Genomic DNA, 117,611 nt, shown 5'->3' on the forward strand with positions numbered 1-117,611 from the left:
GACAAAATTCACACTCACTTGGACAAATGTGGATGAAATGAGGAATGCTAGCACAGATTTGTTAAAGGCAAATTGTGTTTAACTAACATGTTTAAGTTTTTTAATGGAGTAAGAGAGAGGTGTGATGAGGGTAATGTAATTGATGTGCTGTACATGGACTTTCAAAAGATATTTGATAAAATTCCACGTAACAAGTTTGTTACCAAATTTAGAGCCAAAGGAATAAAAGGAACTGTAGCGGTATACAAAATTGGCTAAGAGAACAGTTGTTTTATGGGCTGGAATAAGTTACGTAGTGGTGTTCCCCAAGGATTGGTGCTAGGATATCTGCTTTTCTTGAAATATATTAGTGACTTAGACTTAGGTGTACAGGGCACAATTTCAGTCCTGTTAGGAAGGGAGTTCAAGGGTTTTGATCCCACGACAGTGAAGGATCGGCGATACAGTTCCAAGTCAGGATGGCGTGTGGCTTGGAGAGGAATTTGCAGGTGGTGGCGTTCCCATGCAACTGCTGTCTTTGTTGTTCTAGGCGGTACAGGTCAAGGGTTTGTAAGGTGCTGTCAAAGGCGCCTTGGTGAGTTGCTGCATGCATCTTGTATATAGTACACACTTGCCACTGGTGTCAGTGGTGAAGAGAGTGAATGTTTAAGTTGATGGATGGGGGTGCCAGTCAAGTGGACTGCTTTGACATGGATAGTGTTGAGCTTCTTGAGTGTTTTTGGAGCTGCACTCATCCAGGCAAGTGGAGAATATTCCATCACACCCTTGCTTTATGCTTTATAGATGGTGGAACAGGCTTTGGGGAGTCAGGGAATGAATTACTTGGCTCAAAATTCCCAGCCTCTGACCTTGTAGCCATATTATTTAAAGGACTGATCCAGTTCAGTTGATGGTCAATGGAAACCCCCAGGATGTGAATAGTGGGGGATTGAGCGATGATAATGTCAAGGGGAGATGGTTAGATTCTCCCTTGTTGGAGGTGATCATTGCCTGGCACTTGTGTGGAGCATAGAGTACAAAAGCAAGGAAGTTATGATAAACCTATATAAAACAATGGAAAAATGGGAAGACATTAGAGAGACTGCAGAAAAGATTCACAAGATTGGTTCCAAGAATGAGAAACTTTAATTACGTGGATAGATTGGACAAGCTGGGGCTGTTCTCCATGGAGAAGATTAAGAAGAAATTTGGTGAGGGTGTTCAAAATCATGGGGGTTCTGGATAGTGTAGATAGGGAGAAACTAGTCCCATTGCTAGAAAGATCAGGAAACAGAGGATAGTGGTTTAAGGTGATTGGCAAAAGGACCAAAGTGACATGAGGAAAATCTTTTTTACGCAGTGAGTGCTTAGGATCTGGAATTCACCGCCTAAGAGTATGGTGGAGGCAGATCCAATCAAAGCCTTCAGAAGAGAATTAAGATAATTAGCTTAAGAGGATTTGCAGGGCTATGGGGAAAAGGTGCAGGGTAGATTAAGTGAGTTGCTCTTGCAGACAGCCAGCATGGACATTATGGGCTGAATGGCGTCCTTCTCTACTGTAACCATTTTATGGTTTTATGTTGTTTAGAGACATTTCCTTAATAATGAGTGCTGATAATTATCACATTAGACATGAAGTTCAATTCAGACTTTTCTAGCCATGTCTCTGAGGATGAAATTGAAAGCAAATGTATCACCATTCCTTCACTGTCGCTGGATCAAAATCCTGGAACTCCCTCCCTAACAGCACTGTGGATGTTCCTACACCACAAGGACTGCAGCGGTTCAAGAAGGCAGCTCACCAACACCTTCTCAAGGGCAACTAGGAATGGGCGATAAATGCTGACCTAGCCAACGAAGCCCACAACCCATAAATGAATTTTTAAAAAGCTAAAATGCAAAATGTTGCTGTTTTGCATTTTAAATCTTAATGAAGTTATTTTTGGTTCAATCTTGAATTACAAATATCCTAAAACAAATTTGTTGGTTTATTTTCCAACTTCACAAAGTTGATGTGCTGTTCACCTCTCAAGATTGCATCTCTTAATCTGGAATCCTGAGTTCAATATGGGCACCACACTTTCTGAGAATATATTGGCCTTGGAGGGAGTGCAGCACAGATTTACCAGAATGATACTTGCACTCCATTGGTTAAATTAAGAGCATAGATTACATAAACGAGTGTTGTATTCTCTGAAATTTAGAAGATTAAGGGCTGATTTGATTTCAGTTTTCATAATGCACTATAACCTCTCCAGTTTGATTATCTGAAGTCTGGGAACACCAGCTGTCCAGACGTTTTTTGAGCAAACCCAAAGAACGCATGGATTGGCCACTCAACTGTTTAGGTGCTGCAACAAATTGAAAAGGCATGGGCTCACCTGATCTTCGGACTGAGGGTGGAAATGGCGGGTGATAGTGTAGTGCGGAAAAACACAGCACAAGGTTACAAAGCGACTCAATTTCTCTCACTACGCTGTCTGCCTCTATCAGTCAACTTCTCCATCTCCCTACCTTTCAGTCTCTCTCTCTCTCTTTCTTGTGCTCTCTGTCAGTCTATTCTTCCATATCCCTCCCTCTGTTCGCCTCTCTCTCTCTTTCTTTCTTCCTTTCTCTCTTTCTATCAGTCTACTTCTCTCTCTCTCTTGATTTCTTTGTCTGGCTTTCAGAGCGGAGACATGGAAGATACAGTATTTGGATAAGTAAAACAATTTTTATTACTGCTTTATAATGTTTTATGTTTCAGGTAAATATTTATACGAATGGTGTTTTCCAATTCATACACTCATTATAATCCAGAAAATTCCAAAATCCAGAAATGACTTGGTCCAAACACTCCTGACTGGAGAGGCTATAGTGTATTAAGAACATATAGGATAGAAAAAGAGAAACTATTTCTGCTGATTGGGAAGTCTAGGGTTAGAGGCAGGTCTTTCAGGAGTGAATTTAGGAAATGTTTCTACACGCAGAGGGTGGTAGTGGTTTGGAACTATTTTTCACAAATAGCAGTTAATGCTGGGTCAATTGTTAATTTTAAATCTGATTGATAGAATTCTGTTAACCAAAGGTATTGAGAGATATGGGTAAAAATGGGTATGTGGAGTTGGGTCACAGATTGGCCATGATCTCATTGAAAGGCAGAGCAGGTTCACTAAATAGTCTACTCCTGTTCCTACTAAATCAAGCCTCCCTATGATCAATTGAATAAACTAGTCCTGTGGGGAAACAAGTTCTGAAAAAAGATGCTGAAGAAAGTCAGGTCACAAACCACAGCAAGACAACCAATGTGATAGATCTCATATAGAATTGTAATGGTAATCTGGGATTCATTTTTCTTTCTTAAACGCTTTTCCAATAATATTGGCCCAGACATTCCAGTTTCCAAATCATCAGATGTAGGATGTACGATTGTACAAGATGCACATCGATACCCTGTGGAAGCCCCGATACGCTGACCTCTACGGGAATTGCCCGGGAAACTTGAATTTCCAACAGGCAATTCCCCTGCTCCCGGTACTCTCTGCAAATGTCTCTGACACTGAGTTAGAGTTGGAGACTTTGGACAGTTCAGTTACTTAACTGAATAGTTACCCAGGAAATATTAGACAGAAAAATCCTAGCCTAACTGCTGCATAACTACAGAACTGACCCCCACCCCACCCCCCAATTCCTCCCTTGATGCCCCCCTGACTACCCACCCCGATCAGACCTGACTAACCCCCACAACCCATATACCCTCCCTGACCAGAACTGACTACACACCACCTCCCGTCTTAGGACAGAGATGATGAGAAATTCTTTTCTCTCACAGTTGTGTGACTTTGGAATTCTCTGCCTCAGAAGGTGGTGGAGGCGGGGTCATTGAATATTTTTAAGGCAGAGGTAGATAGATTCTTGTTAGGCAAGGGAACCAAAGGTTATCGGGGTCAATGACTGCTATTTATGCTTCACCACATGTCGGGTTGCCAGATCTGGATTGACACATTCAGGGTTTCATCACATGCCCTCCTGCCTCTAACTACCCAGCTCCCATGTACTTGCCATTGGTTATCCACACCACTAGCTTGATAGAATAATGGAATCTGACAGCACATATATATGCGGTTAAAATATTAACTTCTCGTGTATTTATATATTTACTGTATAATAAAATGCAAGTTATTTCTTTCAAATGTCAAACAAATGTAAAAAACCATATATTTCCTATCTAAATACAAGTTGTTGCCATACTCTGCTGGCTCTATTCTATTTCACAACTCCTGTGCACCCATCATCCCAATGCCTGATGGCCTACATTGGTTCCCAGTCCATCAACTCACTTATAAAATTCTTATCCTCATACAGTATTCAAATCCCTCCATGGCCTCTCCCTTCATTATCTCTGTAAATTCCTTTGGGCTATAACCCTCTGAGGATTTGTGCGCTGCTCCAAGTCTGCTCTCTTGTAAATGCTATGCTTCCTTTGCCCCACTAATGGCAGTGTGCCTTCAGCCATTTAGGCCCTACACTCTGGATTTCCTTCCTTAAACTTCTCCATTTCTCTTTCCTTCTTTAAGACAGTCCGTAAAACCTACGTCTTTGAGTAACCTTTTAGTCATCTGTCCTAATATCTCCTTCTTTGGCTCGGTGTAAATTTGTTTGATTATTCTCTTGTGAAGCACTTTGGGACATTTTATGTTGAAGTTTGTATATAGACATGTCATTGGTGTGAAATGCATGATGTGAATAGTGTTTGCATTCCTTTGGAATTATCTTTGAATCTGCAGGACTTAAAGATTCATACTTGGCAAGATTTCCCTCCGCAGTCTTCCACGAGGGAATTCTTACAGGAGGTGCACAAGTAGTGCAATCAATGGTTGCATTAATTAAGTTCAACATATTTTCCTTAAATGAGTCCTTATATATAGGGCATGGAGATTGCGGTTTGTGGGAGGTTGTTCCAGTCATTAATTGTTCTTGGGAAAAGGAGTTGGCAAGGGAAACAAATTGGGGTGTTTACAGTTGGAGCTGTAGGTTATGAACTCTTTGAGCTCAGTCACTTTTGGGCTTGATATATTGGCTAGAGGGGTATCAAACTGTGGGCCTTTCTATGGTTCTGCGACTAACTGCAAGACATTGGTGCCTCACCAGTCATTGTAACCAAGTGAGCTGCCTGGCGTTTCTCAAGGAGGGTAATGCTTTTAGCAGTATATGGATCCCAAGCAGCTATACCATATTCAAGGTGTGGACCGACTAGCATGTGTAACAAAGATAATTTCCTGGACACAACTGCCAGCAACCCAGGAGAAAAATCATGGACTTTAAAAGAAAATCAAAAATGAAGGGGGGAGGGAAGGCTGTTTGATTGAGTCATTTAATGAGATAATGAAGAATCTGTTAGCTTTCCATTAGTGTTCCAGCCACAGATTTTAAAAATTGCGACATTTTGAAAATCAAAATGCTACCCACAGACTTTGCTAAAGCTGAGACGTAACATCCGGCGGAAGCGGAAATGAGAGGGGTGTGGCGCGCGGAAGTGGCGCAAGTCGAGCGGCCATTCGCTGGAGCGGGAATCGGGGGCGAGCCGGTGAGTGACAGGCCCGGGTTACCATAGTAACCAGGGATGGGGGTGAAGGCATGGAGGCAGGCCCGATCTGTGTTGTGGTTAAATCCCCGCTGTTGAATATTGGCTCTAATCAAACGGCTGGCGCTGCTTCCACCCAGTCCGATCCTCCCCTAAAAGAGGAAGAGATGGCCGGGGATGCAGTTTAGCGTTAGCCGGGGATCTTCTGTGCGGGTCTCGCAACCAGGAGCTTATGACTTCTTGTGAACGCCACTCGGCTTTGCAAGGTTCATCAGGGTTAAAGAAGGTGAAGCCCAGGGGTCCAAACCATTTCAGACCGGGCTGTATTGAGGGACATTGTTGAGGTCCTGGTGGATGGGAGATGTTCCCTTTCTTCCAGTTATTAATAACACTCAACTTTTGAGTAAGCATACCTAGTGCTAACTTATCAGACGTCGCTTCTTCCATTGCAAAGAGTCTTGGAAATTTGGAGCTCTACCCCCAACCCTGAAAAATTGTTGGGACGAGGTCAATTGAAAATTCCTAAAATTTAAACTGAGATTGATAGGTTTTAATAAAATAAAGGGATTAAAGGACATGGAACTAAGGTAGAAAAAGAGTTGAGATATATAATCAGCCATGATCTAATTGGATGGTGGAATAAGCTCCAGAGACTAAATATCTGATACCTGTTCCTATACTGTTTAATTAGAGTCTTACTATTCACTGTAGTACCAGAATAATACAATGTGCATTCCATGGTGTAATCTCTTTATAAAACATTGCATCATTTAAATTGGCATGATTAATGCTCAGAGGTAGCTAGTTTCACCTCTGAATCAGAAGTTTGTGGCATCACATCCCTTGCCAAACACTTCAGCATAATATCTAAGCTGACACTCCATTGCAATACTGGGGGAGTGGTGCACTGATAAAGGTGCTGCCTTTCAGATGAGAATTTAAAGCAAGATGCCCTCTGCTCTCAGGTGGAATGATCCCATTGCACTATTTTGAAAAGAGTTGGGAGTCCTCCTCGGTGCCCTGGTCAACATTTATCCCTGAACCAATATCTAAAAACAGGTTTCTCTGTCAGTATCACGATTTGGGAATATGCTGTTCATACATTTGTTACTGTATTTCCTACACACAACTCGACTCCACTTTAAAAGTAGCTTATTTGCTCTAAAGCAATTTGGGACATCTTGGGACCATGAAAGGTACTCTAGAAATATAAGTCTTTCTAGTAGTAGAAAAATTTGTCAGACATTGTCTAGTGCAAATTTCTGTTTAATACTTGAAAGAAGTTGACAAGAATTGTGCACAGATATATTTTTAATATAGACATAAAACCAATTCCCTACAAAAAGTCATATTTTACAAAATCTATCAAACAAAACTAAATTTTGTAATTAACAGTTTTTCCAGTAGGAGACTGACCTATTTGGCCTCTAAAATGAAAACAGAAAATGCTGGAAAAACTCAGCAGGTCTGACAGCATCTGTGGAGAGGAAAGACAGAGTTGACGTTCCAAGTCCGTATGACCCTCCTTCAGAGCTGATCATACAGACTCAAAACGTCAGCTCAGTTTTTCTCTCCACATGTGCTGTCAGACCTGCTGATTTTCCCAGCATTTTCTGTTTTTATTTCAGATTTCCAGCATCTGCAGTATTTTGCTTTTAACTATATGGTCTCTGTTGTCTTGTTTATTTTATGATGGATTAACGTATTTTTTTAATGCAAATGAATTTCAGTCCAATACAAAACATGTATATGTTCATGTGCAGGGTGCTTTCAGTGTTACCTTCATCCTGAGCAGTAGTTGAAGCAGATAAAATTGGGAGGAAGAAAGGGATTGATACAATACCTATAATTTGATTTTGACTCCTCTGCCTGGCAGAAACCAAGTTGGGTGGGATGGGAGTGAGTAGTTAAAATGGGGGAGGGGGGAACTTACTCATTTCCTAACCGATCTAGCAATATTAAAGTGCATGAAGCAAGGACACAGGCCCAAGCCAGTGAGGCCCACTTTAAATTTGCTGACCTTGCTTGCTCCACTTAGGTCATTGGGGCCTAGTTTGCTATTTGAATGGGAGACCTGAGTGGGGGAGCAATGATAACTTATCTGTCAGAAGCAGGAACTAGGGCTAGAGGAGACCCAGCAAAGTTATTTTTTTTTAAGAAGAAAAGTTGTTTTCTGTGGGCCAGGAACTGGAATGCTTCTGTGGATCCTACAAGGAAACCTTGGATCTCCCTGGACTCTTTCCTTCTTCACTCTCCCACTACCAGCCAACTGGGATTCCTTTCCTACACTCGTTTTACAGCAGAAGAGGAGGTCATTTGGCTTATTGAATCCATGGCAGCAGCCTATGGAGCAATCCTGTCAGTCCCACTTCCCTGCTTGGTCCCCATAGCCCTGCAAGTTTATTGAAAATGCCTATCCAATTTCCTTTTGAAACCATTGATTGTTTCTGCATCCATCGCCTTCATGGGCAGCAAGTTCCAGTTCATTATCATTCAATGTATAAAAACATTCGTCCTCACGTTTCCCCTGCATCTCTTGCCCAAAATTTTAAATCTGTCTCCTCTAGTCCTTGTACCATCAGCTAATGGGCAGAGATTTTCCTTGTCTACCTTACCTAAGCCTGTTATAATCTTGTGCACCACTATCAAATTTTCCCTCAATCTCCTTTGCTCCAAGGAGAACAACCACAGCCTTCCAAGCTAACCTCGTAGCTACAATCTGTACCAGCACCCACCCCCCAACATCCCTATAATAATTCTGGTAAATCTTCTTTGCACCCTCTTAAGGACCTTCACACCTTTCCTAAGTGTGGTGACCAAGACTGGATGTAATACTCTAGTTGGGACCTAACCAGAGCTTTATAAAGGTTCAGCATAACTTCCCTGCATTTGTATTTAATGCCTCTATTTATGAAGCCTAAGATCCCATATGCTTTGCTAACTAATCTCAGTATGCACTTCAAAGATTGATGCACATGCACCCCCTGGTCCCTCTGTTCCTGCACATTTTTTAGAACTGTCATTAAGTTGATATTGCCTCTCCCCATCCCTCCTGCCAAATTGCATCACCCCACGCTCCTCTCTGTTAAATTCCATCTACCACCTGTCTGCCCAATCTGCTAGCCTATCTATGTCCTGTTGTAAGTAATTCGTATCATCCCCACTGTTTGGCACTCCTCCATGTTTGATAACATTTGCATATTTTTAAATTTTACTCCATATTCCAAGATCTAAATCATTTGTATAAAGCAAAAAAAGCAGTGGTCCTACTGCTGACTTTTGGAGAACAACACTATCTACAACCTTCCAGTCTGAAAAACAACCATCTACCACAATTTGCTGCTTTCTGTCCTTAAGCAAATTTTTTTATCCAGTTGCACATTGGCTCTCCTATAAGCCTCAATTTTGTTAATCAGTCTTTTAAGTGGTACCTTATTGAATGCTTTTGTAAAATCAATGTGGACAACATCAATCGCATTCCCTTCATCAACCTTCTCTGTTACTTAATCAAAAAATTCACTTAGATTAGTCAAACATAATCTGCCTGTTATAAATCTGTGCTGCCTATCCTTAATTAACTCAAATCTCTAAATGCCTGTTGATATTTTCTCTGATTAAATATTCCAAAACCTTTCCCACCACTGATGTTAGACTTGTACTTGTCAGGACTGTCCTTACATCCTTTCTTGAATAAGAGTGTCACATTTGTCACTCTCCAATCCTCTGGCAGCTTCCCCCATATCTAGGGAAGATTGAAAAATAATGCAAGCCCTTCCACGATCTCCATTGCTATTTCCTTTAGAAACCTAGGATGCAAGCCATCCCGACTAGGTAACTTATCTACTGTAAGTATAGCCAGTCTTTCCAGCACCACCACCTTTCAATTTTTCACACTATCCATTGCCTTCACTATCTCTGCTTCTACTGATACTTTATCAGATTCCTCCTCCTTAGTAAACACTAATACAAAGAAATTATTAAGTATTCTAGCTTTGCCCTGCACCTCTAGGCATATATCACCCTCTCAGTACCTTAAAGGACCCATTCCACCTCTTACTACCCACTTATTATTTACGTGCTGTTAGAAGATTTTTGGGTTCCTCTTATGTTGACTGTTCTCATGCACACCCTTTGCCAATCTTAATTTCCTCTTCATCTCACCGCTCAATCTATTGTATTTGACCTGGTTTTGACTTGAAGAACTCACCTGTAATGCATCATACACTTGTTTCATCATAATCTCTTTGTCCTTTGACATCCAAGGAACCCTGTTTTTGGTTCCCTTATCTTTTGGCTGTGTTGGAATGTACCTGGCCTGTACTTGAAGTATCTCTTCCTCAAAGATCACCATTGTTCTGTTACAGTTTTTCCTATCTGTCTCTTGTTTCCATTTTATCCTGTTTAGATCTCTTCTCATCACATTGAAATTAGACCTCTTCCAACTTAGAAGTTCTATTCTCCATTACTAATCTAAACCATATGGTACAATCATCACTCTTACCAAATGTTCCCCCACAGACACTTGGTCCACGTGGCCCACATCATTTCCCAACACCAAATCTAGCAATGACTCCAATCTATTTGGGGCAAAAACTTACTGATCAAGGAACCTCTGAACACATTTCAGAAATTCCTCCCCCTCCTTACCCTTTACTCTAACATTATCCCATTCAATATTTGGGTAATTAAAGTCCCCCAGTATCACCACTCTATAGTTCTTGCACATCTCTGTAATTTCCCTGCACATTTGTTTAACTATATTTCTCATACTATTTAGTGGCTTATAGAATACCCCAAGTAGCATGATGTTTTTGCCTCTCTAACCAAATGGACTCTGTCCTTGCTTCCTCAAGGAAATGCTCTCTTTCTAATACTACAATGCCTTCCTTGATTATTACGGCCACCCAAGCTCCTTTTTTCCCTTCTCTATCATTTCTGAACACTTTATATCCTTGTATGTTAAGTGCCAAGTCCTTACCATTTTAAGCCACCTTGCTGTTATTGCCTCTACATTATATTCTCAAACTATTTGTGCTTGTAGCTCACCAGCCATATTCACCACTGTGCATTTATGTACATTCATTGCAGTCCTGTCTTTGTATTCCTCATAATCCTTCTTATTCTGTTCCTATCTAATATGGTACTACTACCTTCTCTAATACTGTCCAACATTCTCACTTTGTGCACCTTATTCTTCTTTTCTACTTCTACATGCTGGTGCCTGTCCCCCTGCCACTTTATTTTAAATCCTCCCCAACCATACTCACTGGAACAGTTACCTGCATGAAGGATCATTCCTGTAGGCACTCTTAATAGCGATCTCCTAACACCTGATTTTAATTGTTAGGCAGCTGTTTCCTGCCAATTTCTTAGTCTTTTTGATGTTCAAGCGGCATGTGAATGAGGCCCAGCTCTTAAAATTGGCTGAGTCTGCCTGTTGCCACTTTCGGACAGGCACATAGCAAGGTTTACCAACTTCGCATTCTGGAGTTAAAATTGAGCCTTTAGTTTTCTTTTGCAAAGGTTTGATTTGTCTCTCATTATGAGTCCCATTTACTCCTGACCCTTTGTCCCTAATCATTGTATTCATGTTTCTGTTTTCCTCTAATGAAATTAAATCATACATTTATTTTTTAATAAAAAAAGAAAAATGAGTAAATCATTGACTCCAAAATCCTACATACGCCACTTGAACCGTGGGCTCATCCAAGAACTGTCAGACATGCTGGATCCACAAGATGGGTGGAAGAAACTAGCAGCAAACATAAAAAAGCCTACCGGAGAGCCAAGATACAGCCAGTTACATATAAGGTAGGCAACATTATTCAAGGAACACAATTTGAATGCCCTAAAGGTATTAATCTGCACCTATGAAAAATTGGCACAAGAATTCAGTTGTGAGAATTTGCATTTAATTATTAATTCAGTGGGCTGGATTTTAAACACCCCCCCCGGGCTGGGTCCGGTTGGCAGGGGTTGGGAGGGGGGCTGTAAAATTGGGCACCAAGCCATGAACACTGTGCCTGTCACCTACCAAAATGCCCTTACACCTGCTACAGTGTCAGGGGAGGCACAGGGAGGCCTGTCTGCCCAAGAGTCAATTGGGGACCTTAAGTGGCCAATTAATGTCCAATTAATGCCTCATGTATCACTGCTGGGCTTTAACCAGGGGTAAGAGAAGCCCCCATCAGGAGTCCAGCCCAGCAGCTTTCGCTATGTAGCTGGTGGCAAGAAAGGGTACAGGGCTTCAATGGTGTTTTTTCTCTATACTGTCTACTCTTCTTAATTCAAGATACATGACAATTCAATGTTTTAGTCATAGATTCCCACTTTGCTAAATTGTTTACATTGTTTACTTCAATTTATTAGATCATACAGTTTTTACACACAAAATAGCTTTGAATTATCAAGCGTATACTCTATTTTGCTGTCACATAGGTTGCTAACTAAGCATTATTGGGAGCATATATTTTTTATAAGGTTTGGAGTAATCATTTTGCTTTTTAAACAGCACATTATCAGAATCACAGTAAGCCAGTTATGGGGCTGATTTTTTGCTCTGTTTGGGGCATCTACAGAGGCAGGCAAGTGCATAGTTTTGTGCCGCCAGCAGCATCCCATCTCTGGAGGTGTAATCGGATGTGGATGGACTACCCGCCCACAAGTGGTGGGTAACCAATTAAGTTAAGTAAAAGGCTAATTAAGGTCAATTATCAGAGGCTGACTGGAATTTTCCAGTTGGCCTGCGGGCAAGCCATAGGGTCAGTAACAGGTCAGGTGCCCTCTTTCTCCCTTACCTGCAATGGCAGGCTGCAGCTGTTTCCATGCTGGAGGGCTTCTGTTGGCCCTTAGGCTTTGGGGGCCCAACTGTTGTCCTTAGTTGGACAGCGACCATGCCCTTTGGCCATAAATTAGCCAACTCAGAGGAAATCAATGCCATGTGATTTCTCAGTGCAGCGTCAGGGATCTAACCCAAAGTCTTGCTCATGATTTCATATTGTTGAGGAAGAATAATGTCAGTTGTCTATGGAATTATAGCAAAATAATGAACCTTATATTGAACAGAACTATTTCATGTCTTCAGGAGATTTGAAGGAATTTGTATGGGCAAAAGTCCTACTGCAGAACTTCTGTTTGACTGGGGAACAACTAATGCCACAGTCCATGACTTTGTGGAAATCCTGATTCAAAATCATTTTCTAGCTGCAGCTAGCTTGCTGCTTCCAGGTAAGGAATTCTGTTTTTTTAGTTTACTGTACACTGGAGTCAAAATTGTAATGTAAATGTATTTATGCTAAATGTGGTTGTCTGTCACTGCTTTGGAACATTCACATGTCCTTATATGCAGCTGCATGTGCATGCTGGCTTTTGATTCTTCTGAGTTATACTTAGCACAACTTTATTTTTAAGTACTCTTTTCCAAATCAACTCATAATAAAGAATTATAATAAGTAAGTTTTTATTTGCTTCTTTTTATCTAAACTAGTCAATTTCCCATAACATTGCTCATGATGAATTAGACAAAACATTGTTTTATGGTATGTAAGTCAAATAGCATTTATTGCGGAGGGTTGGTGATATTTCTGGGCTCAAATCTATGACTGTGTGGATTGTTGCATGGAAATTGTATAAATCTGTGATTGCGATCACCATTAAAAGTTTATTTAGCTATGTATTTTTATTGCTTACCTCTTTTTAAAGCACAGGATACAGAAAAAGATGTTAACAATGTTTCAGATTTCAGGTGGACAGGACATAGGTTGTAAGAAATTTGTGTAGAAGTACTAGGATTGGAGATCTTGTGGATTGATAGCATTTGAAGGATGGCCCAAGAGCTTGAAAGAAAGAGTCATGGGCTGGATTTTCATCTTCGAGACGGGTAGTGGGATTTGGGAAAATTCCTGGCTTTGCGCACCTGCCTAGAGAAAGTACCCACAGTGACGAGATCTTCATTGTCAGGCGGCGGTGGGTGTGGATTGCATTTGGGTCAGCTGACCCAGGAAAAAGGTCAGAGGCAGCCAAGAATGCATAATGAGGCTTTGCTGAGAGCCCAGAAATCCAGTAGCCTGTTGAAACACCTGAGCCCCAAGGAAAACATTGCTTACAAACAAACATGAATCAGGAACAGGAGTAGGCCGCTCGGCCCCTTGTGTTTACTCTGCCATTCAATAAGATCATGACTGATCTGATTTCTCCACATTCCCGTCTACCCCCATAACCTTTCACCCCCTTACTTATCAAGAATCTATCTGCCTCTGATCTTTTTTTTATTAATCCCCTCCCCTCTTTTCCTCAGCGCAACCTGCCTTTGAGGCACCTCCTTATACTGCCAAACAGTGCATTTCTTTCCAGCTTAAAGGTCAAGTGCTTTTAAAAGCTATTTACTGATTTTTAAGCACGTGAAGAACTTTAAGCCAGAAAATAGTTTTTTGTCATTGTAAGGAGGCATCTTGGGACCAAAGGTAAGGTTACAGTGTAGGAGAGCCATGAACACGGCTTTTGTCACTCACCTGGGTAGGTAGCTGCCGATTGTCTTGAGACTTGGTTGGATTCTGTCAGCAATGTACGGTCACAGATAGAGGATTAGCAGCTCAGCAGAGACAGCAGCAATGAAAGTGGACAGGCAGGATTAGACAGAACTGATTTTAGGAGTTCTTGCACTATTTCGTTGATGCAGCTGAGAGAATGTGAAGCTATGTTGGCATAGGAACTTTGGAAAACAAGCTTGGAGAACTAATCGTATTAATCGTGACTGGAAGAAATAAGAGACATGCATGACAGAAATGGCAAGATGGAAAAAAGTAATTAAGTGTTATTTGATAGAAAACTTTACAAGATTGTTAAATATTAAGGACTGTGAAGGAAACTCATTGGGAAGAATATTTGTAGGGAGAGCAAATCATGTTCAACCGTGGTTTCAATAATAATGTCAATTCTACTATGTTCCCTACTTTGCCTTCCACACACTGCTGAGTTTAGAAACTTATCCTCATCAATTAAATTTCTTTCATCTAAATTACTTTAAAGAATATTAGAAAAAACAAACATAATTTCAGAAGGTGTTGATGCTAATAAATTTTTGTTAACTTTTGATCTTTTGAAAGAGATAGGGATGGTGAAAATTTGTTAACTATTAAGGAACAGCACAAATGGCATCTCTCACCATCTCTCAAGTTACCTCTCTATCCTTTACTTTCATTAGATTTTTTTGCCTACTTTACTTGGCTTCTCAACTCTTCTAGTCTCCCACTATACCTCCTGGCTCAGCTAATTCCTGCTTCTACAGCATGACATGCAAAGTTGGTCATGCTCTCAGACTGAAAGTTCAGCACTCCACCCACTACTGACCTTGTGTTGAGGTAGAAGCAGATTACATCTACAGCTGTAAGTATGCTCAAAAAGGGATATTTTGAGCCTTCATAGTTAATGGACAGAAAATCTAGCTCATTATTTACTGTCAGAAGATGCCTGTTTAATTTAATGCACTAAGTATAAATGAAACAGAGTGGCCTTAATGGTTTACCAAAACCTGTGTGTCTTGTGCTGATAGTAAATGTTGAGCTACATCATTTATCCTATATGCATGTTGCATGCCTAAGATCTACAATATAACTTTACACTTGGTTTATGATTCTGGGTGGTGCTCTGAAGATTTTGTAGTGCTACCTCACATTCCCAATTATTGCTTTCTGACTTAGCCACCTTATCCCAACAGCTATTCATATTCTTCGTTAGCCATATCTACTGAGATTCAGTTGGTAACCCACTTGCCTCTGAATCAGAAGGTTGTGGTTTCAAGTTCCACACCAGAGACTTGAGCACAAAAATCTAGGCTGACACTCCAGTGTAGTACTGAGGGAAAACTGCACTGTTCAAGGTGCTATATTTTGGATGAGAAGTTAAACAGCCTGCCCTCTGAGATGGATATGATGGCACTATTTTGAAGAAGAGCAGGGGAGCTAACCCTGGTGGCCCGACCAAAATATTTATCCTTCAATCAGTATTACCTGGTCATTATCACATTGCTGTTTGTGGAAGCTTGCTCTACGCAAATTAGCTGCTTCAATTCCTACATTACAACATTGAATGCACTTCGAAAGTATTTCATTGACTGTGATCCTGTTTTGTGATGTCCTAAGGTGATGAAAGGGGCCATATAAATGCCAGACTTTCTTTTTTGATCATTTTGTGTTTCATTTTCAGTATGTCCTCCTTGTGCCTCCATCTGTAACAGTTTATGTTTGTCCCTTTCCCATTTTTTGTCTCTCCGTTTCTTCCTAACACTGGGAAGAAAAGGAGAGACAAAAACGGGAAAGGGACAAACATAAACTATATGTACCTTGGTGTAAACGATGGAATGTGGCGAGCTTTTTAGCAACATTGGTGCCTGACAGAAAGCAGAACCAATGCTACCAAATTCATCAAAGTAATAACTACCCTGTTTACAGAAAATAGATCAAACTTTAAAAATGGCAACAAAAGGCAATTATTATTTTTTAACATTCATGATGTGTGCTCAAAAGTATTGAAATTCATTACATTGGCAATGAATTATGGAAAACAATCCATTCACACAGTCACAATGCAATCAAAAAACCCAATCAAGAAAGTTGAACTGATAGTTAAACTGGATAATAACTTGGAAATTATTTCAGAGTATGAATAACACAACAGAGCAATCTCAGTTAGCTTTAGATGAATTTTTGTATTGGCAACATTAGCTTTGGTTGCATGTTATTGATGCATGATGTTCGCACTAATGATTTTGATGTAATCCTGCTGTATCAAGAAATAATCAACCATGGATTATTTTAAAAGTAATAGTGCTGTCAAGCCCAAAGCAGTAATACTGTTCTTGTGATCTGTAATAAATAATAAATTGTATTATGTTATTGTTTTAACCTATACAGTAGTTATGAATACACCTGGAGGTTTATTTTCACTTTTTTTAAAACACTGACATGAACTCATAGGGCAGATTTTAAAAAATCTTTTTAGCTGTGTGACTCATTGCTGAGTTGTCAATTATGATTCCAACATGACCCTGTCAAATTCAATTCAGGGGATTTTCAAAATAGTCAGTAAACACTGCTGACAACAGATGAGAAGCAGCTCACATGATTCAATTGAGATATTAAAGTGTCATTCTTTGTTCCATTTAAAATGAATTAAAACATAGATTTATAAAACTAAAAAAGCACAGAATAATGAATGAATGTCTGTTGTATGACACATCATTCATAATTCAGTGGTGTTGATAATTAAAAGATTCACCATGCCGAATACTTATTGATTGAAAAATAGTCTTTAAATCACAGATTTGAAAAACTTTTTATTTGCATTTTCAAATATACTTTTGTAGCACCTAAGAATAGTTAAGCATTGAAGAATTTAAGAGAATTTTCATATCTTTGGATAAGCTATACATACTGAGTCAGTTTATTATAACCAGTTAAAGTAGCATTTGGCGACAGGATAGGAAAACATCATACGGTATATAACTTCTTTGCAACAAGAATCTACTTACATTTTTATGAGGCATTGTGTTATCTGAATGTAATCTAATCACGAATATTGTGGACCTTTATCCAGCATGTGGATGACAAAGCACATTGTGATTTTGGAATTTCATTGATAAGCATGCAAAATTTTCTTTGTGTGAATATAAGCCAATTGGAGGTGTAACTCAATATCAATTTATGTAAAAACATTATTTTTTAATCTTTGGCATAATGAACATGCATTATTAATTAAAGTACATTTGCACAAAGACAATTAAGCTAATTTATTAGTGGACCTCTAGGTGGCTACTCATTGAAAATAAGTATCTATGCTAATTAGAGTTTAGGAAGAGATTATTTATTCAATGATGTGGTCATTTTCAAAATACTAAAAAGATTCTGGTCTGCGCATTTTCTGTAACTGAAAAGAAAGTAATGTTCAGCATGTTTTTTAATGACCTGAAGTGCCATAGCATTTATTATTTTTAAAATCCCATCCCAATTAATCCTTTATCATGGGCTGGATTTTTAAAGTGGGACCGGGAACCTGATGCCCAGATTATTTCCAGATTCCGACCCCAGGCTACCGCTGCATCATTCATTTGACGCTATTTCGAAATGTAAATGTGATAATTGGGCAAGACATCAGCACCCAGTTAATGGCACTGAGCTTCTCCAGGAGGTGGGAGCTACCTGCGGAGCAACAGTGGCAAAGGCAGATGGCAGCCATGATGGGGCCTTCTGTTGCCTTGATAAAGAGAGCAGGCAGGTCCTCGAAGGGCCAGCAGCGTTAGCGTAAATGAAAGGCAATGTGCACGATCTCCCGTGTCTCAACAGTTTTCATAATTTAAAACAAAACTTTCAGTTCTTAAGATAAAAGCAAAATACTGCAGATGCTGGAAATCTGAAACAAAAACAAAAATTTCTGGAAAACTCAGCAGGTCTGACAGCATCTGCAGAGAGAAAGACAGAGCCAATGTCTCAAGTCTGCATGACTCCTCCCCAGAAGGAGGGGAGGAGTCATGCAGATTCGAGGCGTTGGCTCTGTCTTTCTTTCTGCAGATGCTGTCAGACCTGCTGAGTTTTTCCAGCAATTTTTGTTTTTGCTTTCAGTTCTTACGGCATTAAACCCGATAGACCCAAATTCAACATTAATAATTGCCCTCTTGCTCTCCTGACCTGTTAACAACCTCCTCAGGGAGCTTAATGGGTTTCTAATTAGAGGTGAACCAGTTTCACATTCAGCCCCTCCCACCCATTGAAAATCATGGTGTGTCGTGGAGATATCAGGATTTGGAGACGCCCTCAAGGAACACAAATTTTATATCATGTATAAACCCAATTCTGACCCTGCCGGCAATTAAAAATCCAACTCATATACTTGAACCATTATGCAAGGAAAAACATGGAGCTGGAGTTTTGCGCAGGCTTCTTGACCTGATGTCTGGTCCACATGGAGGCCCTGAACCTGTACTTGCTGACAATTCACCAACTGGCGAAAATGTCCTGAATGCAGCCTCCTAATTAGCCACCTTCACATTTGCCGTCCTATTAGGGATGGCAGACAGGTTTTCGAGGCTGTCGGCTCAATCATAGGGCTGGCAGCTTTGGAACCTTGGCAGCCACATCAGCAAAGGCGGATGCTGCTGAAGCAATTTGGGGACCAACGTGGGGGCACCCTCGCTGGCCTGCACAGTACTGAGTAAATAAACAGGATCTAGGCCAGTATTTATTTCAGGATGGAGAGAAACCGTTTCATTAGATCGGGCTTGGTCATGTTGTGGTCTTTCATACTCGTAGCCTCATCATTGAGACCTTGAGCTTCTGACTCCAAAGACTTTGCTGCCTCTATTGAGCTGGCATCCTGTACACGTGGCGGGGTGCCGTTCTGCTAGCAGGAAGGCGCTGGTGAGGCTGCAAAATCTCCCCAGATTGCTGCCTTACTCATCTTAATTGGCTGTCCTCTGTGGTGTGGGCAGCTGATCTGCTTCCCCACCTGCCCAGAGAAACCTCCCTGGTGGCAGGGTGTGCTTTCCCCTTATTCCCTCCTTCACCCCCCCCCCCCCCAACCTCCTCCCTTTGCCTCCAACCTCATTTCCATGGGGCAAGAAGTTCTGCCCGGGGTTTCCTACTGATGACATCAAGTGCCATCTCCTTTGTAGCGTTAGTTATAGAAGTGCAACCAGCTTGGAAATTTTATTCCCCAACTTGTTATAATCTATGTTCATGATACATTTTTATTGGAATAATTATTTGCTGCTGTTTTACTCTGTCTGTATATCACTGTTTCTAAAGAGGAGGGCTGTTTATTTAATAGCAGATGACCTAAAGATTATATGCCATGCTTTGTGTTGACTGTGATTTGTAACTTAACTTGACAGAAAGAGTACCATTGGCTATACCATCTTGCTCATTAGCTGAAAAAATTGACATCTCTATTTGTGACTCTGCATATAAGCCAATGCTACAGATCTCCAATAAGGAAACTGCCTGTCACTATCCAGACAGCAGCACTGAGAAAGAGACTGTCTTACTGGGGAACAGTTCAACTCCACCGGTGAACAGTTCAACTCCACCATGTCCATCTTATAATTGCTCAGAAACTAGTAAGTTAATTAAAGCAATTTTTGCAGTATTGTGCATGGTATATGAATAATGTCACTAAAGATTCCAAAGTCAAGATTAGTTGCCCTGCCAAAGAATTTGCAGATATAATGGAATACCGAATGCCGTGAGTTGGTAAAATTATTCATTTCAGTCCCATTAATCTCGTGAACTAAAATGTCCATCAGCTTAAATCTTTATCAGCAGAGAATCTGTCTGTTCAATCCATGAACAATCATTTTGATACAATGGGCAGGATATTGAGGTCGGCAAGCAGGGGGTGGGGCCCGTTCACCGACACATAAACTGACGCGGGATGACGTCGGGTGGAATTCCCAACATCACACTGTGTCATTTCAATTTTCAGGTCAGCAGGGGCGCAGTCAAATCAACGGCCAATTGAGGCCATTTAAAAACTAATTGAACTAATTAAAGGACCTGCCTGTCCAACCTTAGGGTTGGTGAGCAGGCCGGGAGCCCTGGCAGGCTTCAGAAAAAGCATGAAACAGGTGGGCGGGATGGGGTTTCATGTAGGTTTTTTGAAAATTTAACAAAAGTTTAATTAAAAGTGATGGACATGTCCCAATTCATGTAACACTGTCACATGAGGTGTTATGTCGGGGAAATTTAATTTTTTTACATTTAACATTTTTAAATTTGGCGCCGATCCCCCTGAGGCAACACTTAGCCTCAGGGAGATGAGTGCATTCTTTCGCATGAAAGAGCACACTCCCGGCTTAGGGAATCCCATCGCCCCCACCCGCACAGGGAGCGCATAACGCTTCCTGGCGGATGTCACGCTGATCAGGCCTTAATTGGCCAGCCCACATAAAATGGCGGTGCGCCCCTGCTCCTGAGCTTTCCCCCCCACAGTGGGGGGAAAATTCTGCCCAATATTATGTTACACTGACAATTATTGATATCACTGCTGAAATTCTGACAGCAGCACAATTAAGAATGTAGTGTTTTGCAACAATATTTAATGGCTCCAAACTCATTTGAAAAACTTTGTAAATATTTTTTCAGTTTTTCTGTTTATATCTAAATTCACCAGTTGTGTATAAGCCATCATGTTCTTTAAGTGCTAAGTTGAATATCAAAATTAATATCACATATTTATAATATATACATGAGATCATAACTTACGAGCTCCAGAGAGTCGTAACGAGGGGGTACCTCAAAGATGCGCTGGGGAATCCCCTTTGGAAGTTCCCAGGTAAAGTTTACATGGCAATTGCCCAGAAGTGCAGACTTCCCGTGGGAAATTGCCCTGCCGTGGGAAACATCTGAAAATGTGATTTAAATCGCACACTTTGGATGGTTCCGACTGTCTTCTAACTTCTGGATAATTATTGCACAGACCCAGACCGACCCACCACAGGACTCAGCCACACCCCAAACCCTCAGGGAACTCCCCCCACCACTTGACTACCCCACCCCCCCAAGTGACTCCCACAGCACCCAACCTCCCAGGGGTCTCCCACCACCATAAAGTCTAATAACTTTTGCAAACTTAAAATGTGGTGAAATGAAGATAAAAGCGAGGTTCAGAAAAAAGGGATTGTATTAAATTAGTTTTTTTTAATGGTAATGTTCTATCATTTTAGTATGTTACTAACATTTTTTGAAATTTGTCTTTCAGATCTTCACAATTTCAGCTATTATGAGTTGATGCAGAGGACTGGTAACTTTGATGACCGTCCAGTAGTGGGCGGTGGCAGTAAGATTGGTGAGGGAGGGTTTGGAGTTGTCTACAGAGGCTACATAAATAGCAGAATGGTGGCTGTGAAAAAATTGACAGCAGTGAGTATGAATTTAATTGCATGCACCTTTTATTTTCTGTTGCACATTTTAAAATGTTATAGTATTATACTCAAGGTGCAGGTTGGTTAGGTTAATGGATAATCATTAATTCAAGAAGAATAATTTGTTAATTACACAAGAAATCTGTACAATATAAATCAGGCCTGTCTCTCAACAGGACCATTATGTCCAATTCTAGGCACCACACTTTATAAAGAACTTGAAGGCATAGGAGACTGTTCGGAAAAGGTTTACAAGAATGGTTCCCAGAATGAGATACTTCAGTTACGTGGATAGATTGGAGAGGCTAGAGGTTATTCTCCTTGGAGAAGAGAAAGTTGAGATTAGATTTGATAAAGTTGTTCAAAATCATGAGGGGTCTGTACAGAATAGATAGGGAAATAGTGTTCCAATTGGTGGAAGGGTCAAGAACCAATGAAACCAATTTAAGGTGATTGGAAGAAGAAACAGAAGTAACATGAGGAAAGCTTTTTTTCCACAGTGAGTGATTGGGTTCTGGAATAACACTGCCTCGGGAGGTAGATTCAATTTTGGCTTTCAAAGGGGAATTGGATAATTATCTGAAGAGATAATCTGAAGCAAGGCTTTGGAGAAAAGGCGAGGGACGAGGACTAGCTGAGTTACTCTTACGGAGAACCAACATAGACACAACAGGCTGAATAGCCTCCTCCTGCACTGTAGCTGTTCTATGGGCAGAGTTTTCCGAATGAGCGTCCCGACATCATCAAGCACTCCCGCGATATTTTGGTCAGCAGGTGCTTTTGGGAGTCGCCCACTATTAAGAAGCCAGTTAAGGTCCTTAATTGACAGTGATTTAACGTTGCCCGTGCAATTTTTTTTTTGCTCATCACACAGGTGAAATAGGCAGCCCACAATTTGTAAAACCTCACCCACGGGTGGGATAAAAAGGGTCAGCAGTTTTGCCAGTGTAAGTAGTGAGGTGTTTTGAAATAGTTTGCTGCTGGTGGTTTCTCGGTACTAGGACACTTCATCTCTGATTGGGTCTTCATTTTTAGCATTTACATGTGTGATTTCAGGATTCATTGCTGTCTCCAAGGTCCCCTGAGATTTCGGACCGTGTGGACCCTTCCAGATATCAGACAGCCTTCCCTTACCCTAATGGGGATTGTGGTCTCCGCTGGAGGCACCTCCTCTGAGGGGGAAGAGAGGGGTAGAAGGGAGAGGAGGCCAGGTGTCCCGATGCAGCTTTCAGGGGAGGAACCTGTGGGAGGAGAGGTGCAGGGCCAGCAGGCCCAAGGTGGAAGGGGCCGCAGAAGACACCACTATCCTGCTGCCAGGGTTTACAGGCGGCGATGCAGCTACCTCAATATGTCCGAGGTGCAATGCTGAAGGGGGCTCCGCCTCTCAAGGGAGACAGTGACTTGACTGTGTGGGTGGACATCCCATGCCAGTGGCTCTGAAGGTCACAGTGGTCCTCAACTCTATGCCAACAGCTCTTTCCAGGGGTCAGTGGAGGATCAGTGTGGAGTCTCCCAATCAACTGTACACAGTTGCATTAAGCCAGTGACAGAAGATCTGTTCAGGTGGTAATTGACTTTCCTTCATTTCTGTATGGACGAGGCTAGCCAGGCTGAATGAATCAGAGGCTTTGCAGTGTTTGCTGGGTTCTCCCACATACAGGATGCCATCAACTGCATACATGTGACCATCCGGGTGCCAGCAGGTCAGCCGGGTGCCTTCATTAACAGGAAAGGATACCACTCCATGAAAGTGCAGATAGTGAGTGACCACAAGATGCAGATTCTGCAAGTCTGTGCAAGCTGGCAACTCCCATGACGCCTGAGACACTCCCAGGTGCCGAGGCTGCTCCAGCCCAGCTGGATGGATGGCTGCTGGGTGACAAGGGCTATCCCTTGAAAAGGTGGCTCATGATGGCTCTCTGCCAACCAAGAACAGAGGCCGAGCAGCAGTACAACAGGAGCCTCCACAAGGGTGGTGGTAAAGAGAACCACAGGTCTTCTCAAGATGTGCTTCTGATGCCTGGACCATTTAGGGGGAGCACTGCAATACCCCCCCCCAGAGCAAGTGTCGCTGATAGTGGTTGCATGTTGCGCTCTCCACAATCTGGCACTGGCAAGGGGGGACCCACTGAGGGAAGAAGATCTTGACACAGTTCCAAAGGTGGGGAGGCTGTGATGATGAATCTAATAGTGGGTCAGAAGAGGAGCATGGTGAGGAGAGCACTGAGGGTGTGGAGCCAGACCTCGGTAACCTCCAGGGAAACAGGGATGCCTCAATTCAATACTTCTTCAGCTAGGTTGCCAAATAAGTGCTATCACCTCGTGCCAGGACTGCCACCACTGTCCTGGATCTCAGAAATAACCCTTTCCTTTGCCTCCAAGATGCACTCAATGCCTGTGCAATAAAGTTTCGAGCCACCCACATCCGGCATTACATACTGGTGTACACTGCACCTACAAAATAAATGAAGCATACTTAGGCCAATAACACAAAAGCAAATGTAATATAATGTTGGCACTCTCAGATTATGAACAGAACAATGTCAGGTGTCGATGGTCACACCATTTAGTATAAAAAAGAAAAAAGATGGGAGAACAAAATATCACCCATGACCAGTTCCTCTTGTGTTTAGGGTGCTTTAACTTACATTTACGGGTGCTATACCTTGGTGCTCCCCCCTCACTGACACAGGCATTGGAGACAGCCTGCTGACTCTGCTTCCTTGTTGACCTTGATGACCTTGGCAGTTGTCCTCTGGCCAGTGGAACCTGTGCTGGCCCCACCTGGGAGGGAGCGACCAGTGTCACAGCTGGCATCTCCCCGGTCACCGCAGCCTCATCAGATGCCACGATCACTGGCAGAGGGTGGAGGTGCTGCTGCCTGAGCTCCACAGGGGGACGGCCAGTCCAAAACACTTCAACACACTGACCCACGCCAACTTGGCACTCACCCTTCCTGAGCGCAGCAGGCCATTAAACCTCTTCTGGCACTGCACCCAGGTGCACCATACTACATCATGGCTGCTCACCCAGGTGCCACCTCCTCCCATGCCCTCTTTGTGAGGTGCGGTGGCCTCCTCCTCCCATCTCTGGGGACAAGGGTGTCCCTCCTGGCAGCCACCTCCTTCAGGCGGGCGGCAAGACACTCATCTGAAAAACGGGGGACCGAGTGCCCAACCGACCTCCCCTACCACCTGGCATCTACATCTTCATTTGCAGCAAATCCAAGGTGGGCGACCTCCCTGGGGCTGCCTGTGCCGTTTTTGAATCGGCTGCCGGGTCGCCATTTGACCCGGTGGCCGACAGGCCCCCACCCATGCCCAGCCCTTCTTGAACATTCTGCAGCCGGTGTTCACGCTGGGCGGGCCTTAATTGGCCCACCAGCATGAAATCGCAAGTGGCGGTGCATTTCGCTGCTGCTCCTACTTGCCCTCGCTTGCCCCCAACAAGTCCACCCAACGAGGGCAAAATTCTGCCCTATGATTCTGATTATTCATTGGTGCCATCTTGTCTCAATTGGCGACATTCCTACCTCTGAATCAAAGCCATGAATTCAAATCCCACTCTATAATCTACAAAAATTAAGTCAGCTCCTGAATGTGGCACTGAGGGAGTGTTGCATTGTCAGACATACCATCTTTTGGATGAAACAACTTCAAAATTAGAGCTGGGCCATTTAGGAGTGAAATCAGGAAGCACTTCTTCCCACGTATGGAAGTGGAGGTATAGAATCCTCTTCCCCCAAAAGGCCATTGTTGCAATCAAGTGATATTTTCAAGACAGAGATGGACATTTAAAAAAAAACGATAAGTGCATCAGATCAGCTGTGAAATAATTGAATGGCAGAACAGGGTCGAGGGGCTGAATGGCCTTAATCTGTGCAAAGAGGCGTAGGAAGTTTTCCGTAGTTGCCAACTGGTCATGTTTCACTAGAGCAAATAGTGTTTCTGAGCTCTGTTTGATTCACTCTCTGCAGGACTGCATTTATTTTGGAGCATATTAAATCATCCCATAAAACATTACAAGTCACTGTTCTATACTTGTGATTTTTCAGCACACGTGCAAAAAGAAGATGCCTTGTATTATGGGGTGTATTCATTGGTCCCTGTTCCTCTCTCTTCCACCCTCCCTCCGTGAGTGGGAGTTGGACATGTTGGAAGTTGTACCAATTTTTAGTATGTTGTTGCCCTTTAACGTGAACTTTAAGATTCTAAGAATAGGGAATTGAGTGGGAAGTGCAGTGGTATGGCAATATGTAATTTAGCTAACTCTGTGGATTACTAAACTATAATATTGCTTCCTTTTCATCCTTTTCAGAATTCTTTTTTTATATACATTTAGTAATTGGTCATAATGTGCAGAATGTAGAATTTGCAGTACCAATTTTAAATTGTTTTTAGGCTTTGTTTGTCTGTTGAAATGTAGTGCTACTAAATCACATGGAACGACAGGATCTGAATTCAGGTCACCTCTGCTTTACCTTCTGTTGCAATATTTGTAAACAACAATGACAAGGATTTATATTGTGCCTTTAATGTAGTAAAATACCAAATCAGGTCACAACATTCAACACCAGCCACTTATATTAGGAGAGCTGACAAGAAGTGTGGTCAAAGAGGTCGGTTTTAGCATTTTTGAGGAGTTGAGAGAGAGGTCAAGAGGCAGAGAAGTTTGAGGGGAATTACAAAGTTTGGGGCCCAGACAGCTGAATACTTGGCTGCCAATGGTGGAGTGATGAAAATGCAACCCTCTTTCCCTCCTTTCAACATTGCTGGCAGATGTGGGACATTTGGGAGAGGAGTGCTTGTGTGCTCCACCACAGGATCATCAAAATTAAAATTAGTGCTGTCAAGGAGATGGAGGCAAGTCAGTAATTTTTGCACATAGTTTATTGATTAAGTGGCACATGAGGGGTAGTAGCTTCAATATCTCATACTTTGTACCCAGGCTCTACAGTATTTTATACTGGATTCATGTCATTGAATTACAGCAGTTCACCATTGTGTAACAAAAAGGAAGCCTTACAAAAAGACTGACAGGTCCACTTTAGATGGATGGTCATAGTCCATTTCAAAGGATAACAAAAGCAAATTAATGATCTTCTGCTTTTATTTCTAACACAAAATAATAATGATGCTATGTCCCTTTGATGTTTAGGATAATTAAAATGCTGGCATTATTACTAAAATGTATTAAATCCTAATGGAGAGATTGTGTTAAAACTAAAAGTGAAAGCTTTATTTTAAAGATGTAGGCCGTTTGCCTAAGTAAAATTTTCTTGAATTTTAAAGTATTTTTGAAAAAAATCTCAATTTCCAGGGGTTGGGGGGAATCATGCCTCCAGACCTCCCTGATAAATAAACCATAAAGCTCATCTCTCTCCTTCATAAATTTCTAAATCCACAAAAGACCAGGGTTCTTCCATTTCTAATAGGACTGAGAAAGGAAAGAACGCTGACTAATTGACTTACTTCCATTGATACAACACCTTTCACAGCCTCAGGTTGAGCACTTTTGAAGTGTAGGCATGTTGTGCACACCAAGGCCCCACAAACAGCACTGCGATAATGACCAGATAATCTGTTTGAGTGATGTTGATTGTAAGATAAGTATTGGTCAAAACACTGGAGATAACTCTCCTGCTCTTCTTCAGAATAGTGCCACTGGATCTTTTACAAGCACTTGAGGGGGGAGACAGGGCCTCAGTTTAACATTTCAACTGAAAGGCACAGAAGTAACAACACTGACATTTTTCATGCATTATACCACTTTCAGATTTTGCTTGTATGGATTGGGTGTAGATAGTTGCTGAGTGGCCCTTATATATGATTAGCCAGTAAGTTACAGCTGCAATCTAAATTTAGTTTCATCTTTAGTCAGTAAACTTTTATCTAATTTTGTTTTCTTCTCATTTATGTTTCTCAATTTGGGATTAGTCATTGTTATTTGCATGGTGCCCCTTTACACAAAGGCTTTACCAGTTACTTGAAGGAAGAAGAGGACAAAATGGAATGCACGGGTGTAAGAAAAGTCAACTTACTTCAGAGAAGGAAGTGTCCTTCCCTTCAATTCCCTTCTAACTACATCTGTCAGTGTCAGCCTTGATTTAGCAGTAGCACTCTTCCCTCCTGGTCAGAAGGTGGTGGGTTCAAGTCCCGCTTCCAGCACTTAAGTACATAAGCTAGGCTGGGACTCCATTGTAGTACTGAGGGAGCACTGCATTGTTAGAAGTGCAGCTTTTGGACCAGCGATTTAATAGCGGTCCCAATCTGCCGTCTCAGATGGATGTAAATAATTCCAAGGCACTATTTCAAAGAAGAGCAGGGAGTTCTCATTGGTTCCCTGGCCATAATTTTACAGGCATTGGTTGAGGGATAAATAATCAAATAACACAGGTGTAACTGAGTTATGCTGCTCATTGTAAAGGAAAGTTTACTTTGCACTGACATAGTGAATATAATCTGTCTTAATGAAATACAAAAATAACCTTTTCAGTGCCTCATCCATCCCCACTTCTGCTTGCTTTCTTATTTACAAGTTTCTGTAAAGCCTCTGAAATATTGGAGATCTTTCATTGTAAAGGTTGTTGTCTTAAGTAACCAACCTCTATTTAGTTAACTATGGTGACTTGCTGAAATATTTGATATTATACTGTGTACGTGTTTATTTTGCTTAAACGTTTAATATGTGGTATTTCTGCAAATCAGTGCTCAAAAGAGATGTATGTATAATTCAATTACTGGTTATAAAACAGCATTTTAATTAGTTTATTTTTTTTATACATAGGCACTTGATCAGCATAATGTCAGTATGGGAGAGTTGAAACTTCAGTTCAGTCAAGAAATTAAAACTTTGGCAAAGTATGTATAGCTTTTAGAAAAAGTTTATACCAGTCAGTCTGGAAGTATACTGTTTAATCTAATGATAACCACCTTGTGATATGTTTATAGACTTCAACATGAAAACCTGGTTGAGTTACTTGGTTTTTCCAATGATGGGGAACACCCCTGCCTGGTATATGCCTACATGCCTAATGGGTCATTATTAGACAGATTAGCATGCCTGGTAGGTACAACCGTGCTCTGTAACTGTCAAAATATGGTTATCTTTATTTTCAAAAGCTTTTCTTAAATAGAACACTCTATGATATTCAATTCAGCAATAAATTGGCTAATTTTGAAACTTCTTCAGGATAACACAGCTCCACTTTCTTGGAATGCAAGATGCAGTATTGCTCAGGGTACAGCAAATGGATTAAAATATTTGCATGAAAATAATCATATCCATCGTGATGTTAAAAGGTAAAGAATACCGTGAATGTTTCTATTGTTTCCTTGCACTTCATATTTTGTACTCAGGATATGTAATGTCATTCATGTAATTGTGTTTTAAAAAGACTAGTCAAACAACTTAAGAAACTATTGGTGATTAGAACCTTTCCATCATAATGGACTCATTAAAGGTTGTGGAAAGAAAAGCCATTTTAACCAGTATTTAAGTATTAACAAATTAATAACATCCCACTTCACCATTTGCAATTATTTTTGTCCCACTGTAACATTGCAGAGGAAAAAGTTGTTTAACTATTCATAGATATTGGTTTGACATATATAGCAATTTTAAACAAAATGAGAATTGGGAGAAACAATCATAATTTATTAAGGCCAGGATATTGCCATTGGCATGCGGGGCAGGCCCACCACACTGATGTGCAAAATGACGCGTGCTGATGTTGGGTATGGGTCCTGACATCATTGCCTGTCATTTGGATATTTCATTCGGCGAGCGTGTACCAGAGGCAGCTGCGCGCCCACTGAACTGTCAAAGGCCTGTTAAGGCCATTAAAAAAAGTAATTTAGATAATTAACAGCGCTGCCCGTCCAACCTTATGGTTGGCGGGCAGGCAAAGAGCCCAAGCGGCCTTCGCATTTTTCAGGAAACCTCATCCATGGGCGGGATGAGGTTTCCCGAAAGTTTAATAAAATCAATAAATAAATTTTGCTAAATTGACAAATATATCCCAGCTCATGTGACACTGTCACATGAGGGGATATGTCTAAATAATTTTTCTCTTTCTTTATTTAAAAAATTTCAATATGTACTTAATCTCCGAGGCAGCTCTGTGCCTCAGGGAGATTGCTGCACTCTTTCGCGCTCATGCCCCGACTCTCCCTCCTTCCACTGCTCACTCAGGTAGCACTGAGTGCTATGGAACGCGTTTTATGCTGGGGGGGGTCTTAATTGGCCTGCCCACATAAAATGGCGGTGTGCAGCTGATCACAGGTGGCAAATGGCCCTGCACCCCCCCCTCCCCGGCACGCCCAACACAGGTACATTTCTGGCCCAAAATATAAAGTTGGCCAACTTTGAGTTGGAGCATTAGAATAAGATCAAGAATCTAGTTTTAATTCACAGTTTTAATGACCTTCATACTCAGACTTCTCTTTAGTTTGCCTGTCTTAATGGGTTATCTATAGTAGGGGAGTAAGCATGGCTGGAAGGATTTTTTCATATAAAGCTTGAGAATGCTTTGGCATCAGTGGAGGTGTCCATCTCCCATAGGAGAATAGTATGGATGCAGGAAATTCCACCATAAGTTTCAGCAGGGAGATAACCTGTTGCCATTTCCACAGCCAAAGGACTTTGCTCACTCCAGATGTGCTCTCACATGCTGAATATAGGAATGTTCAGGGTCTAAGCTTCCATTCTATATTTCTTTCTGAGGCAGAGTATTTAATAATATACAATGAGCAGAAAATACAAAAGAAATTTATCTAGAATGTGTAATTGCCAAGACATTGAAACCTGTCTTTCTTGCATAAATTTAGTTCCTCAAAGAATTTTTGCTGGTCATTTTGTCTTTCAGTGCAAATATCTTGTTGGATGCTATATTTGTTCCTAAGATTTCAGACTTTGGACTTACTCGAGCATCATCACATTTAACACAAACAATGTTAACTGAGAAAATTGTGGGCACTACTGCATACATGGCTCCAGAGGCAATGCGTGGGGAAATTACATCAAAGTCAGATGTTTTTAGCTTTGGCATAGTAAGTACTTGTGGTTATTCTCCTGAGACCTGAATGAGTAAAGTTTTCTCCAGCTAGCAAAACGTTGGAGCATATGTCTCAGAAAACTTAAGTTAATAATAAACCTCATACTTATATGAATGGATTTTCCCATGTTCTATGCCAAAAAACCGCATATCCTTGATTTTCCTGAGGGTCATTGGCAGGCTTCTGCTTCCTTGGCCAGAAGCCCAACAAAAATTCCTGATGAACTTCAACCCAGAAAACTGGGCTGGAGCAGCGACTGGGGACAGATCTATCCCAAACATGTTTGGGCAGAGTCAGGAAAATCCACACATTGTCTGAATGTTATTAATTTAAATTATTCACTGAACATTTGATTATTGGCATTAAGCAAAGATGGAGTTTAAGAGCCACGTTCAAGTTTCAGAAAAAGGAAACAACTAAACTAGCTGATCATGGTGCATTATCCCTCCTTGTCCTCTCTGCAGTTAACTAAATTTCCCAAAACATCCACTTCCAATGCCTTTCATCTTTTGTTCAGCTGCATTGGACTACCTTCGCTTGTTTTCACCCATACCTATCTGATCATACCCTGTACAATTCAAGCCTTTGCTTCTTTTCCCAGCACTGCGCTGTTATCTTCTGAGTCTGTCAAAGTTCAATCCTTGGCCTCCTCCATTTCCTTATCTACTGCTGCCCCTTGGCAACATTATCCACACTCATGGCATCAGGTCTCATGTACACTAATGACATGCAAGTTCTCAATCTCAATCTTGTTAAGACTGTTTGCCATCCAGTCTTGGATCATCTGCAGTTTCTTCCAGTTAAACATTAGGAAGTCTGAAGTGACTATGTTCAGGCATTCTACGAGCTCTGCACCCTTGCCACTGAGCTTGACTATGGTCTTATGCTGAACCAGATTATTCACAATTTTGCTGTCATATTAGACCTTGAGCTGATATTCTGACCCCATCAAAATTACCACCATTTCTGCTACTGCTCCTGTTTTCACTCTCCTGCTCCTAAAACCCTCAGCCACACTTTATGTCCAGACTCCACTACTTCAATGCTCCCCTAACCTTCACCTCACCTTCAGGGATCATAACTTCAGATTGTGATAGTTAGGCATTTGGAACTCCCTCCATTAGCCTTTTCAAGTCTCCTCACTTGCTTTAAGATCCTGTCTAAAACCAAACCCTTTGACCAAACGTTTAGCCTCCACTCCTCTTTTTGCCTCGACTTCCAATTGGTTGATTACTGCTCTTAGAAAAACATATCAAGGCGTTTCAGTATTGCCAGTGGCCTCCTTGGGTTTGGGGGGTGGCAGGGCGCAGGAGCAACCTGTGCCTGGTCAAGGGACCAGCATCGGGAAAAGGCCCGACACTGGCCACTTAAGTGTCTGAAGGACCCCTTCCATGGAACTGACAGGGTTCCTTGTAGAATTTCTGACTGACAGGCGAGACCCGCCAAGCCCCCACAGCCTGATAGAAACCATCAGTATCAACAGCTGTTGTAGTTTGTAAATATTCAGGATAACTTGTGAAAAATATGTCTCACTGTGCCTTTCTGCTTCTGCATACAGGTCTTACTAGAAATAATTTCAGGACTTCCACCAGTTGATGAACATCGTGATCCCCAATTATTGGTAATGCAACATTCTTGTATTTCCATTTATAGGAATGAAGGGGCACCGATGCAGCTTAATAGAATTGATGTCTAGGTGGGGAAAATTAAGAAGTTCCATCCCCCGCCTTCCCTTTTATTCCTCCCTCTACGTGGTAAAAAATCAAATTCCGATGCAATTGAGTATAGAGCAGCAGGATACTTGCAGAAATGAGTTAATTTAAAGATTTAAGTACATTAACCTAATGATAACCTATAATCAACATTTATAAGTATCAAATTTCATTTGCATAGTGAAGAGGTTGACAGAATTCTATAAAAGAATTAGAGATGAGATCTGATTTACACTTTATCTTTAATCCTAAAGCTTGATATCAAAGAAGAAATTGATGATGAAGAAATGTCTGTTGAAGATTATATTGACAAAAAGATGGAGCATTGGGACTCTGTGGCAATTGAGAAAATGTATTTAATTGCAAGTCATTGTTTAAATGAAAAGAAGAATAAGAGACCAGATATTACAACGGTTTGTAGCTTTGATATATCTATGCAGGTTGCAGTTGTACAAATGTTTTAAATATTTATGCTACTTTTAATGCAATATTTTTAATGCTGTTTGCAGGTATATGATTCATTACAAGAGATCCCTTCAGTTGTTTCGAAATGAGCTGAAGCTTGGACCCTCTGAAACTGCTTGCAACAAACGTGTTATTCAGCGCGCAGTACAAACTTTGCACCTTGTTAGCTACAGTATTCTGGAGTAAACGTGTGTGTGTGTGTGTGTTTATTTGTTGTAGGTCCACATATTCTTTGTATCATATCTTAACAATTCAGGCATGCATCTTGACATCATCGCGATGTTTCGTTCAACGGGTGCGCGCCAGAGTCAGCTGCGCGCCCGCCCACCGATAATTGATAGGCCTATTAAGGCCATTAACGAATTAATTAAAGTTTACGGTTGGCGGGCAGGTGAAAAGGCCAAGCTGCCTTTACGTTTTTTAGGAAACCTCATCCATGAGCAGGATGAGGTTTCCTAAAGCTTTTACTACTTAAATAAAAAGTTTATATGAAAAATAAAAACATGCCCCATCTACTGTGACACAGTCCCATGAGAGGACATGTTTAGTTAAATTTTTAATGTGTATAAAAAATTTTTTAAAACCGCTACAGTCTTCCTGAGACATGGAGCTGCCTCGGAGATTGAAGTCCTCTTTTGCGCACATGCACAAGAGTGCTGGCCCCCACCCTGCCTCTTCCTCCCGCCTGCACAGGCAGTGTTGAGCGCTACCGCTCGCTTATTACGCTAGGCGGACCTTAATTGGCCCGCCCATGTAAAATGGCAGCACGAAGCCAATTGCGGGTGGCGGTCGGCTTCACAGCCGAGCCCGCCTGACGCAGGAAAAATTCAGGCCTATATTGTGATTAATACTTCCTCACTGAACTGCTAAGAAGTGGAAACAAAACTAACAATCACTGTGATCTTTACACATGATAAACTTATCCATTACACAAATTAATTTTATTTAGTATTCCTTTGGGACCACTACAAAAATTTTAAAACTTGTGAACTTAAACAGTACTTTGGTGGCTTACTTTCAGATTCCTAGAGTTGGAAAATAAGAGACCGATGGGTCAATTATTTTCTAATATTAGAAATCTGAGCCCTCTTAGACTTGAGTGGTGCATGCTGGTATTTGCAATTGCCCAACTTCTCAAATCTCCTGAAAGCACTAATTAGTAAGCATAATGTTGTCAGAATTATAGGTATTTTAGCCATGTAGCCATTTTTTGTATGCAAGCCTAGACAGTGATTTAATCTGTACATAAAAATGTATTCATAATTCATTGTGAGCCCAGCTGTAATTTAGAATTTTAAGCTTCCTCTAAAAAGATTGCAACACCAAGAGAATTGAGATGTTGACTAGTGAAATATTTATTTCATTTACATCATGTTGGACATCAGACTACATGTGTCAGATTATTTGCAAAGCAAAGTGCAACAAATTTTCAGTTTATAATCCATGATAGTTGTGTATGCATACTTTCATTTATTTTGTAATACAAAACTGAGAAATACTGCTAGCTTTGGTTATCAAATTTTCATACCTTAGTATTTGTGAAAATTTCTATATGCTTTATAAATCTTAAAGTGAGTCAGTTGCTTCACAAGTAGTTTTTCTGTTCAACTGTTATAAATTAACATGAATAAAATCGACAGCGCATTAAATAGCTAGATTTTATTGCAAACAAATGAACTAAAGTCAAATCAAAATGAAATTTTAACCCTTATCCGCCCTAATCAAATATCTGTAATTTCTATTTAGTCAGCCACTAAGGATTAACCACAGTTCACGTAAGACTGTCATATTTTCCGACGAGAATTTTCATTAAATATGGCATGAGAATACTATATAACCTATGTGTGAAATCTGTAATCAGCAGGCAACTTATTGGAAAGAAAAGTTTCCTTTCTGATCTTAGCTGGATGCTGCTTCAAAAATGGAGAAGCACACTGTTTACACTGATGTAAAAGTCAAATTTTTTAGGCCATAAGTCAGGAGGTCAACTTTTACTTCGGTAATGTTTTTGAGGGATTGACATGTGTGCTCGATTTGGGCCCATGAAAGACCATTTCAATGGAATAAAATAAAAACCAACAATGTTAAAGCATTCAGAGTAATTCCCCCAACATTTGTTTATTTTGTAACATTACAAATATACATTTCATCCAACAAAATGTAAATGTATACCATAATGAATTAACTACAACACTTCACAATGAAACCCTTTGAAATCAGTCCGATCACTAACTGAATCACCGAACAATTTGTCCCAATCAGTTCTGTTGAAGGGTCATGAGGACTCGAAACGTCAACTCTTTCCTTCTCCGCCGATGCTGCCAGACCTGCTGAGTTTCTCCAGGTAATTCTGTTTTTGAATTTGTCCCAATAGCCTAGTTGTATAACAACATCATTTGGATCTTTCTCATCATCATCATAATCATCGTTGGTCGTACTGGTAATCTCGGTATGATCACTCCACAAGTAATCATCCTCAGTACCATTGAGCGCTTTCAATATTCCAAATATTGGTTTTTTGATAATATCGGGATCAAGTTCATTCCACACATCAATGGCTCATTGGACAATGTTGCTAGAGATGGTACTTGCATATTTCTGCCTTTAGTGAATGCTTTTGCCTTCTGATATCCAATTTTTCCACATCTTTCGGATACTATTATGAGGAAACTAAGACCTCACCCTGTTTATTTTTTATAAAGTAGATATTGATATTTTCATGGCTACTTATAAAATTTTAAAAACTGGGCAAAGACCTGGATGGTGTCAAGCTTTTTGAGTGTGTGTTGTTGGAGCTGCACTCATCCAGGCAAGTGGAGAGTATATTCCATCATACTCCTGACTTGTACCTTGTAGATGGTGGATAGCCTTTGGGAAGTCAGGAGCTGAGTTACTTGCCGCAGGATTCCTAGCTTCTGACCTGCTAGTCCAGTTCAGTTTCTGGTTAATGATAACCCCAGGATGTTGATTGTGGGGGATTCAGCAATGGTAATGCAATTGAATGTCAAGGGGTGATGGTTAGATTCTCTTTTGTTGGAGATGGTCATTGCTTGCCATTTTGTCAGCCCAAGCCTGGATGTTTTCCAGATTTTGCTGCATTTGGACATGGACTACTGCAATATCTAAAGAGGCATGAATGATGCTGAATATTGTGCAAACATCAGCAAACATCTCCACTTCTGACCGCATGATGGAAGGAAGGTCATTGAGGAAGCAGCTGAAGATGTTTGGGCCTGGGACACTAACCAGAGGAACCCCGCATTGATGTCCTGAAAATAGATGATTGACCTCCACCAATCATAACCATCTTCCTTCCTGCTAGGTATGACTCCAACTAACGGACAGATTTCTCCCTGATTCCAGTTTTGCTAGGACTCCTTGATGCCACATTTGGTCAAATGCTGCCTTGATGTCAAGGGCAGACACTCTCACCCCACCTCTGGAGTTCAGCTCTTTTGTCCATGTTTGAACCAAGGCTGTAATGAGGTCAGGAGCTGAGTGATCCTCGTGGAACCCTAACTGAGCATCAGTGAGCCGATTATTGCTGAGCAAATGCCACTTGATAGCACTGTTGACGTCCCCTTCCATCACTTCACTGATGATCGAGAGTAATTCTCCAGATGGGATTTGTTCTGTTTATTGTGTATAGGACATACCAGCATATCCATCTAATTAGCAGCATCACAGAAAGGGACTCTTCCAGATTGAATATCTGGCCCCATTTACACTATTTCTACTAAACAGGACTGATTGATCTCTGCATGCCTAGCTCATCGTATTACGTCAAATCCACTGGAAAAGTGAATGATATAGCATCAGTTTCCAGCCTGCATGAAACACCATTTTGTTCCTCTGTGGTCTCTGCAATGTGAATCTTTCTTTTCTCTATCCCTCTTTTACTGTATGAATGTAAAGGGGGCAATGTTGCTAACCCACATTTAAATGTGTGCAATAAACTAACCCTTTGAGCTCATCACTAATCTCAGTAACAGTTTAGTTTGCTGGCATATCGAAGTTCATCCATGAACATATTTCCAATGCAGGCCGATCAATATGCATTCTTCTCTCAATGTTGAACAACGGAATGGTGGAATTTGATGATTGTATCGTTGAGTTCAGGTGGCAGATGCTGTGAAGTTTTTGATGGAGTAATAAATTTCACTTTTTCATTAATCTTGTGCACCAACTATAGCACTGGCCTTGAATTCTGAAATACCATCTTTCCTCACTTCTTCCCCAGCACCCGCCACTCTTAACCCTCACCCCCAGCCTCTCAAACCCAGACCCCATTCCCCTCACTGGGGTCTGCTAGCCAGGGCCTTATAAAATACTGGACTTTTCTCTGGGTCTGGGCTCTATGACTTCTTCCTTGAGGACTGACGGTGACCACCATTCAACCCAGGCATTGCTGGGACTACAAAGCAGCTGGCCAATCTCTAGGGTAGGACTTCTTTCCAGATGGGGTTGGAAGTCCCACACAATCAATTAAGGCTGCTCCCAGCGGGGGAAGCTGGCTTCTAATAAGGTGGACTTGAGACCGACTTTTCCTTCAGGAGGCGGGAAATATGTCTCCATGTAAAATCCAGCTCCAAGGGTGTTTCTGTTTTGGACTTGCTTGGCAAGAATGCATTGAGGCCCATTATTGAGTAGGGAAGTCCACAATTGAGAGGTGCTGGATGCTACTGGGGGGCTCAAGAAGTCTCATATCTCAGAGAATAGCAGGAACATTTTGGAGAATCAAAGTGAATTCATGAGAGCTGTGGCACATTGGTTTGGTCCTAGGAGAAGTGAAGGAACGCTCAAGATCATCTAAGATTTAGGGGAACTCTTGGGTGGATACAAAAAGTAGAACAGGAAGTCTGTTGAGATTTTACAGTTTAGCCTATATGGTATAAGTGTTTACAAAACAAGGTTAGTGTAGTTACTTGCTTTGTTTAACTCTTGTACAATAAAGTTTTTTGCTTTAAATGTGAAATCTTGTGTAATTCTTTCAGTTAATAACTGGGAGTTTGAATTTCTTTTTAAAAATTACTGATACAGAGGGAGTATACTACAATTTCTACTAACTATAACACTCAAGTCCTGGATAAAAGAACTGAAGAAGATTCTGAGATGTAGAGACACTTCAAATTTGAGATTTGGTATATTCTATAACAATTTTCTCAAATTTTGAGAGATACCTTCAAATTACATGTTTCAGTTTTAGCTCCGTCTCACCTGGGTCAGAATCTTGTAGGTTCAAGTCGCACACCAGAGACTTGAGCACAAATATCGGCTAATACTCCAGTGCATCGCTGTCTAAGGTGCTCCTTCAAGTGGGCATAAGAGCCCATGACACTATTCAAAGCATAGAGCAGGTTCTTCCTGGTGTCCTGCCAATATCCGTCATCCAACATCACCAAAAAAAAAAATTGATTATTGTTTGTGGGACCTTGCTGTATGCAAATTTCTTGCACTACGATAGTGACAATACTTCAAAAGTACTTCACTGGCTGTAAGTCACTTTGGGACATCCTGAAAAGCCAAACCAGGTACCATTTTGGACAAAAGTGCCTGCACTTCGTATTATCTTTCTCTTTTACTGAATTACCCAATGCTTTTTTTTAAGCTGGAATGCATTATCTAGGAAGGACTGATTTGACAAGAAACTACCCACCTTGTCACATAATAGCATCCATCATAGATTTAGAAATTAGAATGGTAACATTTTTTACACTATTTGGTAGCAAGACTGCCATACTAGCAATATGTCAATGTTGCTACTTGATACACAGAAAATATTGGTTAAAAACATCTGGATCAAATTAATAGCAACCTTTCAAATCTGGATCAATGATTAGGTGCAATGTTCTGAATAGAAAAATAAAGGTCACAATTTATTTGAAATTCTAAATCTCTTCATTAAATATCACTGTTATGATATTTGAATTTTATAAGGCTGAGATATAGAGGAATAATGCATACACTTGTTTTAAAAGTCTCACCTAAAGCTCAGGAAAATAAAATTTTGACATTAGAATTATAGGCTGGAGCTTTACATTGTTTCACAACCACTCACCACTACAAGGACAACAAAACAAAAAAAATAGTCATTTGGTAGTGCATAACTTGAGTATTGCTGACATTTTCTGTCAAAGCTTTTCGTCTTCCAATCATCAGGACAATTCACAAGAAAATACCAATGTCAGGGGAAACAACATATTTATACTGTATGAGAAGAAAGTGCTGACTGGTTGGCAAGTGGACTATGATTGGTAGAGGCGCTGCCATGGAGAATGTACCAGTTGATGGTGACTGGCAGTCAACTGCCAAGCATTGTTTGAAATTTAATCGAGGCAGCTTGACTCCTAGGGAGTCCACTTGCAAACCAATCAGCACTCTCTTCTCATAAATAGGTTGTCCCTCTAACATTGGTATTTATTTTCTTGCAAATTGTCCTGATGAATGCAAGACAAAAAGCTTCAACAAAAAAAATCTATTTTTTCAGCAATACTCAAAACAAAAAATGCATTGCAGAATTTGAAAGATGAATATATATAATACAATGTAACTGATTAAAGCTGAATTGCAAACTTTGACAGTGCCAGATTAACATGAGGAATTGATTCGTCACAAAAGATTTAATTTGCATCAGGAATTATTGGTACTCTTATTACGTAGATGCATAACGTATAACTAATTTGTCATTTCAAACAACTAAAAGCTTATTGATCCCTGTAGTTGAAGTGACTTTTCCAAGTCTCGCTCTTTAGTGTTGAGAAATGGTTTGAAGTTAATAGCATTCACTTTAGTGCAGACATCAACATCCAGTTACAGCAAGGAACCAAACTGGATTACCATCAACATGTGAACTGATATGAAATGCATGGTTAGAAAGGTGAGGTTCTACACAATCAGCACCACACAATTAAATGTAGTATAAAATATTTAAGAATTTTATTTAGATCTATTTGGGTTGCATAATTTGACTGCATTAAAGCTCCATTAATCAAGAAAGTGGAAAAACTTGGCACAACTCAACTGAAATCCAGTTGGTGGTTTGCTCTAAACAAATGCAGATTGCAGAACTAACCAAAACAGAAGAATGCCAAGGACACTAAGAAAGCCGATCAAGTGTCAACTATATAATGCATCAATTCAAAAAGATAACAACTTTTAACCATGAACACAAGAACAGTATCACTGTGGATTAAGACATGAAAAAAAGTTTGAGCGCTGGAAATCTGAAAAAAGTAAATAACGAAAATAAAAGTACTACCAATGATATAAGTCCAACTCAACACTTAAAGACTTAGTAAGCAAAACAAACAGCACAAAAAAAATTATAACTGGATTTGAATAAAATGACATGGAATGGCATCAATATATAAGACTAGTATTAAATAAAAAGCTTTTTAAAAATGTTCAAAAAAGCAAAACCTTGGAAATTGCAATTTTAGTCAGTTTTCTCAGGTTCTGCTGGCCCCCGTATTAATCGTCTTATTCCCCTCTTGCCTGCAGGACCCTTTGGTTTGGCAAAGATCTGTCTGTGTGCGTGCTGCTTTGGATGAACCTCTTCATACAAGAAGTCAGCAGTCAGCTCATTGCCATCATCAATTTCAATCTGAAGATAGAAAAGTGAACCAATAATCAATATTTTAAATGATGTTACATCCAAACAAATGACAAGTACAAATAGATAAGAGACACAAGCAAATTGGAGGACAATGGTGGAATTTTCACCAAAGAAAATCAAGACTGCGACTCTATTGGACTTAACAAGTATAATCAGAGAAATAAACAGAATATTAAGACAATTCAATTATTCAAATTTTACTACTCCAAAGTAATAGATATCTTCACCTATTTGTGTAAAAGGGCCCACAACAGGCTAGTATTAACTGGTTTTGCATTTAGTAACACTGGTAATTTATTTAATGTTGATATGTTCAGGAAGTGCTGGATGTAAGCCTTTCTAACAAAGTCATTAAATCTTGCAATAGGATAGCCTTCAATTGCTGAGTTTATAGGAGATGATAGCACCGCATTTCCAGAGTTGAATCTAAGCATGCAAAAAAGATATTTTTAAAAAGGCTTGAAAATAAATCAGTAGCCTTTTCATGGTTAAGGCTTAGTGTCATCCTTTTGTGAGCAGCTCAATAAATAGCGCAATGCCAAACATTATGAACAATGAATTTAGACAGATTACAATGCAGTTAAATGGACTGACCCCATTGGAGAAAATAAACACCATCTATTTGCAATATATTTAGGAGAAAAAGAAATGGAGCCAGCACCAAAACTTGATAGAGAACGAGATGGAAGAAGCATTGGGATATTCTGTATTGTTTGTTTCCTGGTTACCAAAGAATAACAAGAAGATGAATAACCAGGAGAAATAAACTAAAGGATTTTGAAAGATTTACCTTTTTAGTTATTTCCAGTGCTATTTGTTTTTCCACCATGTCAATCAAGGGACTCTTACAACTGGAGTACAACATTCGCTCTCGAATACTACATGTGTAGCCAGGCATAGAATATATAAACACTGAAAGACAGATAAATATTTATGTCCCAAGAAATAGTTTTTAACATCAACTTAATAGAATGGTATTCAAAAAGTAAACGTTTTATATCCTAATTTCACAAGAGAAACCAACAAATTCTGTCAAACAAAATTGGTTAATATTTATTCATAGAAGAAAGACATGAGTACTTCCTGGTTTAATCCTCATCAGGAGTGGTAAAGGACTTCTGGTCACTGCTTATATGCATATGGCGCTGTTTCTGATGAAATGTGAAGCAGCCCTGCCTAACACCAGGTCCTTCCTACCGACTGCTGACAGTAATATTGACAGGAGCTCAGGAGAGGTCTGCAGAAAAGGCAAAATGCTCTTCCTGCTAAATAAGATTCAGTATAGAAATCAGAGAGAGGAGTTTTGGAAAGAAAAGACATTTACAAGGAACACCCTCAAAAGCACATTTCTGCTTTTTATTGTAGAAGGTTATTATCTCATGAACTCAGCAACAGGCGTCTCATATTCAAGCAAATAATTACATTGTTGCAATGGAACCAATATTATCAAAGAAATCTATACCTATAGACTCCAAATAGTCTCCTTCATGAGAGTGCTTATAGAGGAAGAAATTATAACGAGCAGAATCCTTTGGTACACGCTTTGGTAAATCGCCTATCTCCGTATGGGTTGTATCTGCCAACTTTATAGTTTCTTGATTAAAGTCTATTTTCTGCCAACAGAAATAAATAATACATTTAAATACTGATGATAAAATTAAAAGCAAAATACACTCTGACAAGGGAGCATGGTCTCGGGGGTTGGGGGGGGTGGGGGGTGACGCGTGGGGGCATGGGAGGTCTAGAGGCCACAGGACCTTAAGGCAGGTGTTACCAGTCAGAAGGAGCCTTCTAATGGAGGCGCCACCCCTCCCCCACTTCTCACCCAGGATCTAACTGTTCTTTTATGGGCTTCCCCCACAGACACTCAATCTTCCCAGTAGCCTAAAAATTGAGGCTGGGCAGGAAGCAGCCCTTAAGGGCCTCAACTGGGGAATGGGTGAACTTCCCATCCAAGGCCTTACCCGTCCCAGCATAAAATCACTGTGTGGTCAGGGCAGGCGGGAACCCAAAGGGAATCCTGTCCCTTCACTTTCAGACCCCCCCCCCACCCCCCCCACCGGCAAACCAAAAAACCTGCCAGTGGGAGAGTGCAAAACTCTGGCCTATGTTACCATGCCACACAAGCAATTCGTTCACAAAGCAGAAAGGCATGGTTTAGAACACATCCTTATAAGGTGGAGTTTAAATTGGCGAAGTCCTTTATAAGAAAAGGTATTTTGCAAATGGAGTTGCATCAACATGGCAAAGGGTACAACTGAGGCCAGTGCTCGATCCAATGCATTTTTCGCAGTATATCAGTGATTTATACCCATAGGCAAATAACAGCAGTCTAACTTTGCAAATGAAACCATATTGAGTAAGGGGAATAGGTAAGCCAAATTTAAAGGGAGCTGAATAAATTTGGAAAGTTGGCTGAAGTGTGGCAAATAGCATTTGGTACAAAGCAGTGGGACTGGGAAAGAGAAATAAATAAGCCGTACTAACAAACTGGCTCCACACTAGGACAAGAGGGTTTGGAGGAGACTAAGGGATAGATAAAGAGATGTGTATGGGGACAGGAATTCAATTAAGTCAACAAGGATGGTGGGTGAGTAAGATTTGTGAGTAAGGTGGTTGAGTTTTGGGCAAGTTTATGGAGGGTGAAAGATCAGATGCCAGCAAGGACATCAATGGATACCAGACTGAGGGCAGAATCATCCCAGATTTCCACTAAGTGTGGTAATGGGCAGTTAAAACGATGTTTTACCCACCAGCTGGAATGGCAGCTTTTCACGCTGTATCATTCCAAACCCGCCGCATTAATTATGCATTTCTGGGAAACACGCCGTTTCCATGGTCAGTAGGTTCTCATTTGCCTGCCATGCCATCACCTCACCACTTCAGCATGCCAGACGCCATATTTAGAGCCCAGCCGTGCGCACACCTCTCAGTACTTCCAGCCCACGACTGCTGCAAAGACATGGCCTTGAAAGGCAAAAAGACTGCAGCCCTTAGGTCCAATGACACGTCCGTCAAGTGTCTTTTGGGTGCCCTAGAACCATTGAAAAGTTACAGCACAGAAGGAGGCCATTTGGTCTATCTTGTCCATGCCAGCCCGAGGACACTCAGGTGCCCTTTCTAATCCCACCTTCCTGCACCCGGCCCATATCCCTGCAGCTTACAGCACTTTAGGTGCAGATCCAGATACTTTTTAAAAGAGTTTAGAGTTTCTGCCTCTACCACCAACTTAGACAGTGAATTCCAGACACCCACTACCCTCTGCGTAAAAAAGTTCTTCCTCATGTCCCCCCTACACCTTCTGCCACTTACCTTGAATCTATGTCCCCTGGTTCTAGAATTCTCCACCAAGGGAAACAATTTTATCCTGTCCACTCTATCTATTCCCCTCATAATTTTGTACACCTCAATCAAATCACTTCTCAGACTTCATTGTTCTAAGGAAAATAACCCCACCCTTCCAATCTCTCCTCGTAGCTACACTTTTCATACCCTGGCAACATTCTTGTAAACCTTCTCTGCACTCTCTCCAGAGCTATTACATCCTCCCTGTAATGTGGTGACCAGAAATGTACATAATACTCGAGTTGTGGCCTCACCAGTGTTTTATACAATTCCAACATTATATCCTTACTTTTATATTCTATACCTCTGCCAATGAAGGAGAGCATTCCATATGCCTTCTTTACAACCTTGTCTACTTGAACTGCTGCCTTCAGGGACCTGTGTACTTGTACGCCAAGATCTCTCACTTCATCCAGCCCTCTTAGTATATTCCCATTTATTGTGTAATCCCTGTAACCGTTTGACCTCCCTAAATGTATGACCTCACACTTCTCTATGTTAAAATTCATCTGCCACTTAACCGCCCACTCCAGCAACCCACCTATATTGTTTTGGAGATTATGGCTATCCTCTACACTATCCACTACTCGGCCAATCTTTGTGTCATCTGCAAATTTCCCAATCGTGAATGGTTGTCTAGAGGAATACAGAGGAAGATCAAACAGAAAAAGAAAGCTTACGATAGGCACAAAGAAATAAGCACTGCAGATAGCCTAGACGAAAATAGGAAGTGCAGGGGCGGAGTAAAAAAGGAAATAAGGAAATCAAAGAGAGGGCATGAATAAAGATTAGCAAGTAAAGTTAAAGATAACCCAAAGATGTTTTACCAATACATTAAGGCTAAAAGGTTAGTTAAGGAAAAAGTGGGACCTTTTAGAGATGAAGATGGAAACTTGTGTGTAGATGCAGAGGCTGTGGGAACAGTTTTGAATGAATATTTTGTCTCCGTGTTTACAAAGGAAAGGGAGGATGTAGATATAGTAGTCCAGGAAAGAACACTGCGAGATATTGGATGGGATAGTCATAAAGAGAGAGGAAGTACTCGAAGTGTTGAAATCCTTGAAAGTTGATAAGTCACCAGGGCCAGATGGATTGTTTCCGAGGCTTCTGAAGGAAGTCATGGAGGAGATAGCAGATGTTCTGAGGATGATTTTCCAATCTTCACTAGATACAGGGGAGATACCAGAGGACTGAAGAAATGCAAACGTAGTTCTATTGTTTAAAAAGGGATCAAAGGAAATGCCAAACTAGTATAGGCCAGTTAGTCTTACATCGGTGGTGAGTAAATTAGTAGAATCAATCCTGAGGGATAGGATTAACTGTCGTGTGGAAAGGCATGGACTAGTCGGGGATGGTCAGCATGGATTTGTTAAAGGAAGGTCTTGCCTCACAAATTTGAATTCTTTGAGGAAGTGACAAGAAGGGTTGATGAAGGTAGTGCAGTGGATGTTGTGTACATGGACTTTAGCAAGGCATTTGACAAGGTCCCACATGGCAGATTGATCAGGAAAGTAAAAGTCCATGGGATTCAGGGTAATGTGGCAAACTGGATAAAAGGTTGGCTTTGTAACAGGAAACAAAGGGTAATGGTCGATGGATGCCCTTGCGAATGGAAAGTTGTCTCAAGCGGTGTTCCACAGGGCTCGGTGTTGGGAGGGTCTAAATTTGGCAGTACCACTCTTATTTTTGTAGGGGACATGTCTACTCTGTACAATTAGGATCTCGCTTTTTAGTGCTTCCCACTGGTTTTCCACTGTTTTAACCTCTAGCAGTGCTGTCCAGTCCACCTCAGCCAAGTCCCTTCTCATTTCTGCAAAATTTGCCTTCCCCCAGTTCAAGACTTTTACTCCTTATCTCTGTCCTTTTCCATAGTAATGCTAAACCTAACTGAATCGTGATCACTGTCCCTGATATGGTAGCCAACTGTCACTTCACCCACTTGCCCTTCTTTGTTCCCCAAGACTAGGTCTAGAATTGTATGTACTCTCGTTGCGTTTGTCACTAATTGGTTGAAAAAATTTTCCTGGACACATTTGTATGAATTTTTCTCCCTCAGTGCCCCTTATATTGTTTGAATCCCAGTTGATATTAGGATAGTTGAAGTCTCCTACTATTATTGCCCTCTTGTTCTTACGAGCAGAAATTTGCCTACATATTTGTTCTTCTATCTCCATTTCACTATTTGGAGATCTGTTGTATACTCCCAGTAGCGTGACTGCCCCTTTTTTATTTCTAAGCTCAATCTATAAAGCCTCCTTTGTTGACCCATTTAGTATATCATCCCTTCTCGCAACTGGAATTGATTCTTTAACCATTAATGTTATCCCCCATCCTTTTTTATCTCCTACTCTATTGTGCCTGAAGACTCTATAACCAGGGATATTAAGCTGCCAGTTTTGTCCCTCCTTTAGCCAAGTCTCCATTATAGCAATGACATCCTGCTGCCATGTGTCTACCTATGCCCTTAATTCATCTACCTTGTTTGTAATACTCCTTGCATTGAAGTATAAACAGTTTAACCCTGTCAATTTCCCTTGCTGGACACTTTTTAAACTTTGCTTCTCCTGTAACTCCATGTCTATCACAACGTCCCTAGCTAATGTTCTACCTCCATTTTTCTGATCTGAATCTGACCTATCTGATCCTACTCTTGGGATCCCATCCCCCTGTCACACTAGTTTAAATACTCCCCAACAGAACTAGCAAAAGCACCCGCAAGGATACTGGTCCCAGCTTGTTTGGGGGTACTGACAGCGGGTCCTCCTTGATCCCCTTCTGAGTTGCGGTGACTGCGCTGACTTCTCCCAGACTGCTTCTCAGTCACTTCTCACTGCTGCACTCTGTTGGCGACTCGCCGTGATGTCCTCTCCCCGTTCTCTGGCCGCAGGATGGGTGAACAGCCTCACTAATCCGATTTGTGAGGCGGTGGCAGCGGCTCAGCACCAACACCCTTCAAAAGAGGACAGCCACCCAATGCCGCAAATGGATGAACGATCTCCTCCATTCCGCCAGGGTAAGTCACTCCTCATCACTCTCAGCTCTCACACTAAACCCATCTTCCATCTACAGTGATCTCACTCACTGCCGGTTCAAGGGCCATCACCATTCACTCCCTCACACAAATTTTCATTGTCCTCTTCCTGTCCATGGGATGACTCACCATCCACACATGCCACGCAATACTTATTGTCTGGCCTGGCAGGAGTCCTGCTTACACTCTCTCCATCTCTATTCATGCAGGACAAGCTGGCACACAAATGGGAGAGGTCACTGACCGGTGGAGGAATGCTTGAAATCAAGGTCCTCTCAGACTTTGAAAACAGAGCCATCCGGATGACTGGTGACGATCTGGACCGGTCCTGTGCTGACAGTGAGGTCAGCGGTGCTTTAGCAAGTGAGGGCCCAGCAGTGCAACATCCATCAGACACAATGCTGTGAGTGATGTGCCCTCATTCACAGGCCACTGCCATGCACTGATTATCTCTCCTTGCTTTCAAAGGCACATTTGGGGAACGGCCAATGGAGTCCACAACCCTGGGCCTCCAATCAAGCCCCAGAGAAACCTCTGAAGAAGGATCTGGAGGCACCCTCCTTGAAGTCCCATCACAGCGCTCACCCATACCCTCCACCAGTGCAGAGACACACACCTCAGTGGGACTTAGCTTTACAGTAGCCTCAGGATCACAATCTGGTGAGCACATCGCACTGTCTGATCCACAGCAGGACTTCCCAGGTTTCTGACACTCGGAGGATTGCTGGAGGCCAGAACGTTGCTGAGTCCGAGTCAGATGACGAGCCTCTGGACTCCGTCATGTCACAGTTGCTGGAGCTGCAAAGGCAAACTCAGGAAAATCAGGGAGGGATGTCCGCTGCACTCCTCAGATTGCAAGGCACAATGGATGAGTCCATCTGCCTTCAGGTTGAGATGATAGCTCCAGCATGCTAACTCACCAAGATTAACACTGGTAAGATGGTGGCTGCTATGGATATCTTGGTCCAGGACATTGTTCCTGCACTGCTATGCGGGCTCAACCCCATTGCTAATGACATAGTTGGCCTCCAACAGTGTGCAAGACCGGTGCGGGCAGCTCAATCTCACTCCAGAAACCGCTTCTCCTCATGGAGTCAGCCAGGGCCCTTGGGCACCCATAGGGAGGAGGTGCACACCCTGGGGCCAACAACCCAGATTACTCAGGGAGTGTCCGGCCCATCTGAATCCCCTCTTCCTGTGACCTCAGCAGCTCCAGCTCCACCGACTGATGAGGGTGCCACTGCCACACAACAGGATCCCAAAAGCAGGCTGGGGCCCTCCAGGTCTCAGCCTTCCAGAGGACACCCACCAAGGTCATCAGAGACAGGGCATATCAGTCAGCAGTTTGCCTCCACCCCGCTGTTGGTGGCCAGGGAGACGTAGTGGCAGGGTTAGGAAAATTAAGATTAACTCTTTTGGAGTTAAATAATTAAACTAAATGAACAAAATAAGGGATAAAATAAATACAGCCCCTAAGTCAGGTCAGCTGTAAAACCAAGGACAAAGTTTAAAAGAAACTTACAAACATTAAAGCAAAATGTGATTAAAGGGGTCAATAAAACACCCCAGTCCCCATGGTGCCCACTGAGCACGGAAGGCCTCGAGGGTGCCGGCAGACACCGCGTGCTCCCTCTCCAGGGACACCCGGCCACAAAACGGGCGGGACCACCCCCTCGATCGCCCGCTGCCTGGACCTGTTAATGGCCAACTTGGCCAGGCCCAGGAGCAGGTTCACGAGGATTAAGATGTAACTCTTTTAGAGTTAAAACAATTAAACTAAATTAATAAAATTAGGATAAATCAAGCACAGCCCCTAATTCAGATCAGCTGTAAAACTGAGGACAAAGTTTAAAGGAAACTTACAAACTTTAAACCAAAATGTGATTAAAGGGGTCAATAAAGCACCCCAGTCCCCGCGGTGCCCACCGAGCATGGAAGGCCTCGAGAGTGCCAGCAGACACCGCGTGCTCCCTCTCCAAGGACACCCGGCCGCGAACGTAGCCACGGAAGAGGGACCAACAATCGGGCAGGACTCCTCCGTCGATCGCCCACTGCCTGGACCTGTTAATGGCCAACTTGGCCAGGCCCAGGAGCAGGTTCACGAGGATTAAGATGTAGTTGCACATTCTGGGCATGGGTGTTAATCACTTGTACATATTGTTCACTATTGTAAATAAACTCCCAAGAATGTCTCCCTGCCTACCGCTCCTTTTTCTGATTTCAGTGTTCATGACACTCAGATGTGAAACTTTTCTGCACAAGATAAAGGCAGGTGTCTCAGTCCAGGGCCTCTTTCCTGTGCTTTGTGCAGCCTTCAGACCAAAGTGATGGCCCGGCTTCACACTCACTGGACACGTTGCTGATGCCTGCACTTCGATGGCGGTCATTGCTGCCAGAATGTAGTGGGCAGGCATCCACAGAGTTCTGTCATTCTCTCTGTGTGCTCTCACCTTTAAAGGTGGGGCTGGCCCCCATCTTGCCAGCACCTGTGAGCGGTGGCGCTGTTCTCCTGAAGGGCTCAGGTTCTGAAGGCAGACAAATGATCAGGTGCATTTAAAGTTTCATGGCTGCTTCTCCAAGATATGACTCTGATCACAGAGCGCAAGCAATCCGCCCGTGGCCAGACAGGAGTTAGACATTCTCAGAGGCTGTGTGAAGATCTATGAAGTGTCCTCACTTCATGTCTCCATCATCCTCCAATAACTGAGCAACTATTAGGGCCTCCACTGCATCTCCATGACAGGAGCATTATTACAGAGGTTATGTGCGTTGCCATAAGCCAGACTGGAGTCAAAGTTTCACAGATGCAATGTGGTGTCTCCTCATTGCATGTTGTCATCATCCTCCACAAATCTAACACCTATGAATACCTCCTGAGCATACCTGCCTCGTCTGGCCAGTGCAAGGATCTCATCCCCATCATGGTCGCCTTCGAGGACTTCCTCACCCTCATCCCCGTCAGTGTCTTCCTCAACAGAGGAGACCTCCAGCTCCTTCATCTCCCCCTCAGCAAGCTCCCCTCCCCAAGGCAGCGCCAGTTTTCAAACCGCGCAGTAGATGATGACAACGCGTGACACTGTCTGGGGACTATATTGCAGGGCTCCACCAGACCTGTCCAGGCACTGGAATCTCATTTTCTGCATCCCAATGGTCTGCTCCACCAAGTTGCAAGTTACAGTATGAGCCTCATTATAGCGTCGCTCTGCTGCAGTCTGAGGCCACCACACGGGTGTCATCAGTCACACCCTCTGCGGGTAACCCTTGCCCCCGAGGAGTCATCCCTATAGCTTGTGTGGACCCTGGAAGACTCCAAGGATTTATGATCGACTGAGGATGTAGGAGTCGTGGATACTCCCGGGAAACCATGCACAGACTGGCAAGATGCGTTTGTTGCACACCAGCTGCACGTTCAGCTAATGGAATCCCTTGTGGTTGACATAATTGATCACGTGTTGCGACAGAGACCTGAGTGCCACATGAGTGCAGTCGATGGCACCCTGCACCTGTGGGAAACCAGAGATTTAGGGGAATCCAATCGATCTTGCATCCTGGCTGTTCCGGTCCCGGCTGAAATTGCACAAAGTTGTGTGCCCTCTTGAAGATGGTATCCATGACCTCATGGGTGTATTTGTGAGTGGTGGATTGTGAAATCCCACAGCTGTGGAGCACTGAAAGGAGCCACTGGTGTAGAAATTGAGCACTGCAGTCACTTTCACAGCCACTGGCAGTGGATGCTCTCCATGTTTCCGTGGCACCAAATCCTGCAGCAAGTGACAGATGTGACCGACCAGTTCCCTAGACATGCGCAGTCTTTGGCGACAGTGATTCTTGGTCATCTGCAGGAATGAAAGGCGGCATCAATAGACCCTGGGTCTAGCTAGGCACCATCTAGCAACGGCTCGCTGGGGCTCTTCGGTGGCGTTTGCGGGAACCCCAGCCCCCCCTTCCAAAGGGAGCTGCTCTTCCCCCTGCACAGCCAGGAGCATCAGGCTCTCTCTTCTCAGTTGTCTTTGCTGTCTGTAAGCCACGAGGCATACAGTTAGTTCACCAGACTTTATGCTCCTGATGTACTCCTCCTGCAGGATGAAAAAAAGAGACGCATGGGTTAGCATGAGTGTACTAAGAACCTCTCTTGCTTAAGTCTGAAGGCCCCTTAATGCATCTCGAATGCTGGCCACCACTTGGATGGCCAGAGATTAGTGCACTACATGGCTGCCCGAAAACCCACCCACCTCCACCCACACTACCTGTCTGATTAGTGGCACCTTTGCCCATTAGACTGAATGCTGTGCTCTCATCTCAGGCATTATCCTAACCCACGCCGCAAGGCTGCACTGTTAGTTTGAACCATGGGGGAGACTGGTCCAAACTAGGATGATGACATTGCAAGGGGCTGTGAGTGCCTTCACCAGTGACCGCTCCACAGTGAGTTTTAGCAAGGAGATTGTACAATGTGTCCAGTTGTTCAACTGTTCTGCAGTTCACTGAGACGCTCATTAGTTTGCCATCTGTGCCCAAGGGGTGAAAAGCTCCGGAGCACTTGGTGGCACTTTGATGCCTCTGTATTGAGTGGGCAGAGAAGCCAGAGGCCTGACTCCAATCATAATGCGGCTGTGCATGAACTGTCTCAGTTGCAGAGGAATGGTCACTTTATCCAAGGATTCCTTAATGCTTGGCTGCTTCCCTCGCCCCCCTCCGCCCCCATGCAGCACATGCTTGTGCGCTACCTTCAACCACAGGTCAGCTCTTGCCCCAAACCCCTCCGCCCAACGCGCTTCAACACTGAAGTCCAACAGGCAACCTGGGCGAGCGCTCCACAACGTTACTGTGTACTCACCTCCGAGTTCCCCTCAAAGTGCAGCCCGCCAACTGCATGCCTTTTATATGCTGTTGTGAAACACATTGGCTTGATGTGGACAATCCAGCCGGTGGGGGGGGGAGGGGATTGATTCCGGCGGGCTGGGCTTATAATGATATGCAGATGTATTACAATGAGGTTCCCAACGTCCGATGGTGGGAAAGGTGGCCCACCAGCGGTGGGCAGAGCAGACGATTGCAAACTCGTTGTGAAACCGATGTTTCGCCTTCTCACCATATCGTCCACTCATGCCACTGAACATGCCTGATGCCAGCGGGCATAGACGATTCCAGCCTGAGGACAGGATTATGCCTGACTGTGATGCAGGATACAGTTGGATGCCCTCAATAACACCATCACCCAGACTTTCAGGAATGACTTTCACAGGAATAATGGTCCATTGCTACCAAAGGATTGCTGGAGCCCATGGATCTGTATCCCTACATTAGTCACTGCCAGCTGAATAATTTACCCAATGCAACTTAATAAAACTTTACCCATCCTTTAAAGAGCAGGTGTGTAGACGTAGATTCTAACCAATACATTTACTATTAATACTTACAAGTTGTACATAGCTGAGCTGTTTGTTCCTGAGTTTGTCCAGGGCTTGTATAGCATCTTCCTGTATAGGAAAGGCTACTCCCTGCAAAGTTGGTTGCTTAGTTTCTATACTGATTTCAGCATTCCCCTGCCAATAAAGAAAATCAAGAAGTAATTTTCCCATTCATTTTGGGTTCATGTGTGCAGTGAGAATTTTTGTTTTAAGAAAATTATAACCAACAACTATAACAAGTCTTCTCATTCAACACAATCATTACAAAAGTATTTTACAGAATGGATGACTGCCAATTAGTCTCAAAGCCTATGGTTCCAAGATGTCTCCAGGACATGAAGCAACAGCAGTAGCATTATGTCTTCAACAAAATAGCTCAAACACAATAGGAGATCCTAATCATCTTAGGTATGTGGATGTCACAGGAATTATTGAACAAAATATCCAGCAATCTGTCAATCTAATTAGGCTGCTCTATTAAGTAGGCCATTATTCCATTAAATACAGATCAAATAACTTTACAAGTAAGAACTGTTCTGTATGGATTCTATACTTGCAGAAGAACACACAATATATACTCTGTATATTTTATACAGTCCATTTTCAACAACAATAAGCAAGGATGAAATTAATTCAGTTTTGATATTAATTGAAATCTTTAGGTTCATACAGTAATTAAAGAAAAGTTAGCACGATATGCACTGCCTGAAAGGGTAGTGGAAGCAGATTCAACAGTAATTTGCAAAAGGGAATTAGATATATACCTGAAAATGAAAACTTTATAAAGGTATGGGGAAAGAGCAGGAAGTGGGATTGGGTAGCCCTTTCAAAGAGCCAGCACAGGGACAATGGGCTGAATGCTCTTTTTATGTCTGCTTCTGTCACTAGGCATCGTCAATTCTACTTTATACTTCTTATGGTATGAATAAACTGCACCATTTTTCATTTTTAAAAAAATCAAGAAATTATATTTAAAACTTGTGATGAAGTCCTAGTCATATGATTTCATAACACATTTAAACTGCTACGATACAGGATGGTAAGCATTACTTCCATCTCAAGGAAGTTAGGAACTGGCCTTAAAGAATGAACCTTAGCTAATATCTTCCATCATTATCACAGAAGATGATTTTATACATTGTAAAAACAGACCTTCAGAACCATCTTCCTCTGAGAGATGCTCTTAGGCTATTTCCAAGGGGCAAACAGAATTTTGAAATATAAATAGAAAATATGGCAACTTCAAAGCAAATTAATTTGTGTGGCTGTGTTTAATAGTTTTGTAAAAGGTTGTATACCATGAAAGGACAATTAGATTATTTACATTTGGAATCTCAATGCAGATCAAGTCATAAAGATGGCACAAGCAGCATTAAGCCAAACCATGTCTGGCACAGACAGTGGTCAAACAGTAGTTAAGAAGAACTGGGACCTGTACTTTGCAATTATTACCACCTCATTCATTTTGATTTGCCGTAGCTCCTCTTCAGCTGCAGTTAGCGGGGCAGGATCTCTTTGTGAAACAAGATGTTTTCTATAACCACTAAAGGAAACATCCTCCTATAAACACAGAAGTAGAAAGTATAAATGCTAGCCTCTTCAACAAATACTTCAACTTCACAATGCACTTTGTTCATCTTCCCATTTCACCATCACCCCCACCCCACCACACCACAACTACCACCGCCAAGCCAACCTTCAAATCCATCCACCACACCTCACATGACGGGATAGGCAGTGTCACTCTAGAACCTGACTAAGCACTTTGAGAGTAGCCTGTGGTAATTACCTTTTCAAATACTTCCCTTCCTGCTTAATATCTCTGTATACACCCCCAAATAATGCGGTCAAGATTTGAGGAGTTGTTTGAGGAATTATGCATTTTTCTTGTATCATATGCCAACGTTTCTTCAATCTCACTTTAAGTAATTCCAGCGGAGAATGAGCAAGTTGAATAGGAAACTCTTCCATTCTATTTTTGTCAGCCAGATATCTAGTGTGTGGAAAATCACCACCATGTTTAACAGTCTCCTGATGAAACCACTGAGAAATGAAAGTAAATAGGGATAATGTTTGCCTGATATGAATCATACATAGATGCCCATAGGGACAGCACTCCTACCCAAGCCCAGGGGGCTTAAGCATTCACAATTATACTGCTGAAATTTAACCAGCTAAAACTGCATAGCTAGCAACAATTAGCATTTATTTCACACTTTTAGTATCAGAAGGTGTTTTGCAGAAGTACAAAAAAAAAGACACAAAGCCAAAGGTGGAAATGTTAAGACGGATGTTAAAAAACTTGATCAAAGACATAGGATTTAAGGAGAGTCTTGGAGGAGAACGATAAAAGGCTTTATTGAGGAAGTTCCAGAGCATGGGGCCTTGGCAGCTGAAAGCACAGATGGCAGTGGTGGGCCAGGATGTTTAAAATGCACAAGGGGCCAGAGTCTGAGTAAGAGTATGGGGTGGAATTTGTATGGGAATAAGAGAGACAGGGAGAGGTAAGGCCAAGGGCGTACTTAATACAAGTTTGAGCACTTCAAAGGAGGCATTGGGAAATCAGAAGCCAACTTAGTCAGCAAGGCCAGAGGTGATGGGTAAGAAGGTCTGGGTATAGGATAAGGTATGGGCAGCATTGTTAGATGAACTAAAGTTTATGGCTGAACTGAAGCTTATGGAAAATGAAGGATGGGAGGCCACTCAGGAGAACATTTGAATAAACTGAGCTTGGAGGTGAGGATTTAGCAGTAAGTCAGCTGAGATAGGGACAGAAGTGGGCAATGTTACATAGGTAGAGATAGACAGGCATTGTGAGGGATAGGATATTGGGTCGGAAATACAGCTTCGAATGCTAGGGGCAGCAAACTGTCTAATTGAAGCAGTGACAATACAGGAGGGGAATAGAGTTGGTGGCATGGTTATGTTAAACAGTCCATGTCCAAATGCAGTAGGACCAGGATAACATCCAGGCTTGGGCTGACAACTGTCAAGTAACATTTGTGCCACACAAGTGCCAGGCAATGACCATCTCCAACAAGAGAATTTAACCATCAGCCCTTGACATTCAATGGTATGACCATCGCTGAATCCCCTATTATCAACATCCTGGGGCTGTCATTGACTAGAAACTGAACTAGGCTAGCCAGGAAAGGCTACTTCCTGCAAAGTTGGTTGCTTGGTTTCTATACTGATTTCAACATTCCCCTGCCAATAAAGAAAATCAAGAAGTAATTTTCCCATTTATTATGGGTTCATGTGTGGTGAGAATTTTTGTTTCAAGAAAATTATAACCAACAACTATAATAAGTCTTTTCATTCAACACAATCATTACAAATGTATTTTACAGAACGGATGACTGCCAATTAGTCTCAAAGCCTATGGTTTCAAGATGTCTCCAGGACATGAAGCAACAGCAGTGGCATCATGTCATCAGCAAAATAGCCCAAAGACAATAGGAGATCCTAATGATCTTAGGTATGTGCATGTCACAGGAATTATTGAACAAAATATCCAGCAATCTGTCAATCTGATAAATACTGTGGTTACAGGAGCAGGTCAGAAGCTTGGAATCCTGTAGTGAGTAACTCACCTCCCGACTCCCCAAAGTCTGTCCACCAGCTACAAGCACAAGTCAGGAATATGATGGAATACTTGTTAGATGAGTGCAGCTCCAATGACACCCAAGAAGCTTGACACCATCCAGGACAAAGCAACCCATTTGATTGGCACCATACCCACAAACATTCACTCCCTCCACCACCAACACACAGTGGCAGCAGTGTGTACCATCTATAAGAAACTCACCAAGTCTCCTTAGACAGCACCCTCCAAACCCACAACCACTACCACCTCGAAGGACAAGGGCAGCAGACACATATTACACCACCACCTCCAAGTTCCCCTCCAAGCCACTCACCATCCCGACTTGGAAATATATCGCCGTTCCTTCACTGTTGCTGGGTCAAGATCCTGGAACTCCCTCCCTAACAGCACTGTGGGTGTACCTACACCACATGGACTGCAGCGGTTCAAGAAGACAGCTCACCACCACCTTCTCAACGGCATTTAGGGATGGGCAGTAAATGCTGGCCTTGCCAGCAACACCCACTTCTCATGAACAAATTTTTAAAAGTTTCCTGTTGTTCCTCAAGCTAAGGCCACGGACTCTTTAGAACACCGGGCTCCAGATAACCCTCTAAAACAATGGGAAGAATTTTGGCCCCAGTGAAACCCCTATCCTTCTCAGCTACATCAATAAGCCAGATTGGCTGGTCAAATATAAAATGGTGCTCTGTAGCATAGGTTAACCTGCTTGGGCCTTCCATTGCCAGGCACATAATAGAGTCTCTTCTTTGAACTGGGTCCAAGAAAATTGTGCATTCAAGAGTGAACATAATATCTCAGTTAAAATAAGTGATTATTAATTTGACACAGTACACTTTAAAGCTTCAATAGAATAAATACAGCTCTTCAAATTACAGTTTTCATCCAAGTAACAGACAACTTTGTATAATGATTGGACCTGGATCTTTCCTCTCTAGTACTGGGCCTTTACATCCTTCTCAATTATAGAAGACAGTGAAGTGCAGCTAGAACTCACTGGCTTGGCAAAGGCAAATGTTTGGAGTCCAGTCTAACTATCAGTTTGATTACACTGCTAGATAATTAAAGTGTAGTGTTGCACACTCCACCTTCTAGTGATACATCTAGTTTGACGTGTGAAACGAGCCATCTTAAAGCAACCAGGAATGTAAACACGGTCTTGCCAGTGTCACCCATATCTTGAGGAAAAGTAAAAAAATCAGGCCACTACAGGTGGCAAGAGAAAAGTCAAGATCCATACCCTTACTGTTCCAAATATTTCATCTTTGATGTGGCTACCCCCAAATTCCTTCTTCAATGTTGCTCTTGTTGCTGCATATAACATCTTTTGGCGAACCTGCAAAAAAAGCCCATCATATACCATGAAGAACATAGGTGTGGCTTCCTTATGAAATGGCATCAATGGCAATGCAATATCAGTATTTTGCATGGGAAATAATTACCTATTTAAAATAAAATCATACATTTGCATTCAATCAACAGAAGTTTTGTCACATAAGCCTGATCTCATATTTACAAACACAATAAATATGACCTTGTATTTGTAAATGCAATGTTAATTCTGTATGGCAAACAAATCATTCAAATTGCATATCGTGGTATTGAAGAAGATATTACATTTGTAACTTCATTGGGAGCAAGACTAAGCTAACCCAACTTCTGTTTATGAAAAGCCTCCACAGGACACTGCAGGGTACTGTCTACATGAATTTCAATTTAAGAATATAGTGAACAGACACTATACATATATGACCCCTGACAACCAACTCTCAAACATTACTGGTAGTGGTTTTGGACCAGGGAAATATATAAAAGGGTGAAAAGAAAGAATCCCACCTTCATAGCACAAGTTACATAATCAAACCACCTACTAGTATTACAGTCATTTATACCAAATAGGTTTATAATAATAAGGATTCAAAATAGATTATACTAAGATCTCTGACACTAGATTAGAATCTCTTAAAATAACCAGGATACAAGTAGCTAGAATTGTGCAAATTATGTCAAATAAGCAAGTACTTAGACAAATAATATGTAAACATTCCTTATACAAAAAGAGAGATAATAAACAACTTGTTAAAATGCATACAATGTCCTAAACCACGAACAAAAATTATCAAAAACTTATCATTGTTTGATTTATTAATCTGCTACAATAATCACGAAATATATGTCTGCTTAAGAAATTTTTTTAAAATTTATTTTATGGGATGTGGACATCACTGGGTAGGCCAGAATTTATTGCCTATCCCTAATTCATAGATAGCTGAAGGGTTAAGTTTCCATACTCTGGATTGTCTTATGTTCTCATAATGATAAACAATTCAGTTCTTTCTCTTATGACATCAGATACATTGCAAGAAACTTCTAGCCTTATTTACTATCATGCAGCAAATATTTGTACATATTTATTTACTGGAGAAACAATATAACCAAGTATATGCACACTTCTAGCTACTTATTTTATTACAAAAAAAGGAGCAGGTTTCTGAATGGTCTAATGAGTAAATGCACTGTTCAGTATAGCATGAGGCCAAACAGGTGAGAAGCTTTCAAATTTCAATTTCAGACTCCTGTTGAATTGACTGATCTCAACCAAGGCAACAAATGCCACCAGGGTTGGATAAAAGGAAGGAGAGGGTGAAAATCAGGCAGGGTTCCAGCTTCCCATTGTTAGCCTGTAAAATCTTACTGGGAGGTGCAAGTTTGTGGACTTTCAGTAAGCCTGTGGGTGGCTGTCATGATATCCTCCATGGGAAAATAGTCTGTCCGTGTTCATTATCTTGATTCACAAATGAAGAGTGGGCACATGGACAATATATCAGATGGCTGCTGGTCTCCATAGACTGTACCCTGGTAACAGTCAACATCTTCCAAATAAATTGGGGAACAGAAAACTTTTTAAAATAAGTACCTTAGTCCTGAAAGATTTGTTCTCAAAGCCTGCTATGCCTAACCATAATTTTCCTTCATCTTTACATGTATCAAATTCTTACTGGTGAAAGGTCAGGTGACCAGGCAATAAAGAGCCATTGAAATCCCTGAGCGTTCATGGTGTCCAATCGATACAAGATATAGGCAGGTTGTTGTTCCTCAAGAAGAGGAAGGATGCATGAATCATACTCCTGGTCCCAGCTGGTAACCGACTCTCTGGAAGCACCCACCTTGAGCTGTTCTGTAATGAGTGATTAACTTATTAGAAAGAACAATTAAAAATTAAATTATAAATGCAAAACCCAGCCCTGTATTTTATCTTCAGTGCACTTCAATGCTAATACAACTGACTGACCATCTATCAATTTTTAATCACTACTGTTTTACATAATAAAATTGCAGTTCAAACATGGAACAGACTTGACCATCTGTACTCAGCCATTAAATTAGTCTGCATCAGTTTGCCCTTGTTGGTAGCACTCATGTCTAATCAAAATGCTGCAAGTCCATGATTTACTCAAAAATCATAATCAAGGCCGACATTCCAGTGTAGTATTGAGGGGGTGCTCTGGTGCACTCCTTTAGATGCTAAGATGAACTAAGGTCCTGTCTGCCTGTTCCAGTGGTTCAGATGAGCATTAACAACCCCATCTTCTTGAGTTCTCTACCTAAAGGCAGGTCCAAACCCACAGTGCCATGCTCTCCACCAAGGGTAGGGAAGGCCAAGGAGACAGGTCCCAAACCCACCCCTGCCAGAACAGGGATCAAACCCTTTGCTGTTTGCATCAATCTGATCCACACCAGCCATCCAGCCAACTAAGCCACTAGCCCCCACAAGGAGTCTGAGTTGCTGTGGCAACATACACTTTTACATACATGTAGTAGCCTGAAGCAATGAATAGTGATGAATTTTGTTCCATCACACGGCTGACCAGGAATCTCTCCCACCCTTACCGATCCCAGTGGTGTGAGTTGGAAGGAATTACAAGTTGATACTCCACCTGTTTGGTCGCCTTATAAACGCACCTTCCTTGGCCATCGCATCCTGAAGGGGGATTTGAAACCAGAGCTTCTGGCTCAGAGGCAGGGACACTACCCACTGTGCCACAAGATCTAACGACCCATAACACTACTCAAAAAGAGTAGCAAGCTCTCCTGGCTAATATTTCCCCTATAAACAAATGATGAAAAAAAGATATTTGATTGCTGTTCATAGGATCTGGCAATGAATAGGATAGGTACCATAATTTCCTCACAGTCACTGTCGTTCACGCTTAATTCTTTGTATCTAAAACACTTCAAAATGTTTCTAAGGCATTATATAAATTCAAAAGAAATTAATAGAGTACAGTAAAGTTTTAGTTATGTCCCTTTATGCCAAATCCTTTGTAGGCATCAGCCTTGGCTCAATGATCGTATTCTTCTCTGGAACAGAGGTTGTGGGATCAAGTCTCACTCCAGAGATTTGAGCACATAATCTAGTACAACACTGAAGTGCCAACCTAACGGGGTGTTGCACTATTGGACATGCCATCTTTAAGATGAGATATTAAACTGGAGCCTGGTCAGCCCTCTAAAGTGGACATGAAAGATCCCATCAAAATTTTCAAAGAACAGGGAACTCTCCCAGTGTTCTGGCTGATTTTTATTCTTCAACCAACAAGGCAAATTAGTCATTTTTTTCTTGGGGGAACCTTGTCTGCATATCGGCTACTCTATTTCCCCATTGTGATGACACTTCATAACTGGCTGTTAAGCATTTTGGGTTGCAGCATATCATTGGTAGATTGACACTGAGCAGTAAACCTACCATCAGTCTGGATTATATCAAAAAAATGAGGGTCAGTGTTCAACTCTAATGTAGATTGAAGGAAGCAAGGGCTTCCCCTCTGTGCTGAATGCAACTAAAAAGAGTCTCAGCAGTTGCCCTAAACCCTGGTGAGCGTGTGCCAAAACAAAAAACTACTATAAAATCTGATATTTTCCTGTGCGACCTTTGTTGGATATGATCATTTGAGATTGGAATTATGTTGAAAGTGAAGAGGGAACCTAGTGTACCTTTTTTTTAAAAACTACTCCAAAGTCTCACCTGACACCAGGTGTATAAAGTAGAGTCAGATTGAGTTAGAATGCATTAAGATAAACAATGTCTAGAATATACCATATTGCAACACCAACACAAAAGACTGAACTATTGTCACCAAAGAATCAACAACTTCAGATTTACAATGGGTTCAGTCTTTGCTCCAGTATAAACAGTATTTCTGATTTAATTAACTGATTTTAAGTTTAATAAAATGCTGCTGTCACTTTCTTCGCATTTACTTGTACATTGTTATTTCCTTCAGATGATTCCACATAATCACACCACTGATAAGTGCAACATGCCTCTCAACTGAAATTGCTTTTTGACTTAAGTACTTTCAAGTTCAGAAATATTTGAGATACAAATTGTAAACAAGGGCCCAGGTTTTGTGGTGGTTATGACGGTGAAAGTATCAGTGTGCGCTGTCATTATCCTCTGAAACTGACAGCAACAGATTCTGGAGTCCACACATGCAGGTAAATTAGGAAATCAGGGGCTATTGTCACTGATTCTAAGCTTCCCCGCAGGGTGTGCCTTTGAAGTCCCTGCATATTGCAATTAACTAGAAGTCACTGAACTGATGAGAACTTACACTGTAATAATCCTTGAAAAGGGTATACCTTGTTGAATGTGGTGTAAATGGGTGCTAACGGTGTGAAAAGTTCATAATTACTGCTTAAAGCCTGGAAAACTAATACTTACATTTGTAAAATTTCTCCGTTATAAAAAATCCACATTCTTAAAATAAAATTTGTTTTTAAAGTTTATTTATGATATTTCAGTTTCTGCCTTAATCCCATGTGTGTGCCTCAATCGATTGTTTCACTCTGTAAAATTATATTAAAAAGTGATTAACAATCAGTGCCTTTACTTCCTGGTCTGTGAGAATACTTCAGATGTGACTGGCTGCTTACCCTGCTTGATGACATCACTTTTGTTGGACAACTGGAGATTCCTCTGACTTGATATTTGTGGAAAGCTTTCTTCCAGGTCAGTGACATATGCCATCAAAATCCGGGCCAAGATGATGGATGGGTTCTGATGTTATCAGATACATATAAGAACTTTGGCATAATTTCAGTGCAAGTGAACTCCAAGAATTTCCAGTCCATTGTATTCATCAGTGGTGTAATTATTTGGAGTCATGTGACAGGGAGTTACTGAGCACAGAACTTGAATATTGCTGAAAAGAGAGACATGTTGCCGAAGCTTGTCAGCTTGTAATCATCAGGACAAATGCAAGAATGTCAAATTTCAAACCATCACAACAATTGATACTACTTGAGAAAAGGGGTGCTGATTGGTTGGCAAGCCAACTCTGATTGGCTGAGGCATTGCCTTGGAGAAAGTAGCAGAGAAATATGTTCAAGCCTTAAGCCTTTTTTGAATTACCCGGAGGCTTGGGGAAATTATAATTCCCTGCTGCTTTCTCCATGGCAATGCCTCGGCCAAACAGAGACAACTTCCCAATCAATTACTGTGATCGTTTGAAATTTGGCATTCTTGCATTTGCCCTGATGAGTGCAAGACAAAAAGTTTTGGCAATGTGTCTCTTTTCAGCAATATTCAAGTTACTAAGCATAAGAAGTAGAGCTAAAGCAAGTCACAACAGAAATTGTAACAAACACACCTCTGTAGAACTGTCAATTGAATAAGTTCTTCTAGGTATTAGACCATGTGATAAACAAGATTTGTGTCTTTGTTTTGCAACTGACTCTAAATTCAGAGGTCTAGATCCATACCAACATACCGTTTTCAATCACAATTTTCAAAACACAGAATTCTCCGTTTCTGGCTCTGGCAAAGATATCCTTTAACTCTTCTGAAGCTGTATTAAAAGAAAAACAAAAATAGAATGCATCCGCCAGAACATGGTTAAGGAATGTTATTTATATACAAGATTAATAGTTTCACACAAGTATGTGCACAAATCAGATAGGTCAAATGTATTTTTCCCTATTACCTCTGAAGTTCAGAAGAGACCATATAAAGAACTATGTTAGAAAAATAGTTTAATAATTAGCTGTTATTAATGAATAAAATCTGAAGGAAGTAGTTCAGCTCGTGGTGAAAACAGGAATTGTCACCTAAACAATATGATTATAGAGCTCAAAAGACCATCACATGACTCACATTTTCTCCCTAAAATACTGCCATTAACGAAATTGAGGATAGAGCAATGTACAACTTTATCAATAACCTGCCTACTCAAAATGAACTGGACAGCAGCACCCAGCTTTAATTATGTACTTACTTTCTTTAGAATTAAATGGTGCATCCTACAATGAAGTAATTATGGTTTGCAAGCAACTTTTGAATTGTTGCTCTCCAATTCCCCTGATAATCAGATCTTAAAAAGTTCATGAGTCGTGCAACAGCCAATTAACATTTAAAAGCAGTTTCTGGAGCACAAGAGCCCATGTGATGATGATATTGTACCCTTCACCCTGAACAAAGATTGATTATATCAACTGTAATTATCGCTATTTTTGGTTTGCATACATTTTCCCAGGCTGTATCTGCAGAAGTCACTACAAATAATGTGCACTTCTGTTTCAAACATATGAACTACGAGCAGGAGTAGGCCACTTGGCCCGAACACCGCCCCCAAGCTTGCTCCACCATTCAATAAGATCATGAGTGATCTGATTGTAACCTCCTGCCAACCCCTTGTTACGAAGGAACTATCAAAGACTCTGCCTCCAGCACCTTTGAGGGAGGGAGCTCCAAAGAGTCACTATTCTCAGAGAAAAAAATTCTCCTCATCTCTGTCTTTAACGGTCGAACCCTTATTCTTCAACAGATTTCCCAAAATAAAAAACAAATGCAAAATACTGCAATAGCTTCAAAATCTAAAATACTGATCCGCAAATGCACTTATCTATGTTTCTCACCCTCCGTAAATAATGGGAAATGTGTCACCGACCCAAAGGTAACTAAGGTAGCCTTATAAAACAAAGATATATACACTAAAGGTACTTTATGAAATGTCTATGTTTGCGCTGGGAATTCATAAGACAAGCACTCTTAGGTATAATATAATGTAGTAGCTTGTTAACATACACTCATGTAATAGTTGAATTTTTGAGGCCAAATTTTTAGGCCAAAGGTCAGGGGGTTGACTTTTACACAGGCAATGTTTTTAAGGGATTGACATGCATACTTGATTTGGGCCAAAAAAGACCATTGCAATGGAATAAAAAAAAATAATTCATGTTAATTCTCTAATATTTATTTATTTTATGACATTACAAACAATATGCATTTCATACAAAACAATATACATGAACTCTCTTCTCCATCCGTACCCCCTTTCCGATCCCCCTTTTTCCAATAATTTATATATATTTTTCTTTCCCCACCTATTTCCATTTTTTTAAAGTGTATTTCCATCCATTGTTTTATCTCTACCTTTTAACCTATTTCAATCCCTTCCACCCGCCCTGCCCCCTCTAGGGCTATCTGTACCTTGCTCGTCCTTCCTACCCTTAATGTTAGCACATTTCTTAGCTAATATCACCACCATCAACACCTCTTTGTCCTTTTGTCCATCTCCACCTATTACTGGCCCTCTATCCAGCTCTACCTGTCCCAACCCCCCTTAATCCAGCTTATATTTCACCTCTTTTCTATTTTTCCTTAGTTCTGTTGAAGAGTCATATGGACTTGAAAGGTTAATTGTGTTCCTCTCTGCAGATGCTGTCAGACCTGCTGAGTTTTTCCAGGTATTTTTGTTTTTGTTTTGGATTTCCAGCATTCGCAGTTTTTTGCTTTTATCTTAAATACGTGCCATAATGAATTAACTACAACTCTTCGCATTGAAATACTTCAAAATCACTCTGATCATGATCTGAATTGCTGAACACTTCATCCCATTAGCCTTGTTGTCTGACACATGGACCTTCCTCATCTCCATCAACATCATCAGCATTGGTAGTACCAATAACCTTTGCGTCATCACTCTGCAAGTAACCATCCTCGGTACCAATTAGCACATCCATGTTTTAGAAGTAATTTTTTTAACAATATTGGGATCAAGTACTTTCCACATGTGTAAGAGTTGCTAGAGAGGGTGCTTGCACATTTTCATCTTTAGTGAATGTTTTTTTGCCTTCCAACATCCAATTATTCCACATCTTTCAGATACTATCCTTGAGAGGTTTAGTTATGCATACATCTAAGGGCTGAACAACACTCATAAGATCTGGAATAACTGCCACATCGGTGCTGGCTGATCTCACATCACAGACCTCACCATCGTCAATGTGGGATTTGAACATGTCCCAGACGAGCAAACCTTTCTCCTTGCGTAGTCCTCATGGTCTCAAATTCCACACTTCTTTGATCTATTTCTTGCAACCACCTTCGTCCATCCAGCCTTTCCCATGAACATGGACAACAATACCTTTCTGAAGTTTCTCTTTGGGAAAAGCTTTGAGCTCAAATATCACCATCAGCTTCAATTTTTTGCCATCCATCGCCACACAAGGTGGAATCACTGTGAACCGCATCTTATCGTGACCAGTCACCTTCACAAGGACAGTTCTTTTCCACCAATCTTGGTGATGGAATTGTTTGACAGCATGCCGAAAGTCATTGGTGTTTCATCCACATTTCCAATGCAGGCCAATCCACACACATTCTTCGCCTATTATTGGATGACAAAACGGTGGAATTTGATGATTTACTGGTTGAGTTCACGTGGCAGATGCCGTGAAATTTTTGTTTTGTGACCGAGTACCAAAGCGCGCCTTTTTCTGAATCTTGTGAACCATCTGCCGCTGTCCTTGAATTCTGAAATATCATATTTCTTTGCTTCTTGGAGAGCATGGCACTATGTGGATGATAATACCATCATTTTGCCCTTTTCTTTCTCCAGTTTAAACTGAGCTGCTTACTCGTTATTCTTTCTTGAAGGCATTGTGATAGATCATAGGGTACTCTTTAGTCTTGTCAATTGGCTGGGAGATTGTCACTAGAATTAATGGAGGGAAAATCTAAAGGTCCTCACATGTGCTTTTAAATTAATGAACTGTAGTAATTACCAGTGCAACATGGCTTGATCCCTGAAAAACTAGAGTCAACATTTACGTGAGATATATAAAAATTTACATTTTTTTTTAGCCAAAAGTCATAGGGTCAACTTTTACGAGACCGACTTTTATATGAGTATATACGGTACTTCTTTTGTTTGCTTTTTTAAATAGAGTCTTTGAAAAATTAAATTAAGTCAGATATAAAACAGACAACATAACTGGAACCATCCGCTCAACACCCCTCCTCTGGTTTCTTGTCCTTGCAAACATCACTCCCTCACACGTCTGCCAACTGATGAAAAACCAGAAGCTGGTTGAAACCGTTTGTGTTCCCCCTCACTTACCACTCCATGATGACCTATTCACTTCACCTACTGCCCGCCTTCCATCTTGGTGGCCCATATGGAGCAACCTTCCTGAGCAAGATCGACCAGCAGACATCCTTTCAATCAAGGAATGGGAAGCACAGGAAATCATTAACAAATTCCTTGTGATAAACCCCAGCTGTCAAATGGCAGGCTTTGAACTACCACTGCATGGACATTCCTTCCTAAACAGATTCAGGACAGCTCAAGGTCCCTGTGCAATCAACCTCTACTGCTGGGGCCTCAGTTCAAATCTCTTATGCACTTGTGGAAAGACACAAACAATGCTGCACATTACCAAGGAGTGTTCCTCTACAGGCTAGGCAGACTAATCACCTTAAACTCAGCAAATAAGGAGGCTGTTACTTGGCTTTGGGGGTTTGCATTTGCTAACTTTTTTTTCTGAACCATGAGGGAGAGAGAGAGGGAGAGAGCGCTACAGAAATAGCAAATGAATGAGCAGGAGGTGCTATAGAGTGAGAAATAGAGTACAAGTAAGGAAAGGGAGTTACACAGCAAGCTCTTAAAATCTTTGTTCAATGCAATAGAGAATCCTGCACATCTTCTAGGAAGTAATTTACCATATTTGGAGTTAATGGTCAAATTTGGGCTTTGTTTACACAAATACAGCCAAGACAAGCCTTAGCCACAGGAGATCTCCCTCTGCTTACAGGAACTGTAACAAAGCTGTTTACATGGGTAATGCCTTTCCCATTTTGTGAGAGAGCACTTAGGTACCATTGCACTCAAAGATGTATAGGGTTGCACTTTGTCAAGTTTGGCAAAATGACTTAGCAGAAACTCCCCATACTGCGTCACAATGGAAGGTGGTATGAGGTAAGATACTCCTTCCAGGAATAAAAGGAATATTTTTGTGCAGTTGCTGTCATATAATTTAGAGTGACACGTATAAAGCCTTGGAAGCAGCTGCACAGGTACTGTCTCATCTGGCAATAAAAAATACGAATCATGCTTTTTTTTTAATTAAATGACCATGGACATCACCACCAGCAGGATAAAATAATAGGAGGAATGAGACAGCTGGGGGCCCAATGGTCAATAAATACCCCTTAATCAGCAAAAACCTATAAATAGCCACAGAAATTCTCTCACACTGAAACCATAAAAGAACAGACATAGAAGATGACACAGATTGTTTCCAATGAATAAGAGACGGTGACAAGCAGACACAATTTAAGATAATCACAGAAAGAACTAAACAGGAGGTTAAAAAACTATCAGTACACAGAGTGTGGATAGAATGCGGCAATCTCTGCAATAAACCATTTCATAACTTACTTTAAAAAGTGAATTACATAGTTGCTTAACAGACAGAAATATTAAAAAGGTATAAAGAGTGAGCAGGAGAGTGGCATTAATTAGACTAGAGGAACTAACTATGTGGTAAATAGTTTATTTCTATGGTATTAACTTTCTATGAGGGAGAAAATAGAAAACTCTGATCTGGTGAATTCTGAAATTCCCTTGACCTGGAAAGCTCCCTGCAGGATTTTGAAAATACTATTAATTTTTAGGGTTCTATATTGGTCTGAAGTAACACATATGGATTTTATTTTAAACACTTTTTAAACAGTTCCATTTGAATTTCTGTTAGTGAGACAATGGGCAGTCAAGGCAGCTATGGAACAGGAAGGCAGTTATTTGTAAGAGCTCCACTTGAATTTTATGACTTTGGAGGTGCCCTGAGGGCCTGGGTTCAGCAGTTGTATGTTGACTTACTTGTATTGTAAGAGTCTCTACATCACAAACAAAATCATACAGTGCAGCAGAGGCTCTTCAGCCCATCGAGTCTGCACTGACACATGCGAAACACCTGACCTGCCTGCCTAATCCCATTTACCAGCACTTGGCCCATAGCCTTGAATGTTATGACGTGCCAAGTGCTCATCCAGGTACTTTTTGAAGGATGTGAGGCAACCTGCCTCCACCACTCTCCCAGGTAGTGCATTCCAGACTGTCACCACCCTCTGGGTAAAAAGGTTTTTTCTCACATACCCCCTAAACTCCTGCTCCTCACCTTGAACTTATGTCCCCTCATGTCTGACCCTTCAACTAAGGGGAACAGCTGTTCCCTGTCAACCCTGTCTATGCTCCTCATAATCTTGTGCACTTCGATCAGGTCGACCCTCAGTCTTCTCTGCTCCATTGAAAACAACCTAAGTCTATCCAATCTCTCTTCATAACTTAAATATTTCATCAGTTTTAGAAAAATGGCTAAAATGTAGCTCGAATTTAGGATGACACCTTATCTTTGAAAAAAAAATGTGCTGGTTTAAGTGATTAACCATATCTGAAGGGAAGAACATCTGTATTAAAGGAAAGCTGTTCTCCTTCGACATTATGATATGAAGTGTTATTAACATTTGTTCTTAAAGGCTTTAGTACCTGTGGGACTTGGATCAAAATATGTTGAAGAGGATGCAACTTTATTTGTAACTGCTCTATATCTACAAGGATGTGTAATTTGTTCACAATGGAATGTAAACTCCGGGGTACAGGGAATAATAGACAGACATTTGTCTTCAGTCTATATGGTTCTAGTTACAGAGGTGGGATGACACTAGGTGACCCATATCCTAAGCCAATGGAAGATGTGGATTTGGACTATTTCCAAATAAGGGATGAGAAGTGGGGATAAAATTTGAAAAATCAAGGTCTTTGTTAGCACAGTTTTACCATGGCTTCTGTGGTATGATTCTTCTTATACACAGTAACATCACTTCAGGGACAGAAGAAGAAAGACATCAACTGTGCTAGCAGCACATGAGGAGTCCTAGGACCTTGAGGGATGAGAAACAACAGTGTTGTCTTCACTGTTTTTGTTGGATGTAATAGAGCTAAGACCTCACACTATATAGGGGATATATATATATATATCCCCTATATAGTGTGAGGTCTTAGCTCTATTACATTATATATATATAATTTTAAAACTGGACAACTAGCTTTTAAAAATGACTGAAGCCATGTCTAGCTCTGACCTTCAAACAATAGGAGCTAATCTAGCAGTATCGAAGAAATTTGCATCTCAATATCTCTGAAAAGATCAAACAACACTGTAGACTGCAGACACCAAATTCAAAGGAAATTATACATAGGCCATCTACATTTTATAAGCCAGGCCTGGCCACTACAGTTTACTAGTCTGGTAGAACAAATAGCCCTGTAACCTTCCTTTGTAATTCTTGTTTGAAACATTAATAATCTCAGGAACCCAGGCAAAGGAATATACACACTATGCGAAAGCCCAAAGTGGAGAGGTAGGAGACATGTGACATGGAGGAACCCATAATTTGGCCCTGTGGAGCTCCAGTCTGGCATTTTCCAGCTGGTAAGCAGCAGCACAGAAAAAGGGCTCTGTTCAGGTCTGAATGCCTGGCCCCGTCATCCACACTGTTTCTACTGAGACTTCTGAACTTCAATACTATCACCTACACGACTAATTCATCTCTGCAGGCCTAGCTTCTCTTGGAAGTCACCTTTACTGGAAAAAGTGAATTATCTAGCATCAGTCTTCCACCTGCTGGCCTCTATGAAGGAATACCCCATTGAACTTTGATTCTAGTCTTCGGACTCAAGTGAAACAATAATTCGTTGCTCTGTGGTCTTTGCCCTATAAATCTTTCTCTATCACTCTTTCATTAAATGAATGCACAGGGGGGCTATGTAGTGACATCCACCTCCCGTGTTTTGAGTGCATGAGAGTAAATTAACCCTCTGAGTTTGACCTATCTTGAGGTTGCTGTGGGGTTATTAATAAAAATTGGATCACACCAAAACTGAAGGGTTGGGAAATACACCACCACTTATGAAATCAAAATCAAAAACACCTTTCTGTTTCTGGATGGGTGGCGGGAGGAGAAATCAGGGCTGTTTAAATTAAATCCCTTCCTGTCCGTAAAATGTGTAAATGCAACATCTTGCTTAATAAATTCTACTTGATTCATAAATACTAGTTATTCGTACCTTGTTAGGTCAAGCACAACTGAGGACCCCATTGTTGGAAATGAAGAGTTTGGAATTTAGAGATTTTAATTAAAAGGTTCTTATACCTCAAAACCTTACATCTGGCTGATTCAAATTAACTCAGGCATCAATAGCAGACAGAGGAAATCGCAAAAAGTGTATGAGGGGAATAATCATTGAAGGCAACAGTGGGTCGGGTTCAGGTGATAATAAGGTACCTTTGAAAAGGGATACCCAACTGAGGTACTGCACTTAGAGATCATTATAGCTAATTTTACCCAGTCACAATATTGCCTAAATTGAACAAGTCTTAAACAAGCTGAGATGGCATAGTTTAGTTCTTGTTGTGAGCACACATTATACTCATGGCACCTTTTAAACTATGCTAAAGGGTTCTTTGAGATTAATTGTGTTGCATAGTTACAATTCATAATCTACCCAGATTATACTCGTCATATGCTGCATCCCACATAGCGACAGTACGTGCAAGAGCTTCCTGTGTGTACAGTAGCATTAATGTAAGTACGCACAAGTAGATGGCAGGTGAGGAAAGGATCAATCGCTTACTGTGACTGACAGTCAAGGCTCATACTTGACTTGGAGGATGACTTTCACCCAGTTAATAATAGTCCCACAATGCATCAATGTCTCCAGGAAAGAGGAAGGAAAATTAAACTAGGAGAAAAATGGGCAAGGATGAAAAATAAATTTATTTATTCATTCTTGGGATTGGCTCTGAGGGCATTTAAGAGGCAACCACATTGGTGTGGGTCTGGAGTCACATGTAGGCCATGCCAGGTTAAGGACAGAAAATTTCCTTCTCTGAAGGATATTAGTGAACCAGATGGGTTTTTACAACAATGACTTTTAATTCCAGATTTTTATTGAATTCAAATTCCACCATCTGCTGTGGTGGGATTTGAACTCCAGCCCAAAGCATTGCCCTGGGTCCCTGGATTACCAATACTAGTGACAATACCACTACACCACCACCTCCCCAAGATTAGAAATTACACTATAACAACTATTGAATTCAAATCCAGTTTAAATGCAACATTCTGACACAATTAAGTTTCCTCTCGGTCCTTGGTACCATGCATTATGAAAAAAATCAAGTAGAAGATCAACCAGTTGCAAACCAATTTGCCTATTTTATTTAGTTGTAGCTAACACACCACAGCAACACCGAATACTTGTTTCTGATGAAGGAGGTCCTAACTGCAGTCCTGTGGGAAAAGTGGACAGGGAGACAGGATATAACAAAAAGGAAAATACTACCGATGCTGGAAACCTGAAACAAGACAAAATACTGGAAACACTCAAGTCAGACAACATCTGTGCAGGGAACAGACAAGTTTAGCATTTCAGATTCTAATGAAGGATCCAAAATAAACATCACCTGGTCTGCTTTCTCTAAAGATGAGTTAGAAGGTGTATTTGCATTAATGTCATATCACATCCAAAGGACGACTTGATACTTGACAACCAATGGCTTACTTTTTGAAAAGCAGTCATTATTATTATGCAGGCAAACATGGGTGCCAATAAACAAATGGCCAGATAACCTATTTTTGGTGGGACTGGTTGAGAGAGATTTTTTGGCCAGGTCACTGTGATAACACCCAGTGCTTTGAAGTTTGCTGTAGGATCTCTCATATTCAGCTGAGCAGGCACTTACTGTCTCATCCAAAGAAAATGACATCTCTGACAATGCACACTCCCTCAAAGTAGTATCAGTCCAGACTAAGTGCTCACTGCAGTTTGAACCCACAGAGACTGAAGCATTACCAACTGAATCAAACAAATGCTGCCAAGAACCACAAGAAAATTAAACAATCTACATTCTTTGAAAACAGAACTGAGTTTTTATTTTTTTTAATGAAATATTTTAAAAGTATGATTGAATCTCCTATTCTGTTTTACTGCATGTTGCCAATAAGTCCAACAGCTACCATATTTTAGGGCCAATAATTTTAACAGTGCTGAGGTGTTACTGAACTGAGGTCTGGATTCATAGTCCCAATGTGAGATTTCTATTTTTATTTATTCACAGGCTGTGAGCATTGCTGGCTAGGCCCAAATTTATTGTTCATTCCTAATGGCCTTTGAAAAGGTACTGAGCCACACCCTTGAATGAAAGTCCATGTGGTGAAGGTACTCCCATAATGCAGTGTTAAGTTGGGATTTTGACCCAGTGATGATGAAGGAACAATGATGTATTTCCAAGTCAAGTGATTTGGAGGGGAACTTGCTGGAGGTGGTATTCCCTTGCATCTGCTGCCTTATCATTCTAGATGTTGGAGATCACAGGTTGGGCAGGGGAGGGTGGGGTTGGGGGGGAGAGGGGTGCTGCGGAGTGGCGAGATGCTGTGAGGGAGCCTTGGCGAGTTGCCGCTGTGCATCTTGTAATTAATGCACAATGTAGGTAGTGGAAAGGCTTTGGGGAGTCAGAAGGTGAGTTACATACCACAAAATACCCAGCCTCTGACCTGCTCGTGCAACCACAATATAGATGCAGCTGTGTTATGACACAGCCGATAGTAAATGCCAAGCTGCTCAAATCCCAGAGGGAAACTTGAAGCACCTGCCACAATGATATGCAATTTGTATGTATTTCGAGGTGCGGGCTTTGAATTCAGTATTAATAAGACCGCCAAGTCTTACTGATTTCTTACAAAACTAAATTAAACCTTTATTAATAGAAGAAATTATTTGAAGTACACACAGAGATCTACAAATTACTACTGTGATAACTTCTAAATCCCCTGTTTAATCTAACTCCCTGTTACACTTTCATTAAGGCAACAGTAAGACACTTAGATTTTAAAAGACCCAGGCAAAGAAACACAATGCCCTGCATAACTCAGTTCAAAGTGAGTTTTCTTAACTTCAGTTCTTTTTAGACAGCAGCTTGAGGCTTAGATGCTGGAGGCTTTTCAGATCTGGTTACATCTTAGAATGCCTGCCCTTAAAAACATCCTTCTCTCCTTTAAACCTGCTGAGTTTTTCCAGCATTTTCTGTTTTTGTTGTACAGCATCCATACTTAGGCTGATAATTGGTAAGTAATATTTGTGTCAAGGAAGTACCAGGCTATGTGCATCTCTAACAAGAGTGATATCTAACAACTTCCCTTTGTCATTGAATATCATTGTTCAATCCCCCAATTTGGCTGAACCAACTTGTCAGGAAGATATAATACTTTTGTATTGTTATTGGAGTTTATTGTAAATTAGAGTAACAGTGTGACTTAATGAATTAAAGGTAGCTGGTCTGAAGACTTTGATGCATCAGAAGATAAGCTAGGTTTGAAATGTTAAGTAAGTAAACATGGGGGAAGTTTTAGAATGTAGGGTGTAAAGGGAACATATGCATTTTTAAATAAACCACTCTAGTTTGAATTCAAAAGAGGGAGGTGAAATGTTTCACCTAGCCAGGAGAAGTTAAGAAACAGTGTGTTTATTTTTCCCAAAGATTACTGGTAAAATTGGTACTATGATAGTTTTTTTTATTATTAGGGAGGTAAAGTCCAAAGACATAGTGAAGTAATGGGAATTTGCATTCAAAGGGAAAAGCTCTGAAGGGTCATATGGACTCAAAACATCAACTCTGTTTCTCTCTCCACAGATGCTGTCAGACCTGCTGAGTTTTTCCAGCATTTTCTGTTTTTGTTTCAGAATTCCAGCATCTGCAGTATTTTGATTTTTTTAATGGATATTGTGCAAGTCTTTCCTGTATGCGGGCACTGCCAGTTTCATATCTGAGGAATTATGAATGAAACTGAATATTGTACAATCATTAGTGAACATCCCCACTTCTGACCTTACGATAGAGGTAAGGTCATTGATCAAGTAGTTGAAAAAGGTTAAGGGCATTGCACTAACAGCATCCTGCAATAAGCCCTGGAGCCGAAATGATTGGCCTCCAACAACACAACCATGTTCCTTTGTCCTAGGTATGACTCCAGCCAGTGAAGACTTTTCCCTTGTTTCCTATTGATTTAAATTTCACTTGGGCTCCTTAGTGACACACTCAGTCAAATGCTACCTTGATTTTAAGTGCAATCCTTTTCACCTCTCCCCTGGAATTTAGTTCATATCCATATTTGGACAAAGGCTGTAATGAGCTCTGGAGACATGGTTTTGTGGAAACCAAACTGAGCATTGGTGAGCAGGTGATTGTTAAGTAAGTGCCATTTGATAACATTGTCAATGGCACCTTTATCACTGATGGTAATTAAGAGTAAGCAGTTATTGGCCAGATTGAATTTGTCCTAGTTTTTGTGGACAGGACATACCTGGACAATTTTCTTTGTCAGGTAGATTCCAGTGTTGTAGTTGTACTTGAAAAGCTTGTCTTGCGTCATGACTGGTTCTGGAGAGCAGGCCCTCATCACTACATCTGAGTTGCTGTTGGGGCCTATAGGTTTTCCTGCATCCAGTATCTTCAACTGTTTCTTAATATCACATGGAGTGAATCAAACTGGCTGAACACTGGCATCTGTAATGAAGGGACCTCAACAGAAGGCTGAGATTGGTCATCTACTTAGCACTTCTGGCTGGAGATAGTTGTAAATGCTTTAGCCTTGTCCTTTGCACTCACATGCTGGGCTCCCTCTTCATTGAGGATGGAGATGTTTGCGTTGCTACCTTCTCCAGTTCGTTGTTTAATTATTCACCAACATTCACAACTGGATGTAGCAGGATTGCAGATTTTTGATCTGACCCATTGGCTTAGCTCTGTCTATTTGTAGCAAACATGTAGTCTTGTGTTATAGCTTCGCCAGGCTGGCAGCTCTGTTACATCTCATGCTTCTCCTGACATTCTATACTACACTCCTCATTGATCCAGGGTTCATTGTATGGATTGATGTTCATGGGATATGCCAGGCCATAAGGGCACTAATTGTGGTGGAATAAAATAATGTTGGTACTCATGGTCCTCAGCTACTAGATCTATATCCTTTAGTAGGGTATCCTCACTGTGAAGCTGGAACAGTAAATGATCGCTCCAACCAACATTGTCACAGACAGGTAAATTAGGAATGACAAGTTCAAGTAGCTTTTCCCTTTGTGTTGGTTATCTCATTACTTACTGCCAGCACAGTTTTGGCCAGCCTGCCACCGAGCCACTCTTGGTGAGGGCAGTGAAGTGTAATTCCAATTGCTATTCAACATGAAAGAATAATAATTCATCATTGAGGGAAGGCAGTAGATGGTAATCAGCAGGAGGTTTCCTTGCCCATTTTTGAACTGATACCACCAGACTTCATAGAGTCCACAGTCAATGCTGAGGACTCCCAGGGCCACTCTTTCCTGACCATATATCATTGTGCCACCACCTCTGGTGAGTCAGGACATACTCAGGAATGATAATGAAGGACTCTAGGCACATTGGATGAAAGGTAATGATTCTGTGATTGTGACGAAGTCAGGCTGTTGCTTTACTAATCTTTGGGACAGCTGTCCCAATTTCAGCACAAGTCTGCAGATGTCAGTGAGATGTTAGACAAGCATATCATGGAGAAGGGAATAGAGGGGGTTACGATGATAGACTTAGATGAGGACAAAGTGGGGGAGTCTTGAGTGGAGCATAAACACTAGCATGGACCAGTTGGGACAAATGCTCTGTTTCTTTGTTGCTCATCCTAAGTAATTCTGAGAGTCAACTAAGCAGGGTGTGCTTTCATTTTGGATGAATCAGCTGCGCAAAACAATGCTGAGGGGTGCATTTAATTTTATTATTATTGTAACATTTTGTAGTGGTATCATACAGCTGAGTGATTTGCTAAGTAATTTCAGAGGGCAGATAAAAGTCAACCACATGTGGGTCAGAAGTCACATAAGAGGCCAGACTGTGTAAAGGGCAACAGGTCTGACAAGGACATCAGTGAATCAGTTGGCTTTTGATGATGATCACATAGTCTTATGATCATCATTAATGATACTAGCTTTTTATCCTGTATTTATTTAATTAACCAAATTCAAATACTGTCGTAGTCTGATTTGAACTCTTGTATCCAGATTATTAGGAAGATCTCTGGTTTACTCATCCAGCAACATAACCATTATGCTATCACTACTTTATATTAACAAGTTTCAAGCAGTCTCAGATCCTATAATTTTTATCTTTTCAATTTCACTCTGGTTTCATATCTAAAAACCCATAAACATCTCTATTTCACCGGTGTAATACCAAAAGGAAGTCTATTTAAAGGATGTTATATGTCCAGCTAATTTTCCTTCTTTGCCCTTTCCTTTGTTTCCCTGTCACAATGAACCTTCCATTAGTTTACTGAATAGCTGAATCTCACGCAAATGTGGACACCAGATTTTGAATATTTGTTGAGATTAAGGTCCTTCTTGTGGTAGCTCAGCATATTATCATTATAAAACAAGGAAAGGTGGTGTAGCAAAAGAAACATCCTCTGGGGTAAAAGTGCAAGTCAATTGCCCCATTCTTGACTTAATCCCCATTGGACTGATATAAAGAAAGTAATAAGCTTATAATTTAAAAGTAATAATTTTCATGGTATATAACCAGGAATAGCTTTATACTAAAACATTCTGATGTCACATTCAGGCTTGGGAGATTCATAGTCCTACAAATGCAATCAGCTTTCGAAATATTATTCTATTATTAAAAACTAAGAGTTTTAGTGTGTATTATGTTTAAGTAGAACATTTTATTGTGCAACTGTGCAAGATATCTTAGAAATAGAAATCATTGCTATAGATTAAAACAGTTACACTGGGGACTACTGCTCTATAGATCAGGCTAGTCATACGGTTATGGTCAAGAAAATGAACTCTTCATTCACGTTTGTAACATAGTGATGTTAAACTAATTTGTTTAAAATGTTTATGTGGTGGAACACCCTCACCTAGAAGGTCCACTCCAAGCCACTCACCATCCTAACTTGAAAATGTATCACCGTTCCTTCACTGTCCCTGGGTCAAAATCCTGGAATCCACCCCCCCACCCCACTAACAGCACTGTAAGTGTACCTACACCCCATGGACTGCAGCGGTTCAAGAAGGCAGCTCACCACCACCTTTTCAAGGGCAATTAGGAATGGGCAATAAATGCTGGCATAACCAGCAATGCCACATCACATAAATTGAATAAAAAAGTGCAAAAATAGAAATAAACCAGTTTCTTCTTCATGCAGTCTAGTAAAATTATAGGAAAGGACACAAAGGTACACTTTGTAAGGTTGTCTGCCACCAGCACCATTTCACATGCTGCTAGTGCATGCTGGCACATGGGCAGTGTACTTACAAATTTTCCACATGCAAGGCTCTTGCAGCTGTGCAGGGCTTCATCAAATGTACTCTATATTCACCAAAGGGCTGGTTACAAGAAGTATATTAGTAGTATATTAAAACTATTGTTCCACGTAAGATTGCATCAGTTTCAATCACCATTCTGTAGTTGACTTTTACTTAATAATATAGCAATTTAGTCTGTCACAGGCTTGTGTACATTACAGCTGTGTAGGAAATGAAGCTTATCATTAACAACTGTAAGGGGTTCATGGACTTCTTTATTACTAAGATTATGCCAATCTTTTCAACTGCCTCTTGTTGTATCTCTGCCTTTCTCTAGCTTAAGAGGCCAGATACCCTCCCGCACATACCCTTGCCCTGGCCCTTGAAGACAAATTTTTTTCTAGTTTCTCTCATTTCACCTCATTCCCTCTCCAAGCTCCACTTGTGTAGGAAACGCATTTCCTGTCCCATGACCCTATTCCCACTACAGGACATATTGCTAACCAATCAACGTTTCTTCCTGGCACGGCAACTGACATTATATTGTGTCCTATTTCTCAGGTACCATTCTGATCCCTTTCAAAATTTCCATTATGACACCCCTTTTGCAAAACTAACACTCTCAATCCCTGTTCTTGTAAACTCTTGCCTCATCTCCTGCCTTCCCTTCCTTTCCGAAGTTCTTGAATATGTTATCCCCTCCCAGGGATGTGCTCATTTTTCCCAAAACTCCATGTTTGAATCTCGCCAATCAGTACTGGCTCTCTATCCCTAACATCTTAAATTTGCAACTTTGTGTTTTAATCTCATCAGGTCTTGCCTCTCCTCAACTTCTAACTCCTCCAGATCTTCAACCACCCAGAGCTCTGTTGCCCTGTCTATGGACTCTTATGCACCTCCCCTTTGTCCCATATTCTCCTTCTCTCATCTCTTCTAAATAAGTGCAACTATAAAAATGTTATACTGCTTTATCAATTTTAATATTCAAGGTTAGGATGATTGATGATACTCAGATCAATTGAAAATTATAATGATATTGAATGTTTATGATTTTATACTGTTGTTAAATAAAATACTTTTGCATAGAGTGAAGCTTATAAACATAAGAAACCATAAAAATGCCTTGATGTGTCAACAACTCCCTTATTGATGTATCATGCGGTTACCAGGATCATAAATGGAATTCATTTAGCAATTCTATGTGAAAAATAGTGCCTATTCTTACCCACTAAGACTTGTGCTGCAATTTAAAATAAATTTATTTTGGGGTTCTAGGCTACTGCAATTTTGGATTTTCACTTGATTAAGCTTACATTACAATGAATTTATATTCTACAGAGTAGTTAAAATGACCAGGTTACAGTCTAAAACATTTTTCAGCACTCCACATTCTCTCTTCACCTCGTAATAACTATTAATTGTCAAAGCATCACTGCAAGAGGTTCGACAACAATGCTGATGTTTTGCTATTTTGGAAGAATATCTTGCAGCGTTGTAATTTATACGGAAACTAAATGGTGCGTATTGTAATTAGCATGTTTCGCATATGCAGTCACGAAACATTTATATTTCCTATCTACAGGCATTGCCAAAGTCTGTAACGTGTCTTCATAACATATTGGTTTAATAAAAACCTACCACAAAGCACAACAGTGAATATTGATTTCAACGCTCCAAGTTCATCAGTAACTGTTTGAAAGCCACTTAAAAATTAGATTAACAGTATTCAGCAATGAGGGTGGCGGTGAGGAAGAAATTGAACAGATTTCTCCTTACTTTATGCACAACGAGTTTAAAGTTTCCAGCCACCTGAAGCAACAAGGTTGCATTTTGCCACAGTACCTGGAATGCCGGTTAGGTGGGACATTGTGTTCTGTTGTCGAGTATGCCTGGACCCACTGCAGTTCCTTTGACCCGTTCTATCGCCCTCCCTCGCTCCTGTTTGTACTCCGCCTCGGCACAGCCTCCGGATTGTCTGCACACAATCTGAACTGCAATGCTTGCACCATTCACGTCAGGGACACGCACTCCGTCACTTGACTCGGGGGCGAGCTGTGTGCACAGCGAGAAAGTGAACGCGGTGCGAGCTAAGAAGTCTGTTGGCAAAGTAACTTAGCAAGTTAAATTCGTCAAATTATTAATGTAAGTGTTTTTTGCAAGCAAAAGAAAAATTGTTGAAATAAAATTGCATTATATTTCACAATGTCTACATGGATACAATAGGAGGAGGAGTGTGATCTTGTAGCGGAGTTAGGTAGGAAAATAGCAATCAGACTTCATAAGTAGTAACTCCCAGTGTCACACGCAAGTGAGTGTAGAAATACGAGGATAGAGCAGATAAATGCGTGGCTGAAGAGGTGGTTCAGGAAAGAGGGTTTTAGATTGTTGGAACATTGGGACCAGATCTAGGGTCAATGGGGCCTGGACAGGTTGCACCTAAACAGAGCTGAGGCCAATTTCTTTGTGGTGCAATGTGCTCGTGCTATTGGGAAGGGGTGTGGGAACCAGGAGATAATACTGGAGACAAATATTAAGGTGCATTTGGGAGAGATGGATAGCACAAGTATTGGCTGGGTTAAGCATAAGAGAGAAATTAATTAAGTCTAAATTAGGTTACAGTGCACGTATGTGAATGCACAGACTGTGGTAAATAAAATTGGTGAATTGCAGATGCAGATAGCCACGTGGAAATATGATGTGACAAGAATAGAGACTTGGCTCAAAGGACAACACTGGGTATTAAATATTCTTGGATACTAGGTGTTCAGGAGAGATGGGAAAGGAGGAGGGATGGCAGTATTGATTAAGGAGAATATTGCAGTGCTGAAGAGAGAGAGAGAGGATGTCCCGGGTGGGTCAAGAAGCCAGGATTTTCCGTGCCCGTTGGCATGAGTGGACAATATGGCGAGAAGGCCAAAAATCAGTTTCAAAATATCATGAAACCAGTTTGCGATCATCCGCTCAGCCCATCGCTGTCAGACTGCGTTTCCCACCATTGGATGTCGGGAACCTCACTGTAATACATCAGCATATCGTCATAAGCCCAGCTCACCAGATTCATCTCCCCCCACCCCACCCTACACCCCCACTGGATCGTCCACCCACATTGGCAGGAAAAGATACCAACATGTTTCACAACAGCATCTAAAAGGAGTGCACTTGGTGGGCTGCACTTCACTCAGAACTTCAAGGTTTGTTTGCCTACTTTGCTTCGGTCAGCACTCTCAGTCATCAGCACCAGGCTCCACAGACAGTGCCACATCACTTTTAGGGGGTGCTCAGGGTACCTACCAGATCAGCCAGATGTGGGAGGCTTTTCAATGGCTGCTCGGCTAGGGCTTGCTTGGGGAAGGGGGAGGCATGGCTTCAGGCAAGGGAAGAGGCTGCAGGATGAGAGCTGTATTGGGGAAGGAGGGTATCCCAGGGTGTGTGTGAGGCATATGTTGTTCTGTGCAAGTGGCCTCAAGATGATGAGGCCAGATGTGAGTGTGAAAATGAGTGGTGATGTTCCGTGAGCTGGCAGTGAGTGTAATGCCAGTGAATGTTTGATGGGGCTTGAGGTGTGAGTTTAGAGTGATGAGATGGTTGTCATAACCTGGCTGCACGGATGAGATCATTCATCCTTTATCTGCATTGGATGGTCAACCTCTTCTGTGCAGTGTTTGCACTGATCACCACTGCCATCCCCTAGCAAGCCGGAGTGGTGATGTATCTGGCCCTCCTGTGGCCAGAGCGGGGGTAGACGACATCACAGTGGGCCTCCATGGCATCCAAAAGGCACTTGAGGACTGCAATCTTCTTGCCTTTCGAGGCCATGTCTTCTTTGCTGCAGTCTTGGGCTGGAAGCACTGCGCAATCGGAGCCTGCCAGCCATGGAAATGGCATGTATCCTGGGAATGCATAATTAATGCGGCAGGTTTGGGATGATACAGCGTGAAAAGCCACAATTGTGGCCGGTGGGGAAAAAATGCCATTTCTCCCACCCACTACCAGACTTAGTGCAAATCCGGGATAATTCCACCCAGAATCTATCTGGCTAGAGCTAAGGAACAAAAAAACTGGAATTATTGCTCGGGGCATCTATGGGCCACCAAGAAGTGGAAAAGATGTAGAGGAACAAATCTACAAGGAAATTACAGAAAAGTGCAAGAATTAGAGAGTAGTTATAATGGGGAACTTTATCATTCAAATATAGACTGGGATGGTAGTGGTGTAAAGAGTAGAGAGGGGTGTCAGGAAGGTATAATAATTTTCATAATGTTATTGGAATGTATTGTAAATTAGAGTAATAGTGTGGTTTGTGTCTATGCTGTGTGTGGGACTTAATTGAATTAAAGGCAGCTAGTCTGAAGGCTTTAATGTATCAGAAGATGAGCTAGGTTTGAAATGTTAAGTAGGTAAATATGGAGAGAGTTTTACAATGTGAGGTGTGAAGGGATCATTTGCATTTTTAAATAAATCAGACTATCTTGAATTCAAAAGAGGGGGTTAAATGTTACACCTAGCCAGGAAAAGTTAAGAAAAAGTGTGTTTATTTTTCCCAAAGATTACTGGTAAAATTGGTACAATGATAGATTTTTTTATTATTAGAGAGGTAAAGTCCAAAGGCATAGTCAAATAATGGGTATTTGCATTCGAAGAGGAAAATTTGTATAAAGGAGAGAAGGCTGTGTACAAGGGAAGGCATTTTAAGATCTAACAAGTGTGAAAGCCTCCAGTATCTAAGCCTCAAGCTGCTGTCTACAAAGAACTAAAGCTGAGGAAAACTGACTTTGAATTCAACTGTAAAGGGTATTGTGTCTTACTTTGCCTGGGTCTTTTAAAATCTTTGTGTCTTACTGTTGCCTTAATGGAGGTGTAACTGGGAGTTAGATTAACTAGGGGAAGTAAGAGTTATCATAGCAGTAATTTTTAAACCTATGTATGTGTTTAAAATCATTTTAATAATAAAAATTTATTTTTGTAAGAAATCTATAAGACTCAATGGTCTTATTACTACAGAATTCAAAGCCCACATCTCGAGAGACATACAAATTGCGAGTAGTTGCGGCAGCTGCTTCAAGTTTCCCTCTGGGATTTGAGCAGTTTGGCATTTATCATCTGTCTGTCATAACAGAATTGATGGCTTTTTGTGGGATGTTCCTTGATTGGTTTGGAGTTGGTGAACCTTAAGGTTATGAGTACAAGAAGCACTTTGATTTCAGGAGTTGGTGTGAGTTTTTTTTAAGTGCTGAGACTGCAATATGATTTTGGCAGTTGCTAAGACTTGTCTGAGTTGAAATTATGACATTGGCTGGGTTACAAAAGGTAAATAATGTTAAGTTAATGGAATTGGCAGGTAAGTTACAATTGTGATTATCTGCAGGGGTTAGGAAATCAGACATAACTGAAGGTATAGCTCAGCATTTGAAATTGGAAGGAATACCTGAGAGACCAAGTTCTCCAAGGGGTTGTTCATTGGAATGGGCTCAAATTAAGCTGCAAATGAAAAACTTGAGCTAGAGGCAGTAGAAAAGAAAAAGAAAGAGCAGAAAGAGAAAAATAAAGGGCAGAAAATGAAAAAGAAAGAGATGTTTAAATTTGTATAAGCTCTTCCAAAGTTTGAGGAAAGAGATGGTTGAAGCATTCTTTATTTCATTTGAGAAGATAGCTACACAAATGAAATAGCCACAGGAAAACTTGACATTGTTATTATTACAATCCAGGTTGGTGGGTAGAGCACATAAGGTTTATGCTTCACTGTCAGAAGAAATGTCAGTGAACTGTGATGTGGTAAAAAAAAAAGGCTATTTTGAGTGCATATGAGTTGGTTCCTGAGGCATACAGGCAGAAATTTAGGAATATGAGAAAACAGCCTGGGCAAAATTATGTTGAGTTTGAGAGTAAAACAAAGTAATTTTCACCGGTGCAAATGGGCATTAAAGATAGAAACAACATATGCAGCTCTTAGAGAAGTAATTCTTTTGGAAGAATTTAAAGATCCAATTCCTTCAGTAGTGAGAACTCACGTGGGGGAATAGAGGATTGAAACAGTAAGACAAGCAGCAGAGATAGCTGATGATTATGAATTAGTTCATAGAGCCAAACCTTTTTTCTGTCACCCTTTTAAATCAGAGAAGGATCGAAAGTGGGAAGATGAAAGGAAGGTGGGTAGTCAGGGAAGAGAAGGGGTGGGTGGAAATTCCTAGGAAGTTTTTTTCTCAGAATAAAAAGGAAGGTGCTGAGGGTAGAGGTGACACTCGAAAATTGAGGTGTTCTCATTGTAATAAAGTCAGTGTGTTGGAAATTACAGGGAAATCTGTTGGGATTATTGGGATGCAGAAAAGTACTGGAAGTAAAATTACTGTGAGTTCCGAGGTTCAGGCACAGGAAAAATCAGTGGTTTGTGTTCAGATAATATGGGAAGAATTAGTGATAGGTAAAGAAGTGAGAATATGTTCACAATTTACCCAAGAGAAATGTTTAAAGATTTTGTATGTGAAGGGAAACTCCTTCCATGTGTACAGGGTGGAATTTTAAACACAGGGGGCTAGTCAATCCTTAATGTTGTGGGATAGTGACATTTGTTGTTCAGAGGGAGTATTGCAGGAACAGGTGATAATAAGTGGGGTTCATGGAGATGCTAAACCTATTCCGTTGTGGTAGGTAAATTTAAAGAGTAAGTGGAAAACAGGTGAGGTGATTGTTGGAGTAGTGGAAAAATTGCCCATTGGAGGGGTTCACGTTATTCTGGGTAATGATATAGCTGGATCACAGATGTGGGTGATGCCTATGGTAGTTGAGAAGCCTGAAGAAGTGTTTTCAACAGAAGTGTTGCAGAGAGAGCATCCTAGATTGTTTCCAGATTGTGTGATAACAAGATCACAGGCTCATTGGTTGAAACAAGAAGAACAGGAAGTTTAAAGGCAGAGGAAAGGTATAGAAGTCTAATTAGCTGACACTGTGTTTGACAAAGTTGTTCAGGAAGAAAGACTAGAAGACAATGCAGTTGAGGTATTTAACTCAAGGTGTTTAGTGGAGCTACAGAAAAAGGATTCGCAAATAAAACAGTTATGTCAGACAGCTTACTCAGAAACAGAGGCAAAATGTATTCCAGAATGTTATTACCTCAAGAGCAATATTTTAATGAGAAAAAGGAAGCCTTATCATGCTTCAGCAAATGACAGCTGAAGGGAGATGCATCAGGTTGTACTAAAATTGGAATATAGAAATGAGGTTCTGAGGATAGCTCATGAAATTCCAATGAGGAGACATTTAGGAATTAGAAAGACACAGGCGAAAATACAAAAACATTTTTATTGGCCTGGATTGCATAGGGATGTAGTCACATTCTGTAGAACATGTCACACATGTCAAGTGATAGGGAAACCACAAGCAGTGATTAAGCCAGTACCTTTAATTCCCATTTCAGCATTTGAAGAGCCTTTTACTAGGATGTTGATTGAATGTGTAGGGCCCGTCCCTAAGGCTAAAAGTGGAAATCAGTACTTACTGACAATAATGGATGTGTTTATCAGGTTTTCTGAAGCAATACCTTTGCGAAATATTATAACAAAGAAAATTGTGGAAGAGTTGACTAAATTTGCTACAAGATATGGATTACCTAAAGGAATACAATCAGATCAGAGTTCAAATTTCATGTCACAGCTGTTTAAGCAAGTAATGAACAGTTTGGGAATAAAACAATTTAAGTCAATAGCTTGTCATCCTGAGTCATAAGGGGCTTTGGAAAGATGGCATCAAACTCTAAAAACTATGATAAGGGCATATAGTCAGAATTATCCAAAGAATTGGGATAGGGGAATTCCACTCTTGTTATTTGCTATTAGGGACATTCCTAATGCATCGACTAGTTTTAGTCCTTTTGAACTAGTTTATGGTCTGGAGGTGAGAGGACCACTGAAATTGATTCATGAGAAATTGATGGGTCAAAATTCAGAAACTACTCTCCTGGATTATGTATCAAACTTCAGAGCGAGATTGGACAGAGCATATGATTTAGCTAGGGAACATTTAAAGATATCACAAGAAGTGATGAAAGTGAGAGCAGACAGGAAAGCTACAGCTTGTAGTTTTGTTGCTGGGGGAAAGTGCTAGTTCTGTTACCAATACTGGGTGATTCATTAAAGGCAGGGTTTAGTGGGCCTTACACGATTGAAAAGAAACTGACTGAAGTAAATTATTTAATAAATACTCCAGGTTAAGAAAGAAGCAGAGGGTGTGTCATGTAAATATGCTTAAAAAGTTCTTTGACAGGGAAGAGGACCAAAATGAGGTACTAATGGTGGTAGATAATGAGAAAGAAATAGAAATGCACAATTCTGAAATTGATTTTCCTTTAAACAAATTGGATAATGAAGGGGTACTTGAAAATTAAATGCAATATTACGTTACCTTCTAGACAAGTGTCAAAGTGATTTGGGGAAGCTATTACAGTCACAGGAAGATATTTGTGGGAGTAAGCAGAGGAAGACAAATTTAGCTATACACGATGTATGCATAGAAGTTCCATCTTTGGTAAGACAACATCCTTATAAATTAAATCCGGTAAAGTTATCACAAGCACAGAAAGAAATTGAATTCATGCTTCAAAATGATATCATTGAGCCGAGTTGCAGTAATTGGAGTTCGCCTCTTGTACTGGTATCGAAACTGGATGGAACACAAAGACTATGTGTGGACTATTGAAAGGTGAATGTGGTGACAAAAGCAGATTCATATCCTATACCACGGTTGGAAGACTGTTTGAGAAAGTGGGACAATCAAAACTTATCACAAAGATTGACTTGCTAAGAGGATATTGGCAAGTACTGTTATCGGAGAGAACAAAGGAGATATCAGTTTTGGTGACGCCAGATGGACTATTTCAGTTTTAAGTCATGCTGTTTGATACAAAATCAAAGACTGACAAACAAAGAAATTGCAGGTCTGGGCAATTATCCTGTAATATTGACAACTTGATAGGTTTCAGTCAGACGTGGGAGGTGGCATTTACAACAGCTGGAAGAATTATTTACTTGATTATAGGAAGCTGATTTGGTGGCAAAATTGGCTAAAAGTGAATTTGCAAAAGCGCAAGTTACGTATCTAGGCCATACCATTGGACATGGTAAGGTAGCTCCGAGGGATGTGAAAGTCAAGGTTATTGTGGATTTCCCACTGCCTACAAGAAAACAAGAAGTTTTGAGATTTCTGGGCATGAGTGGGTTTTATTGGAAATTTGTACCAAATTTTAACAGTGTGGTTGCTCCAGTGACTGAACTATTAAAAAAGAACAAGTAGTTTCAATGGACACAGGAGTGTCAGAAGACACTCGACAGTTTGAAAACTGTATTAACTATGACACCAGTTTTGGCAGTACCCAATTAAGCCAAGCAATTTAAGTTGGTCGTTGACGCAAGCAATATAGGTATTGGGGCCGCACATTACAAAACAATGACACTGGAATTGAAAAACCCATAGGGTATTTTTCACAGCAGTTGAATGTACAACAGAGAAGAGATTCAACGCTCGAAAAGGAGACTTTGGGGTTGGTGTTAGCATTGCAGCATTTTGAAATCTATGTTGCAAACAATTAGTCAGAAACAATTGTTTATACAGACCACAATCCTTTAAAGTTTCTGGACAAATTTTGAGACAGAAGTGCAAGGTTATTCAGATAGAGTTTATTACTGCAACCATTTAATCTAAAGATTATACATTTGGGAGGACAAGAAAAGTTGATTGTAAATGCATTGTCGAGAGTTTGAAGCTTAAAGGGAAAATTGGACATTTAAAACCTGAACACTGGACTAGAATGTTTTCTGTTGCTACTAAGGATTTATTTATTTATATATATATAGTTACATTAATGCAAGCATATGATAATGCAATAAAATAATAAGTATAGGAAGTAATGTAATATGGGTTCAAAAAATGAAGTTGTCTTTTTGAATTATGACAGTTCATTTTTAGTAAGCAGGGAGCTGTCAGGAAGATATAATAATTTTCATAATGTTATTGGAACTTATTGTAAAGTAGAGTAATAGTGTGGTCTGTGTCTATGTCTCTATGTGTGGGACTTAATTGAGTTAAAGGCAGCTGGTTTGAAGGCTTTGATACATCAGAAGATGAGCTAGGTTTGAAATGTTAAATAGGTAAACATGGGGGAAGTTTTACAGTGTGAAGTGTGAAGGGATCATTTACATTTTTAAATAAACCAGACTATCTTGAATTCAAAAGTTGGGGGGTGGGGGGGTGGTGTTCAAAATGTTACACCTAGCCAGGAGAAGTTAAGAAACAGTGTGTTTAATATTCCCAAAGATTACTGGTAAAATTGGTACTATGATAGATTTTTCTTATTAGAAAGGTAAAGTCCAAAGACATAGTGAAACAATGGGTATTTGTATTCAAAGAGGAAAATATGTATAAAGGAGAGAAGGCTGTGTGCAAGGGAAGGCATTCTAAGATCAAACAAGTCTCCAGCATCTAAGCCTCAAGCTTCTGTCAACAAAGAACCAAAGTTGAGGAAAACTGACTTTAAATTCGACTGTACAGGGTATTGTGTGTTACATTGCCTGCGTCTTTTAAAATCTGTGTGTCTTACTGTTGCCTTAATGGAGGTGTAACTGGGAGTTAGATTAACTAGGGGAGCTAGAAGTTATCATAGTAATTTGTAAACCTATGTTCTGCTTAAAATCTTTTTTTATTAATAAATGTTTAATTTAGTTTTGTAAGAAACCTATAAGACTGGCTGGTCGTATTCCCTCTGAATTCAAAGGCTCTGTCTCGAAATACATATAAATTTCAAATAGTTGCGGCAGCTGCTTCAAGTTTCCCTCTGAAATTTGAGCAGCTTGGCATTTACCATCTGCTGTGCCATAACAGGGGCAAGAGTTCCTAGAGCGTGTTTCTGCAGCAGAATGTTTCCAGTCCAATGAGAAAGGAGGCACTGCTAGACTGCTAGACTTGGTCCTTGGGAATGAGGTGAGCCAAGTGGATCAAGTTTCAGTAGGGGAAGGAACATTTAGGGAGACAGTGATCATTGTGTCATAAGCTTTAGGCTGGCTATGGAAAAGGAAAAGGGATATGGGGATAGTGTGGGAAGGTGTAGCTGAGGTAGAAGTTCAACCGAGATCTTACTGAATGGCAGAACAGGCTCAAGGGACCGAATGGTCTACCCTGGATCTATTGCTTATGGTTTTATAAATCCTGTGACAGTGCACCCTTAGAGGGAATGGCCTCCTCTGACAAGTCCTCAAGGTCATGAGTAGCTTAGACCACTAGGTCTGGAGAGATAAAAGACATGAATGCTGTGAAGGTGAATGCTTGAAGTTAAATTTGGTCAGTGTGCATAATGATTAAGTGGCTGCTGACATCAAGTCAACATGATTTGAGTATTGTGTGCGATGTGGCTCTCTGGTATTTAATTCTGTCACCAGATCACTCGTGGAACCCCATCTCCCACAGCCAGGCATGCTGAGGCTCTGCAGATTTCCAGTGTTGCTTCCTCTGTGGATCATAATTGAAAGATGACTAGAGGGTCACTTCCAATCTCTGCTTCTCCCCGACATTCTGTATTCTCTACTGCATTAGGAAAAGATGGATGGAGAGATTTCTACATTGAATCCAGGAGTGCTGCTGTTGACCTGCTGGGTGTCAATTGCAGGACTTTTTCTCCTATCAGTAGAAAAGAGTATCTTCCTCTAGATCTATACGGCCCATCTAGGGAGGTGAAGCGAGGTGCAGACTTTGCCCTCTCAACTGCATATCACAGGTTGTGGTTCTCTATCCCAACACCAAACGCCTTCAACTTGGATATTTGGAGTGTCCCTTTAAATACCAGAGTTGAAATTGCATTGTGCATATTATTATCACACTCACTGACATTAATTGAACAGAAAACTTGGATGTAGTTTGGTTAAAAAGCCAATGGCATGCACTGCACTTACATGCTGCTGCCCTCACCTGCCAGCAAATCCCAATGTGTCTGCACAATGAAATCCACTCCATTATATCTCATTTGTTTTCAGTAACACATTACAATTTACCACCACTGGACCCCTCCAAGAATTTTTGTACTTTTGCATGAAGCCAGAGCATGTAGAATGGGAGTATTTGGCTTCATATTGTAATATGTTACCATTTGAATGCTCTACAGTCACCACCTTTTGAAATGTGTACTGTGCTGTGCTGACCAACAATTTTCATTTATATAGCACCCTTAATGTAGTAAAACCTTCCAAGTCACTTCATGGGAACATTATCAAACAAAGTTTAACATCAAGCCACAGGATATTAGGACAGATATCCCAAAGCTTGGATTAAGAGGTTACAGCCCATGTGGTGTAGGTACACACAACAGTGCTATTAAGGAAGGAATTCCAGGGTTTTGACCCAGTGACAGTGAAGGAACAGCAATATATTTCCAAGTCACTTCCTTCTGTGTCCACCCCTGGAAATCTTTTTCGCTAAAGTCACTTACAACTCTATGTTAAAATTCCCAATTATCTAGCGTCTCTTAATAGCAACTCAAGACTGGGCCTGCAGGAGGCGCTGTGGGCCATCAGCAGCAGCAGAATTGTACTCGTACACTAACTGTAACCTCATGGCCGGCATTTCCCCTATTCTACCATTACCATCAAGCCAGGGGATCAACCCTGGTTCAATGAAGAGTGTAGGAGGGCAGGCATACCTAAAAATGAGGTGTCAACCTGGTGAAGCAAAAACACAGGACTACTTGCATGCCACACAGCATAAGCAGCCAGTGATAGACAGAGCTAAGCGATCTCAAAACCAACAGATCAGATCTAAGCGCTGTAGTCCTGCCACATCCAGTCATGAATGGTGGTGGACAATTAAACAACTCACTGGGGGAGGAGGCTCCACAAATATCCCGATCCTCAATAATGGGGAAGCCCAGCACATCAGTGCAAAAATTAAGCCTGAAGCCAGAAGTGCCAACTGGATGATCCATTTCAGTCTCCTCCGGAGGTCCCCAACATCACAGATGCCAGTCTTCAGCCAATTCGATTCACTCCACGTGATATCAAGAAATGGCTGAAGGCACTGGATACAGCAAAGTCTATGGGCCTTGACAATATTCCAGCAATAGTACTGAAGACATGTGCTTCAGAACTTGCCGCACCCCTAGCCAAGCTGTTCCAGTACAGCTATAATACTGGTATCTACCTGGCTATGTGGAAAACTGCCCAGGTATGACCTGTACACAAAATGTAGGGCAAATCCAACACAGCCAATTATCACCCATCCAATCTACTTTCCATCATCAGTGAAATAATGGAAGGGGTCGTCAACAGTGCTATGAAGCGGCACTTGCTTAGCAATAACCTGCTCACTGACGCCCAGTTTGGATTCTGCCAGGGCTACTTAGCTCCTGCATTATTACAGCCTTGTTCAAACATGGACAAAAAGAGCTGAACTCCAGAGGTGAGGTGAGAGTGACTGCCCTTGAGATCAAGGCCGCATTTGACCAAGTGTGGCATCAAGGAGCCCTAGCAAAACTGGAAGCAATGCGAATAAAGGGGAAAACACTCCACTGGTTGGAGTCATACCTAGCACAAAGGAAGTCGGTTGTGGTTGTTGGAGGTCAGTCATCTCAGCTCCAGGGTGTCACTGCAGGAATTCCGCAGCTTCTTCATAATGATCTTCCTTCCATCATAAGGTCAGAAGCGGGGATGTTCACTGATGATTGCACAATGTTCAGCACCATTCGTGACTCCTCAGATTCTGAAGCAGTCCATGTCCAAATACAGCAAGACCTGGATAATATCCAGGCTTGGGCTGACAAGTAGCAAGTAACATTCATGCCACACAAGTGCCAGGCAATGACCATTTCCAACAAGAGAGAATCTAACCATCGCCCCTTGCCATTCAATGACATTACCATCACTGAATCCCGAACTATCAACATCCTGGGGAGGTTACCATTGACCAGAAACTGAACTGGACTAACCATATAAATACTGTGGCTACAAGCGCAGGTCAGAGGCTAGGAATCCTGTGACAAGCAAATCATCTCCTGACCCCCAAACTCCGTCCATCATCTACAAGGCACAAGTCAGGAGTGCGATGGAGTACTTCCCACTTGCCTGGATGAATGCAGCTCCCACAATACTCAAGAAGCTTGACACCATCCAGGACAAAGCAGCTCGCTTTATTGGCACCATATCCACAAACATTCACTCCCTCCACCATCGATGCACAGTAGCAGCAGTGTGTACCATCTGCAAGATATACTGCAGGAATTCACCAAGGCACCTTAGGTGGTACCTTACAAACCCATGACCACTACCATCCAGGACAAGGGCAGCAGATAGATTGGAACACCATCACCTGGAAGGTCCCCTCCAAGTCACTCACTATCCTGACTTGGAAATATATCACTTTTCCTTCAATGTCGCTGGGTCAAAACCCTGGAACTCCTTTCTTAATAGCACTATTGTGTGTACCCACACCACATGGGCTACAGCGGTTCAAGAAGGCAGCTCTCCACCACCTTCCCAAGGGCAACTAGGGATGGGCATAAATATTGGCCTAGCCAGCAAAGCCCACATCCCGTGAATGAATTTTTTAAAAGTAAGCTAAAAGGTTACATTCTTTTCCAAGAATAGGGGCATCAATAAAATATGACGGAGGAAACACTACAGGAATTATATGCCAAATGTGAAACAAATATATTTTAAGATATCATTTTGGGGAATAAATAAGCTATTTAGGAGTGGAACTGCTTCACGCGTAGAGGAGAAACAACACAGACTGGTTAGGCTGAAGAGACAGTTTTGAAATCTGAAAATTCTTCAGGTTTCAGACTTTTCATTTTTATGGGTTGCAGTTAGTGTCAAGTTAGTTGCATGAATAGACAATACAACACAAACTGTAGACTTTAAAATAGCAGGTGAATATGAAAAAGCTGACTGTGCAATGCATTTATGTTTATATAATTAATCAGCCTGTGGATCAATAATCTCTGAAGATTTAGTAGTAAAAAAATTCTCTCTAACATGTTGATAGTTACTGTAGATTACTTTGCCTGTGTGCTTCATCAAAGGCACCCTCCAATCATCTTAAGCAGCTTTTCAAAGTTAATCCCATCATTTGTGGATCTAAAATACACCCAGCAGATGGTGGACGGATTTACTTACGTGATCATTTTGTTGTTAAACAGAGGTTAACACTACTTTATATAGTCATGTTGTGATCAAAGGACTGCCATACAATATTTATTCAAAGTGATAAGGTTATAAATATTTTGTTGTACATGTATGGACATTATAGAGTAATGTAGTAAATAGACCTTCTAGATTGAACATCTGTAGCAAAAATTGTGCTTCCCTCCAGATGACTAAACTCCTCAAATCTGGTTTCCAATATCTTCATAATTTTTGAAAGTGAGAAATGAGCTCCAAAATCACCATAAGGTCTTGTAACAGTACAATCAAACACACGCCCAATGATCTGAAATTTAATCTAATGCGTTAGTATAGTGGGAAATGATATAATGCAGGACAAACAATCCTCCTTTTAACGGTAACCTTGTTACTGGATAGTACCCCTCATGCCACTTCAGGAAATAGATAATATCAACGTGAACGGCATCAACCATAACAAGCTACTATTAAACAGGTTTATTCATAAACACTTATTTTCAGAAACAAATAGTTGAGAGAGATTATGAACAGTCCAATAGAGCACTACAAGTCTGGAAACAACTTGTAATTTTTTTAATTTGTTCATGGGATGTGGGCTTTGCTGGCTGGGCCAGCATTTATTGCCTATCCCTAACTGCCCTTGAGAAGCTGGTGGTGAGTTGCCTTCTTGAACCGCTGCAGTCCATGTGGTGTAGGTACACCCACAGTGCTGTCAGGGAGGGAGTTCCAGGATTTTGACCCAGTGACAGTGAAGGAAAAGTGATATATTTCTAAGTCATAATGGTGAGTGACTTGGAGGGAATCTTCCAGGTGGTCGTGTTCCCATCTATCTGCTGCCCTTATTCTTCTAGATGGTAGTGGTCCTGGATTTGGAAGGTGCTGTTAAAGGACCCTTGGTGAATTCCTGCAGTGCATCTTGTACATGGTACATACTGCTGCCAATGTGCGTTGGTGGTGGAGGGAGTGAATGTTTGTGGATATGGTGCCAATCAAGCAGGCTGCTTTGTCCTGGATGGTGTCAAGCTTTTTGAATATTGAGGGAGCTGCATTCATCCAGGCAAGTGGAGAGTATTCCATCAAACTTGTGCCTTGTAGTTGGTGGACAGGCCTTGGGGAGTCAGGAGGTGAGATATTTGTTGCAGGAGCCCTAGCCTCTGACCAGCTGTATAGCCACAGTATTTATTTGGCTAGTCCAGTTGTTTCTGGTCAATGGTAACCCCCAGGATGTCGATAGTGGGAGATTCAGTGTTGGTAATGCGATTGAACATCAAGAGGCAATGGTTGGATTCTCTCTTGTTGGAGATGGTCATTGCCTGACACTTGTGTGGCACGAATGTTACATGCCTCTTGTCAGCCCAAGCCTGGATATTGTTCAGGTCTTGCTGCATTTGGACATGGACTTCTTCAGTATCTGAGGAGTCACAAATGGTGCTAATCAAATATATCAGACAAGACCTTTTGAATCCTTGGCAAACTTCAGAGGAATTACTTCTTGTACAGAATTGGGCAAACTTGTTCCTGAACAAAACAGAATATCTTTATGTACCTTGTACAAAGATTAAGTTTACAAATTTTACTTCTACCCAGATGCCACGGTAGGACAACCTGAACTGCTAATGCATGAAACGTGCTGAGTTTTTAAAAATTATCACTAAATTCCTTTCAAAAAATTTTGTTTTCTTTGACAGATGATTTGTAAGATGAAGGTGATTTGCCGAACGAACCAACAATCTTTGCAACAAGAATAAGTAAACAAGAGGCGGATTCATTCACTGGGGATAAATCAGTACATCATTGTTAAAATACACATGATTTTATTTAACTCAGCTCAAAATATTAGAAACGTCAGCCCAGATTTTATGGCCAGCAGTGAAACAAGGGCACGAACCAGTGACCTCAAAGAAAGCTTGATGGAGATTCCCAGCCTCATGCTGCAGTGATGTCATCAATCTATTCAAACAGTCAATCATATTAAAGAATCCTCACAGTCAGCAAACCAGGAAATGAAAAGCACCAAAATCAAATCACTTCTTAATAATTTTAGAGAGTAAAATAAAGATTGGGACACACAGATGGGTCTAAGGTAAAAGTGGAAATATCACAAACTTTAAAAAATTATTTTTAGAAATCTAGTAATTAAATAATATTGGAGACATTTAACAACAATCCACAAATATAAAAAGTTACTTTTTAAGGGTCAGAGGAGGAGAAACTTCTTCACTCAAAGTGTTGTGAATCTTTGAAATTCTCTAGCCCAGAGGGTTGTGGATGCTCTACCATTGAATATATTTAAGGCTGAAATAGACACATTTTTGGTCTCTCAGGAAATCAAGGGATGTGGGGAGTGGGTGGGAAAGTGGAGTTGAGGCAGAGGGTCAGCCATGTTCATAGCTGAATGGCATAGTAAGCTTAAGGCCCGTATGGTCTACTCCTCCAATTTCTCATACTTATGTTCTTATAAATCAGTTGTTCAACTACTCAGATTGCCAAACAGGCAATCTTACTGAACAAGCTTTAACTCTGTCGAAGGGTCATGAGGACTCGAAACGTCAAATCTTTTCTTCTCTGCCGATGCTGCCAGACCTGCTGAGTTTTTCCAGGTAATTCTGTTTTTATTTTGGATTTCCAGCATCCGCAGTTTTTTTGTTTTTATCTCAAGGTTTAACTTTTAATGGGGTTTCTAACAGCACCATGAAGGTGTGAAAGGGAAAGCTCTTGTCAGATGAATTGATTTCGCTGATTGACGGCTCTGTTTTTGGTGGTGGAGGTGGGAAGCGGTGCAGAAGGAGGGTCCACAGCACAGCCTGTGGTGGAGCAGTGAATGATAGGAGGTTCAATCTTTTTTCGAAAAACATAATCGGTCTCTATGGAGATCGGAACAGTTACAAATATTTGAATGTCCAAGAAGCTTCATCATAACCCTGCAATTGCCTCATGATGATATGGCTGCAACTGTCTTGAGTGAGAGATCTGAAACAGGTGCCTTCAAAATTTGGACAGTATCAAGCAAGACTGGGCAATCTACCTGCCAGTGGTTATTCATCTCAAAAGATCAATTGCCCTCTGATGTCTATTAAATATCACCTGGATGGAAAACTCTAACCTCAGTCGCCTCTGTTTCAAAACTAAACTAACCACCATTGACCTATGTGATCTCAGACTGCAGTGTTGTTGCGCACTCTGGACTATATTTGCAAACCACTCTTGATCTCTTCAATTCTGCATACAAGGAACTTGGCCTGTCCTTAAAATTTGCCTAAACAAAACTCATATCAACCCACACCTGGTCAGCCAAATATTCCACTTCCGTATGTGTTGAAGGAGAGACCCTGGAATATGCTGAACACTTCCTACACCTTGGCACCCACCTCTCTCAAATGGCCATCATTGACAAGGAGATCCAACACTGGATCAGCTGCGCCAGCTCAGCCTTTTACAAACAACGGTGGTGACTGTTTGACAACAAAGACTTCCAGAAGTCAACAAAAGTCTTCATGCACAGAGCAGTTATCATCCCCACATTCTTGTGCTACAGTGACACCTGGACTGTGCATCAGCGACACAGAGCGCTAGAGAAATTCCATCAACAATGCCTTTGCCACCTCCTCTGGAGCAAACACTAATGTCCTTGAAGCCACTCCACAAGCATTCAGGTAAAATGCCTGCAAAATTAACTTCAATGGACTGGACACTGTGTCTGGGTGCCCAAAAAGCATCTTTCCCATTAGGCCTTGTTTTCTCAACTCTCAAATTGCCAACATTCCAGGGGAGGGCAAAGAAAACACTTCAAAGATATTCTGAAGCTCTCCTGGAAGCACTGCAGCAATTACATTAATGACTGGGAGGGGCTTGCTACCAATTGTTCAAAATTACGAAAACTGTACATCAAGCTGCGTCACGTTTTGAGTCACAATGTCTCAATGACAAGGCAGACAAGGAAAGGAAGCAAACCCTGCACTCCAGATTCAACTACCCCATGGGACATCCTGCTCCATGTGCCCAAAGATCTATGGTTCGTGAATCAGCCTATTCAGTCACAAGACCATCCAGGCAGAAACTCTCAACCCTGAGCAGATATCATCCTCAAACCAAGGGAAAGCCAACAATGATACCTCACAGCTTTCCAGTTCAGTTGTCAGTGTGTTTTTACCGCTTGAACCCGGAGTCCAGTGGCCAGGGTTTGGTCACTTTCTTGATAGCATTAGTTTCAGGTTTTCAGCATATAGAGTGACCTCCTTCAACACATATCCAGTGACCTTACTCCCAAAGAATTCAGCTTTTCACATATGCTGAAGACTTGGCCCTGGCTTTCCAGGCTAAAGAACTCCAGGACATTGAGAAAATACTCACTGATGATCTACATTTTCCTGGGAGCCTACTTTAGAAAATGGAGACTTCAACCAATTGCTGCCAAGGTTGTTGCTTTAACCTTCCACCTGAACAACTTGAAGGCCAGGGAAGAACCTCATGTCCAGTTTTGTGGCCAACTACTCACCCATGACCCAAAACCAAAATACTTGGCACCGCTCATGACTGTACATGAACCTACTGGCAACACTTCCAGAAAATCAATGCCAAGGTCAAGGTGAGAGTGAATCTCATACAAAAACTGGCGGACACCACCTGGGGCAGCAGAGCCAATATGCTACATACTGCTTCACTCACCCTGGCCTACCCAACAGAGTTCTGCTGCTCAACTTGGCTCAGGAACTACCACACAAACATAGTATATATCCACCTTCAGGAAGTAATGAGGATTATTTCTGGAATGTTGAGACCAACACAACTGGAGTGGTTTTCTGTGCTAGCCTATATTGAACCTCCTTATGGCAGCAGGGAAAATATCCTCCTTGAAGAACACCGTCGATTGACAGCTAAAGCATTCCTACTTACACAGGATTTCAAATAAAAAAACACAAACCTGTCGGAAATCATGCAGCCCCTACTGGAAAACACTCCACACCCTACAAACTGATGATAGCCCACCTCTCGATGGTTAACTATAAACATCACCAACTGCAACCTGGTAACTGATATCTGGACAACCGCTTGAGGACAGGTCAGGGAAGGTGTGACCACTTGCTCTACAAGTGGAGCATGAGGAACAGCTCAAACTGTGACTGTGGCCATCCAAGTCAGACTATCGTCCATGTACTGAACTCCTGCCTGAGAGATTTATTCCTGATGGCATCACAACATTCACACTACATAAGTTGAGCCTTTAAATGGATTTTTAACCTGGACATCAAACTATAACTACTACAAACATATATTGTTCAGTTGCCTGGTCAATTCTTTCATATACAAATAACTGAAACAGATCAGGCTGGTAAAATTGTGTACCTGGTTTTGGAAAAGTTACAAAGTGACAATCGGAAACTCCAATTTTTTTTGCATCCATTAGGAAAGCAGTCAAAGGAGTTTCATACCATACTCTAATACTTGTAGTGTCATTGAAGACCCAAGTTTTGTCTCTAAGTTAGGATACTGATTCAAGTGACATCTTTACTCTTTAACATTATCAATATAAGTTAATTTTGGGCTTTTTGTCTTTTTCCTTGTCCTGATGTCCATGTACATATATAGCTATGCAGATATACAATGCTATACTTAAAGATAATTGTTTATTTTTTTCAACTCCTTTCCCTATAGTATTGAGTTCAAAGAAAAGTAAAGAAAACATGAAAGTCACATTATATGAATATACTCTTTTATGGACATTGCTATAAACTTACATTTTCATTCAGTTCTACCATGGTAAAAGCATTGAGCATCATATGAACATTCAAGTTTTCATTCATTATCTTTTCTATTGTAAACAAAATACAGTTTGTTCCCTTGGTTTTTAATCATATCATTAGCAACATACAGCACTTTACCAAAATGAGCACCAGAACAGCTTTCATTAAAAAAAATTGTTCAAAAAAAGTTTTCTAAACAAAGTTGGAAAGCTGCTCAAATAGCATTCAACTTTCTCATTACAGAACTAACATATACAGATGATGCACTCATACCAGTGCTTCAATTAGATTATCAAATGAATTTGAAACATCAAAAATTCCACTTGCATTGCACAGGGATTTAATATGCATGCAGAGCTCGTTGCTATTGGTACTATGTTTAATCAATTCTGTAGAACTAATTTCTTCATACAGTGGAAGCTAAATAGGATGATTAATGGATAATGAAATTCTTGTCAGAAGAACTGACAATTATAAAATATTATTTACCAACAAAAATTTAAAAGGACAAAAAAGACCAAATACACATATGAGATTACATAACTTGGAATTTTAACCCACATATTGCAATGAGTGAGGCTTTAAGAATTTTTAAAGGTCCTGTTCATAATTTATAATGTTACAGGAATCAGCTGGTCAAGATCCAAGTAAACAATCCCAAATATCACCGAGTAGCCTCTGGTGTAGCAACAGTTTAACAATGTTTATATTTGTCATTTTCTCTAATGCCAATAGCTAGTCTTTTCTATAAAATGCTCTGATAAAAGGTCACAGACCTGAAACAATGGGCTTTAGGACTCCCATGTCAGAAGCTCGCACTTACCAGTGGGTGTGTCTGATGACTTAATCTTCCTGGAGACAACCTCCGTACTGGCTGCCCTGTTAAGGATGGCAGGCCAGCTCTTAAGTCTCGACAGCTGTACTGGGCCTGCCATTCTTGGTCCTTGTCTGCCCAAGGAGCCGGGAAAACTCTGTCCATTAACCGTTTCACCCTCCAAACCTGTTGAGTATTTTCAGCATTTTGTGTGTCCATTATAGGGACTTTTCTCTTTGAAGGGGTCAAAAAAGTATCTGATATTTTATTTTATTCCTTTCTAGATTATTTGCTAAGCAGATTGTGTAACTAAAATTATAGTGGGCTGGTCAAAAATTTTTTTTGCGACTAATTATAAATAAATAATTGCATAGTTGGACATTCATTTCAACAGGCTCCATGCATGTTTAATTGCCTCTGCTCCTTTTTTAAAAAAAAACCTCACTCGTGGGATATGGGGTTGCTGACAAGGCCAGCGTTTATTGTTCAACCATAATTATTTTTGTGAAGGTGGTGATGAGCTACAGCCTTGAACCGCTGCAGTGCATGTGGTGTAGGTACTCCAGAGCATCAGCACTTTGACCCAGCAACAATGAAGGAACTGTGATATATTTTCAAGTCAGGATGGTGTGTGACATGGAGGGGAACTTGCAGGTGATGGCACTATCATGTGCCTGACACCTTGGTCCTTCTAGGTAGTGGAAGTTGCAGGTTTGGAAAGTGCTGTCAAAGAAGCCTTGGCGAGTTGCTGCAGTGCATCTTGTAGATGATACACACTGCACCCAAGCAGTGAGTGATGGAAGGAGTGAATTTTTTAGGATGCCAAGCAGTGGGCTCCTTTGTCTTGAATGGTATCAAGGTTTGAGTGTTATTGAAGTTGCACTCATCTAGGTAAGAGGAGAGCATTCCAGCATGCTCCTGACTGCCTCGTAGGTCCTGGAAAGGCTTTCAGGAGTCAGGAGGCGAGTCACTTGCCTCAGAATACCCAGAATCTGACCTGTTTTTGTAGCCACGGTATTTGTGTGGTTGGTCCAGTTAAGTTTCTGGTCAGCGGTGACCCCCAGGATGCCGATGGTGGGCTTTTCAATGAAATATCAAAAGAGGGGTGAGTTAGATTTTCTCTTGTTGGAGATAATCATTGCCTGGCAGTTCTGTGGTGTGAATGTTACTTGCCACTAATCAACCCAAGCCTGAATGTTGTCCAGGTCTTGCTGCATACGGATATTGACTGCTTCATTATCTAAGCTGAATACTGTGTGATCATCAGTGAACATCTCCACTTCTGGCCTTATCATGGAGGAATCATCATTGATGAAGCAGCTGAAGATGGTTGGGCATAGAACACAACCCTGAGGAACTCCTGCAGCAATTTCCTAGAGCTCTGAACCAACCAGTGGAAGTTTCCCCACCGATTCCCATTGACTTCAATTTTACAAGGCTCCTTGACATAACGTTCAGTCAGATGCTGCCATGTCAAGGGTAGCCATTCTCATCTCACTTCTGGAATTCAACTAGGTGTGGTTAGTTCTGGAGCACTGCAGTCAGGGTGTTGATGTGGCCCATAGCCTTAGCGATATCCACTGCACTCAGTCATTTCTTGATATCATGTGGAGTGAATGAAATTGGCTGATAACTGGTTCTTGTGATCATGGAATGTGAAGTGGTGGCAGAAATGGATCATCCACTTGGCACTTCTGGCTGAAGGTGGTTGCAAGCACGTCAGCCTTGTCTTTTGCACTCGTGCTGGGCTCCACCCATCATTGAGTTGGGGGATGTTCATGGAGCCTCCTTTCTTCCCCAGTATTTTTTTAAAAATTATCCACCACCATTCACAACAATATGCTATGTTAGATCAATGCATATAAAAGAGCACAACATTAGTCACTAGAAAAGTCACAAATATTCTGAATTATAATTTCTATGATGATTATTTGTATTTATTGGGTTCCTATTTCAAGATGGACAAAAATCACTTTTTTCCTTACTTCGCAAAAAACATATTTAAGACTCCTCTCTGAAATGTAACTTGCAAGAAACCTTGGCCTAGGTTTACCAATCACCATGCCAAAGGTGGCTCATGGAAAATGGTCCCATCTTCCTAAGGAAATTGCCAAAATATTACAGCAGAAAATGGCACTTGGTTCACTTTTATATTCCTATCCCTGTCCACATTATCTAAACAGGGAACAACAAACAGTGGAAAAATAAGTTTATTCATTTACCCTCACAATAAATTGTCCAGTGTAATATATTGGACAGGCAAAACACACTTAAAATTACGAATGTTCACTTTCTGAAAATACATGATTAAACAAACTTTCCCGATATTATTTGTACCATTGATTTTTTTTTCCAAGATCCAGAACACCTTTCAGCAATTTTATAAATAATGACATTAGTGACCATTACAGCATGCTTTCAAATTTAAAGCTTAAGTTGACATGACAATGTGCTAATTGCAAGGAATATCCTTAAAAGCAACATTTTTAATAACAAAAATTAGCAAAATATGGCACATGAAACTTGGTCAGATACATATATTTCAATCTATGAACAGCAAATGTTTTTGGCAGTAAAAGTGAAGTACTGAATTATAATCGCTTCAACTTCAGAGATGCCATACTTATCAAGTACCTAGGAATTGGTGCTCACTAGCAGCACTTAAAAAACATATACGGAACTCAGCTAGAAGAGGTTTAAGGTCTTTGTGCCAACTTGTTCTTTCCTTCTTCTTGTTCACCAAGTTTGAAATGGGTGTAAAACAAAATGCCACATAAAGTACACAGAATCCCCAGACCTTGATTAAGCGAAAGGGGATCTTTAAACAAGATATACCCTCCCAGTAGGGTAATGCAGAACTTGAAATGTCCAAACATGTTGTATCTGGAATTTAATTTGTCAAGGAACCAAACAATGGTCTAGAAAAGGTTGCACTTTGTCCTGCTTGGTAAGAAACACAATAATTCAAATCATGAGAGATTTAGCTGCATTACAAATTTCACCAAGCTATTCAATCGCATGAAGGAATATTGGAGGTTTGGGTCATATTATGCACAAAGTTACACCTTCATTATTCAAACCACAATTGAAAATTTCAGTCTACACATAATCTGTCCTTCAAATACTAACTAAGATTTTACTCAGCACTTAGGAAGAAAGTGAGAGAACTTCCTCAAATTCATATTCTTTACTAAGGCAACTTTTACCCATATCATGTAGTCTGCACCGAGCTTCAACAGCCTGTACACATCCACATCATCCATGTTTCTCCTTATTTTAAAGACTGAAATCATGTTCCCCTCAAATTTTGCTTTGCTAAGTAAGGAAAGCGTTCATTTCTGCGAGCAATTGTTTTTAAGTTAGAGTCTAACACCCCAGAATCAGTTTCGTATTCTTACCCGTTCCCTCTCCAACATTGTTTCAAAATTATACACACTAAATTTCAAATGTAGCTTCACCAATGGTTTAACTTAAAACTTACTTCAACTTAAATGACTTTGAAAATGTGTTCTAAGATTTAACAAGCTAACAGGTTCACATCCATTAAAAATTTCAGTGAATGGTGAATAATCACATCCACATTTTTCCATCTTTGGCAATAGGCATCCTTTCATCAAATAAATGTTTCATTGCTCTTTTTCAAATGTGAACTGCTTTTATTTATTCACATTTAGAACATTTTACTTTTCCATAAAATTACCTACTTAATTATGTAGTTCACTCGAGCACTATTAATCTCCTCAACGAGAAAGTAGATAATGAGGCTTCTGCTTAAATATACCATTAAACGATTCATATATGTTTATAAGACAGCATTGTTGTGAAAATGTTCATAGATACAGCAAGCATAAGCAGCATGGTGTACTGGAACATAGCGTACTGTACCAGTGTAATTTTAAAATGCAGATCTATGAATGATTCCTTACGCAAGTGAACTCTAACATCTACCACGCCATCAAGTGAAATGCCAACTGGAAGCTAGACAAATTCCTGCTGGGAGGAAAGTACCCAACTAAATATAAAACATCTGGCAAGAAACCTTAAAGACAGATCATCTAATTTCGCTGAGTGGCAGATAATTTGCTTTATGGAGATGTTTGAGAGAAAGAAAATGAATGTGTACTTAGGCCTAGGTGAATTTCCCCACACTCAAAAGCAACCCAATTTTTAACAAAATTGGAATAATCCATATGTGAAAAAGAAAAATCTCAAAATTCACAATTTTAGCAACATAATAAGTTATCATGACTTGCCAGCAATACTGAGTGCAAAAGGATACGTGACAGGTGAGGTATTTCCAATGATCCAGTAAATGGACAAATTCACCAGAAAGGCAATTATTCCAGAAAACAATACCATCATCTATAAAAGATAAAACTTACATTGTAATTTTAAAACACTTTATGCACAAAGTAGAAAAGAGGAAAATAATGCATTGATCTATTATTAACAATCCTCACTATTTCTGAAATGTAACTTTTATTTAGTCTAACATATTCTGTTTTATTAAACTAATTGTGTCTAAAGTTTAAAATTATACAAAGTTGACAACAGAAGGTAAACAATTCAATTCCCAGCTACATTGGAACACATCCTATTTTCTACTTAAAAATAGATGGTATGGCACTTCATTGTAATGGCTGGAACTAAAATTGACTAGGTGCATTCTACTCGGCAATTAGTACCCTGCAGTATTACAACCCTCTTATTATTTCAGATTTTATAAGTGACATGGGAGTGATTAGCAGGTCACAGGGACTTGCTTACTGACTTCATAATGTAAAGATATAATTCAAGAGATACTGTGGCTACAAAGGCAGTTCAGAAGCTAGTATTCTGTGGTGAGTAACTCACCTCCTGACTCCACAAAGCCTTGCATCCATCTACATGGCACAAGTTAGGAGTGTGAAGGAATAATCTGCACTTCCTTGGATAAGCACACCTCCAGCAACAGTCAAGAAGCCCAACACTATCTCGGACAAAGCAGCTTACTTGTGTGGCATTGTGGCTCCATTGTGTACCATCTACACACGGCACTACAATTAGCCAAGGTTTCTTTGACTGCACATGTTAAACCCACCACCTCTACCATCTAGAACAGGCTTGTACAACTTTTTTTAGCATGGGGGGGGCCCACATTTCCATTTTTTCCTCAGATTCGGGTAAGATATATGAATTTCAAAAAGAAAGTTTTAAGTACGAAGAAAACAAACAACTTCAGCAAAAATAAAACAATGTCAAGGTAATAAATTGATCATTTAAAAATAATGAATAAAAATGGCCATTAGAGTGTAAGAGAGTGAATGTGTGCGTGTCCAGCTTGCTCCCAGTCTCTGGGTGTTTATTCACTTGTGGCAGGACTGGGTGTGTGGGGATAAGAGTGAGTGTGAATCCTGAGACTGGGAGTGAGCCAGACCCACTCAGGCCCAGTCCGTGGGCACCCACTCCCCCTCTATCTCCCTTACACACACACCCCTGGTAGTGAGTCTCTTCAACCCCCCCTCCCCATAGCTGGGCCACACTGCCTCAACACCCCCACCCTCCCCAGCACTGCTGGGCCCCACAGCACTTCTCCCTCCCTCCCCCTTTCCCCGCAGCGCCTCTCCCTCCCTCCTCCTGTCCCCGCAGTGCCTCTCCCTCCCTCCTCCTGTCCCCGCAGCGCCTCTCCCTCCCTCCTCTTGTCCCCGCAGCGCCTCTCCGTCCCTCCCTCCTCCTGTCCCCGCAGCGCCTCTCTCCCCCTCCCACCCCTGCCAACAAGGTCCACAACATTCTGACATGAAACTATACAGTGTCCTCACTTAACACTGACTCACTTAACATTGTTTCACTTTAACGTTGTTAATAATGTAGCATCAGTATTCCCATTCAGCGTTGCCAGTTTCCCTTTATGTCAGTTGCTACAGCCTTCCTCTTCTGTGGTCTGCCTGAGCGCAAAACCTTTCCTGCAGTGCCTCCACACTCACCCTCAGTCCCTCTACCACCATCCCCCCAACCCTACTGCCGCCCTTGTCTCCCAAGGTTACTCGCTGGCCTCCCCGCATGACAGTGCCCTCTGGCTGTCCTCCTAACCCCACCACACCTGCCCCCAATAAAACCAATGTTGCTCTCCGGCCTATCTCCCCTGCCCAGCCTTGCCCCCGCCCTCTTCTTACTAGGGGCTGTTTTCAGCTGCTCCGCTCCTGGCTCTGCTTCTGAACTGAAGCTCCTGGGCTCCATCTAGTGACAGAGATTGGTCGGTTCAGCTAGTTCCAGAATTCCAGCAGGTTGCTGCACCAACCAATTTCTGCCACTTGATGGAGCCTGGTCAATCTAAAATTACTGAGGCAAGTGTAATTTGGAAAAAAAAAATCATGTATTATGTTTCTTTTATAATTTATTTTATTTTACAAGTTATTTCAGTTAGGAATGCACAGTGCTGCACATGTACAGTACAGTATTTCAACTTGTACATTGTTCCATGGCAAAAAAACTGTCCGAAAGAACCCAACTCTGGCTTTAACATTGATTCCTATGGGAACCCATGATTCACTTAAAGCCACTTCACTTAAAGTCCTTATTTTCAGGAATGCAACTACAACTTTGAAGTGAGGACTCCCTGTATCACATTCCTTCATGGTTGCCGGGTCAAAACTCTGGATAGCACTGTGGAAGTACCTTCACTACACAGACTGCAGGTATTCAACATGGCAGCTCACCACCACCTTAAGGGCAATTAGGGCTGGGAAACAGCTACTGGCTTTGCCAGAGGCACCCAGATTGCATTAATGAATTAAAATATAATTTCACCTCGAACCTAAACTGGTTTTCCACTTTGGTTAGTATTAAAAAAATCTACCTCTGCTGGTGTCTTTTATGAAATGCTCAGTCCAGGATTTGGAAAATGTACGCAAGTAACACACAACTTATAACTAAATTGGCTGTTTCATTCAGAGTTCACAAGAAAGGATAATATGAGAAATTTAAAATGTCACCTTAACGCAGCAAAGATTGAAATCAAGATTTAAGGTACAGGGTTAAGATGGAGAACATGGAGCTTCACTACTCTTGTGTCTGTGATACAGTTAATACAGGCATGAGTGATCCCCCAGTAAGTACACAAAATAACTGCTGCCCCATGCACCAAGATTTCTTACTTTAACGAGTGTACAAAAAAAGGTTCTGCACATGGTTCTTGTTCTACTTATATTGGCTCAGATTTTGCGTAAGTAATGATGGCAAAGCTGTTACTTTCGCCATCATTACTCCTCTAAAACTGACAGCAACTTCTGGAGTCCACACATGCATAGTTAAAACACAAATCTGCAAGTTGCTGTCAGTGATTTGCTGCTACTCCATTGGGTGTGCTGTTGAAGCTGCTGCAATCAAATAGAAATCACTGAACCAACAAGAACTTCCCTTTTATATTATTACTCTTGCTGTAAAATCCCTCGAAAAACTTTAAGCCTTATTGAAAAGAAGTGTGTTGGGTTTTTAATACCACAATAAATTCATAACTAATACTGGAAAACTGGCCCCGACAAACTAATTTTATTTTTGGGAATGTCAAATTTCTGCACAGTGGTCAAAAAGAAAATCAATATATTTTCAAAATCAGTTATTTTATATTTTAGCTTCTACTGCAATCCCATGTTTATGTTTCAATTAATTATTTCACTTTTAAATGTATTTAAAGATGAAGGATAATCAGTGTATTTTACTCGCTGCTTTACTGCCTTTGAGAATGCTTCAACATGGTTGGCTACTTACGCTGCTTGATGACAGCACTTGTTGGATGCACCGGTTCAAACTAACATTGGGAAAGGGGAAATCCACGCCACAGAAATAGTTAGATCTTTGTGGGCAGCTAAGAGTACCAGTGCTTTGCCACCGACCACAAAATCTAGGCCAATATTACAAAAATTAGAGCTATCACTTGAGTTTTGGATCGTTTTATATGTTCTACATCTGTACTATAATACAGTTCTTGTCTGTCAGGCCTGTTTTGATTGGTCACTTTATTAAGGTTGGTGGATTTATTTGGTGGGCAGTGCCTGGCACCTGTGGGTGCGTGGAGGACTGGAGCACATGATGCACGTACAGCTGCCAACGGTTGGTGGCAGCAAAGGTGGGGAGCCCAAAGTTACTCTGGCAGGAGAGATCGTTCCCTTGAGAAATGGATTGGGATTGACGGGAGGGATGCAGATGGCAGAGTAGGATAGGGATGGCATGAGAGAGATGGCAATGGGAAGGGTGGAATGGCAATCCATTATCCCAAATTTCTAAAATTGCATGAATAATGATGCCAAATATCCTGGAAATCTTACCAATGCTGTACCAGACCAGTTTCCAAAGATTCCTCCCTCTCCAGTCACTGGTTCAAAAAATGGCACAGTGAGCATGAGAATGGCAGATGACATTGGGGCCTGGTAGTATAAGAGTTGCATTGAATTCACCTGCAATTCATGTTGTTTAGCTCCTACCCACTGTAAATGAAACCAATAAGAAACACCACATTACACAAATGATCAAGCAGCAATTTAACAGTTTAAAATTAATGTGATTATTATTTAGTGCTAGAAGATCAAACATGCAAAATAGAGCACAGAGAAAGGAAAGAAGTGTTCAAGGTTGTCAAAAATTGCACAGCAAAACAGAGCTCCAGGTCATGCATGTATGATAGGCACCCACTGGAAATAAAGGATCGAGAAACAGAACAAAGCAAAGTGCCAAGCAAAGAGAACATGTCAATCCCCTTAGCTCCACCCCAAGCCATTGATAAAAGAGAAACAGTAATACCAGAACAGTAACTGTATAGCTAAGTTTAATAATCGTAGGGGAAATTATTCAATTTTACTGGCTCTGTTGAGTTATTTGTTCAGCTATATATTCATATGATTCTAATCAAAATAGTGACTGGAACAGCTCTGAAAAATAAACTCAACATCATGAGTGGTTGAAATTACAGCCTTTGACATGATTGCTTTTTGTGGAATCTCTGTCGATTGATGTTTCAGTAAATCATCATTGCCAAGTTGCTTACCCTGGTCATATTAAAAATCATGGCACTTAACAATTTCCTGGCTACAGCATTTTATATCAGGAAGCCACATCGCAAGTAAGTGCTGGGTGAGAATTTGCTGGCTCATATATATTGAATTTTCTTCTATTGAAATTAACAGGGAAAATCAGATCTGCATTGTCACCCCTGACAGGGAGTGCCTGATCAGGGAAACTGTGCTTGAATTTGTTTCCTACAGCAGATAAATATCAATGTGGCATCTTACACATTTAACATGCAATGGGAGAAGTTTTAGTTACATAGGTAGATACTAAAGAAAATCTACAGCAATATGAAAAAATGGTCGAAAGAAAGACATGTTAGCACTTTGTAATACAAGGCCAGAAACAAAACATTAATTTTCAAAACAGCAAGTTATAAATATTTTACAATCTCAGTTTCAACATGTAATATTTACAGTAGAAATCCTTAGACAGGCTTTCAGGAAAGCTAGTTTCACTTTGGATAGCAATCAGTAGCAGGTATCCTGCCATCGGTAGCATTAGCTAACTCAACACAAGTCAGATGCTAAATGGAGGATATTTCTGTTATGTGTGGCACATTAAGTAGTGTATTTAAGTCAGTGAAAATAATACCACTATGCAAGAAGAGAAGCTTTCCACAATTTAACACCTGAGGGCAGGGAGGGCCAAGATTTTCTTTGTTTTTGTGAGCAATATAAGTGCGTACAAAAAGCCTCAAGGACAATACAAACAGTTTAAATGCATGTAACATTAATTTGCAGATAACTCACTTTACTGATTCATTGCCATTTTACTTGGAGCCAATCAGTAAAGAAAAGGATAAGAAACTGCATGAACAAAAGCTTAACAAGCACCTAGAAAACCACCAATGAAAAACTATTGAGGAATTATGAAAGCAACCAAACCCAAAAGACTACTCAGGAGAATATACCAATTTAAAAGAAATAAATAAATCACTTATTCAAAGTACTTAGATATATTTACTCTCAAAGTAAATTCCAAATTCCAAAATAAGGTTTTATAAAAGTATTCAGAGAAACAATTGGAATAATATCTTATTATCTTTGACTAAATTCTTAAAATGCTTTTGATGATCCTGCTGTTATCTCCAAAAGTCATACTATTGACAACCTGGAAGTTTAGATAATCCATAAGAAGCATTTTAATATTAAAATACTTATAAAAGTATACAAGAAAAAAAAATCAAAATTACTAACCACTTGATATATAGAGGTAACCAAAACACCAAGTGTTGCAAAAAGTATTCCTAGAAAATTAAACTTCACATCAAAGTAAGAGTTCAGAACTACACCCAATGTTATAGGGATCTGTAAAAAATAAATGGGAGATGATTAAATCAAATTTAACATTTACAGTTGGTACATTTTCCAGCAGAGAAGAGCAAAATTCAATAAACTAAATGCCTAATGCTGAAATTTCCAGTTGCAAGGAAAGAAGCAAAATTGTTATTCTAGATATTAAAACTGTAGATTTTTAAAAGAATATTTAAATAATTTACTAATGAATTAGCTGTAAGAAATATATTGCAAAGTACAGATTTCAAAGGTTCTCACATTACCGGTCACATGATAATGAGGATACATCTAAAATTCAAATAAAACCTCAAGTATCTTTCACTTGGTTACAGTTGCAACATCCATAATAAAAAGGGAAGCTGTGTAAATGTGTCAATTCAAACTTGCAGTAATCTTTCAAAAACGTGACCTGCAAAATACTGTACTAGTCATTCATTCACTGCGCTTCACCCTCATGTTAAAGTCTATTTCATAAAAATTCAACTATAAACATGTCTTATTGCATGAATACATATGGGAAAAGGCAGAAGCTGCACAGCACAGTTGGCTCATTCAAGATTTTGGCCTAAAGAGTTCGGTTGCCTGACTTATTTCCTTTGGCTTTAGATTATAATGCAAAACCCTATAATCATCATTCCTTGATTTATTTCAGTAATGACTCTAAAAATCTCTGCAAATCATTAAGTTAAATGTACATATTAAATATAAAAATATCTTACCTATAAAACTTGATCAGATTTTAGTTACAAAAAGGTTCTAGGCAGAAGTACTCCAATCATTACGCAAGAATGAATCAACATTGAATGTATACATTAAGCTAAGCTTTGCCACTGCCAACAGCAACACAGAGTTTACTACTGTATTTATAAATTAGATCCTGCTAGCCTGCTGGCTGATTTTTAAACAGTTTGCATTTATTGTAACCACTAATACTTGGTCTTTGATACTGGAATGCATAAGTTGTAAGTGTTTCACTACAGTACCCCTTTTATCAAATTCAACTTGATTAATTAACAAACTCATCTAATCAGGATACCTTGAATGAACTAATTTAAACAATATGTCAACCCTAACCAAATTCTAATCTAATGCTAACACACAAGTTTTCAGGTTTCTGATAGCATGCAACTTTTCAGAGAGGAAGATAAGATTAACACGACTGTGTGAACATAGTGTGTTATGCTGTTGTTGTTACTTTTATTTTAATTTTACTAAGATTTTTGAGGATTGACAGAAATCAGTAGGGAGGAGTTGCATATTGGGTTCCATTTTGTGAACTACACACATTAATCATCAAGGAAAAGACAGCTGCTTAAATATATTAAAACAGATTTCTATAAATATGCAGAGAAAATGGAATATTGGCAGTTGATCTAGAAACATGGAAACAGGAGGAGGCTATTTAGCCCCTCAAGACTGTTCCATTCAATGAGATCATGGCTGACCTGTGACCTAATTCCAAATGCCTTTGCCACATATCCCCTAAAGCAGTTAGATAACAAAAATTAACCAAGTTTAGAATTAAAATTAACAACTGCCCTAGCAGCAATTGCAGTTGTCGAAGAATGTTCCAAACTTCCAACAATATTTGTAGGTAGAAGTGTTCCCTAATTCGACAGCGGAAAGGTTAGGCTCCATAAGTTTAGGCTATGCGCCCCCACCCCCCAGCCAGCTGGATTAGTTTCTATCTATCCTATCTGTTGCCTTAATATCTTAAACTTTGATCAAATCATCCTTAACCTTCCAAATTCCAAGGATACACAACCCTTGTTTGTGCAAATTCTCCTCATAATTTAATCTTTGGAATCTAAGTGTCATCCTGGTAAACCAATGCTGCACTCCCTCCAAAGTCAATATATCTTTCCAAAGGTGTGATGCCCAAAACTGCTCACAGTTTTCCAGGTGTGGTCTGACTAGGGCTTTGTATCATTGAAGCATAACTTCTAGCCCTTTGTATTCTAGTCACCTAGTCACCAGCATTCCAATAGCCTTTTTAAAATTATTTTTCTGTGCCTGTTCATGACATTTTAATGTACTTGGACCCTTAAGTCTCTTTGGACATTCACGGTTTCTAGCATTTCGCCATTTACAAGTGCCCTGTTCTATCCTTTACAGGTCCAAAGTGGATGACCTCATATTTGCCTAAATAGAAATCCATTTGCCACGGTTTCACCTATTATTTAATCTATTGATATATCTTTGTAATTTTATGCTTTGATCTATGTTGCTTACAATGTTGTCCATCTTTGTGTCACCTACAGATTTATATATGTGGCTTTCTATCCCATCACCCATAAATACAATGAACAGTTGAGGCTCCAACAACAGCTCCTTGTGGGACACCATTAGTCACATCCTGCCAGTTAGCGTAATGCCTATTATCCCTGCTCTCTATCTATGCCACTCAGCCAATTTCCTAATCAGGTCAATAATTCACCTTCAATTCAACAACAACATATTTATTAATTTCTTGGGTTTCAACTTTAACCAATAGTCTCTTATGAGGGACTTTATCAAATACCTCCTGAATATTCATATAGACAGTCCCTTGTCCACTACTTAGGTCACCTCTTCAAACAAATTTAATTAAGTTTGTCAGAAATGATCTACCCTCAAAATTCAAACTGGCTCTCTCTGATCAGCTGAAAATTTTCCAGGTGCAATCTAAAAGTAAACATACTGCTATGTCATCGAGTGTCTGTGCTGAGTGGGTTTCAACTTCCGATGTACCTAATACACAATCTGCTTGACTTTATGGAGATCTTGCGGTGCAGTGGATGCAAAGCCAGAAGCTCTGGGTTCATTGATTATCAACCTGTAAATCTTTCCAATATGCCTATGGTAAGTGGGAGAGTCTCCTGGTCAGCCATACTTGATGTGGAGTGGCACTCCCCAAGCTATACCGCCTGGCAACAGATTAGCGACCTGTTCCAGGTAAAACTAGCTATGGAAACAAGCGTAAGCACGTGTTTTGTCTGCCTCATGCACCATCAGGCACGGGAAGAGAATCAAGAAGCTCGATGTTACCCAATTAATACTTTGCTATTAAATTCAACTGCTCTTTTTAATCTCAACATTACCCTGCACCTTGATTTCTCAGTAATACAAACATCTTGTATTGTAGTCTCATAGTAGATGATCTGGACTTGGGTGTCTGTTTTAGGACCCTGCCTGTCAAATGGGGTACCAGGGGGGAGGGGGAGAATGTGGTATTGTTGGGGTGGCGGGGGTGAAGTGAAACTGACAACATGTGCACCTAATATTATAGGGGAGTTACCAAGTGTTTTGTTAAAGACAAGGTGATGTCAATGGGGAAAGTGATCTTAAAAGAATTGAATTAATTTGTACCATGTTCAAATGCTAGTGAACTGTAAAAACAACAGAGATAAAAACAAAAAACTGCGGATGCTGGAAATCCAAAACAAAAACAGAATTACCTGGAAAAACTCAGCAGGTCTGGCAGCATCGGCGGAGAAGTAAAAAGTTGACGTTTTGAGTCCTCATGACCCTTCAACAACAACAGCATTGGCAGAGAGCTTAAACAAATTCCCCACCTATCCATCAGAATTTCACTAATTCCAGGAAAAAAGCCTTAAATAATGAACAGAAATGTAAAAGATTGTTTCTTGCTGTATTAATTCAGGACAAATCTTTACAGAAGTATGCTAGATTGAAGTTGAAAAACAATTGACTTGGCCAGCATTATTCTGAATTAAATAAATTGCCCTTCTCAAGGGCAGTTAGGGATGGACAATAAATGCTGGCCTAGCCAGCGATGTCCACATCGTGTCAATGAATTAATTTTTAAAACTTAAAAATTAGTTACTAAGGAATTAGGAGGAGGAGGCCACTCGGCCCCTCCAGCCTGCTCTGCCATTCAATAAGATCTTGGCTGATCTGACTGTAACCTTAACTCCACATTCCCACCTACCCCGATAGCCTTTCACCCCCTTGTTTATCAAGAACCTATCTAGCTCTGCCTTAAAAATATTCAAAGACTCTGCTTCCACCGCCCTTTGAAGAAGAAAGTTCCAAAAACTCTCAACCCTCTGGGAGAAAAAATTTCTTCTCGTCCCTTATTTTTAAACAGTGGCCCCTAATATTAGATTCTCCCACAAGAGGAAATGTCACCTCCAGATCGACCCTGTCAAAACCCCTCAGAATCTTATATGTTTCAATTAAGTCACCTCTTACTCTTCTAAACTCTAGCATGTTCAATCGTTCCTCATAAGACAACCAGCGAGCCAACCTATTCCCGGTATTGGTTTAGCTAACCTTCTCTGAACTGCTTCCAATGCATTTACATCCTTCCTTAACTAAGGAGACCAATACTGTACACAACAGTACTCCAGATGTAGTCTCACCAATGCCTTGTACAACTGAAGCATAACCTCCCTGCTCTTGTATTCAATTCCCCTCACAATAAATGATAACATTCTATTAGTTTTCCTAATTACTTGCTGTACCTGCATACTGACCTTTTGCAATTCATGCACTAGGACACCCAGATCCCTTTGCATTGCAGAGCTCTCCATCTCTCACCATTTGGACAATAAGCTTCTTTTTTTATTCTTCCTGCCAGAAAGGACAATTTCACACTTGCCCACATTATACTCCATTTGGCAGGCCTTTGCCCACTCACTTAACCTATCTATATCCCTTTGTAGCCTCTGTCCTCTTCACATCTTACTATCCTACCTAACTTTGCGTCATCAGCAAATTTGGCAACCATATCTTTGACCCTTCAAGTTATTTATATAATTTGTATAGAGTTGAGGCCCCAGCACTGATCCCTGTGGCACATCACTTATTACATCTTGCCAACTCGAAAAAGACCCATTTATGCCAGCTCTCTGCTTCCTGTTAGCTAGTCAATCTTCTATTCATGCCAATGTGTTACCCCCTACACCATAAGCTTTTATTTTCCACAACAATCTTTGAAGTGGAACCTTATCGAATACCTTCTGAAAATCCAAGTACAGTACATCCATTATCCACAGCAGATGTTACTTCTTCAAAGAACTCCAATAAATTAGTTAAACACGATTTCCATTTTGCAAAACAATGCTAACTCTACCCAATTACCCTGAATTCTTCCAAGTGACCTGCTATAATGTTTTTAATAATAGCTTCTAACATTTTCCCTATGACAGATGTTAGACTAACTGCCCTGTAGTTTCCTACTTTGTCTCCCTCCTTTTTTCAATAGGAGTTACATTCGCTATTTTCCAATCTATTGGAACCTTCCCCAAATCTAGGGGATTTTGGAAAATTAAAATCAATGCACCAACTATCTCATTAGCCACTTCTTCTAAGACCCTAGGAAGAAGTCCAGCAGCACCTGGGGACTTGTCAGCCCACAGCTCCAACAATTTTCTCAATACCACTTCCCTGAGTTCCCTACTCCCTTCCATTTTCTGATTTATAGCTATTTATGGGATGTTACTTGTATCCTCTTTAGTGAAGACCAATGTCAATTCACCTGCCATCTCCTTATTTTCCTTTAATTCCCTAGACCCACTTTCTATAGGACTAACATTTACTTTGTTTACTCTTTTTTAAATAAATGTAAAAACTCTTACTATCTGTCTTTATATTTCTAGCTAGCTTTCTCCCATACTCTAATTTTTTCCTTCCTTATCAATCTTTTGGTCATTCTTTGCTATTTTTTATATTCTGTCCTATCTTCTGACCACCCATCTTTGTGCAATTTTATGTTTTTCCTTTAAGTTTGATACTATCTTTAATTTTTTTAATTAACCACAGATGGTGGATCCTCCCTTTGGAATTCTACCTTTCTGTTGGAATGTATCTATTCTGTGTATTATGAAATATCCCCTTAAATATCTGACACTACATCTCTATTGACCTATCCCTTAACCTAATTCGCCAGTTCACTTTAGTTAGCTGTGTATTCATGCCCTCATAACTGCCACTATTTAAGTTTCAAATACTAGTCTTGGACCCACTCTTCTCTCCCTTAAACTGAGTATAAAATTCAACCATCTTATGATCGCAGATACCAAGGGGCACCTTCCCTATGAGGTCAGCAGTTAATCCTATCTTATTGCACAATACCAGGTCTAGTTTTGCCTCCTCTCTGGTTGGTGCCAGGGTGTGCTATTCTAAGAAACTATCCTGAAAACATTCTGTGAATTCCTCATCTAGGCTACCTTTGACCATCTGATTTTCCCAGTCTGTATGCAGATTAAAATCCCCCATGATTATCACCATACCTTTTTGACAAGTTCCCATTATTTCTTTCTTTATACCTAATCCTACTGTATGGTTGCTGTTAGGGGGCCTCTACATCACTCCCACAAGTGGCTTCTTGCCTTTATAATTTCTCATCTCCACCCAAACCGTTTCTACATCCTGGTTTCCTGAACTTAGGCCGTCCCTCTTTCATGTGCTAACACCATCATTAGTTAACCACCTTTTCCTAGCTTCCTGCCCTTCCTAAATGTCACGTACCCTTCAATATTCAGGTTCCAATCCATGTCATCCTGCAGCCACATCTCTGTAATGGCTCTCGGATCGTTCTTGTTTCTTTCTACCATTTCTATAGTTGTAGAAAAGCAAAATACTGTGGATGCTGGAAATCTTGAAATAAATAAAGCAGAAAATACTGGAAACGCTCAGCAGGTCTGGCAGTATCCGTGGCGAGGAGAAAGATTCTCCTTCTGGACAGATGCCGCCAGACCTTCCAGCATTTTCTGTTTCTTATTTAAGTTGTGGACTGGAGTATAGATTTATGGAAGCAGTTTAATGTTTATAACACAGAGTCTGGTGTCCCTTGGCTTCATGACCAAGTCTCAGTTTCGAATCAAACTTTATGGAAGTCTAAGAGGGAGGGGGGGGGGGGGGTGAAGATCTCCCAGTTTTCAAGGGAGGTTATTTTATATGCAGAGGATAAGAAATAATATGCCTCTCCCCACGCCAGTCAAATTTTAGGTGCTTATCACAAACTTCATGCTTCTTACCAATGTCAGCTTGATCTTGGAAGAGAAAGTCTTCTTGTAGTAAACACTTTGAATGAGTATAATGACCGGGGTGGTCATGGCCTTGGCCAGCTGGTAGGTGCCAATGCTGTTGTTCTGGAGGGACAGGTTAGTGAAGACAACGAAGCCACAGAAGCTGAGAGCCAGCAGCAGGATCTTGGTGGGATGGAGGGATTTAGGGGAGAAGATGTTGACCCTCTGGCAGATGTAGAGCCCCAGGCCGGTCATGACAAAGTGCAGCAGCGTGAGGGTCATGTTGGGGAAGCCGTACTGGACGTAGATCCATTTGTTGACGAAGACGATGCAAATGGAGGCGAACAGATTCACCAGGAGCCCGATCAACAACTGCCCGTTCAGGCTGAGCGTCTCCGAGAGCCCCATGGCTGCCGGCTCCGCGCCCAGGCCCGATGCTGCTCCCGGCGGCGCTGATCCCTCACCCACAGCCGCTGACCTTCCTCTTTGGCGGGGGGGGGGGGGGGGGGGCGGCTTCACAACAAAGGCTCCGTTTCGCGCTCCGTCCCCTCCATTTTCAGCCAATATCCACGGAGCAGCCCCCTCACCACCAACCCCCCCCCCTTTCCCCCCCGCCCCGAGAGTGGCACCGTTCCCACCCCCCCCCCCGCCCCGAGAGTGGCACAGTCCCCACCCCCCCCCCCGCCCCGAGAGTGGCACAGTCCCCACCCCCGCCCCGAGAGTGGCACAGTCGGCCCCTCCCCTCCCCCACCCCGCCCGAGAATGGCAGAGTCCCCACTTCTCTCTCCCCATGAGTGGCAGAGTCCTCAACCCCACCACCTCCCAACAACCCCATGCCAAGAGTGGCAGAGTCTCCAGGACTTCCCCGCCAACCGACTGGCAGAGTATCCACCCCCACTTCCAGAGTTTCTGCACACACTGCCCCCAACTCCCCCATCGTAGTTTAATACTCACCAACTTCCATCCCCCCCACCCCGGGCATAGTGACTAACATTTGTTGCCCATCTCCCAATAGCCCATGAACTCAGTGGCTTTTTCAGAGGGTGGTTAAGAGTCAACCTCATTGCTGTGTTCTGGGGTGACATTTAGACCAGAACAGGTAAGGAAGGTAGATTTCCTTCCCAAAATGACATTAGTGAACTAGATGGATTTTTACAATAGATGATTTGCTTTGTGAAAGGGAAATCGTGTTTAACCAACTTATTGAAGTTCTTTGAGGAAG

General features: G+C 40.9%; 3 protein-coding genes across 4 annotated transcripts; 1 reads left to right on the forward strand and 2 right to left on the reverse strand.

The window, feature by feature from the left end:
- Positions 1-5,479: 5,479 nt before the first annotated feature.
- irak3 (interleukin-1 receptor-associated kinase 3) lies at positions 5,480-33,089 on the forward strand. 2 transcript variants are annotated; one of them, XM_041215948.1, is made up of 12 exons: positions 5,480-5,545; positions 11,189-11,353; positions 12,627-12,769; positions 19,425-19,649; positions 21,290-21,450; positions 28,239-28,312; positions 28,403-28,517; positions 28,644-28,753; positions 30,319-30,502; positions 32,067-32,129; positions 32,475-32,633; positions 32,730-33,089. In XM_041215948.1, the coding sequence occupies exons 2-12, from the start codon at positions 11,193-11,195 to the stop codon at positions 32,772-32,774; spliced, it is 1,440 nt and encodes a 479-aa protein (XP_041071882.1). In that variant the 5' UTR covers positions 5,480-5,545; positions 11,189-11,192; the 3' UTR covers positions 32,775-33,089. The 2 variants fall into 2 exon arrangements, with proteins under 2 accessions (XP_041071882.1, XP_041071883.1); XM_041215949.1 differs by lacking the exons at positions 5,480-5,545; positions 11,189-11,353 and adding an exon at positions 14,745-14,926 and having other exon boundaries at positions 12,633-12,769.
- A 6,510-nt stretch (positions 33,090-39,599) lies between these two features.
- On the reverse strand, positions 39,600-79,300 carry LOC121293229 (twinfilin-1-like). The gene is made up of 9 exons (XM_041216081.1): positions 79,217-79,300; positions 62,468-62,545; positions 58,694-58,872; positions 56,935-57,030; positions 53,543-53,647; positions 52,097-52,222; positions 41,763-41,913; positions 41,091-41,212; positions 39,600-40,288 (listed from the first exon to the last, which is right to left on the reverse strand). Exons 1-9 carry the CDS (start codon positions 79,239-79,241, stop codon positions 40,121-40,123), a joined length of 1,050 nt encoding a protein of 349 aa, XP_041072015.1. The 5' UTR covers positions 79,242-79,300; the 3' UTR covers positions 39,600-40,120.
- Positions 79,301-101,270: 21,970 nt separating this feature from the next.
- On the reverse strand, positions 101,271-116,939 carry slc35e3 (solute carrier family 35 member E3). Its single transcript, XM_041216341.1, has 5 exons — positions 116,399-116,939; positions 109,317-109,427; positions 107,382-107,540; positions 103,358-103,440; positions 101,271-101,961 (listed from the first exon to the last, which is right to left on the reverse strand). The coding sequence occupies exons 1-5, from the start codon at positions 116,795-116,797 to the stop codon at positions 101,775-101,777; spliced, it is 939 nt and encodes a 312-aa protein (XP_041072275.1). The 5' UTR covers positions 116,798-116,939; the 3' UTR covers positions 101,271-101,774.
- Between the last annotated feature and the right edge of the window lie 672 nt (positions 116,940-117,611).

The sequence above is a fragment of the Carcharodon carcharias genome, chromosome 21 (genome assembly GCF_017639515.1).
Source record: "Carcharodon carcharias isolate sCarCar2 chromosome 21, sCarCar2.pri, whole genome shotgun sequence".
Classification (NCBI taxonomy): domain Eukaryota; kingdom Metazoa; phylum Chordata; class Chondrichthyes; order Lamniformes; family Lamnidae; genus Carcharodon; species Carcharodon carcharias.

What these genes read in the sequence shown, in the direction of transcription:
- irak3 (XM_041215948.1), top strand. Translation starts at nt 11,193, where the DNA reads ATGAGTAAATCATTGACTCCAAAATCCTACATACGCCACTTGAACCGT. An exon ending in AGCTAGCTTGCTGCTTCCAG is followed by an intron (nt 12,770 to 19,424) that starts GTAAGGAATTCT and finishes TTAACTTGACAG; the next exon opens with AAAGAGTACCATTGGCTATA. An exon ending in TTATAATTGCTCAGAAACTA is followed by an intron (nt 19,650 to 21,289) that starts GTAAGTTAATTA and finishes TTTGTCTTTCAG; the next exon opens with ATCTTCACAATTTCAGCTAT.
- LOC121293229 (XM_041216081.1), bottom strand. Translation starts at nt 79,241, where the DNA reads ATGTCCCACCTAACCGGCATTCCAG. An exon ending in CCACCTAACCGGCATTCCAG is followed by an intron (nt 62,546 to 79,216) that starts GTACTGTGGCAA and finishes CTTTTAATACAG; the next exon opens with CTTCAGAAGAGTTAAAGGAT. An exon ending in GAAAATTGTGATTGAAAACG is followed by an intron (nt 58,873 to 62,467) that starts GTATGTTGGTAT and finishes CACTCATTACAG; the next exon opens with AACAGCTCAAGGTGGGTGCT.
- slc35e3 (XM_041216341.1), bottom strand. Translation starts at nt 116,797, where the DNA reads ATGGGGCTCTCGGAGACGCTCAGCCTGAACGGGCAGTTGTTGATCGGG. An exon ending in TTACCTCTATATATCAAGTG is followed by an intron (nt 107,541 to 109,316) that starts GTTAGTAATTTT and finishes TTTCATTTACAG; the next exon opens with TGGGTAGGAGCTAAACAACA. An exon ending in ACTGGTCTGGTACAGCATTG is followed by an intron (nt 103,441 to 107,381) that starts GTAAGATTTCCA and finishes TATCTTTTATAG; the next exon opens with ATGATGGTATTGTTTTCTGG.